The sequence below is a fragment of the Lepus europaeus genome, chromosome 4 (assembly GCF_033115175.1).
Source record: "Lepus europaeus isolate LE1 chromosome 4, mLepTim1.pri, whole genome shotgun sequence".
Classification (NCBI taxonomy): Eukaryota; Metazoa; Chordata; class Mammalia; order Lagomorpha; family Leporidae; genus Lepus; species Lepus europaeus.
In genome coordinates, this window is record NC_084830.1 from 160743895 (window position 1) to 160884575 (window position 140681).

The window sequence follows — 140681 nt, forward strand, 5'->3', positions numbered from 1 at the left end:
AGGCTGTGATTGGTTAGGGCATAGACTGCCCCTTGACCAGATTGGCTGCCTTGGCTATATAAGCTGCTCTACCAACTGAAATAAACGAGTCTGCGGGCTGCTCGCCTCTGGCCGTCTTTCACCGGGGTCTGTGTGATGACTCAGCGCCTCTTGCCCCACCACGCTCTTCCTCTCAGAATGAATCCAGAGCAACAAATGTCAAGTGGTTTCTCCTTCCCGTGAATTCACAGCGACACACTCCACACTCCCCTGTCCACCTCGAGCACCTTCCCCAAGGTCTGTGCTGACGAGCCTCACTCAGGGACTCTGGCCTAAGGGAGGTGCTCTTGGAAGATTCTGCTCTGAGTGTGCACATTTGCCCTAGGCCTTGGCTGATGTTGCTCAGGACAGGATGGGGAGAAGGAAGGAAGGGTGGTTACGGAGCAAGAGGGCAGAGAGAGTTGACTTTAAGAAGTTCATGTTTCAGCCGCAAAGTAACACCTAAGTGACCTCACTATAGAATACCAGAGCTCTGCAGCCGGCCCCTCAGTGCAGGCTGACGCCCTGTGTGCCACCTGCCTAGACCTGCTCCTGCCTGGTAACAAAAATCCATGTTCTCACGGCTGCAACAGTCCGAGTCTTTCCTACAGCTCTGGGGCTCGGAAGTCCAGGACCCAGGTTTCCATGGGGTTTGGTGTCAGCTGAGGGCTCCCTCTCCGGCCTGCAGATGGCTGCTTCGCAAGCTCTGCTCACGTGGTATTTCCTTGGGGGGAGGGGGAGGGGGAAAGGGAGGGAGGGAGAAGTGGGGAGAGTAAGAGAGGGAGAGAGAAGAGAAGACAGAGGATCTGCAGATCTTTCCCTATGAAGTCACCCAACACATACTGCTTCCTTATCCAGAAACAGCCTTCTTGGGGGTTAGGAGTTCACAGGTGAACTCTGGGGGCCGTGCACACGTGGTCCATAGCAGCACCCTCTCCCTTCCCTCCTAGACACTTCTTCTCCAGCTGTGACCTCTGTGATCAGTTTCCAGGCACAGGCAGTATCTAAACTTTTCTAAGAAAGCAAAGAAAAAGTGCTCATAGATTTCATGAAGTTATTTTTTAATTTTTTGTCATTTAAAAACTCTCCTTGGTGCCAGTGCTGCTGTGAAGAAGGTTAAGCTGCCGCCTGCGGTGGTTGCCAGCATCCCATATGGGGGCAGGTTCAAGTCCCAGCTGCTCCACTTCCGATCCAGCTCCCTGCTAATGGCCCGGGAAAGCAGTGGAAGACGGCCCAAGTGCTTGGGGTCCTGCACCCATGTGAGAGACCTGGAAGAAGCTCCTGGCTTGGGATCAGCCCAGCTCCTGCCAATTCAGCCATTTTGGGGGGTGAACCAACAGATGGAAGCTCTCTCTCTCTGCCTCTCAAATAAATAAATCTTTTTTAAAAAGCTCCCTAAGTATAGACTTCTTCCATTTGTTTTATGTCAAATGCATCTTGGAGAATTTTCATAGCAGGAAGTTGTCTATCCCGTTTAACCGCTACGTGACATTTTAAAATATGATTACCATATGTCCAATCAGCCATTGTAAGTAACTACTCGGACACTGATCAGCATTTAAGTTACTCCTATTGTTTCCCAATTACAAACAATTCCACCATGCGAGCTCTTACATCTGCCTCTGGTGTTCAAAGGAGAGTATTTCTCAAGGGTGAATTGCAGGATCACAGTACATGCATGGCGATGGTTTGAATATCTGTCTCCCTAGAGTTCAGTGCCCAAAGTCTGACACTAAAGGTTCTGAGACAGCAGAAACCGAATCCACTCATGGTGCCTTTGGCAAGTGATTTGCTTGGATTAGGTCTGAGTGCTGGTGGCTTCAGAGAGACCTGCAGAGGCACAGCTGTGTGTACTCTCCCTTCTCCCGTGCTGCCCTGGGCCACCTCACAGCCCTGACACCCGAAACCCCATCACCAAGGGCTGAACCAGTGGGGCTGCCCACTGTGAGCCCCTAAAACTGTAAGCCAAAATAAACCCATTTCCACCATAAACTCAGGCTGGCTTGGGCATTCTGTTACAGTCAGGGAGGGCTCATGGCTACCAGCACATCGTCAGCTCTAACACACAGTAGTAATCTATGAAGCTACTGCACATCCTGGTCCACAAGTGATACCAATTTTTTTATTTTTGACAGGCAGAGTGGACAGTGAGAGAGAGAGACAGAGAGAAAGGTCTTCCTTTTCTGTTGGTTCACCCCCAATGGCTGCTGCGGCAGGTGCGCTGCGCCAATCCGAAGGCAGGAGCCAGGTGCCTCTCCTGGTCTCCCATGCAGGTGCAGGGTCCAAGGACCTGGGCCATCCTACACTGTACTCCCTGGTCACAGCAGAGAGCTGGCCTGGAAGAGGGGCAACCAGGACAGAATCCGGCGCCCCAACCAGGACTAGAACCCGGTGTGCTGGTGCCGCAGGCAGAGGATTAGCCTATTGAGCCATGGCGCTGGCCTTGATACCAAATTTTAATATTCTCTGCCAGTGTGCTGAGTACAGAAATCATTCCTTGCATTTATATTTTTCTGAACGATGTTCGAACCGAGCATCTTCTGGGATATTAACCAGCCAAACGCATTCCCTCCACACTACTGCCTCCTTCTAGCTTCTGTCCATTTTCCTCTATCTAGCTGTGTATCACTGTCTTGTTCAACTCATATGACTCCATTATCAACCATACGTGCCCATGCTTTGTCTGCTAATTAGGGTGCAAATATTGGCTTCCGATTTGCCTTTCTGGCTTTACGGTATTTTTTCTTAGGAAGTTTTTATTTTGCAAAGAGGCAGAATTTCTAAGTTTCCCATCAGAGATTCTGGATTTGCTGTCTTGAGAAAGTCTTTTCTTTCCCAGGATCATAATCACGTCTTCTCACACACTCACTCCTCTCCCATGTTTTAGTTTTCTTTTCCTTTTAGCTCTTCCATCCATCTGGAATTTATTTTCAGAGGTGCTGCGAGGCAGAGTCTAACTTTGTTATTTTCCACATGGACAGCTCGCTGGAGCCCAGAGAGGCAACTCTTTGTTAGAAGCTCAGCCTCTAAGAAGAGAAAACATGCGTGTATTTCAGCATTTCTGGACCCAGCTCAAGGGGAAACTCAACCAGTGAGTGCACAGCCATGCCCAGCACTCTCTGGACGAACCGGACCACACACGTGGGCGCACAGGACCCCAGCCGTGTTCTCCTGACACAGAAGCGTGGAACTCAGGTGCACTCATTTTTCACACAACACATGGGGAGCGTTGACCGTAAGCGTAAAGTCTAACACTGAGCCTGAATCAAGACCCGACTTCAACACTGACCCCTGTCAAACCAACTCATCAACGCCATAAACTAAACTATCAACCCTGGCTATCTAATCTGGTTTTTACCATGAAAATGTACCAAGACATTTCTAGATGTTTCCCCATTACAAACAATTCTGCAAAGAGAACCTTGATAGCGGCCTCTGGTGAAGCAGGTACACGGCTCTCCAAGTTGAATCTCGAGCCATAGAACACTTAGGTTTTGGTTGAAGGAGCACACACTTCAGTGGAAACCATTTGTGGAAACTGCGCTGGGGGGAGGTCCCCCGTGACATCACGTGCATTTTGAATCAACCATACTGTGTTCAATTAGCAGCAACTCAACCCCATGTGCCTCATGGACGCCCATGGATGTTCCGAAAAGACTGAGCTAGCCCACTGCATACTGCACCTCTGCTTCCTGTGCCTGCCCGTGCAGGGACCAGGGTGTGAGGGCACCGACAGCCCAGTCTCAGCTCTGCCTCGGCCACATCACCACCAGCAAACAGTAGCCAGGTTGCCTCCTGCCCCTTGTCAGTTGATCGGACGCAGTAAAAACACCTGCACATTAGAACCAATATGAAGGCAGGTGGTCGGCCCAAGGCAGGGAGAGGAACAGGAGAACAAAGGGCGTAGTCTGCAAGGCTCCCATTCACGATGTTCATCCACAGAGCTCAGCACGTCAGGGGCCCAGCTTTGGGGAACCATTTCTGAGCCCCAACAACACCCATTCCTACCCGCACACCAAGCACTGGGCACAGCCCAGAAGCAAAGCGTCCCCCAAGACAAGGAAACTGCGTGAAGGAGAACCAGGGTGGAGGCGCAGTCCGGGGCAGGTGGCTCTTCCTGTGCCCTCTGAGCTGCCGCCCCTGGTGGCTGTGCTGCAACTGAGTGACCCTAGGCACCAAGGTGTGGGTCCTTCTCACCCACTTGGCACACGCACGGGCTGTTAGCGCTGGGGACATGGTGGGGATGGCTTACGTCCGGGTGACAGCACACACTGACCACAGGACCAGGAGCAGCCACAGCCCACCCGGAAGGCAGCAAGGGCTCCAGGGAATGACACAGGTGAGGGCCGGGGAAGCAGCGGGCTGGGCCCACCTGGCTGCCAGGACCTGTGGACGGGGGAGGGAGCTGGGGAATGAACAGGGAGCAGTGTTTGAGGAGAGGGAGGGCCAAGAGTCTCAGGGCGCAGAGCCAGGGAGTGAGAGAAGAGGAGAAGGATGGGGGAGGGAGGGGGAGGAGAGGAGGAGAGGGAGGGGAGGAGTGGGAGGGGAGGAGGGGAGGTTGGGGGCGGCCAGGCAGGTGGAGCTGAGCTTTGATTCTGAGCGGGTGGGAAAGACACCCGGGAGGGTTCTGAGCAGAGGCCTGACTTAGTGACCTGTGCAGGGGCCACCCTGACTGCGGCTGCTGAGTCCCAGGGAAGATGAGCCTGGCTCGGACCCTGCGATCCCCATTGGGATCCCCATTGAGCCCATTGGGATATGGCTCGAGGGGGGCCGGCGACACCCGATGATGACAGGATGTGACAGACGAGGAAGATGGAGACGCCAGGGACCACTGGAGTCCTTGCACCTGTGGATCGCACACATCCGTGAGCGGGAGAAGCCATGCTGGGCAGTGGAGCCCCCGGGGGCCCGGTCACCTTCATCCAACCATGCACGGAAGGCGCCCTGAGCACGCCAGGCCCATTCCCGCCCACGAGTGCCTGGGTTTGCGTCGTCCTCGTCACAGTGTATTCTGTGCGTTTTGCAAGAAACACAGCAAACCAATCCACCCAATAAGCAAATCAGCAGTGTCTGACCTGAGGATTGAAGCAAAAAGGGAAAGACGCCAAAGCAAGGGAATCCCAGGAAAGACAAAACAGTGTGTCACACACGGGGCTGCAACGGCTCCAAAACCCAGGCCCGCAACCCCGACCGGAGGCTGGAGACCAGAAGGGAGCAGTAACAGCGAGGACACGCTTCCACAGAAGAAGAGGCTGTCGGGAGGAAGGACACCACTGCATGGCTCTGAGGCATGGAAAGAAAGAGAGGGGAATGACAAGGAAGTCTTAGCTGTACCATCCACAACCACGCACCCCGAGAAAACAGGTGCGTGGGTTCTCGGTTCAAACGTTGAAATGCAGCATTCTAACTCCTGGTAACCAGTGCCCAGCCATGGTGAAACCCACTGCTTTTCTGCCAACTGAGGTACAAACCAACCCTGGGAACCGTTTGAAACCCTTGGAGTATACCAAATAATATGTTATTAATTTTAAAATGTGCCACGAGAGCCTAATTCCACCTAAATATCTTATGTGAAAGCACTGCTGAATCTAGCTCCGTGTGACCAGTGTTTGGTAGGACAATCAGAGACATGCCAGGTACAAAGGGCGGAAGACGGTAGCAAATCACCCTTCTACGGTATACTCCATGAGAATGTACACAGGGTAATTCTATACTCAACAGTGTAACACTCTACTTTAGATCCAAGCATACTTTTTAAAATGCCATTCATTGTCCACCACGCTGCAGCCTAGGTTTGGAAATTTAAAACGGCTGCCTCTTGTTAAAACCCCAACAGCAAAGTAAACAAAGCATACTGGGTCGTCTCCACTTCTCTGGTTATACAATTACTTTTTTTTTTTTTTTTTTGACAGGCAGAGAGAGAGAGACAGAGAGAAAGGTCTTCCTTTGCCATTGGTTCACCCTCCAAAGGCCGCCACGGCGGGCGCACTGCGCTGATCCGAAGGCAGGAGCCAGGTGCTTCTCCTAGTCTCCCATGGGGTGCAGAGCCCAAGCACTTGGGCCATCCTCCACTGCCTTCCCGGGCCATAGCAGAGAGCTGGCCTGGAAGAGGGGCAACCGGGACAGAATCTGGCGCCCCGACTGGGACTAGAACCCGGTGTGCCAGCACCGCAGGCGGAGGATTAACCTACTGAGGCGCTGCGCTGGCCTACAATTACTCTTAAACGTGCACCGGTCCTGAACAGCCTGGAAAAAGTCTTCGAGCCAACACCAGTATGGAGTTTGCCTCACACAATCCAACAGCCAGGACTGGAGCAAATCGCAGCATGCTTCATGCCGACGCGTGTGCCAGGACAATTTTCTCTTCCCACGGGGCTTCCCACTACCTGGACGCGCCGGCCCTGCCTGCGGCTCCTGGACACAAGTGCCTTTCCATTTGCATCGCTCTTTGGGCCAAACAGCAAATTCCAAAGTGCCGTTTAATCAGCCGGCTTATCTGGCTCTGAAAGGTAGAAATTACATTCTAGTAGCTGCATTCGTAACCAAGCTCACCTCCAAGTGGGTACTTGAGAGCCCAAGCATTAGTAGGAGGGACAACTAAAAGAAATCACGTTGGAGCGGAGCGATGAGAATAAGGCCAAAGACAGTCCCGTCTCTGTGCCCCAGCACCGAAGACCTCAGCCAAATCTGCAGAGCTGGTGTGGGGGTGGGGAGCGGGGCCGGGGTTTACTTAACGCGCATTGTTCATTCATGACCTTATTTCTAATCGACCATTCTCCTAATTTCCCAAACAACAATGCGATATCAGAAGTGAACGGTGCCAAGCTTCACGGCGGTACAGTGGCACGATTGTCACACACAGGCGCGGGGACAGGGCGGACAGCGACTCACTGTGCGAGCCCCGGCTCCCTGGGGGCGGGGCCTCGAGGTGCGCCCCTGCAGCTCCCTGGGATGCAAGTCCCAGCGTCCTCTCCTTCCACGGCTCTTTGAGACCTATCCGTACATTCCCACGGCCCCTTACGTCCAAGCACCTTGGGTTTCGTGCCTGTAGTGTGTCCTCGCTGCTTGGGTCTGCCGACCGTCCTTGCGTTGGGCACAAAGCAAAGCAGACCCTGCATGGGAGGGGCTCGGGGTTGGGGAAAGCCCCGATTTGCTTATCTGCAGGTCTTAAATCTCCACAAGGCCATCATAGCTTCCAAATGGGTTTTTTGTGTTTTTTTTTTTGTTTTTTTGTTTTTTTGGGTTTTTTTTGCCCCTTCTCTATTCTATTATGGCAGCCAACAGCCTACTCCTTACGCTACTGAATTCCTGAAAATGCACTCCCTTCTGTACCAGAAAGTGCACCAAGCATTACCTCCAGGTGTGAGCGGTGCTGTGCGCTGCGAGGGCCATGTAGACGGTGCACGCCGTGAGGCTCCGACCTGTTCCAGGTATCAGGGGTCTTTCTGGAAGGCTGAGTGGGAGCTGGCTCTTAGCAGAGGGCTGTAGGAGGTCCCGGAGTTCCAGGCACATGCACCGTGGGAGCAGCCCCAGCCACAGAGGAGGAGCAAGGAGCCTTCCACTAAGTAAAAGGATCAGTGACACTGGAGGATGCCACGGCCACAGAAACAAACCACGCCCAGCCCCCACGCCCAGCCAGGGGAAGCCACAGCTCACCAGCATTGCTCTTGGTTCCAAGACTGATTTTTGTTTGAAAGGCAGAGACAGAGAGAGACAGAGACACGGAGAGAGATGTACCTGCTGGCTCACTTGCCCAGTGGCTGAGATAGGCCAGGTTGGGCCGGGCTGAAGCCAGGAACCCGGAACTCCACCCTGGTCTCCCACGTGGGTGGCTAACACTGCTTTCCCAAGGGCATTCGCAAGGCGCTGGACAGGAAGCGGAGTGGCAGCTCCAACACGGGGTGCGGGCAATCCGAGCAGCATCTGTGCCATAACGTGGCCCCCACGTGTTCTAAGCAGGGGACTGCTGTGAGCAGGTGGGCACCTTTCAAGATCACTTTGGCTACAGTCTAGCGAATGAACCAAAGGACAAGAAATAACAGAGTGCCATTCATGCTAATTTAGGAAAGCCAACCAACCAAAACATTGCTACACTCGTTTTCCCCCAACCGCTTTGAAACCCTACTAAAAGTGTGGGTAGGTACAGGTAATGCAAGAGGGCACACAGAGCTCCTGGCATGAAGAATGGACAGATGGGCAAGGCAGTGTTGAAAATGAGGAAATAAAGCCTCATCCACCACATTTTATTTCTTAAAACAAAGACAGGAAACAAATACGACATAAAGTTCATTCTGAATCGGAAAAACTGGGATGTCTTCAGATTTGTCTCAAAAGAAAGATAAAGTTAAACAAGGGAAGAGGGGCAGGTGTGGTGGTGCAGTGGGCACCACGCCACCTGGGACGCCGGCTTCCCACACTGGAGTGCGTGGGTTCAAGTCCTGCCTCCACTTCCCATCCGGCTTCCTGCTGATGCACACGCTGAGAGCAGGTGATGGCTCAAGTACTTGGGTCCCTGCCATCCAATGGAAGTCCCGACTGAGTTCCGGGCTCCTGGCTTCTGCCTGGCCCTCCCCCAGCTGTTGTGGGCATTTGGAGAGTGAACCAGTGGGTAGAAGGTCTCTCTGCCACTCTGCCTTTCAAAGAAATAAAAATAAAACAAAACGTTTTAAAAATGCCAAGAGAGGGACCAGCACTACAGGGTAGTGGGTTGGGCTGCCGTCTGCAGTGCTGGCATCCCATGTGGGTGCCAGTTCGAGTCCCGGCTGCTCCACTTCCCATCCAGCTCCTGCTAATGTGCCTGGGAAAGCAGTGAAAGATGTGCCCAGTGCTTGGGCCCCTGCCATCCACATGGGAGACCTGGAGGAAGCCCCTGGTTGTGGCCTGGCCCAACCCTGGCTATGTGGCCATTTGGGAAGTGTACCAGCTGATGGAAATCTCTGTCTCTCCTCTCTCTCTCTCTGTAACTTAGCCTTTTAAATAAATAAATGAATCTTTTTACAAAATGCAAAAAGAAGTCTGTTGGAGAAGAGCACAGAACATCCCACCAAGGAGGGAGAGACCATGCTCACTGCTGTCAGGAATTCAAATTAAATGAAAAATCAATAGATTTCCCTCACTGACGTCACTGAACACTGAAGCCACAGCCTTGGGGGTCGAGGGCTGGGACAAATGAGGAAGAGGACCGAGGGCCAATGGTGCCTGGCGGTGACCTCGGCTTTGAACCACAGGAGAGAAGGGGTAGTCTGAAAGGAAGGCTTGTGTCTAAGGTGCGAGAGCCCAGAGTGCTCTACCTGCTGATGGCGTCGTTCGGGTGGGGGCGTGGTTTGCCTGATGGCATCATGCAGTGAGGGCGTGGTTTGCCTGGTGCAGGTGTGGGTGAGGCTTGTCTGGTGACGTCATGCAGGTGAGGGCAGAGACAACGGGGCCGAACCGTCGGGGACGTGGGGAGGGACTGCTCTCCTGTTGGAGGAGGGCCACTGCCTGTGCCCTGAAGGACACGGAGCAGAGAAGCCGAAGGGTCCCTGCAGTCTCACGTGAGCCGTGAGGCCCTGGGGTAGCAGCAAGTGGCCAGGGCAGAAAGAGACCGAGATAACGGGAGGCGGCCAACCCAGGCTGCCCGCACGCTCCTCCCAGGAGGCCTGGGACGCCCAGTGCGTGAGCAGAGAAAGCGGGTGTTCCCGCAGCTCGGAGCTGCTGTGAGCCAGGGGTGCGCAGTCTCTGTCGGCTTCTCACTGCTCCCACTCAGACCCGGGTGTTTACCGGAAAGATCCAGAGGCTGCGCTCACGGTTTCGGAGGCTCACAGGCCGAGCACCAGGACGCCGCTGGGGGCAGTGGCCTAGCTGACTCGACAAAGCAGCAGCCTTGGGGGTGGAGGGCTGGGGACAAATGAAGATCAGGATTTGGCGGGGGTGCACCTGCAGTGGCCTCCCGCCTCCCTCTAGACCCCCCTCCTAGCGCCTAGCACCGTGCTTAGGGCTCAGGGTTAGCCGGCTGCACTGGCTTCAGGAGCCGGATCTCATTCAAGTGTAGCAGGTGTTGGCCAAAGCAGAACGCGGGTGGAGGGAGAGGGGGAGGACGCAGGCGTGGAGGTCTCCAGACACCAGAGCCGCTGCAGTGGTGCCGGCCCGAGCCTGCTGGCACGCGGGTGGGCTGCACCTGCAGCGGCGTCAGCAGGAGTGGACAAGGCCCAGCACGCAGCCCTGAAGCTGGGGCAGCGGGCCCAGGGGAGGCCCGGGAGGTGGGGCAGACCCCAGGGCAGGCGGTCTGGGGCCCATTCTGGGAAGACACAGCCCCCAAAGCCCTGGGAGACCCTGAGAGAGTGCGAGATGACCCGATAGGCGAGAGGCAGAAGCACGAGGCCCAGCAGCGACAGGCTGGGGAGCGCAGCGCTGTGGGCACAGGCAGGGGTCACGCTGACTGCTCACAAGGCCGCCCAGTGGGTCAGGCGGCAGCTCGGAGCTCCTCTGGCCAATGCCGTCAAGCAGGTGGGTCAGGAAAACCACCGATTTCCGGCAAGATGAGGAGGGGCTGGGGACACAGAGCGACAGCAGTCTGGGGCACACACGGTTTCCAAGCAGGTCACCTGCGAGAGGAGAGTGCTTGTCTTAAAGGGGAGATTGTCTTCCCAGGGACCCTGGCGCGGTTTCCCTGTTTACCTGCACTGTCCCCACACTGTGTCCAGGGGCTGGGATGCGGCCGGGTGGGGAAGGGGCGCTGTCTCAGCAGCTCCCGCCTGGCCCAGTTGCTGACGCTGGGCGAACCACCTCTCTCCCGTGTGCCTCCACCTGACCCCTGTAAAAGGTGACCTGGGATTGTGGCGCTGCGAGCAGAGGTTGCTTGTTAAGCGCGCAGCCCCTGGGTCTCTGGGAAGCCGGTCCCCTCAGGCTCTACAGAGGTACCAGGACTGGGCTGAGGCCCCTGGATGGTGAGCTTGGGGAGTGGACAGGGGCAGCCCGGCTCCTGGGAGTCTGAAGCCACCCAAGGGGAGTGGCTCCAGAGGGGCTCCATCGATGGCCTGGCCACAGGTGCGCCCCGGGCTTCGGGGGTACTGGGCTCCAGTGCAGCCGCTGCAGCAGGTATCAGCGTCACATCACGTGCCCCGGCTGATGGGCATCTTCCTGGCTGGTGACCCTGGGGCCCGCAGGTGGCCAGGAAGATAGTGGGTGGTGCCTCCTTTGTATTCCATAATTTTACAATAGGTAAATTTCAGCCTCTCGCTTCTGGGCTCAGGTTTAGCACCCGACTAACACGACAAGTATTGATACTGAAAATAACCTCCCGGTGCAACCACAGGCCGGAAGTGGGGCGCCTGGGCACGCGGGTCGGAGGCAGCAGGCGAGCGCGCCAGGCGCTGCGCAGAAGCCGGGGAGGACGCGGGCCACGGTCGGGGACCCGCCCTGCGCTCCAGCCGCAGCCCGAGCGGCCAGCAGCGCCGCGCCGGCCGCCGAGCCTGGCCCCGCGCACCGCGCCGCGGCCGCCCCCCGCCCCTCCCGGAGACCGTGCGCCCGGCCGTGGGGCTGCGCGCGCACCCAGGGCCGCCCCTCGCCCCAGCCCCCCGCGACCCACGGCCCGGGAAAAGTGGGGCGAGCGGCCCCTGCTGGCCGCGCTGCAGAACAGCAGGGGCAGCGGCTCGCCCGGAACCGTTCTCCCCACCTTCCCCAGGTGTGAATTTCTGCCTCTCACGCTCACAAAAAGGGGGCGGTGGGGGAGGCAGTCACGTGCTGATTTACTCCCCGCGAACCCCGTGGGCAGATGTCTTTACAGGCAGGGACGGCACAAAGAGAATACGGACTGGCGCGCAGCCCGGCCTGGGAACAGGTACAGGGAGGATGAGGGCGCGGGCAAAGTGGGGCGGCGACCCCGCACGCTAGCTCCCCCGGCTCTCCTCCGCCGACCCCCGACTCGGGGCGCAGCCAGGCGGCCGGCGCCTTTTTTGTGTTCTGCGCCGCCCGGCAGGGGCGCGCGCGAGTCGGGGGGCGCAGCGTGGCCGGTAGCCCCCGGCCCGGGGCTGTGGCACTTGCCGGCCCACGCGAGCTCCGGCGCTCACGGAGGCCAGCCGCGCACTGGCAGTGGCCGCGAGGTCTCCTTCCATGAAGCCGTGCCGGGCTCTCCGTGGACTCGCTGGGGTCTCGCGTCTCAAGTTCTAAGAGCAGTACGCACACCGTACCCTCGCGAGCGCACAAGTTGCACGGCCGATCGCTGGGTCCGCCACGCCGCCGCGTCGTCCCCGCGCGCGCTTGCCCGCTGCGCCACGCGTCCGTGCGCCGAGAGCCGCGCGCCCCCGGTCCAGGTGCGCCTTCGCCCGCGCCGGCCGCGCGCAGCGTCCGCCGCCTCGGGGATCCACCTCGGATACAGTCATCAGAATCCAGCGGGCGCGCCGTTCACTTACCCTCGCCCTTTAAAAAACTTTTCCATTTAAGAAAATCGATGGGCAAATCCTTTCTTGTAACTGGCTCCTGCACTACGTCTATTTTTATTTATTTTTCTGATTTGGCACAACGCAGCAATGCTGTCCGGGTTTTTTTTTTTTTTTTCTCCCTTCCCCCTACGAGAGCCGCTGTGGGGGTGGGGCAGGCGAGGGCTGGGCTCCGGCCGGAGGCGCCCCCGCTGGGACCTCCGCCGGGGGCGGCGCGCACGGGACCGGGAACCGTGCAGGAAGGAGGCGCCTCGGCTCGGTCGCTCCCGGGCTCCACCTGCAGCCCCGCCGCCGAGGTCCGCCCGCTCTGCGCCCGGCTCGCTCGCACCCCCTCCCCCCCACCCCGCTCTCCTTCGGGTCGGAGGAGACGCCAGCCAAAGGAGGCGGGGTTGCGGGAGGAGAGTCCGCCCTGCGCAATCCAGTCCGGGACTTGGCTCCGCCCGGGAGCGGCGGCCTCTCCGGTGACAGAGGAGTAGCGAGCGGCACGGGGTGAAGCCGCAGCCAACTCCGCTCCGCGCGCACTCGGCTGCCCAGCGCCCGGGACGCAGCAGCGGCGCTTCTCCGCGGGGCCGACCGCCCGCGATGCCCGCGTAGGAGCGTGCGGCCGCGGCCAGCCAGCACCGCCACGCCCGCCGCCCCGCGCGGCCCGAGTCGTGCGCCCCTGCCCCAGCGCGCACCCCGCCCCCCGCCCCGAAATGACTTCTTAATCGGCGCGGACGCCACCGAGGGGACTCACCGGAGTGGAATCCGAGTGGAATTTGGATTTGCGGAAGAGTTTCTTGGACATTTACCCTGCTCCTCGTTGGGTTTTTCGCTTCGGCTTGTTGGGTTTTCCCCCCTCCTTTTGGCTTCTTTCTTCTTCCCTCTCCCCCTCTCCGCCTGTCACTGGAGATGAACACTGCGCGCCTGCATCCCAGAAAGTAGCCGCCGCGACTGGAGACGCCGGCACACATGTAGGAATGACAAAGGCTTGCGGAGGAGAGAGCGCAGCCCGCGGCCCGGAGAGATCCCCTCGATAATGGATTACTAAATGGGATGCGCGCCGTGCCAGCCTGCCCGAGCCCCGGCCGCCTGCCCGTCCATGCACCGAAAAGGTACGGCCCGGGCGCCCCTGCGCGCCCCACCTCCCGGGCTGCCGGGCTCCAGCCGGAGGGTCCTGGGGTGCAGCCGCCGCGCGCCGCCGGCTTTGTGGTGCCTGCGTTTGGTTTTGTCTCGCGTCCGCGTCTCCGAGCCCTGCCCGGCCCTGGGGGAACAGCCGAGAGCCTCGCCCGCCGCCCCTCTCAGCTCTGCGCCCCAGAGACTCGCCGGGCTCTGTGCCGCGAGCCTCCCCACCCGCGCCGCGCACACGCCCGGCGCCGCCCCGGACCGCGACGGCGCGGATGGCCGCTCGGCGCGTGTGCCGGACCCGGGGCTCGTCCTCCCTGTCGGGCCGGCGGAGAGCCGAGCGGCCTGGGAGGGTGGGGTCCTCCGAGGCGCCCGGTCCCGGTGGCGAAGGCGGCGAAAGGGGCCCTGCCCTCGAGGGCTGGCGGGGGCTGGGCGGAGGAGCGCCGTGTGCGTCCAGCGACGGGTTTGGGTTTTGGGGTGGGAGAAGGGGCGCAGCGGGGACGCAGGGGAAGCGAACGCAATCTTTTGTTGTCAGCGCGAGGTCTGGGCTGGGCTCCGTGGAGTGCGGGAAACTTGTAATGGCCCTGGCACCCGCGCGCCCTGCCTCTTGGTGAGCTCCGGGCTCCGGTGGCCGCTGGCACCAGCGGTTCCGGGCTTTGTTTGCTGGAACGAGTGCCGAGGGGGGCGGCCTCTCGGGGCGGCGCGGCGCCCCCGCCCCGGTCCCGGCCCCCGGAGCGGCGAGGACTCTGTGCCTCCCTCCCGGCCGCGGCCCTTCTGGCGGAGAGCCCTCCACGCCAGGGTGGGCACCAGCTGCGCCCTCCACCTCGGTCGGTGCGGCCCCTCCGGATAGATGTCCCCGGAGGGGGAAGGGTGGAGAGACCTGGCCAGAGGCGGCGCTGGGCCGGCCACCCAGACAGAGCTGAGCCCCCCGCTCGGACTGTGGGTGTCCCGGCTCCGCGCTGCGTCCGGGACCGGATCGGGTAGGGAGCGCCTTCTCTCCGCGATGTGCTCGGCGCTCCACTGTGGGAGACGGCGCAGAGCAGGCCCCCGAGTGCTCCTCGCACCTCGCTCGACCTCAGCAACACAGTGGGGGAGGCAGGGAGCGGCCGAGGCTTGGGGGTGGGGGAGTTGCGGGAGGAAACTGCACTCGGCCCTTTCTCTCTCCCTCTGCGCCCCTGCGCCCCGCGCCCCCGACCCCCTCCCAGCGCCGGGTCAGCGGATCCCGAGCTTCGGGAAAGTTTCTCTGGAAGCCAGCGACGGCGGGCACCGCGGGACTGGGGGCTCAGCGCGTGTAGTGTGCGGGAAACCAGAGCCGAAGGGAATCGCGCGCAGCCCGCGTCGTGCCTGGGAACCGGCCGCCGGCGCCCGCCTGTGCAGCGCTGGGGGAGCGATGGGTAAGGTGCGGGTTCAGGGCCAGGCTCGAGGTGCCGGTGGCGGCGCCTGTGCGCGCGGAGGCAGGCCGGAGCTCGCCGCGCGCTCCTCCGGCCGCCGACGTCCACGGAGCGGCGGGGCCGAGCCAGGTGTGCGTGGAGCCGGCGAGGAAGGCAGCCTGGAGGCGCTGTGCTCGCGGCCCGGACAGCCTCTCGGAGGGCGGCCTCTGGCCTGCGTCGCAGGGGGCAGCCCCAGCGGCAGGGCTGAGTCTGGCTTTGGGGAGGAAGGGGACTTGCTTCGGGAGGCACAGCCACCGCGGGATCGCTCCTCGTTTCTTCAGTGGGAATGGAGGTGAATTCCAACCCTGAAAGGTCTCCAGCGCGGCGCACGCGGACACACACACACACACACACGGACGCGCAACTTTCTTTGGCTTGTATGTGCAAAACCATTTGACACAGTTGCAGCCTTCCGCCAGTAGGTCTCAGAAAAGCTATTTAATGCCCCCCAGCGCTGGCTTTTAAGTCTTCCCTGGTAGAAAGCTGGGACGCCCTTGGCTCGCCTTGCGTGCCTCCTGTCCCCAGGTAGGCAGCTTCTGGGGCCTTCAGCCCATGGTCTGCTACAGGCTGGCCGGGAGGGTGGGCGGCTCCAGAGGCGTTCATCCTTTATTGATATTTTTTTCCCCACAGTGAAGATGCCTGTTTGGGTTCCGAGTGAAAATGGCCTGTGCTATTGTACACCTTTCCCAGTTTGCTGCCAGGGGTCGAGACTGGGAGCAGTTCGTATGTTTTTAATTTCGCGTTCAGGCTCTTACAGTAAGCTTTGATTAAACTACTCCAGGCACCGAGTTAATTATTAACCTAACCTTAAATACAGTGGCAGAACTGTGTCTCCACCTATTAACCTAAACTATCTGTTAAAAAATAATTGCACTAGCTATTTGGATTGGGTTTACCCATGCTTGTTTATAGGTGAGTTTTATTTCAGTTTGAGTAACCTCCACTCCCTGTTACTATTTCGGTTTTAGGACATTCTTGAATGAGGCACTTTGCCAGGCGATCTAGATGGGCATCAGATTTGAAACCTTGATTTTTGCACCAAGTCTTTGTTCAGTTTGATGAAAAGAACACTCCCTGTGCCTTGTTGACAGCATCTGTGGGCTGACACTCTCGCCAGGTGCTGTGCGTGTAACCCACATATCCAGGGCCCTCTGTAGAGCAGGCTTCCTGGATCAACCAGCTAAGTTTCAATGGGTTGAAAAGTCCTAACTGGACTGATGTTGAATGAATGAATGAATGAATGAATGAATGAAGTAGTCACTCACTGTTCCCATTTCTGCATTCAGAGTGGGCCTGTTTATCTTTCCTACAATCAAAAGCTATGCCTTCAAGTAAACAGTTATTACAAAATGGTACCAAGTGCAAGTTTACTTGCACACCAACACACACCTCAAGTTCTTTCCGACTCTTGTAAGTGCTTGCTCTGTCATTAACAAAGAATACATCATTTGCATTTTGAGTAGGCAGGAAACATTGCTCTCGTAAAGCTGTGTTGTTGAGTCAGGACAGCAAGAGCCGGGAAACGGATATCTTCATTGAAGAAAAATAAGACCTCCACAGGTGGTCGCTGAGCCCAGTGGGGGCCTGGGGTCCATGCCTGCTCCCACTCCCGACTGCGGACCCTGGGAAGTGGTGGCCAAGGCTCAGAGAGTTGGGTTCCAGCCACCCACGTGGGAGACCTGGCCTGAGGTCCCTGCTTCTGGCTTTGGCCCAGCCCAATCCTGGCTGGTTGTGGCCATTGGAGGAGTGACCCAGTGGATGGGCGCTCCCTCCCACTCTCTCTCTGCATTCAAGTAACTAAATAAAAGCAAGACTTGTAAATGCAGAACTTGTATTAAATTTCAAAAGAAGTGCTCATGCTCTGGCAGTAAATGGGTCGTTGCACTTCCCTGTGGAGTGGGCAGTTGACCACTCTGTCCACAGTGGTGCTGTGGCCGCTGTGGCCACTGCCCAGCAAGGGTCAGCGCTTGTGAGAGCTCTGAACCAGAGGTTTTCAGGGTGAGATTGCCCGGGGCTGCTGCGTTCTCCCGTGGTACTTGATGCTCTGCAGGGAGGGTCCGCAGGGCAGGCGCACTGATTGCCGAGGTGTATACAAGGCATCGGCACTGGCAGCAGCAGCAAACCCAGGAGAGTCTGTGCCCTCGCCGCCGCCGCCGCTTAGACACTGTGCTGCGCTCCTCCCACACTGGTGTTCCTTTACGGGCCTGCTCGGGAGCTGGTGCTGTGGCAGCCACCTCTGTGTGCCTGGGGAAGGTGACGTCTTGTCTTGGCACCCTCTGCTCAGCCCCCCCTCCCCGACTCTCTGGGGGCCCCAAGGAGCCAAGTCGTCTCTGGACACGTCTGTTGCAGCCAGGGCTTTTCTCACTGCCTTCAAGCGCGCTGCGAGAGCAACCAAGCTGTTCTCCACTGCCAACCACATGGCTCCTCCTGGGGATATGGTAAGGGAGGCCAGGGAGGCAGGCTTTTAATCCCTTTGAAACGGGCGAGTAAGATGTCACACCACACGGACCTCAGGGATGACTGCAGGATCAGACGCACCCGGGGTGTGTGGCTTTGGGAGATGGAGGCGCTCTTGCAAAACGTACTGCATTAGCATCATTCCGGTTACAGTAGCGGAGTGTATACCATGTGATCCGATAACCCCGCACCCCACAAGCAGCCACTGCCTGCCGAGTACACAGCACACGTTACAGTGTGTGCACGCTCAACACGCCTGACTTCCTTTTTCAAATCTGCCTTTCTTGTGGTCTCCTCCTCCATCGAGGGCCCATCACCCCCAACCCTCATGGCTACCCCACCGCCACGTGCATACCAGGATGGGCTGTCGGGTCCACCTTCACAACACACACACGCTGGCTCCAGGTTTCGCACCTGGGCTGCCTAGTGCTGCCCTTGCCGCCGAGTTACTGCACCAACCTCTCAAATACGCTCCTTGTGTCTACTCTTGGCCCCCTCCAGCCTGTTCTCAACACAGCAGCCAAACACGGCAGTGATTCAAACCGCACACGCAGGTGCACGTGCACACAGGCGTGTGCACACACACTGCTCTGCCCAAGCTTTCGCACCTTACTCTAGTAGAAGCCCCAGCCCTCCCCGGCCTAAGCCGCCCACCCAGCGTGTTCCGAGGCTGCCCCCCGCCTCCCTGGCCTCCACCCCTGCAGCGTGGCTGGGCTGTGCCAGGCACACTCTCCTTGCTGTTTGCGCATGCCCGATGTGGCCTGGGACAGTCCTTTCCCCAGACAGAGGTGCTCAGGTCCCTGTGCACCCCTCAGCGCAGCCTGACTCCCTCTTGGCCCCCAGGACTCCGCACCCCTATGCAGACCTCACTTCTCCCCTTCGTGGGGTTCAAGGTCTCATAAACTCGTGTTTGTCCTGGTTCATTTTCCCTTCCACTAGAACCTAAGGCCACGAGGGTGGTTTTATGTCTTATTCATTGGCAGCACCTAAAACCGTGCCTGGAGCCTCCGTAACAGGTGTTTCTTGAATGAACAGAGAGTGACTGTTTCTGCAGTCAGCTCAGCTCCGTGCTCTCTTGCCTGCCTGCCCTCATCTATACCTGTTATAATGAAATACCTCCGCGGGCAGGCCTTTGGCGTAGCTTTTAAGCTGTGCTGGAGACACGGGCATCCCATATCAGAGCGCTGGGTTTGAGTCCCAGCCCTGCTCCCAAGGCAGCTTCCTGCTCATGTGCACCCTGGGAGGCAGCAGTGCTGGCAAGCACTGGAGTTGGTTTTTTATGAAATGAGTCTCTGTGTGCAAGAATGTGTGTGTGTGCGCGCGCGTGTGTGTGAGGGAACGTCTAAAGGTTCTAGGGGAAAATGGGAATTTAAGTTTACTTGGAGACTTCAAAAAACTTTTGACCTCGGTGCCTGGCTCTTTCATGATGCCTATTTTCCGTAAGCGTTCTGAAGACCCTGCGCACTGCTGTGCGTGCACAGCACGATGGGACGATGGCTCACGCGCCGTTAGCAGTGTCAGTGGGACATTCACCGAGGGTGTTTTCCCGGTCTCAGGGATGAACTGGGACCCGCTGGTTCCCACACTCTGGCCCAGTCCCCTTCTGTGGCCAGGAGCACACATCTGGGAGACACCTGGCGCAGCTGCAGAGTGTGGGTGAGGTAGCAGCAGCTTACTGGGAAACATTTACGGGCACTGAGCCTTTGACCCTGGCCTCATTTGTTCTGCATTCTAACCACTGGTCACAGAGCCTTCTTGCCTTTTTTTTTTTTTTTTTTTTTTTTTGAGTTTGCTGACAGTAGTTTTACAGTGTAGCTTCCTGGCTGAAGGGTGGCCTGCCTGTTCCCAGTGGTTTTGCCTTTTACCCAGTGCCTCCTGACTTGCTGAAGTTCCTGCCCTTGGAGCTGGAAGACCTGGATTCCAGACTCTACCTCCTTGGGCAAGGCTCTCCTCATTTCTGGGGCTGCATTCATTTAAATGCATACTGTGACTAGGAAGCCTGCTCTTCCTCCTTGGAAGATAGCTGGAAGGTAGGGCCAAACCACAAATGGGGTTAGAGGTGCCACCGTGTGACAGGCGCTCTGAAAGTCCGGGAAGCCTGGTGCTGACTCCCCGCCCCACGGCTGGGTGTGACAGAGACCGCACGCGACGTCTTCACGTCATTACCGCTATGCTCTATCGCTGTAGTTATGTGGAAACACAGTAGGCGCTTATGCAGGATCCTCAGGTTCACTGGAAATGCACAACCCACATGGAGCACGGATGGCAGCGCTCTGCATCAGAGCGCCAAGGCAAGACTGCTTTCCACGCAGCAAGGTCACAGGAGTGGCATACACCAGTAGGACTGTGTGTGCTCAGTTCGGTGAGCAAGAGCGCACGCGGAGTAAGGAGTTTGTTTTCTTTGTGTAGCAGCAACCTTGGAAAATGGCCCCAGATCTGTAACCCAAAGAGGTGATGCAAAGGAACTAACCATGGGGCCAGACATGGACATCACGTGGGGCACTGGCCGCGGTATCTGGGCGTGAAGCTGAGGAGCTGTGTCCCCGCCCCTGGCTGGCGAGAGGAGGGAGGGTACTTCTCCTCACCTTGGAATATCACACCCGAAACACGCAAGCTGAGGACCACTGTACAAACAGAACTAAAGATGGCAGCACTGGGCTCCCACCAAACAGGAGCCCAGGGACAGCTGTTTCTAAGAACAGTTAGCAGGCATCACTGGACCCCGGAGGAGCAGAGCAAGGCTGATCCGCCTCCTCCAGGGGCTGGTGCTGGGACTCCTGGTGGCCTGCCCGTGTCCCCGCCCACTCCTGCAGAGTGAGTCTTCCAAAGCACGCTCCTGCCTTCCCAGCACAGGCAGGAAACACTCGAGGTCACGTGGCCCCAGAAGAGACAGCACTCAGTCCAGTGGCAGGTGACCGGCGCACATCCTCGAGTGGAATCCAAACCGCAGTCCCACAAGTTCTTGGCAGCGAACAAACTCCGACTCACTGTAGCACCATAGCACATGCCACTGGGAACTAAACATCTCAGGGCCGGGATGGACAAAGCCACGTCCTGTGAGCTCTCGGCGATGGGTCTCCTTCTTCCTGCTTCCTGGTCACCATTCTCACGGGGAGTGTCCAGGCTTTTCATTAATATTGCAGCGACTCCAGCGCTGCCCCTCCCCCAGGCTGCCTGCGCGAGGAAACTGTGGGAATACTGATTGAGCTGGTGAATGGAAGCAGCCCTGGCCTGAGCCCGGGCTGCCGTATGAAAAGTCGCATTCCACACGCAACGCCGGAACAAGCCCACGGCTGCGTCCCTCCTCCTTGCTACCTCACAGCACCACGTGGTGGCTTCATTCATGCACTCGGCTTTTTGGATGCGTGTGTTCCAAGGCCTCAGGTGCCCAGGTGGAAAGCTATTCTCTCCAGCCTCTCACTATTCCACCGGCGTGAGCGTCTGAGATCCCGAGAGCGCTCCCTTGTCTGCAGAGCGGGCACCGAACTGAAGGCAAACCGTGCACCACGCTCCGCACCGGAGCCCACGGGTGCAGAGGGTGCTTGCCCTTTGCAGGAATATTTGCGGATGGCTTCCGAGACAGATCTAGTGCTGATTCTGCTCGGCTTGTGAATGATGGCCCGAGCCAGACACTGTCGCTGGGATCCTCATCTATTAATCATGGAGGCTGCTTTCCTATTCGGTTGCCATAGTTTCAGGGCCTCCGATGGCGTTGGGGTATCTTGGGAAAGGCAGACAGACCTGAGCTTGCAGGCCTGGTGGTTACCTTGGCGGTGGAGGTGTACAAGAGCAGAGAACGGCTTCTCGCGTGACCTGGGGGAGGATTAGGAGAGGGAGCCCCCGTCCCCGTCTCCCTGGACCTCGCTCGGTGCACATCCAGCTCGTGTGCACTCTGGGATTTGCCTGGCGTGCACCACGCTTGCTGGTGGAACGGTGACAGGCTGCTATGGCTTTCATCTCTCCACCAGAGAGCCACGGGGCGCGAACTCTCCGCTGAGGGCCGTCGATAGACGTGGGGGTGAACCGAGGGCATTTGTGACCGCGTGAAGCCTCTGGGTCTGGGCTCTGCAGATTGTTCAATAAATACAATGACATCATGAGTCTGTGGAGCTGTGTTTTGTTTTGGCGCTGTAAATAGTTCAAGCTCTCCCCCGGGGCTCGGCCTTTTTTATCTTGTGGATTTAGAGCGCTGGGTCCTGAGGTGCTAGGGAGCAGCCGACTGCACCTCGCACCCCCAGGGTGACACATTGTGGACTCGTGTGTGCGGGAACTTTTCTGCTTCTTTAGGCATCTTGGTGTTGTTTTTTTGATTGTGTTGTGTTCCCCTGTGGGTGTGTTTTAGGTTTGTGACTTAAGGTTAGCATAGGGAAAGCGGTCCAGGGGTGTCTGATTTTTCTGAGCCGGTCACAGGGAGATTTGGGAGTAAATTTCCACAAGCAGGGGTTGCACACCCGTGGAGCGTGCTGTGGGCAGCTCGCGTGCCTGGGTGACAGGTGCAGGGCCCCTTCCACGTGCCCAGGTGGAAGGACTTCCAAGCTCTCCCGGAAGTCAAAGCCAAGCAGTCTGATTCCTTGGTCTATTAAAACATAAGATCATCTCCCTCTTGAAGACAAAGGTGCCGAGTTCAGGGCCTGCCAGGCCTCAGTCGAGGTGGATTCTGCAGACAGCTTTGAATTTCCCCAGCCCCGGCTGCCACCATTGCTGCGTGAGATCAAGGAGCATTTTCAGTGGCCGCGCCTACGATCCTGACCCCTCCCTTACCCGACCACACGGAATGATTGATTTTGGAGGCGGGGATTGTGAAGCAAATTAAAAGGATAACATGGTCTTAATTGCCACTGGGTTCAGCAGGCTTCTGGGCACCGAATTCCTCGTGGAGAGGCACTTTTAAGTGTCCCAGCAGTTTCTGCTCATGTGGTCAGGCTTACCCAGTGCTGCAATTATCTCCCAGCGGCCCTCCCCTCCACTCCCCTGCCCCCATAGCTCCTGGAAGCAGAGAAAATGTGCATTTGGAAGGTCAGACCCCTGAGTGGTTGGCAGGGTAAGAAAATATTTCCCATGCATTTTGCAGTGTTCTGCTGAATTAGTTGCTTGCGATAAAATATAAAGGCACGCGATGGCAGGAGCTGTGGGGGCTCAGGTCAAAGCTTTGGTGTTGAATTCTGGCGAGTTCCGGTCACTTTCCTTTCAAGAATAACAAGACTGCAATTGCTCTCGTGTGCCCGGTGGGTACGCGGTCGCATGGGTAGTTGGAGGAGAAGCGAGCAGGACTTTCGGGGTGCATGTCGGCCACTCACAATGTGGACTTCAGTTAACCGTCATCACTGAGCCCAGTGGGCGGTTTCCTGCCCTAGCGCCTTAGAGGCTGGCTGTAGATGGAACACTCGCCGACAGCAGCCAGGCGACCACCTTCCCACTGTCTGTCCAGGCAAACCAGGCGGGGTTCCCGGTGCAGCTGTCTGTCCAGGCAAACCAGGCGGGGTTCCCGGTGCAGCTGTCTGTCCAGGCAAACCAGGCGGGGTTCCCGGTGCAGCTGTCTGTCCAGGCAAACCAGGCGGGGTTCCCGGTGCAGCTGTCTGTCCAGGCAAACCAGGCAGCAAGGACTGGCACACAGCCGACAGCGCAAAGTGCTGGGGACTCTGAGGGTCTTGCTTTCACTCCAAAGGAGTCATCTATGGGAACTGCCAATTTTTCCCGCTTCCAGCCTGCATCCCAGGCCATTCCTCCCAATGCTGAATGGGACTTTGAATGGTGCCACCCGTCTTTTCAGACAGAGGCGACCTGTACACAGGCGGTGGTGGACCGCTGGTCCTTCCTCTGGCCGGGAAGTTAGAGACGCTGGGTCTTTGGCTCAGAGAACTTTTCCTGTGTCGTGAGTTTTCAAGCAGGTATCAAGAAGCTGAACTGTAAATGTTAATGCGCTATTTACATTCAATTTTCAACTAGAGGGTCTAATAAAAGTTAGATATAATCTATAAATGCCAACTTACGAATTAAATTTCGGTATGAACAATCATTTTGTAGCTTATACAGAGCCCTAATAGCGTATAACCCATCTCGTTGAGTATAATTTGTGCTGATGAATTATAAATGCTTGGCTTTTACAATTAGACTTAGCCATCTATAGGCATCTTAATAAGAAGTCACCAAAATTAAGCGGATGGGTGGTATCTGCGTGGCTCTAAGGTACTGGTTGTCTAAAGTGATTTTCATGGTGCTTGTGTCACTGTGTGCGGTGCAGTTTTATTTTTAACAAAGTTGCCCAGTGGCGGGAGCCCACGCTTGCCCAGTGGAGAGACGCCAGAAGTGACACAGCAGAGTGGCTTCATAAGGGGCCAAGAGAAAAGATAACACATCTATGATGGTTTTTTTTATGAGTTATCTATGTATTTGAAAGGCAGAGTTACAGAAAGGGGGAGGGGACACATAGAGAGAGAGAGAGAAATTTTCTGTGCTCTGGTTCACTCCCCAGATAGCTACAACGGCCAGGGGTGAGACAGGCTGAAGCCAGGAGCCTGGAACTCCCTCTGGGTCTCCCATGGGTGCAGAGGCCCAAGGAACTGGGCCGTCTTCCACTGTCTGCCCAGGAGCATTTGCAGGGATCTGGATTAGAAGTGCGTCAGCCAGGACTCGAACCGGCACCTATAATGGTGCTTAACGAACCTGCTACGCCACAACGCAGGCCCCTGGATACTTTTTTTTTAAGGGATGTTCCGAGTACAGGGGAAAGGTTTCCATTAAAAGGTCAGCTTTTCTCTGCAAGGTGTTTCCTCTCTTGTGTGCAGAGGGGAAGCTCAGCGTGTTGGATATGCTGATGTACTCATTCTCCAGGGACAGAGGGCGGAGCTTTGTCAGGGCCAGAACAGGAGCCCTGCTACGATGGCCAAAAACATCCGTTCCCAAGAATTAAAGGGACAACGTAATCACCTTTGCTGTTAGCAGGGCCAGGGCAACTTCTCCGGATCCCCTTAGAGGCCAAGTGTGCAGCAGGAGGCTTTGAAACGTGAATGACTTGACATCATCACACTGTTCCTGAAATGCAAACCCTGCTGGGCAGAAGGGGCTCTGGGTGTTGGTCCCAGCCAGTGAGACCTCCTGAGAGATGGCAGGCACCCGGGCTCTTCCAGGAGGGCCTGTGGCACGCAGAGGATTCACGGTGCTTCTGCAGCCTTCCTCGTGCCGCTCTGCCCCTGCTGGGAGTGCACACTCAGCACCCTCTGGGCGGCACCCTGTGCCTGGCAGAGGCCGGATAGGCTCCCAGCCATGAGACAGGAAGGAGGCGGGGCTCCTCAGAGGCCTCTTGCTGCATCCCTATCAAGGAGATCTGGAAGTCAGGCTTACAGTGATGGTCAACACTGCATAGTGCTTAGGCTGTTCAAAGTGTGTTTACAAACACTGCCTCCCTGAGTTTCCAACCCTCCTGGTGAGGCAGGGCAAGCATGTTGTGCCCAATTTAAAGATGAAACAGCTGAGGTTGGGCATAGTCAGCTCCATTGGAGGTGGCGCCCAACCGTCTGGTTTAGTGCTCGTTCCCGTCCCTGGGCTGTTCACTGGATTCTCCGTGAATTAAAACAGGGCTGCGGTCTCCCAGCCGTGGATGTCCATGCAGGAGGCCTGTGAGGCAGACTGGCCCATCAGAAGCAGCTTTCCCAGACTCCGCCCGAGGTGTCTTTGCCACTGGGACCTAAATCCTCAACTCTCGGGAAATTTCCGGAGGGGCCCCGCCCTGGGCCCAAAGGAGAGCAGCTGGCAAGAGGAGAGCGTGCTCGTTTGGGGTTCAGTCCCGTTCCATGGCAGGGACATAGACAGTAACGTGAGGCTGTGGCCTTGACCCTGGTGCAGGTGGAGATGGAGGGGCCGCGGGCTGAGCCAGCAGGAATATCGTCCTGGGCTTGCCACTGGGACCTCCACAGCCGAAACGCATTTTTAGCACGAAATGCAGTTGGCCTTGACCATGTGACCGAGGGCAAGGGGTTCTCCCCCTGAGAAAAGCCCCATGACAGCAGCAGTTTGGTCATCAGGTATTTAGCACCTGCTCTGGGCGGGGAAAAGGTCTGGACCCTACAGAGACTAGGAGGAGCAGTGCAGGACCGAATGAGGGCAGACAGGTGAAACCACTGCGTGTGAGGTCTGACCTTTTCTGTCCCAGAGACAGAGTGGGGAGGATGTCAGGGGGACAGGAAGGAGTGCTCTGGCCAGCCGAGAGGTCAGGAGGACTTCCTGAAGGAGGAGGCCTCTGAGCTGGGTCTCAAGAGCCCTGAGGTTCCAGGTGGCAGGGGAAGGGAGCTGTGGCCACCGGCACTGCAGGCAGTGGAAGCTTTTCCATAAGAAGATGAGCTCGCCAGGTGCAGGCTTTAGAAGATCATGTGCACAGGTACTGGGGTGTCCACAGGGAACCTGCTGGACGCGTGGGCTGGACGGGTCTTGGTGGCAGTGGTCGAGAGGGGAACCCAGGGTACAGGCGAGGCCTTCACTGACCAGCTGCCTAAATCGCATTCCAGGATCTGTCAGGCCAGACCCCACAGCTGGACGTGGTCCTCCTGTGCTCAGCCCCAGCCCTGGGAGGAGGGGACTGAGGATTTTGCCACTGGGGATGGTTAAGAGGTCCTGTGTGTCTGGCAGCTGGGACTGTGCACTCCAGCGTTGGGGTCTCCTGTCCTGTTGTGAGGAGGGGTGGCAGAAGGCCTGACCCGTCAGCCAGCAGAGTCAGGCACCCTCATCCAGTGTCTGAGCACCTGGGTTCTAGTCCCAGCTCCGCTTTGGATTCCAGCTGCCTGCTGGTGCACACCTTGGGAAACACCATGTGATGGCTCAAGTACTTGGGTCTTTGCCACCCACATGGGAGACCAACATTGAGTTCTGGGCTCCTGGCTGCAGCCTGGCCCAGCCCTGGGGGTTGCAGGAATATGGGGAGTGAACCAGTGGATGCGAGATCTCTGCCTCTGCTTCCCACATAAAGCACACGTATATAAAGAATCAGAACATCTATGAAGCCACCTGTTCCCTGTTTTTTTTTTTCATGCCAAGCAATGCTATTTCATGAAAGTTCTTGAGTCTTGAAATTAGATTTGCCTCTGCCTACCCCCTCCCAGCATATTTATAAGCGTTTATCTCAAAACTGCCTCGTGCAACTGCGATGACACAGGTGACGTAATTCACAAAACACAAATAACACCCCGACTGTGTTGTTAATCAGACAGCAAGGCCTGTTCCCCTCCCGCCCAACACAACACTGCACTAACCTTGAACCCTGGAAGGGAATGGTGTTGGGTGATACTGAGCAGGAAGGGAATCTTCCTTGCTGGCGTGGCTGAGGTGTCCCTGTGTGGCCTCAGCCTCTGATGAGACCTGAGGCAGTACAGGAGTCTCGTTGCCTCTGTGAGCTAAAGAACCAGTATTTGAACTCTAAAAAGAATCCTAAAAAGATGCGCATTCCGTATGTCAGCCCCTCACGTTGCGTGTCAGGGTTCTCGAAATGAAACTTGCACCATTGAAGAAGTGTCATTCTCACTTTGTATTTTGAGAAAGAAGCTACACAATGGAAGGAACACAGAACAGGGGTCGAAACAGCAAGTGTCTGCAGGGGGCTGGCCGACGCCGTGCGTCTCTAGGAGCGAGGACCTTCGTGAAAGAGTTGGCTTTAATGCCGGATTTTAAAGGCACTTCCTAATGAAAATTAAGGGCTGACAGGATCCTTTTAAGCCTTTGCCTTGGTTCTCAGAGCCCAGCACTGACAACAGAGACTCTGTGATTCCAAATGCTGCAGACTGCCCTCTAGTGTCCGTGGGTCTCAGCACAGCCTCTGTGTGACAGCCCAGGGAAAGGCACCAGACGCGGTTCCCAGGGGGTGGTCAGCTGACCCCGCCTCCAGGGCAGAGAGCCTGGTGGTGTGGGGGATGGCGCTGCTCGGTGGCCGAGCCCTGCGTGCACAGTGAGACCCCAGCTAGAAGGGGCAGGATTGCTCCCCTGATTTGTTTTCCTTTTTAGTTTTCTCTTTTGTACGGGACTAGGGCCACGCGCGACAGAAGCAGCCGCCTTGAGCAGTTCTACAAGAGGTACTTTATCACGTTTGTATGGCTGTTGAGCAAGCATTCAAGCCGCCGCCGGGTGGAAGAGGTTTGGCCGGGCAACCTCAGCGTCAGTCGGCCCAAGCTGTCAGACCTGAGTGCATTTTCCCAGGCCAGCCCCTCAAAGGTGCTCCTGAGCACTCTGAGGACGACCCTGGGGATGTAGGATGGCAGCGTCCTGCAGCCCGCACCATGGTCTCCTGTGCACCTGCCTTGCTGCCCCCTCCCCCGACTCTGGGTAGCCTTCCAGAGCCTGCAATCCGCTCCTTTAGGCAGGCGTGTGTTGGCATTCTCAGCAGGTGGTGGAGGGGACCTGACCACGTTCCAGGTATCCGCCGCTCAGGACCCCTGAGTGACCACCACGCCTCCCGAAAAAGTCCCCCCAACACACACAAAAGCCGAGAGTTGACATCATCTCTTCCTGCTCCGGCCGCTGTGATGCAGTTCAAGGTGTGAGCTCTGGGGCTTCCTTTCCATCCTGCTGGCCCCCAGATGGAGACAGCGGGCATGGAGGCTCCTGCGTGTGACACCCAGGGTTCCCACGGGAGGGGACTTTGTGAGTACAGTGTTCGGATGGCAGGCTGTGTTGTATTTGGAATCGCCATCCTTGGGAATTCTCTCTTACAAAGAAGGCCCAGAGATCCCTGTGAATTTTTTTTTTTTTTTTTTGACAGTTAGTGAGAGTGAGACAGAGAGAAAGGTCTTCCTTCCGTTGGTTCACCCCCAAAATGGCCGCCACGGCCAGCGCACTGCACCGATCTGAAGCCAGGAGCCAGGTGCTTCCTCCTGGTCTCCCATGCGGGTGCAGGGCCCACGCACTTGGGCCATCCTCCACTGCCTTCCTGGGCCACAGCAGAGAGCTGGACTGGAAGAGGGGCAACCGGGACAGAATCTGGAGCCCCAATTGGGACTAGAACCCGGGTACCGGCACCGCAGGCAGAGGATTAGCCACGTGAGCCGCGGCGTCGGCCGATCCCTGTGAATTTAACGGCTGACTCAACACCAGGGTACAGACAGACTTACTTCATACAATAAAACTACATATGGTATTAGCTTCCTGCACCAGTAAACTCAACTGCCAAACTGTGGAGTCATGGCTGTCACCACGGGTTTTCTACAAAACCTGACGGCTGGACCACCGAACGGCAAAGCGGTGAGCAGGAAAAGGGGCGTCTCTTCTGACATCTCGGGGAGTCAGGAGGAGACAGCAGAGAAGTTTGGTGACTGAAGGAGAAGAACCAGGGCCAGACAGATCATTAACTCTTGTGCAAACCCACGCCAGTCCTGCCTGTATCTGGGCCACCTACTTACTCGGGGCAGCAAAGCCTGATTCAGAGAAAGAAGCTGCCGTTCAGGGCTTGGGGAAGGTGCCTGGAAAGAGGGAGCTGGGGCCCCCTGTGCCCAGAGCAGGGCAGCAGAGTTCATTTGGTAGCCCCCAAAGCCAGGGCCATCTGATAGCTCTTTGCTATTTCCTCTGAAATGGACTTGGACCCTGGGCAGAAGCCAGTGGACGGGTGTTCACCACACAGAAACCTTCGTCCAAATGGGGCCTAACTGGCAGCCCCCCGACAGTCTAAGCAGGCAAGGCTGGAGCGGCCTGGACCTGCTGGTGCACGTCGACTCCCAGCCTGCCTCTCTTAGTGGCCAGCGGCGACACAGTGCTTATGGTGCTTGTGTGCACGTGTGTACGTGTGCTAGCGTGTGTGCACGATTGTGTGTGTTCTGGATTGCAACCATGCAAGAAGGGACTGTTTGCACTTCATCACCCACCTTGCACTGAGACAAGTCTGCAAATGAAGAGTTCCCTCCACCAACTCTGTTTCAAGTTCATAAAACTTCTTCAAAATGACCCATCAGCCTCCCCGGGTGCTGCTCTGTTTTCGTGCCCTGACTTCCCATCTATGGCTAACGCCTGCAGGATAGTTCTAGAAACGCAAGTTTCTCAGTTGCAGCGGATTTCTGCACTGCGGTGGGGGTGGGCATTTGAGGCTCATCTGACCTGCCCCAGTCATAATTAACATGGGCTCGCTCCTGCTTGCACTGGCCGCGGTGATCTGGCCCAGGCTCCAGTAGCCCAACCATCTTTCAAGTGCCTGGCGCACTCCTTGACTGGGAATTCTCCCCTCTTTTTTTGTCTCCAGTTTTGCAAGTTGGGCACACACGGCAGTGCCCTCCTGGACTTGGACTTGACAGCTGCTGATGCTTTCTAAGGCAGGGTCAAGTGTTAGAACGCAGGGTATAGAACACTTTGACTGATGCGTCTGTCCATGGCTTTTCTTTGCCGACTGGGTCCCTAAACAGACACAGAAGAGAGGGGCGGTCCCCGAGGGGCCCTGCTGCGCCCCACTGAGCCGTATCCCTGCCACCTCCTTACTGAGATAAAGCCCAAAGTAAGATCACCCTGCACCGCCTCTGTTAACCCAGCTGAGAGCCCAGACACGGACTACCAAGCCTTCCTTCCAAAAAAGTAATTACAGACTTGGTTGCGCCTCTGTCACGTTGTATGCCCGAGTGGCTGTCTTAGGGGCCCACTCATGGGGGTCCACAGTGCCTCGGGCTTTGCCCTAACATCTTACTCTGGGGATGGCTCTGCCCAGCAGTCGCCCAGCCCCTCCTCCACCCTCCGCGAGGCTCCTGCCCCCGGCATGAAAAGCGGCTGTGACCACAGGAGCGAGAAAGTGCCCGGCAACCAGGGCTGGGGACCATTCAGGCCTTTGTTTGTGCCCAGCTCTCTGGAGCCGGCTCTCATTTTATAGCACAGTGTGTTCTAGGAATTCCACTCGGGGAGCACAACAGGGCTTCTCTGATGCCTCCCTCTGTCCCCGCTCGCTGCTGTCACAGGCAGCGCCACACAGTCCTGCAGCAGGCAATTAGAATTCCCATCCTCCCGGGCTCCGCGCCCGCCCGTTGGCGACGGACCCCGAGGCATCAGCTGCCACATTAAGGAGACGCTAATGACACCAGGGGTGACGGAACCAAGACAGGGCTGCGGGGTTGGTTTCAGACTGAATTCCTTGGAGGAACTGAACTGGGAGTTGGAGGTGGCCTAGCGCTGTGGCGACGCTGAGGTCTCAGAAGTTTGGCTGATACTGTAACAGGTGCATCTTCAATAGCTTTCAGGTCAATGAAGCCACCAACAGGCGTGGCATGGAGTTAGGCTGTGTTCCTGCGGTGTGCTGGGCAGCCCCTTTGCTGTCTGTCCCTGCCTTCCAGATGGAGGCGTCTCCTGCAGTAGCTCCCGGTGAGCATCTCTAATGCTGACCAGCTCGCGCTGGGCCCGTGTCTGCACACAGGAGTCCCCTCGTGCTCATGTATCCCCACCCTAGCTCCTCTACAGTTTTGCCTTCTTCAGCTTCCCAGTGCATGTTGGCAAGGATGAATGAAAATATTCATTTTTGCCACATCTGGCACCACTTACAAACTGACTTTCTGTTGGGCTTGCAAACCTGCCCCAGTAGTAACCCCTGTTCTAGGTCAGCGTAAGCGATTCTGAGCGTCAAGTCGCCCTGCCACGGCCGGCCTCCAGCCTCCTTGTGCAAGCTTTGCAGCAGGGAGGGTGTGGCCCTGCCACCCCGGGAGCCTCAGCCTTGCCTTGCACAGTGTGTAGGGGGGAGGAGGGCGTCTTCCTACCAGATCCAACCTTGGAGGACTTCAGGTCGCCCTACACCACCTATGGGCCTGAAGGGGGACCCGGGGCACAGCTGTCCAGTGCTCCCTGCTCTGCACTGTCACAGGGCCTTTGCACAGTCTCTGGTGCACCTGTCTTCACTCTGGGTTGCAAAGAGAAGGGAAACTTTTCTCCTCTTGATTCAGAAGACAACCTGTATAAAATTATAGGTGTTTTAAAAATCCTTTTTTTTTTTTTTTTGACAGATAGAGTTAGACAGTGAGAGAGATAGAGAGAAAGGTCTTCCTTCTATTGGTTCACAATGGCTGGAGCTACGCTGATCCGAAGCCAGGAGCCAGGTGCCTCCTCCTGGTCTCCCATGCGGGTGCTGGGCCCAAACACTTGGGCCATCCTCCACTGCCCTCCTGGGCCACAGCAGAGAGCTGGACTGGAAGAAGAGCAACTGGGACTAGAACCTGGCTCCCATATGGGATGCCAGCACCACAGGCGGAGGATTAACCAAGTGAGCCACAGCGCTGGCCCCCTAAAATTCCTCTTGCCCAAATATCATGCTTTGCAGTCTTGAACTTGACAAACTAAAGCACACTGGAAACGCTGGCTGGCTACAAAGTCCTTTATTTAAAGCAGCGCTAGGAACAGCAGTGGAAGCCCTGGGCCCTGGCTGCTGATGCTGTGCAAGAGTGGGGACCAAGCCACAGCTCCCCCTGTGGCGCTGCTCGGGTCGCTGGTTCTCCCACAGGTGTCGGCGACACCTGCTGGGGCATGAGTGGAATGGCTGTCCTCACTGCCACCATGTCCTCAGGCTGATGTGCCGCTAGGATCCCGTCCTCGGCGCACCCTCGTGGCGAGCAGCAGGCAGCTCTGTGTGCCAGCCCTGCCCTGGCTGTCAGAACGCTGACAGCTCCTGATTCAGCCCCGATGCCGGAACTGCGCAGCGGGGTTAGCAATGGTGACCGTGGAGCGTGGCCAGGTTTAACTGCAGACAGGAAGCTCGTTGTGATCACAACCTCGGAGACTCCCGTCCTACCTGGACTCAACCATCGGACAAGGCTGGGGGGTGGGGGGACGCGACTGCAGCAGAGGCAGCTACACCGGAGACCATGCGGCCGTGGGCACTCGCCTGCACAGGGGCCAGCGCCCAGTGCCCGTGTCATATCCTACCCCTCACAAGCCGCGAGACCTCAGGCTAACTCCTTAACCTCCCCACGCCTTCTGCTATGTGAAATGGAACAGTCACAGCCTCTGCCTCCTATGGGAGCCGTGAGGATGAACAGTCTGCCAAGGGTTAGTCCGTGTGTGCTGCTCGAAGCACCTGTCACACAGGAAGCACCAGGCAGGTGTCCCCTCGTTCTGCCTTCTCCCCTGAAACCTTCCACACACCTAAGTCAGCTGATGCCAAGGGAAGGTATGTGTGTGCCAGGGGGTATCCCGCAGGCTGCGCCCACATGAGAACCGTCCTGTGTGCAGACTGGCCCCTCTGCTACTTGCTCTGTTTGGACACCTTCCTGGCTCTCAAAGCCCTGGCTGTCGCATCCCTCATCCTCTCCCTCCGGATTCTTCCAGCTGTGTTCTCTGGTCTTCTAAGGGATGCTTTAGGAGTTTGTGAAAATCCCCCATCTTCCAAGTCCCCGAGAACCAAGATGCTCTGCCCTTGTCCGCTCTCCGTGTGTCGCTGCTTGTTGAATGCGCTCACAGAGGCTACTGTTTGAAAATGGAGCCAGCCAACCCAAGACCGCGTTGGACGGTGTTGGGTTCCTGTCCCTACGGGGGATCATTTCAGCCACAGGGCTCCTTAGGGGACTGATCCCCCCTCCAGGTGAGGCTTAGGGGTATATGTCCGTGTCTTTTGGGTGATCCTCAGTGACCCTGCGCCTGGTCTAACTTCATTCTGAGAATAATGGTTCCTGCGTGGGACATGGTTGGAGAGACAAGCCTTTCTCCCAAGTGTTGGTGCAGCCAGATGAGGCCCTGTATTTAACGTCGCACCACGGCTCAGGTAAAGCTAAGGTACCACTCACAGCTGGTAGTCACAGAGCACTTGGGTCCTCAGACCGCAGGGCACAGAGATGTCCACTGGGCATAGGCAGACATGTCCTTCGAAAGTGGACACATCCGTCAGTATTCCTGGGGAGACAGCGTCTTTGCTTTCACTGTGGTTCCATAAAGGCACTTAGAAGCGAATGCTGCAGGTGCCGGAGCCTGCCCTGGGCTGCCCTGTCTCGCTGGATACTGTTCACACTGGCACTTTGGATGGATTGTTTCACAGAGCTGGTCTCAAGTTCGAGAACTGAGACGTGGAGTCCTGGTGTCGGGTAACCAAAGCCAGCCTTGTTCTCTGCGTAATCTCCTGCATAATCACTCCTTCCCTAAAATAATCCAGACCCCGCTGACAGCGTGAAATGTGGGATCCACTGTCACTAGATGTGTTTCGCTTTGAAAATCAAAACCAAGAAGGTTTAGAAGGAACTGCAAAAATAAGTATTGTGGAATTCACGTTCTAAAATAATCAGTGAATATTTTTAAATGGTGGTGACAGTGGTTTTAACAGCCTCTTAAAAAATGCACTCTCTTGGCCGGCGCCGCGGCTCAACAGGCTAATCCTCCACCTAGCAGCGCCGGCACACCGGGTTCTAGTCCCGGTCAGAACGCCGGATTCTGTCCCGCTTGCCCTCTTCCAGGCCAGTTCTCTGCTATGGCCCGGGAAGGCAGTGGAGGACGGCCCAAGTGCTTGGGCCCTGCACCCCATGGGAGACCAGGAGAAGCACCTGGCTCCTGGCTTTCGGATCAGCGTGGTACGCCGGCCGCAATGTGCCGGCCGCGGCAACCATTGGAGGGTGAATCAACGGCAAAGGAAGACCTTTATCACTGTCTCTCTCTCTCACTGTCCACTCTGCCTGTCAAAAAAAAAAAAAATGCACTCTCTAACCATCAGCCCATTCCTGCGCAAACTTGAAAGGGGGCAGTGTCTTATCTTCTGCAAGGGATCTTCACAAACGTGGCGGAAAATGGACCGTTAGGAAAACACTGCATGGATTTCAACAGGGCTGCGTCAAAAACCAACTTATCTTTTAACTCCCCTTTCCCACGAGCGTTCTGAAGCTGCCCTGAACCTGTGGGAGGTGAGGGTCCCTCACCAATTTCAGGGTGCTCTTAGGATGCCCACGTGCAGCAGAACCCGAGTTTCTGGGCCACGGGTGACTGAATGGAACCTGTACAATGACCAGTCACCCAGGGGCTTGCGCGTCGACTCGGCTTGTGCTGAGCGTCCTGCTCCCTATGTGCTGAAATGCTCCAAAAAGCATTGAAACGCACACACCGTATGAGTGACGCGGGGAAGCTGTCGTGGATTTCGCACAAACAGTGGCCTGCGTTCCTGTCGTTACGGGTAAAGCGGCTCATACGGCTGGTGTAGTTAACAGGAATCGGACACTGATGCCTCATTATAAGAGTGCAGTTGTCCGCTTGTTATAAATGAAATCATTTTAATTTCAGGCTGCAAATCTCCACCCACTGACATTCTGTCTCCCTGCTCAGTGGCAGCCGAGGTGAGGTCAGCCTGCCGAGCCCCAGTCAGAGGCAGCCCTGGGTCTCCGGGCCGGCTCTCCAGCCTCTTCCTCCCATTACAAATGTCCAGGGGCCTTGTGGTGGTCTGGCCTTGGCGAGGAGATAAGCATAATCAGCTTCCTTCTGCTTCTGATCTTCCCAGGTCCTGCACCTGCGCCCTGGTATCTGAGTTCTCCACGCACCGTGGGAAGGCCCATGGTGAGGGAACTGACCCCACCGTTAGGCGCCCCCCTCCCGGCTCCAAGGGTGGCTTCTGTCTCTTGATTTGGTCCCTCAAATGGTGGACGCTCAGAAAGGCAACCTGCCGGTAGGCCCGTGGCTATCTTAGGGGACTTACTGTGTGATTTCTTTTTTTCCTCTTTCTGAGTTGCGTTGTTTGCTTGGGACGCTTTTTATTGTTAGTTGAGCACCTGAGGAGTGCCTGTTTGCTCTTCTCAGCAGTTAGCACCAAGCCTGGGGTTAAGGGTGTAAGAGTACTGTGTCCGTCGCGTGCTTGTTTCTAGAAGTGGGAATTGCAGACGGAGACTGTCCGGCCTGGGCCATCATCCCTTCAGCTTCATTCGTTTAAGCCTAGAGTTGGAAATGGTTCTAGAGAATAACAAGGCCTCCTTGGTGACCCACTGTGGCTCACGGCCGCGCAGCGTGCTGCTGTTTTACGGTGACCGGAAGTCTACCAGGCAGAGGATAAAGCTGTCTGTAGTCTCTGCTGTCCCTTGCGGTCATCTGCAGGCAGCTGTTCCCAGGCCTCCACTTCCCCAATGGAAACGTGTCGGACAGCCCTCCAACGGAAGCGGCAGTATCTGTGGGAAAGTGGGTAATCGGGGCACAGATAGCTGTTTCATGCTACGACCATAGTGCGAATTGCGGGAGGCCTGCTTTGCCCTTCCCGACGACCAACCCCGAGATGTGTTAGCAGCCCCGGGCGGCCCTCAGAATCCAAGCGTCAGCTGGGCCTTCCCTCTGCACCCCCCAGAGTGAGTTTTCTGCATCACTGAATCGCACCATGATATGTGCATGTCGGGACGTGGCATTCTGCCCTGGAGGCACGGATTGAGGTCCATCCATCAGCTCTCAGATCCAGAGAAGAACGCTGTGGGGAAGGGGGATAGCCACAGCTCAAGACCCACCAACCCAAACCTGGACAGTGAAGTCCACGGCTGCTGGACATCCTTGCCTGCGGGTGTAGGTGTGGATGACCGGCCCGGCCACAGCAACCATGACAGCCACAGGCCCGCGTCACCCGGCTCGACAGGTGTGTCTGGGGACCAGCTCCAGGCTTTCGGAGGAGGCAGCGATGTATAGCCCCTAAGATGCTTTAGCTTCTCAAGAAGTAGTGGCCGTGCTGCAGGGTGTGGGCGCGGTACAGCAGAGTGGATGGTGGTGAGCATGCGCCCTCCTGGTCTGCACAGTGCCACCCGGCCCCTGCCGCGGACTCTGGGCCCCATTCGGCTGCTGTTATTAAGTGTCCGATGCGCCGCTGTGTGCAGCCCTGGGTTTTCTCCACTGGGTTAGATCCAAAGACACTATTAGCCAGTCAGTGGCACTCCTATGAGAAGAAGGCCTCTGTACCCGACAGCACAAAGGGCTCTAAGTAGTCAGTACATCACTGAAGAGTGGTGAAGTTACGGCGGGGGGCTGGGCGACAGAGACAGATGCTTTTAAAGCATCCTCGCTTTTCTCCTCGAGTGTAGGAAAGCCGCGCATTTGTGCTAACATCTCAGATCTGCTGGCGTTTCAGACGCTCGGGAGTTAACTTCAGATACTTAAATACCGAAAGGTAAACGAAGGTGGAGTGCGAATCCGTTCCCAGGGTTTCGTGCGTGCCTTGGCGAGCAGAACAGTTAGGGTGGCTCACACGGAGAGGCTGAGCGCCTGTGTTTCCGCAGCCCTGGCTGCGAGATTGTCAGCCACGTCCACACCACGCTTCTTTAGAACACTTTGTATGCGCGCCCATGGGGTCACCTACCAGTTCTTCAATCCCACTAGAATAGAAATGCTCTCTCCTTTTTTTTTTTTTTTTTTTTACTGCTAATAGGATTTTTAAAATGCTTTTAAAGTCCTTTTAGATAGCAAGAAGACCTGAGTCAGAGACGGAGAGCAAACAGGATGGCTTAGTGGAAGCCAGGCGACACGCCTAAGGGAAAGACAGGTGGGAAAGCCAGCACTGTTCCATTGTGCCCCCTTCCCCTGTGCTGGTCCGTGAGCATCTGTCTCCGTGGGAAAGCCTGCGGGGTGTGTATCAGACTGAAGCTTGCGTTTGCTCATAGCCGTGGTAACGAGCGGTCCTGGGTGGTGGAGATGGCCGGCGCTGTTGTCAGGGGAAGTGGAGGACTCCAGGGGTCTGTGGCCAACTCAGGAAGTTGCCCTTGTGCTGATCTGCTCATTGGACAAGGTGGTGGCTGAGGATCCAGGAGGAGCCTGGGGGCCCTCCAGGGAGGAGCGCCCGGTAGTCACCTGCTCAGGTGCTCTGGGGCCTGGGCTGGCAGCAGCAGCCACTGCCTGAGGGTACACGGTGCCTGCAGATGCTGGGGTGCCCTGCCACACTGTGCATCCAAGGTCTGAAGGTGTTCGGCACAGACATCAGATACAGAAGCCTTGGTGGAGAGGACCCTGGAACATGAGTTCCGAGGACACAGAGTGTGAGGTGGACACCCCAGTCTTAGCAAAAGGGGCGCAGACTCACTGCGCTGTGGGCATCCGGGGGAGCTGATCAGTAGTTTCTCTGTCAAGTTGGCAAAGCAGAATTTCTAGGAAGGAATGAGCTAGACATCGACTCATGCATGGCTCCACGTACTATGGGGCCCAGTGTTTGCCTGGGAGCCCCACAGCCGTGTGGGCGAGCACAGTGGAGGTCCGCAGGCTGGTGACCCCAGTCTCAGTGGCCTCTGGGATCCTGGCGATGGCCTGTTTTTAGAGCTTCCAGGCCAGTATCCATGGCTCTGCCCCAGGTCTCCAACCTATACTTAGTATCGAAATGATTCCTCATTTTATTAAAGCCTTCAGCCTTCAATTGCTCTATGGCCCCTGAAAAAAACAGTCCCAGCCCAGCCACGGTCACGCCCTCACGACATATCACTCAATACTGTGCTCTCTGTGATTCTGAAAGTCCAACGAGGGTTTCTTCCTCGGCCCCTGCGCAGTTAGAGTGGACGGCAGCACCGGCTCCGGCCCTGAAGGTGGAAGATAAAAAGCCACGCCCCTCTGGAGCAGGTGGTCACCACATCTGAGAGGCAGCCCCAGGCCTCCAAGTCGAGACCAGCTCAGCTCCTCGCTGGCTGCCCCTTGCCCCGGGATGTGACTAAGCTGCATTCCTGGACATCGCTCCCCATCACTGGGCAGGGTGAGGCTGCAGGTTGGTCCTCTGCCACTTTGGCTTTTATGCCAAAGTTGAAAAGCAATAAATACCACGCTGGAGAAATATTGACCAGACAGAGGGAGAGCACAGTCGTTGTAACTCTGTGGTTGGCCTTGGGACTTTTTCATACAATGACCTCAGACCTGTTGGGCAAAGAGAATCCTTGAAGCTATCAGTGTGTGCATGCCTTGGGCCAGCATCCACGTCCTGGGCTCCAGCCTTGGGGAGGAAACTCCTAGGTAATCCAGGCACTGCCCCTGACCGGGAGGGGCTGCCTAGAGTGACCATGGGGAAGCAGTGCCTCCAGCATCTAGGAACATTATCAGGTCAGAAGCATAGCGACCGAAGGACTCGAGTTTGTGCCCATTGTTCCCAGCACCCATGCTACCTGCTGGAGACATTAGGGACCAGAGACTCTTGGTCCCTGTCTCCACCAGGAGCACCAACTTCCATTACATGAGAGTAGGAGAGGGCAGCCACCGCCACATAATCCAAGACCCCAGGAATGTGTCTCAGGAGCCGCCCCAAGAGGACGGAACGTCCAGCACAGGGGACGTCCGTAAGGGCGCCCCACAGAAGGAAGTGGGCCAGCAAGGCAAGAACTGACCCGCACTGGAGCCCGACTCGGAGGCCTAGGTGCGTCACCAGGCTCGCCTGCCCGCCTTCTCGCCTTGCCCCCGGACTTCTCTGCCAGCACACCCGCAGGTCGGTGGGTGGCGGAGGCACTTGTGCTGCGTAATCTGCTGTCTCCAGCCTGGGAGGGTCGGGCGTCGGTCAGATAAAAACCTCTGCAGGAGACAGAACTGTCATCCCGGGTTCATCAGCCCTCACAGGCGCTGAAGGGCAAGATGGAACTCTCGCCTGATTTTAAAAGGGAGAGGGCAGCTGTTAGGGACAGGCGTTGTGCCTTACTAACGGGGTATTTGTGTCACCAGTGATGAGCACTGTCCAGGAAGAGAGAGGAGTTTCCAGTGGGAGCTGGAACAGACTGGCAAAAGCCGAGGCACCCCTGCAGACATGGGGGATAGCGTGGGGAAGGCGGCAGTGGAAGGGACCAGGATGGGGGCAGCACTATGCTGGGCCCGGGGGTCTCTTGAGAATTCTCCAGCAGCCTTCAGTGAGCTACAAAATACAGGGACAGCCTTGCCGTGGCTTCACGGTGAGCCCACCTACTGTCAAAACAGACCCAAGTCGTCATCAAACAGAAGAGCTAGCATTTCTAGAACTTTCCGCGTGTATGTTTAGGAGGGAATCTTTCAACTGTATAATAAAGTTTCATTTTTTTCCACCCAAATAAACTTACATAATTCCACTTTCCACGGACTTTTGGAAATCCCCTTGTGCTATTTGTGCATTCAGATAAACCTACTCACGGAACATCAGTGTTACAAATGGAAAATAATGCTGCTATCTCCAGCGTAACAGCGACAACCACAACAAATGGTCAGGGAAGAGGTTCGGGTGGTGTTGAAGCCCCGCCTCCATGAGTGGAGCGAGGCCGCGGGGATGCGCCGGGCGGTACCGGGGAGGAGCACCTGTGCCCTCACTTCTGCCACGGGCACTTCCTGTGTGTCTGCGCGGGACACAGCAGCCAGCCTTGTCCAGTTTCCAATGATGGCACCCAACAGGTTTTCCCTGATCTACTGCCCTCTACCGATGGCCCAACGCCACCTTCAAGGAGATCTAAACTCTCCCGGAATCCTACAAGAGTGACCGTTGACCCTCCCCTAGTTTCTCGGATGCAGACGTGTGGATCCATGCAGCTTCTAATTTCCCTCCAGTCTACAGTAACTGAGAGAAAAGGATTGTTCCAGAGCCTGCCCACGACAGACGAGGGCCATTAAAAATGATGGATGCGTGTCAAGAGTTGGGGAGGGGTCTCCCGGGCAGAACTACTGTGCCACGGAGCCTTGAAGTGGAAAGAAGTGAGGCTGGTTTCCTTTTCTCTTTCCAAAGGGGCACCCAGATCCCTGACTTCCGTAAATGCCAGAGTATGTCAGTTATGGGGGCAGAGGTGCACACGCGGGTCCTGGACCCTCAGCACTGTTGGCTGACAGCGACGGTAAAGCAATGAAATGATGACCTTGGACTCCCCATTCGACATCTTTTTCAAAAAATCCACTCCAACCCCCGTATCCGAAGTGGAGAGAGAGCAAGAAGAGATCCTCCGTGTCCCCCGGTTCTCCAAGCACCCCTCCAGCGCCAGGCACAGAAACCTCAGCAAACCTGACCAGGCCACCACGGGCTGAAAACTGCCAGTGCCGGTGCCCAGGGACTGCTCGGCTGGATAAACAGAGCAGCGTAAAACCTAAGGTTTTCTCCTGCCCTGGAGAGCCACTCCCGTGTCAGATGTCACCAGGTTCACCCTAACTATTAATTAGCGTTGAACTTGTAATGACAATAATGCACGGTCGCACTGACAGACTGAACTTGAGTGGGTGGCCTCGGAGCGCAGGAGCACGCACGGTCATTACCCCTTATTTCATCACGTCGCTTTGGAGTCGTTCCCTTCAAAAACAAGGCTTTCCAGTGTCCCTGAATGCTGGCCGTCGAGAAATAATGATAATAATTTTGGTGACTCTACTCGCTCCGGCCTCCCAGGACTTCTGAAAACGGACACGGCGGGTTTAGACAGACTTGAGGTGCTCATCTGAATTGGCCAGGTCTGAACCGTTCAGTGTGCCCTGGACACATGGATCGCCACCAGCTGGCCTCTCGTCCCACCAGCGTGGGAGAGGGCCACCTGTATGTTTGGCCTCCACGCCCACCACCCTTCTCTGCTGGTCCCCGTGCATGGTTTCTAGCATCTGCAGCCCGAGCAAGTCGCGATCCACAGCCGCCTCCCATCTCCCGCTCCAGTTCTATCAGACGGGGCGGAGCCTCCCGTCAGTCATTTCTGTTGTCGTCTCAACCTCACCATGACTGTGGATCTCGCCGTCTGCACACGGACCCAAAGCTCCGCACCAGTTGGGTGGTGCTGATGGGAAATGTTATCTACACAAGGCTGTTCCAGCCACGTAGAAACACGCTGTCATCTACGTGCCAGCAGACGCCGACCTGAAGGAGTTGCTGGCAGGTGTGGGTGTCAGTCACACGCGAGGGAGCCAGCAGGGAAGATGCTGCACTGACAAATGAGAGCCTGGGCCTGGTTTTTTTCCCCCTCCTCTTGCTCTTGAAATTAAGAATCTAACAGACGCAGGCACACCGCATTGGTCTGCATAGGGGGCGTTCTGTGTACGAGCAAGCGGGGAAGGAAGCGGGGGCAGAACGGTGGCCGGCTCCCCCTTACGTTGTCCCGAGATTAAAGTGATGGGTGAGGGTGACGGGTGAGAGTGACAGTGCAGAGGCTGTGTCTTTTAGGTTTTAGTGACCGGGTGCAGGCCTGCTGGGGCGGGGGCGGGGTTGTGAAACAGCAGCTTTAGCCATCAATCAGGGGGTCTCTGTGCAGCCTGAAGCCGAAGTCCCTTTGGAGGCTGTGACCCCAGTGTGGTGGAGCCGCACACAGGCCTAGGCGATCACCCCCGCACACACCGCTGCTCACACACGCTCAGCTTGGCAGCCACGCCGCGTGTTCCACAGCCACGTGTCACTCACCACCTCTCAAAGGCCTGCTTGAGATGACCAGGAGCCAGAGGGGTCATGCTGGCTGATCCCCACCCCCCCAACCAAGTTCTAAGAAAATCCCTGTATTTCTCAGTGTCCCAGTAACTTCACGCCCGGAAAGCAGCCTGTGAGCTGAAGACACACACAGCGCGGGTAAAGTAGGCCTCCTATGAAACCAACACGCGGCGGACACGGCGTGGTTCAGCACAAGAAAGGAGCGCGCCAGGAACTTGGAAGGGACAGGAAATGGATAGAAAGGACAGAAAAGGAAATTGTCATGAACGCTTGCTCAGTGTGGCAGTAACCGAAACTAGCAGCACCACGCATCCTGTGTGCAGCGTCAGTGTAAGATGCACTGGCGTGGACAGCTGCTGTGGCCCATGACCTAGGCCTAAACTAAACAAAAGTTCATAGAAAAATCAAGAGGTTAGAAACCATCAAGGCCAGAAGTGAAACACTAAGCATACGCCATCTGGAGTTCAAAGACCTGGACGCCCACCTTGGATGGACATGATGGCGAAAACCAAGCTGTGGGAAGAAATCCATGTGACTTCTTGAGTCCTCTGTGATTGGAGGACAACTAGGTACAGACGAAAGACTGCCGCCGAAACGCATCACAGGGAAGGCTGGGGTCACCGGGCTCCAGCAGTGGGAGCCGCGTCCCTGGGGAGAAACCTGGGGCCAGGCGGGCGGCGCACACGCCCAGGGTGGCGATCCATGCAAGGCCAGGACTCCGGCTGATTTGTTCTGGTAGAACCGGGCCAGTACCACGATGGCATGGCAGCGGATGTGTGTGGCTCAGTAGCCGCGAGATGGTGAGCAGCATCAGAATCAGGACTCTGGGACAGCCCAAGAGGAGCACCACAAAGAGTCAATGTACAAGAGCGACCCAAGGCCATCGTGGTGCACTTGCACGGGGCAGCCCCGCTAATACCCGGTTGTAAAAAGTTGGGTCGCGCTAAAGAAATAAACTGCTTGTAGAGGCAGCGGTGTGGGGTTTGGTTTGTGTAAGGATATGGTATGGATGTCGAAAATCACAGCTCTTCTATGACAATGAGACGTTTGCTTGGTTGCAGAACGTACCACTGAAAATATTGAAGGATTTCCAATGGAAAATAATGGCCAACTCCAAGAATACATGCCCCCCCCCCAAAAAAAAAAGGTACAGGTTAGACCAACGCAAAGAAGCAAAAAGGAAAACTCAAGAAGGGTGCCCTGACGTGCACTGGGCTGGGCGTGTTGTAGGGTGAAGGGGATGATCCCATGAGGCTTCGCTTTGCCCGTGTCTATTTTATTATTGCCACGAGAAGGTCGTACAAAGCAATTACGAGAGGCGGATTTTAACAACTCTGTAAGAGATCAGTAAGATACAGGAAAGAGAATCATGCATTACCACTGCAAGTAGAAACGCGCCTGACAACACTCGCTGGCCTCTGGTACTTGGAACCGAGCTGTCCTGGAGGGCCTCGGAGGACACGGACACCAAACGGCTCACCCTCAACTCGCAGAGGCGGCCCCTCCTGGGTGAGGGTGGCCACTGGGGACAGCAAGCAGCCTTACGGCATGCACATACCCAAGACCAGTGACCGCTCCACCGCACCACCCGTCACCAGAGAAAAGTTAAAAAAAAAAAAAAGCAGTGAAGTGTCCAGCAGTTATTTTGAGGAACCATATGCTTTCAAAGGATCAACAAACACCTGTTTACTAATATTGCACCAAACCGCCGAGCCCGCGTAGCCGGAGAGGGGGTGGGACAGACGCACGCCAAGGTGGCAGCTGCTCCTGCTGCACACCTGGCCTGTGGTTTCAAGATGAAAGTTTTCACCTTTCTGCTTGGGTGACGCACCTCAAGTTCCCAGAGCCTCCCCGAGTGCCTGTGTGGCTATTCTGTGTCTCCTCTGACACTGTGGTTCTTTTTCCTGTCAGTGCATTTCAGCTCCTAAGAAGGAGCGCACACTCCTGCTGCTTGGAGCAGCCGTAGCACACACAGCCAGCCCTGTGCCTTTAGGGCTTGCTGTTTGCACTTCCTCCTTGCAGCGACCCCAAAGGCCCACACTGCCAGGATCCCATTTGAGAGTTAAGTCAGTTGAGATGATGAAAAGTTAAGGGACGTTTGCCCTGGGCCACACAGCTGGGAGATGGCAGGGCTCGGGGTGCGAGTCCAGCTGAGCCGCTTGGGCTCCAGGGACTCGTAGATGCACAGGCAGAGCGGCAGGCAGGCAGGTTCCTGGGCGTCTGCCCTGCAAGGCGGGAAGAGCCTGCTTCTGATGAAGGGTTGGGACACTCGAGCTCTGTGCACGGCCAGGCCCCCTCTGCACACAACAGATGAGTAGGCCCTGTGCATCCTCAGCCTGTGACTGCATTTCCTATTCCTCGATGCAGCCTGCGCTGTCCAGTGTGTGCGTGTGTGTGCGTGTGTGTGCGTGTCTCAGGCAAACACGTACCTTCTCACCGCTGCCACAGCTGTGTGGGCCAGGCAGGTGGTCCGGATCCTGGGCTGCTTTTGTTGCAGACTGGATTCCAAGGAACACGGGTCTTCCGTCTTTTGCACTTTGCTAACACACAGTGCGTGTGGCCTCTCCGGATAGCACGTGAGTCTGGAACTTGGGCCCAGCAAAGTGCCACCTTTATAAAGCACAAAAGAACACCAGTCTGTTTTTTCTTTAACTCACACAAGGCCTGAATACACAGCTTGGGGGGCTCTCCGAGGCCGCTTGCCTGGCACTTTGTTGGCTGACCACCACGAGCATCCATGCGCTACCTGGAGCAGGAAACAGCAGCGTACGGGGTGGTTCAGGACGCGCTGGGGTTGGGACTGCTGCCAGCGGCCTCCGTGGAAAGATCGGGGCCTCGTTTCCTGCCCAAACCCGATAAGCACATTGCAGTCTGTTGTTGTTTTTGGTGCTCCGCCTGCCAGTGCGGGCTTCCCACTTTTCTCGCGGTGATGTTTTTCCAACGTGCTGGCACAGGGGGAGGTTTTTTCCCTGTTTGGGTCCCACCCCCGTGAAATGTCCAGCAGGCTCCAGCTGGCCTGAGGCCGGGCTCACCAGCGACACCTCTCTGTGTGCACTGAGTGCCACGGCCGGCTCCCGGGAACAGTGTCTCTTTCTTCCCGGTCGCATGGAGAAGATCTGCTCGGCCTCGGCTCTTTAAGGCCAGCCAAGCAGGGATCTCAGTGATGGGCGGGGACTCCTTTGTTGTGTGCAGCAACAATGGACTCCACTCTTCCCAACTACAATTCAATTCCAGTCACTAGTCCCAGAAGCCTCATCCGCTTGCTCTGGGCAGGGGGTTGATGTGGGGGTCCGGGGGCAGGCAGTGGTGCTCACCGCTGTGCCTGACATCACGACCTCTGTTTACAGAAAGCTGTGCTAGCAAAGAAGTCACCCTGTGCCTTCCAGGTGGACAGAGCTGGGTGGACTAACAGCGGGTGGGCATCTGTAGCTGGTGTCATTTGCTCTGAGATTGATGAAGTTGATGGAGTTATCTAGGGGTTGCCATTTAAGGTGTTTTTCGTTTATTCCTATTTATCTGAAAGGCAGAGAGGTTTTTCTATCCCACTCATTCACTTCCCAGGTGCCTACAGCTGCTGTTGGGCCACAGTGAAGCCAGGAGCCTGGAACTCCATTCAGGCTTCCCAGTGGGTGGCAGGGATCCCAAGGACGTGAGCCATTCCCAGCTATCCCCCAGCGCACACATGAGCAGGGAGCTGGCTCTGAAGCAGAGCCGGGAATCAACTAGGCACCTGATACAGGATGCCGGCATCATAACCCCTGGGCCAAACACCTGCCCCTTTGTAGTTTTTTTGTTTGTTTTGTTTTTTAACATGCCCCAAACTGAAAGTCTATGGAAAATGACTCACATATATTCTTGCTTTTGGGTGACACAGAGGAACCCTGCCTTGTGTAAGATCTGGAGAGCTGATGGGGAGGTGGACAGGTGCAGTTTGTTAAGCCAGGCGCCACTCCCGTGCACGCCGCTTTCAAGGCAGGCAGCTGTGGACAGGGGTTGGGTACTTCCACGCCCCCCAGCTCAGCCCGAGTCCCTGTTTCTGGGGTGCATCAAGCCCCCTGCAATGAGGGGCCCCTATTCCCACGACAGACATGCTCTGTGGCTCTCCTCGAGCATCCTGGTGACTGTCAATCAGCACCTCCCTAATGACAAAGTCAGCCTCCTCCCCACAGACTCCCATCCGTCCTGGGCTTGGATCCTCACCCACCCGGTGGCCCTGCAGTTCTGAGTGTACACGAAGTCACAGTCCCCGATGGCCTGGAACCCATAGACAGCCCTTCCTGCTGCTCACCCACACCTGCGGGCAACAGCCTCCCCAGGCTACCACCTTGCACTGTGCTCACCACTGCGATTTCTGATCCTGTCCACCCAGATCCTTCTGTGCTCTGCCCCCACCCATGGCACAGCCAGCTTAGTCCTGTGTGCCACCTGTGTCCCGCTCGGCCCTGCCTGCCCGCACCGGGCCAGGGTTCAGCTCTAGCCTCCCCTCACCCACAGCCAACTTCCTGCTCGAGGGTCTGGGCCGTGTGCCTCTCACTGGGCCCAGCTGTCTTCCCGGAGGCTGCCTACTTCCTTGTCTCAGACCAGTCCCTACTGCCAGCCCAGGACCGCATATTTCCTGCGACGGGGTGTGTGCTTATGTTATGCCAGCTGCTTCCTCCCCCGGACCAAGCAGCCTCACTCAGCCTGCATCTCGAATGCCAGGAAGGCTAACGCTGGCATTTCCCCATGGCTCTTTGTTATTTCTCGGTTCAGCTTTCTGTGGTCCTGCAGAGGCCCCTCTGTTCTCACTCATGCAATGGGGAGCCTGGCCAGGGGGCTCACAGCCTAGCGGGGACACATGGCAACTGCCAGCCAAGGAGGCACTCAGAGTTTGACTGGCGGTCGGCAGGGAAGGCAGGGACCGGGTGTGAGGAATGTGAGGTGGTAGAAGGTTCTAGATCCCACGCTCCAGCGGGTACTCTGCTTAGAAAGTCTCTGTGGCGGTAAACTGGAGCTGAGTTGGAGGAGGGGCTGGCTGGGGCTGTCGAGGGGCACGGGGCTGCTGGGTAAAGAGAGCAGCCGGTGAGACCAGCTCAGGGCTAGAAGGAGGCCAAACACAGGTGTGCCGATCCGTGGCTAAGGAGCAGGCACGGGCGCTCGGGGCTGTGGCCGGGCAGGAATGTCGGGGGCAGGCTGAGCAGCAGTGTGCACCTGTAACTGGGGGGCCCAGTGGGGAGAGGCAGAGGAGGGACAGCTGACACCTCCTGGTGAGGGGCAGGAGGCTTGGAAGGGACTGGTGGGGCTTGGCTCCATCCGTCCTCGCTGCGGTGCAGAGATTGGCCTCCACCCAGGGCTTTCCAAGTAGCTCTCCTCTTAGCCAGGAACTCCTTCCCCCGGTTCCTCCTTCCCCAGCTCTCTGTTAGTCCAGCTTGACTGCAACCTGTCGGCACAGAAGACGCCAAAGGCAGCTAAGGAGATCGCCTGGAAAGGCGGGACATTGCACAGCTGCACCCAGGGCGACCATGTGGGGTCTCTGGCGGGCCAGCCGCTGGGCACCTACTGCAGACAGCAGCAGCCTGGGGCTCGGGCGTGTTTGTGGAGCTGGGTGGGGCGTGGTGAGATGGTAACTAGCCACGAACCAATAGCTTTGCCGCGTTGGCTGAGCACTTTAGAGGGCTTCCCAAGGCGTCGCATCGTTCAGACTGATTGGGAAACACGAGGCATCCGCAGGTCCCAGGCCGGCTGTGGTTGTGAGCGGCTGGCAGAGGGCGGGGGAACCTGATCTGCAGATCATAAATTACCAACTGTTTACACCTGTCATCTCCGTCGGGGCTGTGCTAATGATACACTCACAGTCAGCCCGCCTGTGATACAACGCCGAGGGCCGGTGCTTGTCAAAGGCGTGGCTGCAGTGCCCACTGGAGCCGCAGGGGAAGACAGCAAAGCACCGTGGCTTTTTTTTTTTTTTTTTTTGCGTGGTTTGGGGAATGTGGCCCTTGGAAACATCCCCAGTCGAACACGAGGCCTGAGCATGCAGGTCCACCATCCAGAAAGACCCCCTCCTGGCACAGAGACATGGACGTCTGGTCCCACAGTCCCTGATGCGAGGCTTCAGTGACGAGTGGGCAGTACTGACCGCTTCCTACGGGCATTGTTGAGTCGAGGCACTGTGAACTCTGTGTTTAAACCTCGTCCACTCTGCCCCCACCCCACCCCAGCCACAGTAAGGTGCTGTGCCCCCTGAGTCACTGGCACATATTAAATATTGGGGGGAATGACTATGATCAGAGAAGCGGGACACATGGTAGTTAAGAATGTGGGCCTCCAGGTCAGCGTGCCCGCGTCCGGATCCCTGCTCGCCCTCGCTCGCCTTAGAAAGTCCCCTCGTCTGTGCAGTGGGGCAGTCATTGTGTCTCTCCAGGGGCCGTGGGGGTTAAGTGAGTCACTTCACATCAGCAGTGGCGTCTGAGGCTGAAGCATGCTACACACATCATAAGATATTATTTTGCCAAAATAAATCTCTCATGGGCAGAGAGCTCTTCTGAAAATGTACCCCCCAAAATCAAGGCAAGTATTTCTGGTTACTGATTACAGAACTCCATTCGGCTCCTGCATCTTCAGGAGCCTTTTTTAAAATTACAAATTTTAGTTAAATGTGGGTTTTCAGTCCTCAGATGTCCAAAGGGTTCAAAATAAAATTGCATACAATTTTATTTTTAAAATACCCCTCAGAAACCCAGTATGAGTCTCTTTTAAAAATAAGCTTCTAAAATATTTTTTCCTCTTTAGAAAACAAAAAAAAAACTCACCAGATTCTGTTTCCATTTGGAACCAAATCACATCTGGGATGCCAGATTCCAGCCTTCAGGCGATGTGCAGTGGCCGAGCCACGATTCTTGACCTCCCAGAACACAGACTGTGGGAAGAGACCAGGGGGGAGGACAGTCATCTTTTCTGCTACGTGCAAATTAAATCCATAATATTTTGTTGGACTAAGAAAATGTTAAAGATTAAGAGCATTTTTTTTTCTGACAGGCAGAGTTAGTGAAAGAGAGAGAGAAAGCCTTCCTTCCATTGGTTTACCCCACAAATGGCTGCTACGGCCAGCGCGCCACGCGATCCGAAGCCAGGAGCCAGGTGCTTCCTCCTGGTCTCCCATGCGGGTGCAGGGCCCAAGCACTTGGGCCATCCTCCACTGCCTTCCCGGGCCACAGCAGAGAGCTGGCCTGGAAGAGGAGCAACGGGTTCAGATTCCGGCGCCCCAACTGGGACTAGAACCCGGGGTGTGGGCGCCGCAGGCCGAGGATTAGCCTAGTGAGCTGCGGCACCAGCCAATTAAGAGCATTTGTAACAGGTAGCATCTACACAGCGCAGCCTGGGAGTGGGTTACAGCTACTGTCTCAGGTTACAGTATCACATCCCAGTTACTGATGCAATGCTAAAGGCAATGTAAACAAATGTCATTTTAAAAATGACTGATTTGTTTGTTTATTTGAAAGGCAGAGCAGTAGTGAGAGAGGGAAAGATCTTGCATTCACTGGTTCACCCTCCCAATGGCCACAATAGCTGGTGCTGAACCAGGCAGGAGTCAGGAGCCAGGAACTCCACCGGGATCTCCTATGTGAACAGCAGGGCCCCAAGCACTTGGACCCTCACCTGCTGCTTCCCAGCCACATCAGCTGGGAGCCGGATCAGAAGTGGAGCCTCCGGGATTCACACTGTCCCTAGGATGCCCACGTCACAGGCATGGGGGCTGGACCCCCTGTGCCACAACGCCAGCCCCAGTGATGGTCAGTTTTTGAAAAGATACTTAAGAAGGCCAGTGCCGCGGCTCAATAGGCTAATCCTCTGCCTGCAGCGCCAGCACACCGGGTTCTAGTGCCGGTCAGGGCGCTGGATTTTGTCCTGGTTGCCCCTCTTCCAGGCCAGCTCTCTGCTGTGGCCCAAGAAGGCAGTGGAGGATGGCCCAGATCCTTGGGCCCTGCACCCACATGGGAGACCAGGAGAAGCACCTGGTTCCTGGCTTCGGATCGGTGTAGTGTGCCAGCCGCGGCAGCCATTGGGGGGTGAACCAATGGCAAAGGAAGACCTTTCTCTCTGTCTTTCTCACTGTCCACTCTGCCTGTAAAAAAAAAAAAGAAGAAGAAGAAGATACTTAAGATTTACAACATACTGTTCCAATGGACGCGGCTGGCACTTACAGACCACAGCCACCTCGGGTTGGGAGAGCCATACACGGCCCTCGGAGAAAGGGGAGCAGTGCTGCTGACGAAGCTGCTCTCTCCCTGTCTGTCTGTCTCTCTCTGCTGGGCTCTCCATACAGCCGCTCTGCAGAGCTGGGTCTCCACATCAGCGAACAGCTGGCGGGAGGATCAGCAACTAGGTTCGTCACTATCCTGCTCCTTGCTTTGTCTCGGTGTCTGAGGTCAGTCACGCCCGAGTCTGTCCCAAGTGTCCAGCAGCACCACCAGAGCCCCGCCTACGGTGGCAGTCTCATTAGTTGAACGTAGCTGGAGGAGAGAGCAGGGCCATGCAGGGGTTTCCAGTGGCAGAAGTTGACACCTCCGCCCGGTCCCATCCCGGCGCACTTGCCGAGTGGACATTTGAGCCTACTCCGTTTCATGCATACAAAGACGCCTGCTTCCTTAGTTTACCTGAGCTTGCTCGGCTGCCCCGCACTCCTCCTGCAGTATCAACTGGGTGCCGTGAAGGCTGGCAGGTGCGGGGCTGGACAGGAGTCGCGGGCAGCCAGGGACCATGCAGGTCCCTCCAAGGGCCACTTCTGGAAACCTGGGGGAAAGCCGACCATGGCTGGTTCCTCGCTTTTGGTTTCAAAAGAAGTTGGAAAATGAGATAGAAATTGTGTTACAGAAAGGGCTACCCATTGGCACCTCTCATTTGATTAGAGTGTAACCTCTGGGGCCCCAGGGGAGCTGTCAATGGCTTTGCAGCTGGGTTGACCTCAATGCTTGAAGCTAAGGGATGTCCTACAGCAACCTCCATCCCGCACAGAGTCAGCCGTGAGAACAGCCGGCATTGTTGCCCGCCTTCCCTGGGTTTGCCAGGGAGCGTCCTAACTCAGGTTCTCCACGCCTTTGTGTTGTGCTCTTTAGACGCCTGTCCCACTAGATTCACCACACCTGTGCTGGACTTGGGCCTGACAGATTAGCCGAGTGCCTGTTTGCCTGTTAAAATTTAATCTTATCGCAGGGTTGACGTTTAACTGAAAAGGTTATTAACTGGTTTTCATGCCATGTTGTTCACTCTGACAGCCCAAGGCTAATAATGAGACTTCATTAGGACCAACTGGTTCGACAAGAGAAAAATAATACAATTGTAGAACCACAGAAAAATAAGTGTGCCGGAAAGCCTTGGCATAAATTCACAGCCTCCCGTCCCCCTCTCCTTCCCAGGTCACAGAATGGGACCCTGTTTCCACTGCCAGCTCTCCATGGCTTTTTGGGTGAGAAACGGCCCTTTCTGTGAAATGCTTCCCTCCACGATGGGGAAAGCCCATGTATTTTTATTATTATTTTTTTTTGCAAGGAAGCATTAGCAGGAGTTTGTTTAAATCAGCAATAAGTGTCTTTTGGCCAGGTTCAGTTTTCTTTATCCAACATTTTAGAGCATCCAACTCGATTTGTTCTCTGGGAGCAGCAGTGTTTGCTTGCTTTATTATTATGACTTCTTTTAGTTCTGATGAAAACATGCTTCGTGTCAGGAGTGACAGTGAAGAATTAACCTCTGAGTTGATATTTTGCTGCTAGGAGTTCGCAGTCACTGTTTCAGCCTCCTTGTCAGGAGTAGATAAAATACACATCATCATCTTTTCACACCCAGGGGATTCTGGGCCAGCCACATCGTTTTCAGTTCTGATTGCATTGTCCATATAATTGAATAAAATACCTGCTCTAATGCGATATGAAGGGCACAGATTTAATAACACAGAACTTGGGGAATGCAAAATGTACTTTTCTCAAGACAGCAGTCTCCACCTCGTGCGGAGCGTGCTGTGCACTTGGGCTGTGCTCTGGGCGGCGTAAGTAGGTCAGGGATGTCTTGGGACGAGGAGGTGTTGTGTTGCCGTGCGAACATCGTGTCTTCCGAGTCATGCATTTTTCAAGAGACAGGAAGGCAGGTGCGGTGTGAGTTGGGCGGGCGGCCCCTGGGCGTGTGTGTGTACTAGCGTGTCTGGGCCCAGCCAGCCCCGAGGCCTCCAAAGAATGCTGGTCACTGCTTCCAGGACACCTGTCCACTGTGAAGCGAGCCAAGTCGGTCAGTCCAGGTCTTTCTGGAAAAACGAAGCCTTAGAATGTACAGCATTTTCTGTTTAATGGGAAATAATTAACTCAGTGGTCTGTTATTAACATGCCTGTCTCACCCATCAATTATAGCTCCTCTGAGAACAGGGGTTGTGTGTGAGATGACCAGTCATCCATCCTTGTCTTCTGCGAGCCTTTGTCGGTCCGTGCTGGGGCTCACGGCCCGCATGTGCTGAGAGCAAGGAAGCAGCCTCAACACTGCTGCCATGGGGGGAAGACGGGGGAGACCTGTGGCAATCAGGGAGGCTTCCCAGAGGAGGTGGGGCTTGAAGGGTGGGAACTGACAAGGTAGCAAGGAGTTCGGAGGCTGGAAAGGAGCAAAGAAGAGGAAGCAGAAGACACACACGGCACGGGCCACCCTAGCAATCCCCTTAACCTCCCCCTTCCACTGAATTGGGAGACAATCTCAGAACCAGGCTGTCACGGAGAGCCTGGCCCGGATACTAGTCCTTGGCCACTGAGGTGGGGCAGCTCAGCTGACTGCCAGCTGGGAACCTTGCTCCTAGATACAACCAGCGCTCCATTTACAGTGCTGAAAACATGCAGAAGCCCAGGGCCCCTCTCTCGGAGGGCTGTGTGTGTGAGCTACGAGCCACGGCGATGACCCTCATGGCCATGCGGGGGCCGCCTGCGTTCAATGTTGGCCCTGCTGAAAAACACATCGCGAAAAAGGGCAACCCTGCTGCCCCCCGCAGAAGCAACATACGATCCAGTCAAATACTGGTGGAGCCCCAGCCTGCGGCGGCGCCTTCACCGAACCGCGAGCCACGCGTGGGCAGCTGCAGGGCAGGAGGCGGGAGGCCGTGGGGACGCAGGAAATGCAGCGCGCGGTGAGGAGCTAGGACGGTGGAGAAGGCCGTTTTTCCATTGCCCACAGGAAACCACAAAACCCAAGAGGTGAACGGTGAGGATACTAGGAGTTTCCAAAGGCCGCCTCCAGCCGGGTACAGGAGCATATTTCTGAAACCACTTCCTAGGGGCCAGGCGCTTGTCACCCTATGCCTACTGCAGGCAGGGAGCTGGCGTCACCCTGCTGATGGAGGGTGCGGGGTGGAAACCCACTGGGATATAAGCGCCATCAAAGCAGAGATCGCCCCGAGTGTACAACAGGTGCACAGTAAAGCTTTTCTTCTTTATTTTTTAATACTTTTTTATTTATTTGGAAGGCAGAGTTAAAGAAAAGAGAGGGAGAGACACACGGAAGACACACGGAGAGGTCTTCCCTCTGCTGGTTCACTCCCCAAATGGCCACAGCAACCAGGGCTGGGCCAGGCTGAAGCCAGGAGCCTGGAGCTTCTTCCAGGTCTCCTACGTGGGTGCAGGGGCCCAAGGACTTGGGCCATCTTCCACTAATTTCCTAGGCACATCAGCAGGGAGCTGGATTGGAAGTGGAGCATCTGGGTCTTGGCCCAGCGTCCGGCAGCAAAAACAAGCGCTATAAAGAAGATGCCGGGGGAAGAGTGGCCCAGCCCTCTACCCCACGTAGTTTTTCTTGTGCTGCTTAGGAAATGTTTTCCTTGTCATTGGAACAGCAGCTGAGATAAAGCACAGGACACCCGACCCCCAGGAAATAGCTTCCGACAGCCGTGCATGTGCGCGAGTGCGTGTGTGCTGGCACCCATGGAGCCGTGCCCACGTTCTGCGGGGGGTTAGGGACCCGCAAAGTAAACCATCGCATTCAGAGTGTCGTTAGCCCTCACTGTCGCGCTGGCTGGTGGCGATGCTGTAATTACCATCCTGTGTTTGGTGGTGGCTGTTCATGAGCTTTTCAAAGGTCTGACAGCTGCCCTCTTGATATTTATGTGTTTCTTGCTAGGGAGCCCAAGAATCACAACTCTGAGCTTGTAATGAGGCGAGGAAGACGGTACAAACAGCACAGACAGGAGTACGAATGGGCCGTTGCAGAGACAAATCACATGTCCTGTGCTGCTTTAATTGGAAAACAGCTCTTTGGTGGGGTCACTTTCCCTTCCGCGGAGATAATTAAGTTCTGCGCTGACACCGGTGACCAGCTACTGATGATGTATAGTCAGTTACTAACAATGCAGCAATCAGTAATCAAAATTTATATTTCCCAGGTTACCGGGGCACGGTGGGAGAGGCGGCGGTTTTGATAAGGCTGGGAGATGTGCTTCCAAGTATGGACCTCTTGTGATCTCTTCCCCTCCCATCTGGGGGGTGGTAATGAGGTCTGCCTTGTCTCAGTCCTGTCCTAGAAGAACCTGCCCGTTGTCTGTGTTTACAGTATAAATAGTGTGCAAGCCCCAGGCTGGAAAAGAAGTGTCTGCGTGGCTCCGTGTCATTTTCATGGATTGAATTATACTTTGTGAGTGGGATGGCATGAGGGTAGGTGGGTGCGAAAGAAATGCAGATATTTTTAAAGCCACGCCAGGCGGCGGGCACAGGCACCGGTTTTTGAGTCATGATTGGTTATCCCCGGCTGGGGCTGAAGGTGCTGAAATGGCAGGGATCCGAGGTGTCGTTTAATACCAATTACGCTGGTGTCCCAAGTGCCCCAGCTGGGCTGCACCCGTGAACCATCTGGGGTTTCTGCCATTTTCAAAGCCCTACAGGCCACTTCAGTCACAGTCCCTGGACAGGGGACACAGACTTTCTCAACTGTCCAGGACACCTTGAAGCTGTCCAGGTGATGGCACTGAGCAGGCAGGTTTGGAAAGCCCCGGTTTTTCAGCATTCTATCTAAGTGTGTCTGTGGTCAGGGTCAGAGCTGCCGGGACCAGTGGAGGAAGAGAATGGGTTGTTCCTGGGGGCAGCTCCTGGCTCAGGTGGAGTTGAAATCGCAATCAGGAATCCCCGTGCCCTCCAGAGAACTTGAGCACTGATGTGGCCCTGTGGGTGACAGGTGCAGCATTGAAGACTTGGCCTGGACGAGGAGGGGACCAGGGAGGGAGGAGTTAGCCATGCCCATCTCTGGACATTTAGGTCAGGGCTTGTCGAGGGAAGGAGTGAAGGGAACGCGAGGCAGGCCACCTCCTATGTAAGCTGGGGAACGCTCCTCCCTGGGCACAGCCCGGCCCCCCTGGCTGTGCTGGCACAGTCGTTCTGGGGTGGTCTAAGACGACCCTCCCAGCTTCTGAGACGGCAGGTGTCCCGGGGCTGCTTTGGGAGCAGTACGTGGCTTTCTGCTGCCCTGGGGAGTGACCCAGGAGGGCAGGGAGCCAGGGACCTGGGGCAGGCGTGGTCCAGAGAGAAACATGCAGAGACAGAGGGAGGGGGAAAGGCCCCGTGCACGCGCCTGGACTCAGCGTGGAGAAGCTTGAGCCGCAGGAAGCTGTTCACCTTGAGCTCCTCTGAGTGTCTGTGCAGCCATTCTGAGTTGGCTGAATTTTTGTATGAAAGCTCACAGGGAGGCAGCCGATCGGATGGGGCACGGGTGGCTGTGGGGTGCGGGGGAGCCGCCGGCCGCAACGCAGGCCCATCTGCATCTCACCAGTGACCCCACTGATTCTTGTGCTGCCCCCACCGGATTCCAGAACATCTCCGCTGGCTGTGCGGGCTGGGCCGGGGCCACAGGCCCCGGGGAGAAGCCGTGGGCACTGGCAGGTGCCAGCAGGCCTGCATTCCATGTCTACCTCTGCAGATTTTAAAACAACCGGTTTCGTTTTGTTCTGGAAAAGCAGCGCACGCACGCAAGGAAAACTCTTCGAGCAAACATCAGAGCGCGACACGGATAGCGAGCTTCCGACCCATGTCTGACCCCGATTCTCCTCCCCGGATGCTGGGACCCTGCATCCCAGCACCCTGAAAAATCCGTCGAGCTCGACTTGCATTGCAGTTTCCATTCACAAAAATTCGCTTCTGACTGCTCCTGTCGGACGCACTGCACCCATCTTGGAAAATGCTCAAAGCTACTTGGATCAGTTCACCAGCACCTTCGGTGCCGCCAGGGCGAGACCTTTCCAAGGAGGACTTTATACATCCATCTCCTATCGTGTCCTTTCTCGGAAACAGAGATGAGCTCTGTCTCGCGCACCATGCCCAGCCCCCGTGAACACCTGTGCCTTGCACATGTCATCTGCTTGGAGATGATCCGGGATGGGTGCGCCCTGGCCAGAGCTATGTCTCCCAGCCCCTCCCAAGTGGACCGGCTCCAGGATCTGATATTCCCCAAAGAAACAAAACAGGGCTGCAGAACTCACACATCTGAGCACATGTGGGAAGGAGGAGAGGGTCCTTGTGGCGTGGGCGTCCCCACCCGTGTTCTGCTGGCCACAGGGGACACATCTGCCCTCTCAGGGGTCCCCTGGGGGGATGCTAAGCTGGTGGCACAGATGAGCACTGCCCAGAGAGCCTCCTGAGACTCCAGCCAGGGACATGTGTCTGTCTTCTCTCCAGCTGGCCGGCCCGGCTGTTATGGGGTCAGGACAGAGTTGTGAGTCAGTGGGAAGGGATCAGGGCCGGGAGTGGGGTGAAGTCATCCCCCAGGGACTGCTCGTTGTTGGCAGCAGAGCCTTGGTAACTGGCCGGGGTTGACGGAGCTCGGCTTGAGTCCCACACTCAGGCCCCTGAGCTCTGTGGCCATGCTCGCGAGGTCACCCCTTGCTCTCCTCGCAGGCTCTGTCTGGCTGTGGGCCGGCGGCCTGTACAGACTGGTCAGGCTGGGAGCCGGACCGGGGGAGGCTCAGCCAAGGCCGGAGGACTTCGCTGGGCTGTGGCTTCCAGGCCCATTTTCTCCCCAACGCAGCACGCGCAGGCAGCTGCCAGCGAGGTTGTGTACAGGGTAGGGTCTTGCTGTGCCATCTGTGGCTTCCTGCTCTGGGCACTGCTGTCTCGGGGCAGGGGAGGAAGGGCCTGCCGGGCACCCCAGAGCACTCCGGGGCACCCTGAGGGCTGGCAGTGTGGGCCCGCATCCACAGCTGCACCCTCTGGCCCGTGTCCCTCTCCTCGGCCTCCCGTGCCCCCGGCGTAGCCGGTCCGTGTTTGTGTTCCTGTGACTCCTCGTTTGGGGCAGAAACTATGTCTCCAGAGAGTCTCCGCCCGTGGGTGTCGGTCCTGCCCCCACAGCCGTCTCCTGGTTTCTGTCGATCCTTGCCCCTGGAAGCCTCGTGTCCCTTGCTGTCACGGCGGGTTTTCACAAGTTGCCCTGATGTCCTTTTGCAGAGTAGTGTCCATTCACCGGCCACGCACAGGGTTTTGTTCTAGAACGTGGGAGACCCAGAAGATGCACAAGATTGGAGCTCGTGGCCAGCACCGCGGCTTGCTAGGCTAATCCTCCACCTGCGGCACCAGCACCCCGGGTACTAGTCCCGGTCGGGCGCCGGATTCTGTCCCGGTTGCCCCTCTTCCAGTCCAGCTCTCTGCTGTGGCCCGGGAGTGCAGTGGAAGATGGCCCAGGTGCTTGGGCCCTGCACCTGCATGGGAGACCAGGAGGAAGCACCTGGCTCCTGGCTTCAGATCGGTGCAGCGCCGGCCATAGCAGCCATTTGGGAGGTGAACCAACGGAAAGGAAGACCTTTCTCTCTCTCTCTCTCTCTCTCTCTCTCTCTCTAACTCTGCCTGTCAAAAAAATTTAAAAAAAAAAAAAAAAGAGTGGAGCTCGCATTCCATCGAGAGGAGGATCTGGCTGAAGCTAGATTACAAAGCGAAGTCGTCCACTAGAGACAAACCCTGGCCGACACTCAGAATGAAGTGACGGGGGCGGGGGACCTCTGGGTTGTTTCCTTAGCATGGGTGGGGACCGTCCGGCCCATGGGTCGTTTAAAGCCCAGAGAATCCAGGCCTGGAGATTCAGTAAATCTACAGCAGGCTAATATTTGAGTTGATCAGTCTGTATGGCCTGCCGAATGATTTCATAGCTTTCCAAATGGCCCTTGGCAGAACAAAAGGTTCCCCACCCCCTGAGTTAGGGAGCCTGAGGAAGCGACATTTTAGCTGAGTCCTAAATAATAAAAGTGAACCAGCTGTCTGAAGTTGGGTGAGAAAGCTTCTTCCCGCAAAGGGAGGCGCAGGCCAGGGAGCAGTCGGGGGCTTTGGTGTCAGGGAGAAGCCAGTGCCCCTTCCCTCTGTGTGCGTTCCGTAGCTGTGACTTTGCCATCTCCCTGCTCAGACCTGCACAGCCTGTGCACCAGTGACAGCCAGGCTGACCCAAGCCCACGGCTGCCCAGGAACCCGGGGCTGGGCCGCTCTCAGCCTCACCCGTGTGCTGGGCTGGGGGACAGGCCTGGGCCCGTGTGCTGAGCCCCACACCGGTCTTGGGCTTGCCTTCTGTTCCCTGTCGTCCCAGCGTGAGCGCTTTAATTTGGTTTCTGCCTGTCACATGCAAGCCTATTGGTTAATTTCATTTCCCCCTCCTGATTCTGGTCTCTCTGGCAGAGATTATAATTACAATGATTGCTGCACAATTAATTATGAGAATTGTGTTTTTTTTTTAAACTTTGGGGTTAATTGGTGATATCCAACAGCTATCTTCTCTCCAAATAATTTGGACGGCAGTAATTAACCTTGTGTCCAGGTTATCTGACGTGAACCATTTCCTCCATTTCGTCTCCGAGTTAACACTGATCAGCCGTGAGCCGGAAGCCAGCCGAAGAGGCGGCTCTTGGAGACGCAGGGCGGGCAGCGCCTCCCCGGCCACGGTCCAGGGAAGCGACTGCCCTCCCCAGGCCCCCTGGGAATCCAGGCCCTTGGCTAGTTCATTGGTCCTTCGAGGTGGGGGGCACTCTACGTAGAGTGCATGTCTGTGAAAGGTGAGGCAGAGGGCCCAGGCTGCCGGGGGCCATCCCGGGGGCTTGGATCAGGAGAGGAGCCTGGAAACCCTCGTGTACATGGTACAGTCACTCCGTGGTGCCCCTGGGTTGACGCTGCTGGCCGCTCTCGGGAGGCTCCCCAGTTGTTCAAAAGCCAGGATAAATGACAGGACGTGCATTTTTAACAATAAATGCAATCAACTGCATTTTTTTTTTTACTTCTATGAGAATGGACAGCACAGGGGGTCCTTAGTGACCCCTGGTCTTAGCCCTGCGGGTGGTGAGAATTCTGCTCTGTTCCTCTTCAGAAGCGGCTCTCTCTGGCTCTCTTTTTGGGGGGTGGCAGTGGGGGGGAAGGGTCTTATAAAAGATCTCTCCCAGGGGCCGGCGCCGCGGCTCACTAGGCTAATCCTCTGCGTGCAGCACCGGCACCCCAGGTTCTAGTCCCGGTTGCTCCTCTTCCAGTCCAGCTCTCTGCTGTGGCCCTGGAGGGCAGTGGAGGATGGCCCACTGTACCCACATGGGAGACCAGGAGGAGGCACCTGGCTCCTGGCTTCAGATTGGCACAGCGCGCTGGCCGTAGCAGCCATTTGTGGGGTGAACCAATGGAAGGAAAACTTTCCTCTCTCTCTCTCTCACTAACTCTGCCTGTCAAAAAAAAAAAAAATCTCTCCTGGAATGTAAAATGTTCTCAGATTTTAGAAGCATGACATGGGACACACAGCCCCTGGGTCTGTGGCCCTGTCTAGTGATCAACGTGTTGTAATAGGTCTGGAGCGAAATGTTCCAGTGTTCACCCTCAGAGGGTGCAGCCTCTTGGTGGTCCCAGACCAGCCGAAGTCCCCTTTTGTCACCAAATGAGGAGGAAAGCGCCTCTGGCTTCCAGGGTTTTTCTCCCATCTGTCTGCAGATAAGAAACGGTGCACCCGCATTTCCCACACCAACTCACTCCCTCCAGCCTGGAAGAGGGAAAAGCAAGTCTGGTTTTCCTGTCATCCAGGGGAGCGCTGAGCCGACGCCCAGGGACCCCCACACGCGGCCCCCAGCTGTGCTTGGTCCCTTCTGCCAACAGACTTTTCCGGGGATTTCTGGGCGACGACCCAGCAGTGCCCTGAGTGGAGTCAGGTCAGTAGGCGGTGCCAACAGTTGAACAGTTTTCTGGACCCGAGGTTCAGCGGCCTCATGGACGCATATCTTGGGGATGTTGCAGGTGGAGTGTGGAAGGTAGGATTCACGGTGACAGGCAGTGGTGCCCTGGGCTGACGCTGGTGGCCGCTCTCGGGAGGCTCCCCACTTGTGTCGCTCTAACCCAAGCAAGCCAGGCCAGCAAGGCACGTCTCAGAGATGGAGAATGCAAACAAAGCCAAGGAGACAACGTTCATTCCAGAAAAAACTTGGCAGATTCACCCGGCTCACTGGGATGCAAAACAAACTTTTCTCTTTTTTTTTTTTTTTTGATAAATGAATGTCCTAAGGAATGTGGGAAAGTGATGGAAGTTCAAGGATGAATGCCCCCGTCTCTTCTGGGCTCTGGCCGTATCTGCATGGTCACGGGCGGGACAGCAGGGCCACTGTGCGCGGTGTGGATTCTTCACTGGTGATAAGCACCAGTCAGCCTTTGTGGACAGATCCTTAAACGATAATATGCCTCCGTTTGTGCAGTCACAAGCTTGTAGTTGTTTAAGCTCTATTTTTGGCTCCGGGTCCTGCTAAGCATCAGAGCTCATTCACAGAGGCAGAGAATACCAGGGATCTTCAGAAAGCTCATGGAAAAATGCATTTTAAGAAAAAAAAGTTATGCATAAATTAAAAAAATTTGCACCAGAATAAATTTACTGTTTAATTCCATTTTCCAGGAACTTGTTAAAGTTCCCTCCCACATACAATGGACGATGGCATGTGTGGCCCGCACCAAGGGAACACCACAGAATCATTTGGGTTCAAGGGGATATTTTTCACTCTCTTCCTGATTCTGGGGGATCTGCAAGGATTGGTCAGTCAAGTCTTCTGGAATGGGTGGCGCTGTTATTTGGGGCTGCTACTCAGAGCCCAGGGACAGCGACCCCTGCAGGCAGCCAGCAGAATCGGCTTCTCCCAGTCCCAGGAGGGAGCAGCCCCAGGCACAGGGAAGCAGGTCAGATGGGACAGAGGGTCAGCAAGACTGGGCCTGTCCAAGGCCGTGGCTGCTCTAGTTTAAATCCACTACGGGTGTGGGAAGTCCAGTCACTAGATATTGTTGGTTTACTCCCTTGCGGTCACTCTGCAGGCAGCTAAGGGCCAGGAAAAGGTGCCTTGGGTTTCGATCGTACCGGTTCCACTGCCCTCTGCTGCCATCCCTGATACATCCCTGACGTCACAGATGTACAGAGTTAGGAAGGTAGCGCACAGACTCGGCCTCTCAGACAAATAGGTACCTGATCCTGAGCCCACATCCCAGCCCTGCCCCACCCGTCCTTAGCAGAAAAGAATAAGCCGGCACCATCATTACGCTCAGCTCCAATACGCTGGGTATTAGCCCGCACTTTGGGTGAAAAGAAAAAAAATCCATCCATTAGACACATATCGAAATTCCTCAAAGAGTAAAATAGTCCAGCGTCAGTTTCGAAAGCCTGGTGACCATGGCGATGGGCGATGTCTTTCTCAGTAGCCTGATGCTTTGACCTGGTTCCCCTGCCTGAAGCTCCCTAGCTGCCACCCAGCCCCTCCCCCACGAGTGATCACGCACCTGCCAAGAGGCACCCCCGCCCCCAGAGCTTCTCTCTGTTTTCCCCGCCGCACCCCCTGTCCCTGCGCAACACCCATTCCCACAGAACTGTCACTTCTGTGTGATGGGCCCCACTTCCGGACACTGACGGGAGCTGTCAGACATGGCTGGGGACGAGGGGCACGGGCGTCCCAGCACAGAGCCTGGCTCCCATGGACTCAGGGAGTCGGCAGGATGAGGATCAGGCCGTGGAGACAGTGAGCGCCGGGCAGCGTGCCCAAGAGAAATGAATGAATTCTGGCTTCCTTTGCAAAAGCGGCGGAATGTGGGAGCAACCACTTGTGAGCTGGGCCGCGCTGCGCTGGGTGAGGCGGACGCAGGCCACGCGTGGGCTCAGGCTGCGTGTCTGGTGGGGTACGCGGAAAGAAAACTCGGACAAAGGCACACGCCACAGCAAGCCTCGGCCTCTGCCCTCGTGAGACAGAATAAACCAACTCTTATTGTTCAAAACTAAAAGTCCTTTTCTAGGAGGACTTCTGGCTTCCCACCTGGTTTTCTGCGCCCCTGTGGAAACCTCTGGGCCCCCTCGGCCTCACTGACTGCGCGTCACCCTGCAGTCCGGTCTGTGGCACTTCCTGTTCCTCTACAGTGGGTGCCTTTGTCTCCGCTCGGGGCTGAGACAGGGAGGAGAGAGAGGGCCAGTAGCTCTGCTCTGAGGCTGCGGCTTTTCCCTTTTCCCTGAGCAGGCGGGGCCGGGAGGCGGCACCCCGTGAGGGTCCCGGCCAGCGTCAGTGGACCCGGGTTGTTTCTGGTTCTGTTTGGGAGGCGTTGTCCCTGACCCCGCGCTGCTGCCGGCTGGACACCGGGTCGTCCCGAGCAGCAAGGGGCACCTGCTTTGGATCTTCCTCTGGGGTGGGAATGATCGGTTTGACCTCAGCCTTCTGCACACTGGCTTTCCCGCACGAACGCCTTGCTTTGCCGACAGAGCCTCCTTCCTCTGACTCTGTGCGTCCCCAGCTTCTCGGCAGGCGGCCCTGTTCCTCCCTTCACCAGGGACACTGTTTGCTGAGCTGTGCTCGCTCTGAGGGCACAGCATGGTTGAGCGACGCTGCACACGGGCAGGTGGCTCCACTCAACACCGCAGCATCTCAGGACACTTGATTCCCTCCAAACGAAGCCTTGGGTTCACCTTAAGGCTGCCGTTACAGAGCCATAAAGTGGAAGGAGCCTTTGCCTGCTGCACGGCGGGAAGCAGCTGGGAAGCCCCTGCATGGGCTTTTATCACTGAAGCCATTGGGGGCATGCAGACACCACGTCCACATTGGCATGGGTGCAGTACCCTGTAGTCAGCCAGAATCGTAAGAGCGGTCACTGCGTCCACCAGCGACTCTTAGCCGTTGCCTTAGTGTGTGAGCGCCAGGCACTAAGATCGGAGTGTGGCCCCTGAGCAGGCTGCTGCCTCTCCCAGCTACCGGCCTTCAGGGACAGGAAGCTGAGCAGGTGGAGGGAGGGCCAGAGGAAAACCTGCTGAAACTCACTTCTGCTTCACCTGCAGGATAAGCAAACCTCTGGTGAGGGCGGTGCACACTCAGGCACTGCAGAAGGGGAACTGAGGCCCGGAGCCCAGCATCCTGGGCAAGGTGGCCCAGACAGCCTCAGAGCCACTGCCCCTCCTCTGTGCTGTGAGTTCATGGGGGAGCTTTACACTGATTTCAATCCTTTTATAAAACAATGGTTTATGCATTTGAAAGAGCAACAGAGAGAGGTTGGGGAAGAGACAGGGAAAGATCTTTCTGCTGGTTCACCCCTCCCCACCCATATAGCTGGAACAGCCAGCACTTCGGCCAAGCCAAAGCCAGGAGCCACGAGCCAGGAGCTCTGTCTGGGTCTCGCACATCAGTGGCGGGGGCCCAGGTACTTGGGCCATCATTTCTGCCTCCCAGGGTGCATTAGCAGGAAGCTGCATTGGAGGTGGAGCAGCCGAGACTTGAACCCGGCACTCAGATGAGACGCCAGCGTCCCGAGCAGCAGCAGGTTAACCCACTGCACCGCAGGACTCGCCCCTTCCACCACTGTCCATTCGGATGTCCAAGAAGGAGGAATGGGAAGGAAAGGATCAGCCAAATTCTGAGTGTGACGTGGTAATAAGAGCAGCGACCTGGCCATCTGGGTCAGAACGTGGGTGCTGGAGCTGGGGCCAGGCCGGGCACCCTGCCGGCGTCTCTGCTCTCTCTTTGCAGACTGCACACCACCGATGAGGGTCTGGCCCGCCCCTCATCTTCACTGCACGCTGCCCCTCACACAGACACGCTAATGGCCTCTGGTATTTCCGGGCCCGTGCTGGTCACCAGCAACCAGCCAAGAAGTCAGAAGCAAGGAGGGCCCTGTGCCCCGCCCTCTTGGGAAAGAACATAGGCCTCAGTGCCCAGCACTACACCTGCTCCACTCTGTCCTGACACAGCCTGACTGCTGCGCCACCGCCCTTTGGGGCGCAGGAGGAAGCCTTGGGGACACCGGTCCCCAGCCTGCCTCCGATGGCCACCCCGTGCCTCCTGTCTCCCTGACCGCCCACCTCTGGGGAGTGTCACCAGCTCTGCAACACGTGTCGCTGGAGTGGCCTGGCTCGGGGTCACTCCCTGATCACCCTCTCACACACACAGACTCCTCTTCAGCGGGAACCACCCAGCAGAGTGCAATCCCAGAGCCTGCAGGAGTCCCCCAGGTGTCCAGACACGGCTGAGTCGGCGGGGCCGCCACCTTGCCCGGGGTCACACGTTAGGAGCCCTTCCTTCAGCAACAGCACCCTGAACTGTTGGTAACCTTCACAGCTTCCTAGGATGCCAGTGGAAAATGCCATTTTCATTAAAAAAAATTACTGTGTCATGGTCATAAATGTCTTTTCCTTGTTGGAAAAAAAAATGTTAGTACCAGCATTTCCTCTGGATCTCCAGGCCACACTCGGAGTTTTTATCCAAGAGTTTTGCAAGTTTCCCGGCCCAAAGTCTTTTGATATCGTTACCACTATTAAGTGTCCATTGGACGCCAACATTCTGGAAGATGCTGCCCTGTGTATCCACTGGGACACAAGTTGTGCCCGTACAGCCAAGGCTGCCATGCGCCTGTACTGATGCACTGTTTGCTGCCCAGGTCCACACGGAGTGCATGGAGCAAGCAGCTGGTCACAAGCAATGTGCATTCATTTGGGTACACACACTGGGGCCCACAAGGTCCACGTGAGGGCGACCACAGCAACTAACAACAAGGATGCAGCAGTCCACTGCTCGGGTACCCAGAGCCTGCAGGAGGGAGATGGGCGGGGCTGATGGGTGAGCCCTGAAGAGGGCTCGTGCCCTGCTCGGCAGCCCTGCTCAGCTCCAGGGTACCACGTGAGACAGAGGGCAGCAAAGCTACATCAGTGTTTGTTTTTTTAAAGTCAGAAGTCTGGAGTTTATGTTAAATCTTATTTTTTTTTAAATGTTGCTAATTCCTTATTTCTTCTCTGTGCATTAGCTTTGGCCAAGTACCACTTGTTTAGGAGCCCGGGTAGAATTTTCCAGAGCAGCATTTGGGGAGGAAGTGGGCAGAGAACCAGAACTCGTGTCAGGGCTGAGCCGGAGGGCTGCTTGGGCCGGGGACGCTGGCACTGGCTGCCTAGGCCTCGCAGCCCTTCTGCAATTAGCCTGATGGATTTGAAATGCGATGTGGCCATGGGTGACCTCATTCTCAGACGTCCTCATCGGTTCCCGTTCCCTTGTGGTCCCCTGCGCTCCGTGCTTTGCTGGCCCAGTGATCTGCTGTGTGACAAGGGGTGGGAGTGGGGGTCCAGTCATTGAGGAGATTTTATTATTTTAGGAAGCAGTGACCTGCACAAGAGCTTCCACAGGATTTCCAGAGCGGCCTCCTCGTCGCCCCTTTGCTGGACCCTTCCTCTGCCACACCTGACAACTACGTTGCCGGCCAAGTAGCATTCTGCTCATTTTGCCCAAGGCAGCCAGTAGTCACAGCAACACGGCTCCGTGACTCAATTTGGTCTTAAAAGCCGTCGGGAGAAATTACAGTCAAAGGAATTTTTGTCTGGGCTCAGAGTGCGTAGAAAGTCAAACACAAATTAATTTTAGATGAAGCTAAATAGATCAAATAAATTCACTGAGCAGGTGCCTATTAAAATTGTGTGCACTGGGCAGAGTAGAACCCTAACTTTATAGCAAGTGGTGTATTTTTCAAAGGCTAAGAATGGTGGCAGGCTGGGACAATCTGAGGGAACACTCAGAGCCTTCCTGGGAAGTACAGGTCTCTGTTTAGGATCCTCATGCTGTCTGCCTTTACCTGATTTTAGGAACGGCGGCTGAGCTCTAAGTCACACCATGGCTGGAGACAGCCACAGGCAGGCTAGTCGACCAACATTGGCAGGTACCTATAAATAACTCTTTTCGAAGTCTCAAAAATGACTTAAGCAAGCTCGGAAACACCGCAGCCCAGCAAGCTCGAGCTGTGAAAGCCAGAGGAAGGTTCTGGGTTGTGCGTGTTCTGCTGCATCGCTGTGGTCTTAGGCGGCAGACTCGGTTCTTTTTCTGCGGGCTGGGACATGGCGGTGTTACTGAGCTGGGATCTCTACACACCCCAGCGTTTTCAACGAGGAACTGTGCCGCCTACACAGGTACAAGGTATGCGTTGTCGGAAGGAAGAATCCCAACTTCAGCAGCAGCAGATCACCAAGTGTTCACGTGGATTAACCAGTCCTACAGGACGCTCAGCCCTGTGATGAGCAGGCTAACTCCTGACGATACGATGATAGAAAGGCACATGAACCAGCTGTTTATCCTGGCAGAGAGCGCTACTATAAACCTGGAGATGTCTCAGTGACATCTCCGCCACGATCCTGGCCGTACGTGAGGATTCGAAGGAGCCGTTGACTCGCTGGACGGATTTCTTGCGAATGCATCGCTCTTCCCACCAACTTCTGGGGTTGAGAATTTTGCATCGGCCCCACGCGATGTTAGCATGGGAAGAATTAAAACCGGGGATGGTGGTAGAGCAGCAGGTCTCTGTCTTGTGGGCTCGTGGGACAGTCACACAGAGAAGCGTGCGGTTATTGAAGGATGGAGACTCGTTTGTCCCGGCAGGACTTGCAAAGACTCCTGAGGGCATGAGAGCTGTGCTTCTTAGGCTGGGTTCTCCTCCCGTGCCTGGCTGTCACTGTGTGCCCCGAGGAGCCCAGTGGCCTGCTCTGCAGCCCTCAGCCCTCCTCACCTGCCGTGAAGGCCGATGGGGGTGGGAGCACATGTGTTGCTCGCTCTTGACAATGAGCTTCACCCTGCAACGTTACCCGGGGCAGGTACCTGCAACGCACGTGGGCCTCCCAGAGCCTGTCCTGGGGGCTCAGACTCCAGATTGGGAGGACCTGGCACCTGGATGAAGGACGAGATGGAGGCTTTGAACCCGGCCCCGAGTACTTGCTTGTGTCTGTAGCCAGGGACTGCCTGGCAGGCAAGTCATCGTTTAAAGTGTAATTTTAATTTTCACATCAAAGATGGAGATACAGAATTGTGCAGGCTTTTCTCTCAACCTCTGTCCCTCTTTGATTTTCAAGATAAAGCAAATTAATTAAGGTGCACTTTGCAATTGAAGAAATGATTAAGACCCAGCTGTGTCTGTGAAATTATAAGTTACGATGCGGTACTGAAGACTTATTAGTGCTGTTCTTGGCATGAAGAAAAGAGACACAGGTATCTAATATTCAACGGCGCTCCAAAAAAGCCGTAAGTTAGCAGTTTGTTTGCCAAATTAACTTTCAAAGACGGCCGGGTTACCTGTTTTGACGTCTCTACACACAGATCTTCAGTGATTGATGGACTACCGTAAAATGGCTTTGCTCACAAAAGATAATCTCTGGCAGGCTGCTTCAAAGGCTACTGTCTGAGAGATGAAAAGATAGCCCCTTGACGTTCATTTTCCAGAGAGAGCCACGCCTATGTAGAGCTGCCCGCGCACTCCGGGGTGCGTGCGGGGGGAGGAGTCATTTCTCTGCCTCCTGCGGCCCCCCGTGGGACTGGCGTGTGTTTCCACCAAGGAGGAGAACTCTTCCACAGTGAGGAACATCTTCAACCGCCTGCATGTGGGCAGCTCAGGAGAGCCAGCGTCTGTATTCTCTGCTGGTTCGTTGCAGGGTAGTATTTCAGACTAAAACACAGACGGGATTTTTTTTTTTAAAACAACAACACTGTTTGGAAGGGTGTGGTTTCTTCATAGAATCTGAAACGGTCCCTCTGTTTTCTTCTGAAATGTAGACTGTGAGATTTTATTTACTGAAACCAGGGGTGCGAAACCTGAGTGAAGAAGTGAAGCCGGTGGTGGAATTGAGTGAGCACACCTGTGCATGTGTGCACACGTGTGCATGTGTGTGGAGGCGCACGCCTGTGTATGTGTGTGTGAAATCCATGTTGCTATGACAACTCTGGTTCTCATACAGAAGTTGGAAATCCAGGTCATTATCACAAACCTGGTTTGGTTTTGTTTTTTTCCGCTATTGACGGCGACTTCGCATTTCTGAACAAACTTGGGCTGCCCACACAGAACGAGTCTGGAGCGAGGGCAGGTTTTGAACTGCGTAAGCCCCCTAAGAAAGAGAATTTACCTTCAACAGAAAACAGGTGCTTTTCTGCTAGCCACACTGTTTTGGATGCAGACTTGCCCAGTCTGCTGCTCTGACAGTGCCCGCCACAGGGCAGTTTATAAGGAAGGGGCTCCGCTGGTCACAGAAAGTCTCAGGGCCTGGGTGCTGCATCAGAACGGGGCAGGGAGGGGCAGGCCCAACCCCAGCACTCCAGCACCTGCTGAGCCATCATTCCTGGGGGCGGAGCCTCCTCCCAGGCCCCACCTCCCAGTGCTGTTGCCATAGAGAATAAGTTTCCCACCCAGGAGTTTGGGAAACAGGTTCAAACCACAGCAGCACCTATGAAGGCCTAAGGATGGCGCCGGACAGAGGCTCAGAGGTGGTGTGTCCCGTGTTTGGTAGAAGGCTTCCCTAAGGGCGGAGATGCCTGGGCGGGAGGAGGGTCACAAGGAGGGCTCCCTGGGTAAAACACAGCTCCCAGTGAGCTCTCGTGGAGGAGATGGGAGTGGAGGCTCTGCTCTCGGTTTCATGTCCAAGGCCACCGTTTATGGAAGTGAACAAAGCTGACTTGCAAAACAACCAAACCCCCTCTGTGCTCTCTGGCAGGGTGAAGTAGAGGAGTCAAGTCTGCCCGCTGAACTACTATGAGGTCAGAAGCCTTGCTGCTCTGTTTCACACTGCTGCACTTGGCGGGGGCCGGCTTCCCAGAGGATTCTGAGCCAATCAGTATTTCGCATGGCAACTGTGAGTACCCCTGCCCCTCCCTCCCTCCCTTCCGCTCTCCCTCCCTCCCTCTCTACCTCTGTGGACACTCTGGCCTCGCAAAGACAAATAGAACAGGAGACTTCATTGCCCCTTCTCTGCTGTGTAGGTGACAGAGGGGGAAATGCAAGCTACGGAGCCCATCCGCTGTCGTTCTGGGGACACAGATGTGGGGATCAGAGAGCGGCCCACAGCCGACCCCACACACCCTCATCCAGCCGGCCGGTGTCCCGTGCCTTGAGATACAATTAACACCTGATGCTTTTACAAGCTAGGAACAGAAAACAGTGACTGCGCTAGCGTGCTTCAGAGAAAAATAAATTAAAAAGACATTTCTTTGAGATTCATTCTAACAGAAGACTCTGTTAGACTTGGATACAGGGTGATCCTGAATTCCAGAGCTCCTCTGCTAACTGTTGGAAGTTTCCTTTGGCCTTTGCTGGTTGTCAGGGATGGTAGATGCTGGTGTGATTAGGAATTCGGCTGTCTGTCAGGAGAGAGGGAAGTCCTGCCTGGGTGCTGGGTGGAGCATCCAACTCTGTACGTTTCTCTGTGCCACACCAAAGATTATTTTGTCACAGTAAAGGTGAGAGCATTTCCCCCAATAAGCATCCAGCAATTACTCAGAAGCAAACTCCCAGTGAACTGAGGCCGGGCTGCAAAGGACGTAATTTTACAAAAAGGTGGAGCAGCAGCACTGACAGGTGCACAGTTAGAGAACAGAGACCAAAGGGCGTGATGCAGCACTCCTGCCGTGGCCCAGACCCCCAGCCCAATGCACCCAGACCCTGCAAGCCTTTACCAATCTCCGTTTAGGGTAAGTTTTCTGTCTTACCCTAAACAAAAGGGGCCCCGACCCACGGGTGCTGCTGACAATCATGCCGCAGCCATCACTCGGATGCAGGGAGCAGAGACAGCTGAAATGTTGCAGGAGCGACCTTGGCCATGAACAGGGGAGAAGCATGGGATCAGCTTGACTCAAGTTTACTTGGGAATAAAATGCTCTCAGGGCTGTCTAGTGAGACACCCGCCAGGAGCAGGCACAGCCACGGCAGGGCTTGGAGCGCTGGGTTGAAGCCCAAGTTGCTCAGTGGTTCTCAAGTCCTTACCCACACCCACACTCTGCAAGAGAAAGCCTGCCTTCCTCCGGTGACTCATCTCCCTCCCTGCACTGGAGGACTGCCAGGGCTCTGGAGACCGAAGGGTTAAAGGCCGTGGGCATTTGTAAAGGTCAGAGGTTATTACCCAGGGCCCACTCTCAGCCCGAGAGCTGCCGGAGGACAGGAGAAGTGGGCTCACCAACTCTCCAAGCCAGGGAACATTCCAGATCACCGGACTGGCTACACTCAATTTGACCCTGTGCTGTCAAAGCCCATGTTTCCGCGAGATGGGCCAACTGCTTCCCTCCGGAGCGAGCGTCCCACAGTTCCTCGAATGCCAACCAGCCTCGCAGAGCTGCCTTCAATAGGGATTATTCCCGCGGGCCGCCTGTGGAGACGGTATTTTTCTCCTGGCTCCTGGACTCGAGCTCTCGCCTCCAGAGCTCATTGCCTTTGTGCTGATTGATGGGAAGGCTGCTTTGAAACAGCCTGGTCCCGAGACAAGATCTCTGGCAGTCGGCCCCTGAGGCTTTAGCCCTGCACAGAAGATGAAAAGAAAGCTGGGCAAGAAAAGAGCACCTTCGTGCAAAGCCTTCGCTGGCGAGTGGAGCCCCAGAAAGAGAAACAAGCCAGAAACCGTGGCGCTTGGAAACCTGGGGCCAGGCTTCTCATCATCTGGGAGTGAGCGGTGCCCTGCGCCCTTAAAGCGCTCGCCTCTGTGGGTCTGGGGAGCCCCGCCCCCTCCCTGCCCTGTCCCGTCTTTGCCTGATGCGCTGCCCTGGCTCCTCTATTCACAGATACAAAACAGTATCCGGTGTTTGTGGGCCACAAGCCAGGACGGAATAGCACACAGAGACACAGACTGGACATCCAGATGGTTATGGTCTTGAACAGAACCCTCTACATTGCCGCCAGGTAAGCCATCCTCGCCGCCGCCGGTCTCCCCCTCGGCCCAGGTGCCTAAACTGGCCTGTCTGTGTCTCATCTCCCCAATCCCGAGGTCCCCCAGAACTGTGACTTGATTTGAGGTCACCTGCACCTCGGCAAGCCATTGTTTGCAAGATTTCCTGTGCCTGTTTGGTTTTATGTGGATGCAGAATAAAAGTAATCTCTGCACGTTTTCGGGCACAGACTCAAACGAGCCACTGTTAATTCTGAACATACAGGCAGACCCTTACGAAGGTACCCGATAGAGCGATTCACTCATGGGCACCTGCTTGTTAAGCCAAATGCGGAAACACGTATTAGGTATGCGGGAAGGTGTGTGTATGGTAAACCGATGGGCACTTTCACAATAAACATAGAGGACATATCTTTGTTTTGAAAGGATGGCAGTGTCACCTAAGAAAGCATGATAATGGCATATCTTTAGAAAGGTTTTGTTTAAATTTGGTTCAAGTAAAAAAAAAATAATTACTTGTCCATTGCAACAATATCATTTAGACAGGCCAGTGTCTTGAGGTGGGTAGGTTGCAAACACAGCTGTCAGTCTTAGCAATGCCAACTCATTCAATCCTGAAAGTGACCCTCTGAGAAGGAGCTCCTAAATATGCCCAGGTCTCAGTGGAGGAACCGGAGCGAGAGAGAAGGGAACTGACCGGCCCAGCGGCAGAGGCAGGATTTGAGCCAGGGTGGCCTTGCCCTGGAAGCCACACGGCCACCCCTGTTCTGCTGCCAGGGAGGAAAGGTGGCGTCACCATCGTCCTGGCAGTGCCCTCAAAGCAGGCACCGAGGGGAGGCCTCCGCGGTGCCACCGTAGCCATCACTGTTCGTCTCCAGCTAAGTGGTGATCAGAGGACACGATGCGCCATGAGATCTGTGGAAGACAGGTCGGCTCGAGAACCCCCGTGAACGTGACATGCAGCCTCGTCTCTGGGGGAATGCTGTGTGCTACCCAGAGCGCGTGGACTGCAGCACGGGGGAACTCTGGTGCTGGGAGCCAGGTGCCATGCAGGCTGACCCGTGACCGTTACTCAGCTCATTAGGGACCAAGACGACTTTGTCCTAGCTCCCCACCACAGAGAAAGGAAAGAGCAGCAGAAGGAAGACATTCATTGAAAAACACTCTCATCTGTCATTGACGGTCAAGTTTACAACACCTGGGCATCAACGAACTCGGTCTCCACACTTGCCTCCCCTGCACACCCTTCAACAATCGTGGACCCTGTTTAGAGGGTCTCTCCTCTTAATGTCACATCACCCACCCCTGCACCGAGAGATCCAGGCTGGGAAGCAGCAAGGGACACCATGCCTGCGGGCCGGAGCCGTGGCGGCACAGCTCCGCGGAAGAGGAAGTCCTAGGATGAAGCCGGTTTATGTTCCATGAACTGAATTCAGGAAGGGCAGCGCTGGATCCTGGGGTGAACTCGTGGGCACTTGGGAATGACCCCAACCCTGGCCTGGGGTTTACCAGAAAGCCCTGCTTCTGTTTGCCGGGGCCATGTGAACTCCTGGGGGCTGGAAAAGATTGCCATTGTCCAAGAGGAGATTTCATTCATAGGATTCTATTTCTAAAAGGCTTCCCAGTTCTTCCAGACAACTGGTGTCAGCGATCGCCAGCCAAGTCCGTCCAGAAGCCCGGGACTGAGTGAGGTGCGGGGCAGGAATCCCTTTCAATTCTGCTTTATTATTATCCACTTGGTGAATTCTCCTTTTTTTCTAATCTCTAAACTGCTCATTAACATAAACAAGCCATGCCAAAAGGGGGCAATCTGAGAGCTTTCTGAGGAGCTGCCAGTGCATATTAATCAGCTGTTAATTTACAATTCCTATCTTCAGCTCCTACTTCAGTCTTCCAGGCGCTCGAGCCAGGGCCAGGGGGAACCCAGAGTCGTCGACACCCTGATCCCAAAGCCATTGGCAATTCCGTTCCTGCCCACAGCAGCCCCATAAAGTCCAACACGTAATAAACGAATGCAATAAAACCGCCTGGAAATTAAAGGGCAGCCCAGTCCTGGCACCCAACTGAAGTTTGCAGAAACTTCTCGAGTCAGCAGCTTACCAACACAGCCTCCCCATTCTCCCGCTCGCCACCAGCCACACACACGCACGCACACACATCCTCACAGCCCAGTGGTGGGCAGGGGGTCCTGGAAGCCCTGCCCGCTGCTTGCATTTCCACGGGAGAGAGCCTGTTTGTATCTGCAGGCTCTGTGTGTGCTCCCAAAAGGCAGTAGCCCCCAGACTCCCCCAGAAGTGAGGCGACGCAGGCGAACAAGCCCTTCCTTTCTTCCCGGCTCTCTCCAGCCCTCCCCTTTCTCTCCTACGTGAGGAGGGGGACTCCAGAGTCTGCATGGGGCCTGCAGCTCCTGCTTTAAAGCTGGGGATAATTTTCCAGCCCCAGGACTTCCTGCATTTTGGAAAAAGTCAATGTTATTTCAAGGGAAAATGAGCTGTTTTGCTTTCCGTCGCCAGCCCCCATCTCCTGCATTGAGTGCAGTTCTTTTCTTTCCTTTTTCTGAATCCCAGACAAAAACGCCCTTGTTCTCAGCTCCCACAGAAGGGGAGGTTTAAATATAGCCCCACACCTGAGCTGCCGATTGCGTCTCCCCCTTCCAAGGGGAGCGCAGCAGCCAGCTGCAGAGAGACCAAGTTCTCAGCAAAGCAGTGAGATGCGTGGGAGCAGGAGACTGCGGCTCTCACCGGCCATCCTCTTGTCCAGAGAAGAAGGGCTTCTGGGAAGAATTCTACTTTGCTGCTCTTCCGTCCTGTTGGCCAGATCATCAGAGCCATGGCTGCACGTGCATTTCCCAGGGCAGGGTGCAGAAGGAGGCAGGCTTGGGGCCATGGAACAGCCAGCACCCGGGGCATGGGGGCATGTGAACCGTGTGTGTGCTGGGGTCCTGAGGCCACCAGCACTCTGAGAGCCTCCCCCCGGAGCTGCTGGAGTTCTCAGTGAGAACAGGAGCATCACGGCAGATGCCTCGAGAGCAGGATGGGCGGTGGCCAGCCAGAGCTGTGACCCGGAGGCAGCTCTCACAGGAGACTCCTCTCTCGTTCTTGCATGTCGAGGTCGCATTTCTAAAAACACGGCTATGGAGTAATTGGCCCTGGATGACACAGAAGTCATTCTGCAGGAAACGAACTGCCTTGCCTCTTGCGTTTGACCCTGTGTTAATTTTCCTTTGTTCACAGGGACCATATTTATACTGTTGATATAGACACATCACACACAGAAGAAATTTACTGTAGCAAAGTAAGTCATTTGGAAACTGTCTTTCTGGGGCATGCATTGTGGGGCAGGGAGGTAAGCCGCTGCTTGGGACACCGTATCAAATGCCTGGTTCAAGTCTTAGCCACTCTTTGTTTCCAGTTCAGCTTCCTGCTGATAAACCTGGGAGGGAACGGGTGATGGCCCAAGTCCTTGGGCCCCTGCCACCCACGGGGAAGACCCAGATGGAGTTCCTGGCTCCTGGCTTCACCCTGGCTATTGCAGGCATCTAGGGCATTATCCAGCAGATAGACAATCTCTCTCTCTCCCCCCTAACCTCTGTTTCACTCTGCCTTTCAAATAAATCTTTCTAAAACCAAGGCTTTTAGGATATTCTTGGCAAGAATATGTATTTTAAAGGCATCTATTGAGATCAAGCTGCTAATAGTAATTTGGAAATGCCAGCACATATTTCGTGAAATCCTAATTTGAGAGTAGGTTTGAGTTGAATACATGTTCAGAAATAGCTATATATAGATTTTGGAGTTTTTCGGTCATTTCTAATTTGCTTTAATAAAATACTGTCCTGCTCGTCCAGGGAAATATCAGTTTTCATAAGTAAAAATTCTGTGCCACAAATATTTCAGTGTTATATTCCCGTGTCTTCCAAAATTAAGTTTGATGTGACTGCTGTGGTTCAGGAGTTTCGTCATTATCCATTTGAGACAGCCATAACGTGTCCCCTCCATCCCCACGTGGCGATATTTTAGTTCATCAGATCTGTGCCACAGAAGTAGGAGATGCAGCCCACGAATTTCTGTGAACGCGTTTTAACCTGAATCGGATCTTTGTTCTCCGAAATTGAATGTGCCCTTTATGCGGAGGAAAATGACTTCCATATTTTAAGGCGAAGGCCTGTCTTAGCGAAAATTGATTTATCAGCTGAAAGGAAAGGGCGGGGATACGTGTTTGATCGCGAGTCCATCTGGGCCTTTGATGTGAGAGTCCCGCACCGCTGTCTTCCTTCCCCGCCTCCCTGATCTCAGTGTCTGAGAAGAGACCCTTCTGAAGCTTAACGAACAGATAGGGGTTCAGAATTAGATCAGCGTTTGCAGCCCTCCTCTGCCGCTGTTACGGTGAATTAGCCACGGAGAGGGGTGCAGAGAGCTTTCAGTAAATACGTGTTCGGCCTGCGGTCTCCCCGAGGGAACCATTATCCTAAAACCCCATGCACCAACCTCCGAGCTCTAATTGATTTCTTTCTCGATCCCCGCAGAAACTGACATGGAAATCTAGACAGGCTGATGTAGACACGTGCAGAATGAAGGGGAAACACAAGGTAGGCCCTCGGCGCTCCGGGTGGAGATCCACCGTGCTGCCGGTGGGTCGTGCCCCACCTCTTCCCCCGGCCATTGCTTGTCCCGTCCACATCTGGAGGGCTTTAATCTCCGTGTGCTGGAGCTGCCGGGCCACTCACAGCCCATGCCCGCCAGGGGTGCTCCTGAAAGGAGCTGTGCACACACAGGGCTTTGTGCCTGGGATCCTCCGGCAATGTGAAAACCCCTTCCACCCAGACGCCTCCTCTTCCTGGTGTGGAGTCTCCCGCCTTCCAGTCCCGGCTGCTTCTCTGTCCCCTGTTCATGTTGACCTGATCCTGTGGTTCCTGTCCCCTTTCCTGCGACCCTGCCAGTGGGCAGGAACCGACTGTGCAAGGCCTTGGAATTCTCTTTCAGGACGAGTGCCACAACTTTATCAAAGTCCTGCTCCGGAAGAACAATGACACGCTGTTTGTGTGCGGAACGAATGCCTTCAACCCCTCCTGCAGAAACTACAAGGTAGGCGCCGGCTGTCTGGGGGAGCCAGGCGGCCCGCCGCGCTCATGCCGGGAGCCCCACGCTAGCTTCCTGTTTGCTCAGGGCTGATTGACAACTCCCTGAAGAGCCACCAGCAGAGTCGGTTTCTCTGCGGCCCTGTTCTCTATTGTTGCAGGGTCTGAGTCACTGCCCACGTGGGATACCATGTGGAGTCCCTCGCTCGACCCCTCCCCGCTCTGAGCACAGACAGAGCCACACTTACACGGCGAGTGATTCCTAATCTACAAGGTAGCACCAGGGCATCGGACACACAAGACTCTCCCCTGGGTAGCACCGTCCCGAACTCTGAAAGTTCATTCCATGTGCACCCAGCCGACTTGACAGTGGCCTACTTACACTGGCCTTGAAAAAGCAACAGGATAAAACCAAAACCCAGTGAGCTCTCAGAGTTAGCAAATGCAGTTAGTCCTGCCGCAGCCGGCAGTGGTGTGGTGAGGACCAGGCACCCACAGCCGGGCAGCAGAGCTGCCGATGAACCTGGCTCCTCACCTGATGCTCTGTCTCAGGAAACCTGCGCTAAGTGTGCAGGAAGATGCAAACAAGAACCGCAGGGGCTGTCGCGGTGGCGGCAGAACGTAGTGGTGCTGAGCAGCCTGGCCGGGTGGAGCTGGGGGAGGCTCAGGAGAAGGTGGATGGCACCCCCACCCCGCCCCGCCCCTGCTGTCCTCATCCCCAGGCCGACACCACAAGGACGGGGCAGCAGGATTCAGGAGTGATCAGCCGCGAGAGGAGAGCCAGACCACCTCTTGAGAGCCTGGCCAGGCAGCCACTCCTGCAGGCAGGGAGTGGAGGTGGAGCAGGGAGGCTGGGCGGGGCTCTGCTCTGTGCTGTGAGTGGTCCCAGCAGGTGCAGGGAGCCCAGCAGGCCATGGCTGAGGGAGAGGTGTGGACAGATAGATGTACGCCGGGGAGTCACTGTCACTCATTGTCCAGCGACCAAGAGGCCGGTGGGGGGCTCCCCATCTCACACTTGGAATGGAGCAGTACCACGGGGGGGCCAGCAGGTGGGCGAGGCATGGAGCAGTACCACGGGGGGCCAGCAGGTGGGCGAGGCATGGAGCAGTACCATGGGGGGGCCAGCAGGTGGGCGAGGCACGAGTGCACTCAGCTCAGGCACAGAACACAAGGGGCACCCCACATCCCCCAGTGGAGGTAAACCTGGTTTTTAAGACAACGTTTTTGAAGCCACTTTTGGAACAGAGAAGTCCGTCACAGACACAAGACCAGGTCTTTGTACATGAAGACGGACTCCATGGCTTATGGTGGCAGCCGTCAGCTGTCCGGCACCGCCTGCTGGATCCCACAGTCGGCGCCACCCCTCTGCGTCCCGTCACTGTGGCACGCAGGCCCCGGGTGGTCTAGCTCAGTCTTCCCCACACCTTTCCCTTCCCAGGATGCCCCGCCTGGGGCAAACGCTGCTGCTGCTCCCGGCTCCACCACTCCTGCAGAAGCCTCTGGGAAGGCACAGAAATGCCCCGCCCCATTCCCATGCCGTGCAGGAGCTGAGTCCACTGCTCTGAGAGTGGTACAGGCACAGGGTGACAGGTGGCTTTGCCGGTGATGTGGGAATGGCGGCCTCTCCATCTCTCTCTAGTGCTTATCAACCGACCCGGGCCAAAGACGCAAAGCAAAAACCACCCGTTCTCCACTCAGAAGCCCAGTCCCCACCACGGCCTGCCAGCTCCATGCCAACGGGAGTCAGAAGCGGGAGCGCGAGACGTTTTCCGTCTCTGCTCTGCGCTGGGCCTTGACTTAAACTGTGTCCTAGCGGCAGCAGGCTGAGCGTGTTAGAACCAGGATAACCCCGGGTGCAGCCGCCAACTGTGGATCTAAACCTGCGCTCCCTCCTGGGCCTTTGTGTGGGAGTCGAGCTGCCCCTTCCCACGTCAGGCGCACGTTTCGTCCCTGGACCTTCCCCAAGTCACAGACCAGTCCCCCGCTCCTGCCTGCTCCTGGCGTTCACTCACTGCAGCTCTGGCCGTCTGATGAAAGGGGGCACCTTTTAAAAAAAGAAAACGCACAGCTCCCTGTGTATCCCATGCCGGGTCAGCGCATGCTCTGTTGGCCAGCGGGCATTTCGTTGCAGGGCTGTGTGCTGAGCAGCACCCCGATCCCGCCAGACCCACACAGTTCACCAGGAGGCTCCTGTCGGGATGCAGCCCCCCAAGACGACTTCCACAAAATGTGCTGTGTGGCCCTAAAGCATAGCAGATGTGATGCCCTTCCCCTAAAAAGACTTACTTCAGGCACAACTGTTTCATGCTGAAACAAGCAGGACAACTTCACCGGGCCGTCTCCCCGTGGGGCAGGTAGACCAGGCCCCAGCCCTCCCGGAGGCTGGGGCTGGGGGCAAAGGGCACGGCCTACGCTGAGGGCTGCCCTGGGAGGAGCCCCTCTGCCCCTGGACGATGGAGGGCACCTGCTCAGCTTCCCCGGCTCCTTTCTCAGCTCCAGCACTGTCTGGGGTGTTCTTCTCTGTTTTCATATCTACGACCAAACCATGCAGCTCTCGCACAAGAAACTCAATGTTGGGGCGGGCACTGTGGCGCAGTGGGTTAAGTCAGGTTTGGTTCCCGGCTGCTCCGCTTCCAATGCAGCTCCCTGCTATGTGCCCGTATGGCCCACGTGCTTAGGTCCCAGCCGCCGCTAGATGCAGTTCCAGCCTCCTGGCTTCAGTCTGGCCCAGCCCTGGCTGTTGCAGCCATGTGGGGAGTGAACCAGTAGATGGAAGCTCTCTCCCCCTGCCCCCTCTAACTCTGCCTTTCAAACAAACTAAATATTCTACACAGGGAGGACCGATCCTGAAATGAGCATGGAGACCGTGATGGGAGTGAGGAGGGGCCATGCGCAAGGGAACGAGACAGTGGCTGGCAGGTGGCAGCTGCCGCCCTGCTGGCCCAGGCAGGCCCGCCTGTGACGGGGTGATGGGGTTGTCTCTTGCTCGGAGCTGGCTCGCGGGGCTCTGTGCAGTGGGGGATCTGCCTCACTGCTTACTGGGAAGGCCAGGATCTGCCCTCTTGCTTCTCGTCCAGTGCCTGGGGTTCTAGAAACTCTGCATCTTGAGGGGGGGATGTGGGAAGAGAGGCAGCGTGGAGGCCCCAGGAGGTGTCCTTACACTGTTGTTCCAGTGGCCGGGGCTCAGTCATGTGGTCACGCAGGACTGCGTTTAGGAAGGAGGCCGGGGCTGGGTGGGGGCAAAGAGCAGGTGGAGCACCCCGTGCTCTTGACCTGCGTGAGCCCCGATTCCCAGGCGTGCGATTGGAAGCTGGTCCACCTTCAGAACCACCGTGCCTGAGTCTGCAATGACTTTGGTACCTAAAGCAGGTGCACAGGGCCACTTCAGCTCTGCTTGGCCCCGTGCCTGTGCACCCTGGCTGAAGCCATACGTTCTGCCAGCTGCCCCAAGAACTTGCCGTGTGTCCTGCTGGGGCTCAGTCCCAAGAGGGGCCATGGCTCGGGCACAGACAGAGCAGAAGCTGAGGTCATTCTGTGAAGGATCCAAGACAACAGATCGCTGGGGCAGGTCTGGGGAGTGGGGAGGTTTTTCCTGTGAATGCCTTCGAAATTCCTAGGTTTAGAGTGCTTATTTCTAGACCATTCCCAGGACGTGAGACTCTCTTGTAGTGGTTAAGAGTCCAGCAGGCATGACCACGTTTCAGACTCTTCCCCGCTGTAGGACCTTGGTCATGTGCCTTGGCCTCTCTCAGCCCATTTCCTGCTGTGAAACCAGCAGACATTTCTGAGGACTGTTTGCAAGCACGTGTGTGGGCAGCCTAGCACAGCACAGGCCCTACAGGCATCAGGGGCTGTGACTACTCTTGTTGGTAATGAAGTCTGCTTACCTCCCTCAGATAGATACCTTGGAACCTTTTGGGGATGAATTTAGTGGAATGGCCCGGTGCCCGTACGACGCAAAACATGCCAACGTCGCCCTGTTTGCAGGTAACTGCCCGATTTCTCCTCATTGCGTGTGCGTGTGCAGCCCATGGCCAGGAGCTCTGGAGGATCCACAGAGCCACAGTTGTACTGTGACTCCCTGGGGGATATGGTGATTAGAATGCCTGTGCCATATGAAACACAGATGCACCCGGTACTTGTGTCTCGCACAGGAAGTCCTTGCCTCTTGTCCGGGTGCCTCGGGCAAAGGCTCCTAGCACAGCACAGGGCTTGTCACACATCAGTGAGGTCATGTCTGGGCTCAAAGGGCAGAAATTCCACATAGGTATTCCTATGCTCCAGCATGCCGTTTGGTTGTTTGCACAGGGACTATCGATCCAAAAGAGAACCAGGAGTTTCAGAAGCTGATGTTCAGCATTCTTCATTCTCTTTTGCTTTGGGTGTACCCTCAAGCATATCTCCCCAAAAGAATGAATTCTTACCAAGGGCCAGTTTGAAGTCAGAACCCCCGTGCCTCACACCTCTTGGTCTTGGCAGCTCCCATATCAGAATGTTATCAGTTTGTGACTTTAGAAATACAGAGGCAAATTCCTGTGGTTTAAGCTAGACTGGCGGAGCGCAGCCAAGCCTCAGGACTGGCGTAGGAAAGATCAGCGACTCTCGGGGATGGAACGAGAGTTCACCTGCCCTTGTTGGAGGAGGAGCCTTCTCTTCGGCGGCTTAGGCTGAGGACCTGTTACTTCCGAGAAGGCTAACATTTCTGGTGCTGCAATCAGCTCTGACTTCCTGGGCCCCCCCAGTCCAGGGCACAGGTGCAGTGGCAGTGGCCGCGTCCTGGGCCCCCCAGTCCAGGGCACAGGTGCAGTGGCAGTAGCCGCGTCCTGGGCCCCCCACGTCCAGGGCACAGGTGCAGTGGCAGTAGCCGCGTCCTGGGCCCCCCAGTCCAGGGCACAGGTGCAGTGGCAGTGGCCGCGTCCTGGGCCCCCCACGTCCAGGGCACAGGTGCAGTGGCAGTAGCCACGTCCTGGGCCCCCCAGTCCAGGGCACAGGTGCAGTGGCAGTAGCCGCGTCCTGGGCCCCCCAAGTCCAGGGCACAGGTGCAGTGGCAGTAGCCACGTCCTGGGCCCCCCAGTCCAGGGCACAGGTGCAGTGGCAGTAGCCGCGTCCTGGACCCCCCACGTCCAGGGCACAGGTGCAGTGGCAGTAGCCGCGTCCTGGGCCCCCCAGTCCAGGGCACAGGTGCAGTGGCAGTAGCCGCGTCCTGGGCCCCCCAGTCCAGGGCACAGGTGCAGTGGCAATGGCCACGTCCTGGGCACCCCCAGTCCAGGGCACAGGTGCAGTGGCAGTGGCCGCGTCCTTGGCCCCCCCAGTCCAGGGCACAGGTGCAGTGGCAATAGCTGCGTCCTGGGCCCTTAGCCTTGAGCTTGCAGTCAAGGTCCATCCAATCAAGTGAAGCAAACAACCCCTTCCATTTACCTGTTCCCTGTGCTGCTGCCGCCAACTGCTGCTTAGGGAAACTGCCATGCAATTTAAAAATGAAAAACATTTGCTCTCTCTTGATCCCAGTGTGCAACACCCGGGCATGGGGGCCAAGGATTTTCCCAGCGACTCCTGGAGGGTTCCCCACTGGGCGGTCTCTGCTGCCCGCTGCAGGAGAGCGGGCTGAGGATGTCGGCACTGCCCGCCCTCCCCTACCCTGTTTGCCCCCACTCTGTCTCCTCCCAGATGGGAAGCTCTACTCGGCCACAGTGACCGACTTCCTGGCCATCGACGCGGTCATCTACCGGAGTCTGGGAGACAGCCCCACCCTGCGGACCGTGAAGCACGACTCCAAGTGGCTGAAAGGTGAACAGACGATGCATGGCACAAAGGCAAGAGGGAGGGGGACCACTTGTGGTCCACGCAGACCACACTGTGGCTTCATTTCAGTAATGGCTCCCGATAGACAGAAAGGTGGGAATCACATCTCTGGCCTCCACTGATGGAATCCCCTCTTGTTGTCCCCTCCCATGAGTCTCTGGGGTATCAGCAGCACCACCAGCACCACCAGCACCCCTGCAGTAGCAGCCACTGCCCTCAGCTCCCCTGCCGTGCAGTCTCAGCTTAGGATCCAAGGGTTGGAGGCAGTGGGAACAGGAAATAAGCCATTCCCAGCCCTTCCGGGTCAGGGCTCCCAGGCCACGTGCACCAGCTGCTCCCTGTGTTGTGGGCACTGCACTGTGGGAAGAGACAGGGAACTCATACCCGTGTCCTCTCCACTGTGGACCACAGCGCTTCTGAAGTCACCCGTAGGCCAGAGGCCTGCTGCGTGGCCAGCTCTGGGTGTGTGAAGCCAGTGTCTGATGCCCGTGCAATGGGCGGCGCGTGTGTCCCTTTGACTGTGTGTCACTGTCACCCATCGAGTGCCCCCCCATTCACCCGCAGAACCGTATTTCGTGCAAGCGGTGGACCACGGAGACTACATCTACTTCTTCTTCAGAGAGATGGCCGTGGAGTACAACAGCATGGGAAAGGTGAGGCACGGCCAGAGCCTGAGTGTGCGCTTGTGTTGCCCTGAAGGGCCTTGCATGGATACCACAACCGCGCCGGGAAGCCCTCGTTTCCAGGGGGTGCAGCACCACCCCCGTGTTCTCGGCGGCCCCCGAGTGGGTGCCGGCACTGAGCAGTGTGAAGTCACGGGCAGCCCCCCGCAGAGCCCTGCTGCACACTTCCCGGGCACAGCATTGGTTGGCTCCTTTCCTGATTGCACGTACAGAGTTTTCCTTTCTGTTTGAGTTCAGCAGTTTTGTTGTTTTTGTCAATTGGGTTGCTCCTTAGAGAGTACGTGCCCAGTATCACTGCGCAAACTCAGTCTTATTTTTGTCTCCATTAGAAGAAGAAAAAAAAAAAAAACATGTCCAGTGCAGGGGTATTATTTTTTGTAGCAGAAAGTAGATTAAGGTCACTATACTGGCAGGCACAAATAAAATGGCAGCGCGGCCTGCGAGAGGAAAGCAAACAGACTCTGGGAAGAGGGCGGAGGCGTGCGTACAGAGCGTGCTTCCGTGCAGGGAAGCAGGGCACCAAGCGGGGTGCGTGGCTGCGAGCTGACTTGAGGGGTGCATGGCGTGGCGTGAAGTGCCATGGCCTCATCTTCCACAAAGGATGTCCCGACGCGCACGCGCTCTCTCCCCTGTCTCTGCTCTCGATCGCGGCATGCCTGCTGGGGAGGAGAAGCAGGTGGAAAAGACGGGCTGGTGCCCGCGTGCTTGCCCCTGCAGGTGGTGTTCCCCCGCGTGGCGCAGGTGTGCAAGAATGACATGGGTGGCTCACAGCGGGTGCTAGAGAAGCAGTGGACGTCCTTCCTCAAGGCCCGCCTCAACTGCTCCGTGCCCGGCGACTCGCACTTCTACTTCAACATCCTGCAGGCCGTGACCGATGTGATCCGCATCCACGGCCGTGACGTCGTCCTGGCAACCTTCTCCACACCTTACAACAGGTAAGTCCGCCCCGCCCAGGGCTGACCTCTGCGGTTCCTGCCAGCTCCTGGTTCCCAGGGCAGGTGTTCCCCTAACCGCGGTGTGCACACCTGCTGCTCACCGTCTGTAGCTGAGGCACACTTGACCTTGACATTGGGTTTTGTCCATAAACTAACAGTAACCTGTAAGTAAGCCCTACTGGATTGGGGTTTGACGGGACGTGATCCTGCTGTGACAATATCTTCCATTTACATGCTCTGGTTCTGCAGGGAGCTGGGCTTTGGCACTTGAGGGCGTGGGGTGCTTGGTGATTAGAACGTAGCAGTATGTTGCTGCATCTTACAGATGCCACACTGAGTGTCTTACTAAACAGGCACTCGGTGCTCCCCAGATGCACACAGAATCCCAGACACCATCATTGTGCAGCCACATCAGAAAATGGCGACGGACTGGCCAGAGTGGAAGCACACCCCACCTCCCCCTTCCCTGGTGTCACTCCCTCGGCTTCATGCTGCCGCACCCCGTCCTCCACACCTGCTACCTTGCCGGTGGCAGACTCTTCGAGTCCTTTAGGGGCTGCTCTTTGCCCAGAGGAATAAAGCCCAAGCCCCAGGCATGGCGCACCAGCCCCTCGTGGTCCGGCCCTGCCCTCCCCTCAGCTCACCCGCCCCCACGCTCTGAGATCCGGTTCTGGAACGAGCTGAGCCCTCTCACGCACTGCTGTCTGCCAGGCCGTGTGCCTGAACATTCGTTTCCTGCTCACCACAACCCTGCACCTGCCCAGCTCTCGGCTGGAGTTACCTCCCTGGGACCTGGGGATGTCCCTCCGTCTGCCCTCAGCAGATGGCCCTGAACCTGATGTTGTCACACTGGCCTCTGTGCCGGACTCTGAGCTGGCTGAGGGCAGGGCGCTTGTGCAGGGGGCACGTAATGCTTTAGGTTAAGGACTCCGTAAATGCACACTGAAAGAATGGGAAAGAAGGAAGGAAGGGAAGAAGAAAGGGTGTCCCAAGAGGCCGAAACCTTGAGAAGGGTGCATAGCCTTAGGGGATCTTCCTTACTGCACTGTATCCTAAGATACTCCAGGCAGTGTCTATCCTGTGTTTCTAACATATAAGGTACGCGTGTACACCTGCTGCTCTTAGCAAAGGAGATGCGTGAAGAGGGGCTTACAAAATTAAGTTACCAGGGACAGGCATTTGGCCTGGCAGTGTCGGAGTGCCTGGGTGCCGACCTGGCCGTGGCTCCAATGCCGGCATTCCTACCAATGCAGACCCCAGGAGGTAGCCTGCCACAGCTCGGGTCATTAGGTCCCTGCCACCCACATAAGAGACCTGGATTGAGCTCCCATCTTCAGCCTGGCCTACCCCAGCCATTGAACTAGCAGACGAAAGATACCTACCCCTCCGCCCCCCGTCTTCCTCTCTCTGCCTTTCAAATAAATAAAAACTGTTACATAAAATTATTTTTTAAATTAAATAAATAATGCTAGGGTCAGAGGATTCCCAGATAAGGATCACTATCCTATACCCAATTCAATGAACAGTATGCACACAGAAGCTACAGACCGTGAAGCCCATACTGCCACCTCGTTTGAAACAGGCTCTTGTCCTCTGCCTGAATCCTGCTTCATCAGTAAGACTTTAGTAACCACGTTATGAAATTACAGACGGCATAGAACTCTCGCGGTCATTGTGAAGGGACGTCCACATCCGTGCACCATTTACCATCCCAAGCCTGGCTTGCTCTGCCTGGCCCCGTGCGGCTCCCCTATGCCCGAGGCCACGTCAAAGCCAGCTGGGGCCTGTAGTTGATCTGATCAGCATCAGGAGCAACCAAAGTCAAAGCCAAATGTGGGCCCACATGTAAACAGTGCGCCCGGCCAAGTGCGTCCCCCACGGCTCCCACCCAAGATGGGAGAAACACCAGGCAAGGCTGTGATTACACTTGGGGACCACGGCCGCTGTTATCACTTTACACGGCGATTTATTTGCAAGTGCTGGTGTTGTTAATATGACGAGTTATTTGCTGGTGTTCTAGGGACTGAAATTGTTGAGTCTTAGCAAATAAACAGAAAAACGTGAAGGTACAATGACTAATACGGGGTGTGTGGGGTTTGTCCGCCACACACGCTCTCACCGCGAGCTGGGTTTGAACAGGGAGCTGTGCACACTGGGGCACCGCGATGCCGATTTGCACAGCGCAGGTCTTTCTGGGTTCCCGGTGGCGGCAAACACTGGGGAATTCATGAGCTCTGTCCCCAGCAGCTCCGCTGCGTTTCTTATATGAGCTGAAGCAGGTCACAGGGCCACGGTGCCTGCAGTTTGCCACTGCCCGTTCCTTAGAGTCCTGGTGCACACCGGGTTGGCAGAAACGTTCTGTCCGTGCACTAGGAGCCCTCAGGGTGGGGTGCTGCATGCAGAGCCGTGTGTGGTAACCACGTGTGTTACATGCCGTGTCCCAGCATCCCCGGCTCCGCGGTCTGTGCCTATGACATGGTGGACATCGCCAACGTTTTCACTGGGAGATTCAAGGAGCAGAAGTCCCCTGACTCCACCTGGACACCGGTTCCTGATGAGCGAGTTCCCAAGCCCAGGTACCCGTGCGCTTATCTGTTGGGTGGTAGCTTCCAGACACGGTGATGCTTGCTCCTCTGACGGTGACGGTCCTGTGGCCTGCCCACCAGTGTCTTCTGTGCCATCCACATAGACACAAACGCCAGGATGGGCAGGCCGTGGGAAGTCACCTGCCTTCGTCCCACTAACCGTAGCCCAGGGTGGCCTTTGGTATGTTCAGAGCCACCACTCTGTAGGCTTTTGCTTCTCCCCTGTGTGAGCGGTTTGCCCTGTGTCACCTTAGAGGGTTGGGGCAGCTCGTGCAGCCAGCCCCACTGGCCCACTGGCCTGCAGTGGGAATACAGGGCTCAGAGAGGTCAGGAGTACTGTGGGAGTCCACAGGTTGCACCTCCCAGACAGTGTCTGCCACCAGTGGTACAGAACCACACCTGCGCACCTGCCTCCCCCACTGAACACCCGTGCGTCCACAAGGAAGCCCCATGCCTTAGCGTCTGTTCTCCTCCTCTCCCCTATAGTTCCCCCAACACAGCACTCTGCCGCATGCCTTTTTGACTGCACTGGATGACACGACCCACTCTCCTGGGGACAGGTTCCCCTGGCACCTGAGTTACCTGCCTGTTCACTCGCTGGCACAGCAGGTGTCCACACCTCAGAGAGACCCTCTAAGCCACACCTGGGGTCACTGACCTCCTCCTATGGAGGCAGGAAGCAGGGTGTGGGGAGCACACGGGGACGCCCTGCCCTTGGTGTGGAGAGTCAGGGTCCCCCGTCACCAGGCCCATGCCTGGGGTGCATGTCTGTCCGTGACAGGTGCACCCCACGTGCTTCCCCGTGCCCGCCCCGTCCTCCTGCAGACCACGATGCTTTCTGAGCCTGGCTCTTTGGTGCCTGGAAACAGCATCGGGCCAGCCCCGTCTCCCCGCCTGTCTGCACAGGTCGGCCTTACCTGGCTCAGCTGCGACGTCCCTTCACTCCTACTTCCATAGCGTTTCCTGTGGAAGCTGTCACAGTCGCCGTTCAGTCTTGGGAAAGCAGGCTCTGGGTTCCTGGCCTCTCAAACCTGCCACAAACAAGCAGAGGCAAATGAGTGATTCACACGCAAACCCACCTGTGCTCTGTGCCCGCTGAACGGCGATGGCGGAGGCTGATCCTAAGAAAGCAGTGGCCCGGGGACATCTCATTGCCGGCCTCTTGGCAGCCTCTGGCTCGTTCCCTTCCATGCCAGCAGCTCAGAGAAGCCCGGGGAGACTTTGCCAGAGGGCGTGCAGTCAGCTCCCCCCCACCCCGCTTTGTTTCAGGCCGGGCTGCTGTGCAGGCTCCTCCTCCCTGGAGAAGTACGCCACGTCCAGTGAGTTCCCTGACGACACCCTGAACTTCATCAAGACCCACCCGCTCATGGACGAGGCAGTGCCCTCCATCATCCACAGACCGTGGTTCCTGAGAACAATGGTCAGGTGGGTGCGGGGCGCTCACAGAACCTGCCAGTGACTCACACTGTGAGTGCCGCTAACGCCCCCTGCAGGCCGGGCACGGGTTCACCTGGGAGACGCTGGCCGGCTCACAGAACCTGCCAGTGACTCACCCTGTGAGTGCCGCTAACGCCCCCTGCAGGCCGGGCACGGGTTCACCTGGGAGACGCTGGCCGGCTCACAGAACCTGCCAGTGACTCACACTGTGAGTGCCGCTAACGCCCCCTGCAGGCCGGGCACGGGTTCACCTGGGAGATGCTGGCCGGCTGGGCGGGTGCCGCCACACCCCCGCAGCCACAGTGCCAGTGAGAAGACAGGTGCACACATGCCACGTGAGCACGTTGTTCCGCTTGGCTCCGAGGCCACTCTGGGTGCGTTGCGGGCGGACAGGAGGGACGTGGCTCCCTGCTGGGTCAGGCATTCCGTGCCCTGCATTTATTGAGAGCTTATTTCACACAACTCAGGCATCCCAGGTACCATCCAGTCGTGGCAGGCAGCAGTGCTCATGAACCTGACCACTGCTGTTGTGCCGTGATCCCTGAAAGATCCTGGAGTATCGGGAAGGCACTCAGCCTCGCCGTGGCACCCACAGTGACCCACAGGAGGGCCCACAAGGGTGTGGTCCCTGCAAGCAGAGGAATTGGCAACTGGCCAAGGGCGTGCAGAGAGCCCACGGGACCAGCTCGGCCTTGAGTTTGTGAGCCGTGCTGCGGGTCCCCCCTCCCTGTCCTTTACCCCCAGAAAACTCTGCAGTCTGTCGCTCTGCTGAGCAAGCCCTGTGTCTCAGCAGCAAAACACGGGGACCAGAGCCAGTGCTTCTCTCGCTGATGTGAATCCAGTGTTAACAGGGCTCAGTTGTTATTTCTTACCCCCTCAGGGGTGGGGGACACCGGGCTTTCCTGGATGCCCGTGGGAGGGGTCCTTGAAGAATGGTTTAGGATGGTTCTGGACAGCCATTTATTCTGGAACTTTCCTCTGCTCGCACACATACTCCCTTCCTCCCCTCGGAGCTGCGCTGACGGCGAAACAGATGGAAGAAAGGACTTGAGCGCGTTACACAGATGCGTGCATTTTCCCTGAGGCCCTCACTTGAAAGCTGTATCAAGACCATCTGAAGTGGCCAGGTGCTCTCTAATGGTGGATTAAAACCTGGAATGCTGTCTCTCCAGATACCGCCTGACCAAAATCGCAGTGGACACGGCCGCGGGCCCCTACCAGAACCACACTGTGGTTTTCCTGGGATCTGAGAAGGGAGTCATCTTGAAGTTCTTGGCCAGGATAGGAACCGGTGGCTTCCTAAACGACAGCCTCTTCCTGGAGGAGATGAGCGTCTACAACCCTGAGAAGTGAGTGCGGGTTGCTTTGTGGAGCCATCGGGGCCCCTTTCATTCAGAGAACTCCGTGGTAGACTTGGCTTTTATGCATCTTTAGGTCCCATTTCGTGTTGCTTTGTAAAGAGTCACAGAGAGCGAGATGGCAAGAGAGAGAGATTTTCATCCACTGGTTCACGCCCCAGATGGCTGCAATGGCTGGGGCTGGGCCAGGCCAGAGCCAGGAGCTTCTTGCAGCTTCTCTCATGTGGGTGCAGGGCCCGAGCACTTGGGCCGTCTTCCACTGCTTGTCTTAGGCCATTAGCAGGGGGCTAGATCAGAAGTGGAGCAGCCAGGACATGAACCAGCACCGTTATGGGATGCTGGGATCACAGGTGGCGGCTTAACCTGCTACACCAACACTGGCCCCTGTAAAAGTCTTGAAACACATAACAAGCACTGTTTGCTCCTTGCCAACAGTTGCGTGCGTTCCTGTAGACACACATGGGCGCATGTGCACCTGTGCGTAAGGGTCTGTGTCCTGTTGGGCTGGGAGGTAAGTGTGAAGGCGGTGGCAGGATAAAGAGAACAGACTCGAGAGAGCCCATTCACAGCCTTCCTGCCTCGCCACTCCAGGTGCAGCTATGACGGCGTGGAGGACCGGAGGATCATGGGCATGCAGCTGGACCAGGCAAGCAGCTCTCTGTACGTTGCCTTCTCCACCTGCGTGATAAAGGTGCCCCTCGGCCGGTGCGAGCGACACGGCAAGTGCAAAAAGTAGGTACCGTTGGCTCGCGGACGGTGAGGATGTCCACGTGGCTGAGAGGGGTCCCCGGCAGCTCACAGGCCTCCTCTTCCTACAGAACCTGCATCGCCTCCAGAGACCCCTATTGCGGGTGGGTGAAGGAAGGAGGCTCCTGTGCACATCTGTCACCCAGCAGCAGGTACGGGGCCCACGCGGGGAGGGGAGCGTGGCCGTTCCGGTGCAGGGCTGGCTGAGCTCGCTCACACACACAGACACACACATACACACACGCCCCGCCTCCACGCAGCCCTCAGCAAGGCGACACCCCCCCCCCCCACATCACATGGGCAGATTTAATCACCCTCGGGCTGACTCAGCAACACGGAGAAAGGAAACACAGGGGGCTTCAAAGCATGTCCTGGAGAGAGGGATGAGAAGGAACCTGCCTTCATCCTCACGGTCTGAGAACCACCGTGGAGAGGAGCAGCCGGGTACCAATTAGGTTAGTGAGGGGGCAGCCCAGCCGCAGCAGAGCCGGCTCTCGTAATTGAGCGCATGGCGCTGAGAGAAGTCAGCAGCGTGTGTGTGCTCCGAGTAGGGCGTCACGTCCAGTTCGCCACGCACATGGGCTGAACAGCAGGGACCCCGCTCCTCGATAGGTGGCTGGTCTGGCCATGGCTATTCTCTAGCCGCTGCCTGGGCCAGCTGGTCGGCCACGCCTCATGCCTCTCTGGCACAGCTGGAGGACCTGCATGCCCACAGCAGAGCCAATGTGGGCTGTAACGTGTGACCTGGAAATCTGGCTGCTGTGTGTCATCAGGGCAGCTCTGCCCGTAGCCGGGTGGACGCCCTGCCCTGTGAGCACCTGCGTCTGTGCGTGGTGGGTAGAAGAGGAAGGACCATGAGATGTGGCGCGCTCAGCCCACAGCTGACCCAGCACCTTTTGGTGATTACCCTATGGCCAAAGGCACTGGTTGGTTGAATTCAAACGTGAATCACACGAGAAGTCACCCCCCCCCCCCAACACAGCATGTGCTGGATGATGTGGGCTTGCGTGGGCAGTGCACTTTGGGCTCCAAGGGACACTGGTATTTGTTGCCACCGGAAGTCTTTCTCCTCTGGGCACAATGACGTGAGTCTAACAAAGACCAAACAGAAACCAAACACGGTGGATCCTTCCATCAAGGTGTGACCCAAGAGTTGGCTGAAGCAGCTGCAGGTGGAAGTTTCTGTTGCCATGGGAACACACACACACTCCCCCAGAAGACAGCCTTGCTGTGGACCAGTGTCTGTGCCTCTTTGAAAACCCAGCATGAGCATCCTTACCATTAGTTCTGTGAAGCTGTAACCTATCGAGGGAGCAAGCACAGGGAGGGAGCGTGGGGGCTGAGGGTTACCTGGGTGGTGGCAGCAAAGCGCTGGCCCCTCACTAGCCCACATGTGCAGTGGCCATCTGCACCCTGGAACCCTGAGATACACAAGTCCCTTGCTAAGCAAAGAAATAACAAAGTTCAGGAGGGCGAGAGTAGAAAGGGAAGGAAAAGGTCAAGAGGAAAATACTGGAATCCGCAAGCGTCTGTGTTGTTTATGAGTGCATGTTCACAACTAAACCTTGCAAGTGTCCACAGATGCTCAGGGGACAGAGGAAAAGGATGCTCACAACCACAAGCTCCTAACCTCCTGAGTAACTCCTGGATTCACGGCCTGCACCAGGCTCTCTCTTCAGAGACTCCCATCAGACTCATTTCTATAAACGTCCAGGATGAAGTTCCAAACTCTTGTCTAGTTCTCGCTTGCACCTGCCACTCGATCTATCACACTGTGTCGCTTTAATGACACTGCAGCTCCTTCCCGGTCACGACTCACTTATGGTATCCGTTTCTGTCTGTCCCTCTCCCCCCTCGCAGACTGACTTTCGAGCAGGACATAGAGCGTGGCAACACCGACGGCCTGGGAGACTGTCACAGTAAGTGCCGCTTTCTGCCAGCTGTGTCTTGGGGCTCAGATGCTTTTGCCGAGTGGCCCAGACACAATAGCCCACGTGTGGCTCTGAGAGCAGCTGACACTGGGACATGCATTCACAATAGAAATCATCTTCTACATACAAAGGAAGCCAGCTGTGTGTGTGTGTGAGAGAGAGAGAGAGAGGGAGAGAGAGAGGGAGAGGGAAACAGAGCGAGCCAGTGCTGTCAGTGTTGCTGTGAGTGCTGGCACCTACCTCATTGTTGAAGGCTGTGGAGCGGATTCGCTCTACAGAATATTAATTAGAGCAAACAGTAAGTTATATCAGCATTTCCATTACAAAAATGACAGTATTGTTGTTTTAACACGTTCTCACACACTGTAATTTCCAGCCAAATAATAAAAAGATTGATCACTACAGTCCAGCTTTTTTAATTCAGTGAGACTGCTGTATTCTTCCTGAACTTATCAACAAGAAGAGTAATTATTTTTCTTTAAATTAGATTTATGTACATTACCACTTGTGATAGAAAAAAAACCTCAGCACTATCACACTGTTACAAAATGATTCAAAGTAACCTTTTCAGAGGAATTAACCTGCTGTGTGAATCTCAGGGTTCATTTGAAATGTTATTTACTGTTAACCTTTTAGTTAGAACTTGATATAAAAGATCATAGTCAAAAATCCGCCCAGTTGTCCTGTGTCCTGATTAACACCCACACCTCCTTGAAAATACTGTGTTTGTGCTAATTTAAAGAAAAATGCCACACTCCTGCAAGATATGTGTGGTTTGTGATTCTGAGTGTCTCACACACTGGACTTCAAGAAGCTTGCTTCAGAATGGGACCATACTCTTAGCTGATACTCATTCCCTGGATGTAACTCTAAGTCTTTGAGGCACGAGGACCAAAATTTCCTTCCAAGGGGTCATCGACCGTCTAACTTTCCAACTCATGCCTTTGTAAAGATCAGCTGTCATCACGTGAGGGGGCAGAGTACCTTCCAGTGCTTTGCCATATGAAGGTTTTGTTTGCAAATGTGTTTTGGCAAAAAAAAATGCTCGTTATGTCTTCACGTGCAAAATGTACGAGTTAGCCATCAGCACAGGAGACAGTGCCATCACAGATGTGCTGTGTGTGGGGTGCACTCGGCTGCTCTGTGAGAGAGCTGGAGGTCTCATCTCTGGCCTGGGTCACCTTGGTGCATTTGAGACAGGTTTCGGGGTGTGGGGGTGGGTGGAGAGATGAGAGGCCTTACAGAACCAGTCTTATCTAATTGTCCTGAGCTGGTGGTATGGCATCCATTAAAAGACAAGGCTGTAAATCTGGGTGGAATCAGGAAAAGTGACGAAGGTGAAGGTGGCCGTTCCTGCCCCCTCTATGGCTTCCACTATACCAGGAGGCTGCTCCTGCGTGTCTGGCCCAGGGGACACCCTCAGCAGGCCCTGCTGTGTGTAGGGTAGCCTGGAAGGTCCAGCCCCAGACCTGCCTGGGTGCTTTCTAGTGGGTCCACAACCCTGAACCCCACTGCTGCAGAGGCCCTGCCAAGGCTGGCTCAGGATGGGAGGCCAGGCCGCTGCTGCACATACCTGTTCACACACAGGTGTGCAGAGAGGGCAGGGGTCACTGGGGAAATGAGGGGTTCACAGAAGGCAGCGCTGGACACGGAGGGAAGATGGCACCCCACGTGTGTCCGTGGGAGGTGGGGAGGGCTGTGTGTTGTTGGTTTAATATCCAAACTAAAACGCTGCTGAGACCAGAGCATGGTGACCCCAAAAGTCCCTCCCTGCTCGGTTTTGAGGGTAAAAGGAGAGGAGAAAAGAGCTCTCTCTGACACCCATCCCTCCCTGCCGCCCTCTGTATCAACTCGGGCTGAAGTCCCCAGAATCTCTGATAATCCCAGTTTGCATTCCCTCTGCTCACTTCTGCTGCTCTGCCCCTTGGCAGTGGATCGGAGGACACTCACTGGGTGGAAGAGACGGGCAGGCGTGAAATGAGACCGAGCGGGGCGGGTGTGGGCTCACAGGCACCCACAGGATCGCGCGCTGAGTCACCTTCTCCGCTCTTGTCTTTCAGATTCCTTCGTGGCCCTGAACGGTAAGGAGGACGCTGATCTCCTGATTTTCCATGGGGGAAAGCCTGTCTCACTAATCCTCTTGAGTATTTGCAAACCTTTAGTTTCTTTCAGTTAATTTTTGATGCGCATCCTTTTTTTTATAGACATTTCAACTCCTCCACCAGATCATGAAATGTCTTACAACACAGTGCATGGTCAGTTTATGGGGTATTTTCTCTCAGTTCTTAAAGTCACTCACCCTGTGGTAGTTTGTAGTTCTAATACCTAAACTTCATGGGCCAGGTTCTTTGTTACACGAGGCCCCAATTCACTAAAATTATTTATAGATTTCACAATGCCTCAGAAATCGCTCTGCTCGCCTGAGACAGCTGATGTGGGCGACTCAGCTCTAAATTTTTAATGCACGCAACATGAAATATGCCAACCGCGGAGAATATATGTGATGAGTTCTCGAAGGAAAAGAAATGGATTTTAGCCATGGGCGCCTCCAAGATAAAAGAATGGTGCTTAGGCCCAAGGCACAAGCACTCCTGGCCCACAGCACAGCACCCTCCGCGGGGCGGAGACGTGTTCGGATGAAGCAGAATTGCCCTGTCTCATCTAAAATGGGCCACTGAAATTTAAGCTCACAAAGCCCATGGATCCGCAGCTTCTCAGTGCGATTTCTTCAGGACGTATAGAAGAAAGAGTGACATGGTGGAAGTGATGTGCAAACAGGATCCAGCCCCATTGTTCTTGGTTTGAAACACACAAGTGCTGTGCTGAACAGGGCTCCAGACGCCATACACAGCATATTCTGAACCCTTTGTGCCAACAGCTGAAATGTGGGGCACCCATTCCACTGCCATCTCGGAGTCCTGCCAGATATGTACTAGGGCCGGCTCTCCGTGTGTTTCTTTAAAGAGAGTGCACAGACATCTGTCTGATGGCAAACCCCAGCTTCTACATGGTAACAGGAACAACTCGTCTCGTTGCTACACAGCCACTGTCCTCTCTGTTTGTCTGAGATACACAAGCGGCAACAGTTCTGGGACAGCCTTTAAATATGAGGGCCTGCAGAAAGTCTAGGGAAATGTGGAACCTAAAGGCGAGTTTATCTTGATGCCAAAAATTCTGCAACCCATGCATAGGTTTTTCAAAACACGCATTTTCCACAAATGTTTTTGAAGACCCCTCATCTAGAAGGATATAATATAGGAGGGCTATAAAATGAAGAAAAGGAGGGAGAAGAAAACTTTTCCTTTTTCAGATTCAAGGTCATAAGAAACAGTTCGACAAGGCTCCGAATGTGTTTAATAGCTCTGTGTCTATGCTGGCGCCCTGCAAGAATTAGCATAAACGAAATTAACAGCCCTTTCAAAAGTCTTCACGATTGTCTTACACACTGGAGCTGCACAGCTAGGGAGGCGGTGCCCAGCTTCCCCTGACTGGGCCCTCAGGTGGGGAAGGGCAGCCCACAGCACTGGTGCCCATCAGCGCTGCTCTTCCGTGATTCAGACCAGAATACTGAACAACAAGGACGGGAAAAAGACTGCTCAGGAGGCACACAGCAGAGAACTTGGCCTGCCCTTTGGCTAGTGACGGCACGTAGATCTGCTTTTTCCAGTGTCACACTTTGCCATCATCTCCCATAACTGCATCACCTTGGTCAGAGACTGAGAAACCCAGGTGCTGAATCTCACTGAACCAGCAGCCTCCCCAGCAGCTGTCCACTGTCCTAAGACCAACGCTCGCTCTCCAGCTCATTTCTCAACACACAGAATACTTAAACCACAGGGTCCGCTTTATGAAGCGAGATCGGTCTCTGAGCTGTGAGTCCCAGTCCTTTACAAAAGGAAAAGTCCTTATTAATTCTCCCCTACGGACGCCTGCAAGGTCAGTGCCCATTTGTCCTCGGCGCTCAGGCAGTGGTTTCTGTGAGGAGCTAAAAGACTTGCCTTCCAGAGCCTGGTGCTGTCCACTGCAGGCTCAATCTATTCCGTATTGAGCGGTCAAATGATTAATTAACCATCAAGATGAGGGCTGGCCCAGACACTACTTAGAAAAATGTAGGAGGCTTTTTTTCAAAAACTGTTGCAAGAGGTGCTTATTTCAGAGTTAACAGACCCAGAATAGATAAAAAGTAGTCATTCAGCAAAACCTCCCTGGGGGCCTCTTCCGCGCAGGCGCTGGCCTAGGCACCGAATGTGTGAGAACAGAGGCAGGACCAGCGTGCAGACAAGGAAGCCAATCCCAAAGTCCACGGCACCCACACTCTCCCTTTCTGCGTCCTGTGCATGTCCCACACGCAGGCCCACGGGGCGACCCTCACAACCAGAACCGCCCACTCCAGAGCGTGCAGGCGTGCTGCCTGGCACAGGCGCTGGTGCAGCCCCGTTACATGTGCAAGATCTCCGTTTAGTGAATTGGGCCCTGATGAGTCCCCTGCTCTCTTCCTCTCTCGTATTCATGAGTGTCTTTGTGTGTGTCTAATTGGCTACAGTCATTGCTAATAGGATAGAGTAGTTTGGCAGCTCTCTAACCTCTGGAATCACACTAACTTGTAGATATAGAGAAACGGTATGATGCACTGATGTTACCTTTTTCAATATAGTGATTTATATTTCATAAGAATATTACAACGTAAGTTCCACTGGTCGGAATGGAGCATCAAGATAAAAATGTGGTTCCCAATCTACTGCCGTACAGTACATTCACAACTGAGGGCCTACTCTTGCAGCATTATTTTGGTGACAAATATATGAAAATAACGGCCCCTCTAAAATCAGATTCTAAGAGGGAATATAAGTGGTCTCTTTGTAGCGTTTTTCCCTCTGACTGCAGGCTGAGGCCCGCTACTCCGTTCTGTTCTCCATGGTTGCACAGTGTCAGAGACCCACGCGCTGCTTTCTCTTTGTAGCTCACCATGGGCTCCACTGGCACACGCACTCTGTCCTCAAGCACAGGTTTAAAAGTTCCCAAGCCTTGTGCAGCTCCATTTTTTCCCCCTTTCGAATAATTCGGATGCATGGTTTCTCTAGATTTACAAACAACCAAGGGGGGTGTGGTGGGTCTGTGACTAACTGTAGCGATAGGGAGAGAGCGGCTGCTTCTCACGCTTGCTCAGACATTTCCTACCTAACGTTAGACCATCTGGCCCACGTTAGATTTCCTCTCGTAGCCATAGCTTTCCATTACCAATGAGTTTTCCATGCATTCACAGCATATGGGCCAGGAAATCTTTCTACAGAGAATGTGTGCCTGGGGCGCGCGTTCCCCCTAGATTACCGTATTAAGAAATGCTCTCCCCAAACCGTACTTGCGGCATTACCATAAAATCGGCCCCTGGAACACAGTTAAATGGAAAGTGCTCAAATTGCTTATCAATTCAGGTCAAAGAAATTCGTGCTACTTAGAAGGGAGGAGTTTTTTGGTCTCCCTCTCTCTTCCCGGCTCCATACAAAGCTATTTCTCGTCATCTGCTTTTGCTTGGGGCTGAGTTTCCTCTTAGCAGACCGTCTATTTTACTAAAACAATCTTGAATTCAAAAGTGGGAAGCACAGGTTAAGTGTCAACATAAGCAGAAAGGAAGTAGAGGAAATTCTGCATTTCCATTTCTCCGGCTGATTTTCCTGACCCTGTGAGCTTATCAGCTTGATGAGATCCGAAACCCGGAAATGTAAAAGCAAGCAGCATTCCTGGAATTTTAAGTGAGCATGTTCGTAGTGGTGGGATGTGAAGCTGCCGTGTGGAGCCAAATGAGCTTCCTGCAGAAGAAGACCTCTTGATTGGTCCCAGAGCTCTGTGCTGGCGCTAAGGACGCTGGTTCCACAGACGCCATCGCAGCCCAGATGAACCACTTGGCTTGCTTTTCTCTGCTAAGCAAAATCTTAAAAAGATAAAAAGCAACATTTTTTCTTTTTTGCACATGCCGTCTGTAATTTGCGGTATTCAAGCCTCCTGGGAGTCCAACTCCAGGAATTATTGTTTAACAAGAAGCTGCAGCATGTCGGTCCTCATCACCCATCTCTGGGGCAGTGTTCCCTGTGTCACGGACGAGGGGGCTGCAGCCTGAGGCTGGAGCTGGTGCAGTTAGTGGCTGAGTGTCCTGCTCTCTGCCAAGGGCAAGGATGACACATGCAAATGTCCTGGTGTCTTTTTCACAAACTGTCCAAGAGGTTGCGATAGGAGAGGATGTTTTACTTCTACCAGAGCAGGTGACAGGGTTTCTTTAAGTCATCATGACAGCACCCGGTACATGGCCAGTGGCAGGGAGGGCTCACAGGAGAGGCCCCAGCTCCTGCAGTGGCCGATCCTGTGCTGTTAGCCTGCGGCAGACAACTCTATCTCAGAGCTCCATCCTCTTCCAACTTGAGTCGTGTCGGTTAGTGAGGCCTCAGAACCAACCCAGCATAAATCAGTCACAAAACTGTGAAACTCCGTTTATTGCAGTCACACACAGAAGGGCGGGCCGTGGGAATGCAGCAGCGGAGGCCCCCCCCCCCCCCGGCCGGGGAAGGGACATGGCAGTAGTGCCTCTTCCAGGCAAGAGAAAGCTTGCACACTTGTGTTGGAACCCATCCCCTGACCCCGTGGGGAACCCGTGGGAGGGCTCTCCACAGCCGAGCTGTCAGTCAGGGAGCGGCCCCTCCAGTGCCACCACCCTGCCCACCACTGACAAGCCGTGGCTAGGAGTGCACACAGACCACCTCAGTGCTACCAAGGGATGTCCAAAGAGGGACACCACCGTGTCGGGCCCTCTGCCCTCCCAGCACTGAAAGGGACGGGTCACTGTCCCCACAGGCTCACCCCACCCCCTAAGCCTGACTGTCCCCGGGGCCAGTGTGAGCGTCGCCTGCCGGCCCAGAGCAGAGGGCACAGAGAGGGAACAGAGCGCCTGGTGTGTGCGAGGACACAGCCCCTAACTGTGTTTGTGCTGGAACAGGGCGCTCCGGCTCCCCCCTGCCCAGCAGCACCACATCCGACGCGGCGGCTCGGGAGGGCCACGAGTCCAGGGCAGGGCTGCCCGACTGGACCGAGCTGCATCACCCACCCGGCAGCACGGACCCTTTGGGGCCAGTGTCTTCCCATAACCACCAAGACAAGAAGGGTAAGGCCTTGGAATCCCTCTTCCTCTGCGGGGAGAGGGAGGGGGAAGCTGGGAGGACAATGTGACTGCTTCCAGCCGAAGCCCGGCACCGTTCAGGGCTGCACGGTGACCCAAACTGCTCAAAACAGGCTGCATCCCCAGCCTGTCCGTGAGGCCTCCGCCTAACTTACTCCCTGCCCACGGAGGAACCACACAAAACAAAAAGCGCATCTGCTGAGCTTTCCCACCCAAAGGAGGCGGGGCTCCCCAGCCTCTCCACCCAGGGGAGGCGTGGCCCCTGGGAGTCCCGCCCGCTGGTCCATTCTGTGCTTTGGGCCCCTCTGCGCCCCACATCCTGGCTCTGAGGTGGGGAGCTGCCCTCCCTCGCGTGGTGCTGAATTTGAACAGCGCGGCACCCTCAGGCCTACTGGAACCACCCCGAGGGGACCGCAGCTCAAACAAAAATACTCACTTCATCGAGCAGAGCTGCCATGCGTGGGAAACGGACAGAGAGCCACGCTGGGGGGAAGGGGCTCCGCTGGGACCTGCCCGAAATTCTCCCTGCCTGCTGTTCGGCACCACAGACAGGAAATGTCCTCTCTCTTCCTTGCCACGCGCTGCCTCCGCTAACACATCCCACTCCGGCCGCAGCTGCCACGGAGGAGGCCTCTCCCTGTCCAAACGCAGGCCTGGGAATCAGGCTGACCAGGCCAGTTAGGATGCTTCGCCCCACTCGGGATCGTTCGCTCCTAGATGTTCTCAAGAGTGCGTCCAAGCAGGAGTTTGGGTTCGGGACGGCAAGACGGTCCCGCTCTCCCAGAGCGTCCTGTGGCCACGTTCCCGTCCGCACTCCCGCACACTGTTTCTGGGCCAGCCTCGCCTGCTAAATTTGCCTCCCTTTTCGGCTCCTCGGCTCCCGAGACTGCCGAACGTCCTGCTGCCCTGCTCGCCGGGCCCAAGTGTGAGGCCGGAGCCGGCTCCAGCTCGTCTGGAGCTCATTTTTCTCTTTCCCCACATGGGAACACACCCTGCTGCAAATCTGGGTTCGGTTCGGTTTGGCTGACGCGGCTTTGGTCTCCTCGGCCTCGTGGGGAGGAATCCCTGCTCCTAACTGTCCCGAGGGAGAGCACCAGGTAGAGGAGAAGCCCCGGGCCCAGCAGATGTCCTGTTCGTTCTGTGTGGCTCCAGGCCTCAGCCACGGCCATCTTGACTGGCCGTGGCGACCCCAGCCCAGCCCCGCGCTGTGGCTCCCAGGGGCTCTGTCCTCCCGGAGCCGGGCGGCCTGCAGCGTCTCCACTGTCGCTCCCGTGGGGACGAAGCTTCTGGAACAGTCCAGACGACGCAGTGCCGTGGCGGGCCGGAAGCAGTCACGTGTCAGGCAATGGTGGCAGAGGTGGCTGCACGGGCGCTCCCCATGACCACTGTCGTGCCCGCCTCCTTGCCTTGCCCGGTCCAGCTGCGCTGCTGCCCACGCGCGACGCAGCGGCTGACGGGGCAACGCCAACGAGCACTGTGCGGAAACCTTCGCGAAGGATGAGCTGCCTGTTGTTTCGACCATGACTTCTTATGATTTTGATTTCCATCTGCTGACTTGTTTTTCTGTTGAACTTCATGGTTTTTCCCACGCGTTCTGTTTCGTTCGCCTGCCCTGCCCCCCACCACCCCGGCACTGTGTGACGTGACTCGGAAAGCCCCGCCCCTTTCCTGACTCGTGACGTCGCCCCCCTGACTTGAACCAATCCCTGCCGCCCTCGCTTCCCGCCACTCCCTGACCCTGGCGCCGTGATGATGTCACATCCGCCCGCGCCGCAGGTCCCGGATGTGCGGGTTGCCCGAGGGCCTGCGGCGGGTGGCGCCCTTGTCCCGTGGGCCTGTGACATTCGTGTGCTCCAAATATACTCTGGAGTGGAAGTTCCCACGACGCCGAGCCGGCCCCCCCAGAGTATGTTTGCCCGCCGCCTGCTGTCTGTCCCTGGCTGTGTCTGTGGTCTCCGCCCTGTGCGTCCCTCCCGTGTGTCACCGTCACCGCGCCATGCCTCACCTGCAGCCCCACCGCGTCTGCTACCATTGTCCTCGGCGTCCCCTCGGCCCCGCGGGACCTTCCAAGGCTCTTTCCTTCGGCGCGGGCGAGGGGCGCGTGGGTAGCGCCGCCATCTTAGCACAGGCAGGGCCCGCCCCTCGTGACCGTGGGCCTCGTCCCGGCCTCGCGTCCTCGAAGCCTCGCCCGGGATCCTTGCAGCCCTAGCAGGTGTGCACCGGCCCATGCGCACCCGCCAGAGCGGACACGCGCACCAGCACGCGGTAACCGGGCTGCGCCCCGACCTCTAAGGCCTGGCTCACGAAGAAAGAACACCTGGTGTCTTGTAGACCTGGCGGGTTCCCGGGGCCCTGGCCCCACTCCGCAGCCCGAGACCTGAGCGCTTCCTGTGCGGGGCCGCCCCGCGCCCGGAGCCCACGCCCACGTGTGCTTGTGTCTCCCCAGGCAGAGCCGGGCGCGGCCAGGGACAGGGGCCGTCAGGTGTGGCTGCTGCCCACCCCCAGAGGTCCACGCGCCCAGAGCAAACGGCGTTCTCGAGAGTTCTAGAAACAGTAGGAAATGCGAGAATTGTAGCGCGCCTCTATGGCTCAGGGCGTCGGGGAAAGTGAGCTGTTCCCACGTTTCCCAAAGATCTGCTCATTACAGACACCAAAAGACGCAGTTTGGATCCACGTTAGAGATGAACCGAATTCAGCACGGTGCTGGCAGTGTGCAGGGCAGGCTTCCGGGGGCGTCAGGGACAGGAGCTGTTATCCACACGTTGTCACAGTCAGGGGTGCAGTTGTAGGAGTCACAGTTGATCAGCGGCCCTCCCGATGGCCGTTTATTTATTCCTTCAACGCCTTGTAGCCCGCGACAGCCCCACCTCCTGGGGGACGGAGTGACCCCAGACACGGGGTGGAGGACAGTCCAGGGACGCCACAGCCCGCGAGACCCGCGGGAGTATTGAGGCTGTGGCGGGGACTTCTGCATGTCCGCTCTCTGGGTTTTCCCGATCACATCTAGGGCTAAGTCCCGTGTGGTGCTGTCACTCGGTGCTCCCTAAACTTGCAGCGTGCTAGTCGGTCCTGGGAGAGAGACTGGGCATTAGGCCGGGGCTCCGCCTTGCAGCCAGTCTGCCTGGATGTAACCCAGACTTGCTTTGGTTAATTGTATTTCAGTAACTACCTTGTATCTGTGACAGATGATCATGTTCCCATTTACAATAAGGATAAGCCGTTCCCACTGGAAGTACATTTCAGAGGACCAAGTACACATCAGTTAGGAATATAAAATCCTCAGTGTGAAAATGCTAAGTCAATGCCTTGGAATATGGGCAGTGATCCTGCTCACTGCACCTGCAGTAGCAGTGCCATGGTGAGTGACCACAGCCTGGGTAACTGGTCCGCAGCCATGACAGGAGCCCCAAGCTCGCCCAGGAACTTTGCTCTCGACATGTGCAAGAGTGGGGCGCAGTAACTGCCCAGCCCTGGCTCTGGCCATGAGCCCACACGTGGGATAGTGAGTTGAGGTCACTCGGCCCGGCGCTTCCTGTCCCGTGCCAGCTGCCCAGCTTTGTGACGAGGCTGGGAAGTCTGGGCGGGCAGGGACTGGAAGCAGAATGGATTTAGTCTAGAAAGAATCAGCCCCGCTAGTCTTCTGGGACCCATCGGGACCTGCCACCACGGAGCGTGCCCCTGGCCTGGCCCTCCTGCACGGCCTCGTCCCCTGCCAGCCAGCCAGGTCCTGCCCCCGGGAGCTAGCCTTCCTTGAGCGGCAGGTGGAGCAGTCACAGAGCGCCCCTGAGGTGGCCCGGCCTGATGACTGGCGTGCTCACGCCGTCCATGCTCAGCGTCTCACAGACTGCGTTCGCCCAGCGAGACAGGTCATTTCTGGGCTCCTGTCGCGTCACACGTAGCGATTCTATGCAGAGAGAAAGCTGTGCCTGAGGACAGTAACGGAGGAGGAAGAACGGGCCTCTGGCTCCTGAACTCGGGCGGTTTCCTCTGCTGTCTCTCTGCCCTGTGCGTGTGACAGCAATGTTTCCCGAGGCCCACCAGGCAAGGAGCGCCCCCAGCTCTGCAGCACAGGCTGCGGCCACCACGGTGGAGGCTGTGCCAGAGGCCGACACAGCGCCTGTCCAGGAGGCAGCACGTGGCCACATGTGGAGCCACAGAGACCTGGCACACTCCGGGTAACCCGTGCAGCCACCACTGTAGGCCCTGTGAGCTGGGTGGAGCTCCACACAGCGGACTTTGGACAAAGGCACGGGCCGCCCAGGCTGACAGCGGCAGGGACCGCGCACTAGAGGCGGGCGTCCAGCCCTGGTCCGTCCGTTCCTGCTGCCTGTGTCACCTGTCGGGGAGGGAGGGCTGCTTGGTGCAGATTCACAGAATTTTTGCAGGCATCCTGGCACCATCAGGCACTTTTTCTTTTTTTAAATCACCTGAGCTTTATTTTTTAAAAGACAAAACTCATACTAATTAGTAGCTCTTCGTACAACATGTAGTGTCAGCCGTTGTTAAGTGTGGAGATGGAAGCGAGACGGTCCTCAGGGAGGCTTACGAGGAGGGGCTTCTGTCTGATGGGGCGCGGACAGCAGAAGGGGCTGGGGCTCCAAAGCCAGGCAGAGCCGGACGTGGCTGGACACAAGGAGCACCGCGTGGGTAGGGAACTGACTGTTACTGTTGCAAGAGCGGTTCTGAGTTCAAGTTGTCTGATGGTCAGAGAAGTGAGGTTCTCCAAAGTTCGTAAGAAATCTGCAGCTGGTGCCAAATACGTGACAGTTCTTAAAATGTAATCCTTTGCTATCTTTTTTTTTAAGAATTATTTTATTTGAAAGGCAGACTGATCAGAGACAGAACTTCCATCTTTACTCCTCAAATGGCAGGGGCTGGATTGGGCCAGGCCAAAGCCAGGACCTCGCTCTAGTCTCCCGCGTGGTTGCAGGGGCCCAAGTACTAGGACCGGGCAGATGGAAAGCAGAGCAGTCGGGGCTAGAACCAGTCCTGTGATACGGGATGCCAGCGTTGAGTGTCAGCTTAAGCCGTTATGCCGCAACGCCAACCCTCTCCTTAGTATTTTTTATTTGCCAATGGAGCTATACCTGCCCCCGAAGTGTTTTTAGAATATTTTAATTCCTAAAGTTGAGGGTGTGATGCATGTCTGAGGGTCCCTGGAAGCACAGTGTGGGAGAAGGGCTGCTAAGTCAGACCTGGGGTACTCAGTTAAACCTGAACTCAGATAAAGCTGAGTGAGTTTAAAACACAGGAGAAAACTGAATCTCGGATACTGCACAAGACACTTCCAGCTGAGATGTTGTTTATCTGAGGCTCCGGTTTAGCCGGGAGTTCTGTGTATTGTGTTGCTACCTGGAAATCCTACTGAAGCCATTGCTAAAAACTTCCTCCATGAATGCGGAAGATTCAGTCTCTTGATGGCCTTTGCAATCTAGCTCAAGGAAGTCTGGAGTGACCTGTGTCAGAGGAGAAGTAAAAATTTGACCCCTGAGAAATACTCTTGTATTTCCCTTCCAAGAATCATTACTGAAAGTCATCTATGTGTTTGGAATAAGATAAAAAGTAATTTTAAAGGTGATCACCCAACACAGACTTCCAAATGCTATTTTTAAGTTAGGAAGGCTCAGAAGTCAAAATTGCTCAGAAAATAAGAGCATGGTAAAGCTATTAGTTCTTAATTTTATGTAATCTCACGTTTTTATGAACTGTTAGTCAACCATATGCACTCCTTCCTTCTTCACCTATATAGCTCTTCCCCCTCAGTGTCGTGCCTTGGGAAGCAAAGAAATGGAATCCAGGGAACAAAAGGAAAAAATAGGGGAGGCGGTGAGGGTCTTCAAAAAGTTCACGGACAAAGTGAATTATGAAAACACTATGCACCAAAATTAGCTCATGTTTTTCCGTGAAATCCCCTCGTGGTGTGGCGATGGTGACAAGGCAGGCCGAGGACCACCTGGCCTTGGAAGCTTCTGTCCTGTGTTCAGCACACGGGCGCTGTGCCGAGGGCAGGGTCCCGATTCGGCTCTGACTGTAGCTTACGCTCCAGTGGTCTGCCATTTAGTAGGGACTCTACACACGTGACCTCCAGTAGGAAGGAAGGGCCCAAGAACGCGGGTGACAGATACAAAATTACTTAACCATCCTAGGACACTAGTTACACCCAGATTGCCAAGTGCACTTTTGCACCAGTTTTGGATCTAAAATGTGTGTGTTCCCTGTCCCATGGGTATTTTGCTGGTTGGTAGCCAAGAGCTGTGGGCTGGATGAAACCCTAGGCCAGCTGGATCCCGATGTGGCTTCTCTGTCATGTCCGTGTCATGTGGTAGCCAGCAGTCTGTCCTCAGCCTGAGAGAGCAGGGACAATACAAGCCAGGGTGGCCCTGTTTTCAGTGGATTATTTATACCTACTATTTCCTTGACAGCTACCAGAGAAGGAATTGATCTGTAGGCTCTGACTCGTCCTGAGGGGACAGGGAACGGGGGACAGGAGGAGGTGGCCCCCAGAGAGAGGACAGGGCAGCTCCCACGCGCCAGGCTTGCGAGGCAGTGGCCCCAGGCTGCAGGCTCATGGAAGGCTGCTCGTCCAGCAGTGCATCAGTGCAGATGTGGCCAGCTCGTTCTGATGAGATTACCGTGGAACAGGTGGGAGGAGGGTTAAGTGCCGTGGAGGAAGCTGCGGTTCCTTCTTATCCAAGATGCTCACCGCGCCTTTTTTCACTTTTCTTCTGACTTCCATTGTCTCAAAAATTGAAGGACTTAAGTTACGGTTATAGGGACTTGAACTTTTGCTTTTAAAACAATAACTTAAACCTTAGGGTATTTTTAAAAAAAAAAAAAAAAGTTCATCTGCTGTAGGTGATTGGCTCCTTTACAATGCAGCCTCTTGTTCACACCTCGTCATCTGCGACATGACACCTGACCCCAGGCCTTTCCCCACAGCCCCCTTTTGTCTGCTCTCCCCCACCTTCTGTGCACACACACACAGTGACAGAGTTCTCAGAGAAGTTAATGGGACGGCCAGGGACTTCAGGGACTAGGTTGGGCCTGATCTGATTAGCGGAGCATCTGGAGTCGTTTAAAATTTGCTCTTTAATTGGCTCAAATGCGGAGTGTTTGTCTAGATTTTGTTTGGTCCTAATAATATAAATGGGGAAGAGTCAATTTATACTTTGGATCATGTGCAAAAATGGAAAAAATAACATTAGCTTTGTCTCAAAACTTTTTTTTTCGCACAGCCTAGTTTCATGATTATTTTTAAAGGCTTGTTAAAAGCTTGCTTTTGCAAACCTCACCGTTCCATAGACAAACCAGTCTACAGAGGGCAAAGGCGTGGAGACGGGGAAGGCGTCTCTGTTCTTGATGTGCACGTGAGAACAGCCTCATGTGCTGTAGGGCTTGCCCGGAACACGTAACACACACCACTGCCGCTCGGGAAAGGGGACAAAGAGGCTACTTCCAGAGAGACAGCGGCTGTGCAAGCACAATGTGTGAGCTGCTTGAGGGACAAAAAGGAGTCGAGGCCACGAAGTCCACAAAACATGCCTGGATGTGCCACGTATCCTGGGTGCACGGGAGATGGGATCTTAATCGGTGTCAGAGAGTCAATTACAGGCAACGTGCAGGGTTAGCATCCTTAATGAATATTTCTGGCGCTCTTAGATCCACAGCCTGAGAGCTCTCTCTGTAAAGAGGTTCATCTGTAATGGGGTGACAGGAACTCTCTCACCCCAATTATTCTTAAATTTCATACTTTCCAAACATACATCTGCAATTACATTTCCTCACTGAAGTCAGACGTGGCCTTAGGAACGGTGTAGAAATTGTGGCAGATCGGTGCTGTCGACCGGTGACGATGGTTTATTAGGAGGGAAAATGGTGTCGGTAAATTTATTGGGCTGCGCTACGCCTAACCTTTTGGACGTATTAAGCCTGTCTTTCCTAGCCTCCAGCCTTTGTTGCTCGTAAATAATAGATAATGCCGGGCACGATCATCTGACATTTGTTAAGGTAATAAATATACCCCCAGTGCTGACGGGCTTGCACTCACGGCTTACCAGCACACAATAGAAATGTGATGTAACTCAGAACATCTTAGGCCGTCCTGCGGATACACAGATTCGGGTCAGCCCGGTAGGCCCATGGGCCTGCAACACCGCTGAGCGCACCGCTGTTATTATGAGGGAGGACTTTGAGGAGTGAAAGCTGGGCTCAGGTCCCTCCTTCCAGTGCAGGAATCCGCAAGAAACGAGCCTGGCCTGCAGAGCTAGGGGCAGGTGTTGGCACCCCGTGAGCCCTGCTCTCGCAAATGCTGCTTGGCGGCTGTGAGTGGAGCTTGAGGAGTTGATCTGGAAGAGACGTGAGGTGCAGCCTTTGAGCAGGCAAAGGCCGCCGTGGTGGCCTCCACGGCACAGCCTGCTTCTCCTGTCCGGGACACCCAGCTGCCAAGGGGCTGATCCGACATACACGAATCTCTGTAGCTCCCCCACGACTTCCATGGTCAACAGAGGCAGTGTCCGAAATCCCCATCAGCATCCTGTGCCGGGGCAAACGCAAAGACCAGAGGCCTCTGCACGGCCGTGGAGCCAGAAGGGCGACAGGAGGTGCTGTGGCGCGTTTGGGACACCTGGGTCAGGGACCAGGGGGAATGTTGGAGTCCTGACTTTCCATTACAGTGCCCCAGTGCCAGAGGATGGTAGCCACAGGTCAGCAGCCACACAGGAGGACAAGACTCAGGCTGCAGTACCAAGGAAGACTGGGTGCACTTACTTATCATTCACTTTAGAAGTCATTCTGAAGTCTTGCTCGTCCACTGCCTCGGTGGCTCCGAGACTGGACTTGAAGCTGAGCGCCTGGGTGTGCCCTCTGGAATGTTGCTCCTGTCATTTGGGGCAGTGCTTCTGGCACTGTAGTGAGCCTGAGTACGCCCTGGAGGCCTTGTCTCTGGCCTGACTCAGAGATTCGGAGGCAGAAGGTCTGGGTGAGCCTCTAGGATGTGTTTCCAACAAGGCCCGGGTGGTGCTATGCAGACAGAGCCACACTGCACCAGGCACACTCCAGGCTGCTGCTGAGTTGTCTTATGTAAGGTCAGTAGCCAGGATGGTGCCAACTCCCTAAATCCTTTTTCTCCACTCTTAACTAACAAAATTGAACCCTACCAAAGTGTGGCCTTCAACTCACCTTTCTAGGACCTGTGTGTGGCAGACAAGTTGCCAGAAATATTAGAAACCCTGCCATTGCATCACAAATTGGGCATCAACAAGTGTCTTGCACAGTGCCACCCGCTCACCAAGTGTTCACTTATTAAACCTGTTTAATCCTTCCAACAACACGTGCCTTGTGGCTGACCCTGCTGGGCCTTAGAGAAGGAGACATGACGAGGTCACACAGCACGTTGTTTGCAGCGCCAAGACTCAAACTCAGGTCACTCTGACCTCAGGGTTGTAAACCAACCCTCAACCAGTCACACAAAGCCTTGTCTATCAGCCAGACCCCCAGTGCTGCACGTGGGGTGAGCCTAAGTGGGCAGTTATGTCCACAGACCTGTGTCCCTTGTATTTACTTTGCTTTTGCTTTGTAGGGAGAAATCAAAGCATTTCCAATAAACCAGACAATCGCCGAAATTTCCCAAGTTTAGAGGGAGAACCCCTCCCATCTGCCAGCTCTGATGGCTCAGACAGGAGAGGAAGCAGCGGGGGCCAGGAAGGTGGGATGGGAAAGCTTTGTCTGCTTTCAGAAACCACGGAGGTGCTGGGCTTCCCGTCTCATTTAGAGAGCAGACCTCAAAAGGCAGGAAAACACACTTTGCAAATTGGGCTAAAACTCTGCCAATCTAAAATGTTACCTTTACAAGGACGGCGATAGTTGTAACACACAGAACCACAGACCAGCATTCCAGAGCATTCTTTCCTTTTCTTTTACAATTGACTTACTAGAGAGGCGGGGCGGGGGTTGGGGAGCAGAGAGAAGAAATCTGTGTGCTCATTCAGCAAGTGCCCACAACAGCCAGGGAGCTGGGAGCTCCATCCATGTCTCCTATGTAGATGCCAAGAAGCCAAGTACTGAGCCGTCCTCTGCCGCCTCCCAGGGCGCACACTAACAGGGAGCCAGGACTCGAACCCAGGCACTCCAGTGTGGGGTGTGGGCATCTAACGGCTGTGCCAAAGACCCGCCCCCGCCAAGTGTGACCCTTAGAACGGATGTCATCATGACTCCCGCGACCTCACTGCGGGCTGACCGTGCAGCTGAGTCCACCTCACTGGAGGGAAGGCAGGAGCCGTGCGCTGACGTCCACACGGGATGCGTCCTGCCCCTTCCTCCCATGGCACCCCAACAAAAACAGCAGCGATTCCTGAGGTGGCAGAACCGGAAGGGGGCTCACCCACAGTCAACCTCAGGGAGCACGATTTCAACTCGGGCCTTTAAAAATAGCTCTGGCCCAAGGAGGTGGCCCCGCCGGGCCTGGAACTGCCTCTGTACTGGTGCAGTCGGCCGTCGACTTCACACATCTCAAAGACCGCAGCCCCTGCCCACCTCGTCCTCCGCCTGCCAGGAAATTATTCTTTTTTTTTTTTTTTTTTAATGAAAGGGAAAGGAAAGTTTGAGTTATGAACTCCAAGCCGATTTCCGTGGCTGCTGGCCTTCCAGTTTATTCCTGGGCCATCTGGTTCACATTATGCAGTAAGACAAGAAGGCGGCTGCCTGCCCGGGCAACCACAGGGAGCTCCCGTTTCGCTTTCCGTGTGGTCACCTCCCTCTGCCGGGTGTGGCTCTGTGGACACGCTGTCTCCAGTTAGGCTTGTTCCCCCTTCTTCTTCTCTTCTCTTCCCAACAGGGCCTGCACAGGCCTGGCCGCTGTAGGTCCAGCCCTGATGCTTGGCTCGGGATGAGTTCATTCATCCCCGGTGCCTTGCAGGGCCTGCCGTTTTGCTGCAGTCCGATTTTTCAGGCTAGAAAAATGGGCTTGTTGGATTGCATTCGCCCAAGTTGTTCGGAGGATTTCAAGGAAATTGCAGGCTTGTCTTACTGTACAGCAGAATCCAGAGTCTATTTTTAGGGGCCCCTACGCTGGGGCTTTTCTTGGTGTCTTGCCATCTTTCTTTAGCTCTCAGACCGAGCGCACCCCCGTCCGGCTCGGCCATGGACGGAAGGAAGGGCCACCCTCCTCCCGCCTTGCATATTTCGTTGAGGGACACAGAGGGGCTTTGTGTCTTGGTGGTCGCTCTGCCTAGATGCCTGTTCATCACTTCACTATGGAGACAGACACATCCATCATATCCCAGAGCCCAGAAAACACGTCCAGTGAGCAGGGGCGAGAGGGGAAGAGGACAGCACTTCCCCGTGGCCAGCTCCTGCTGCCCCCGGCCTGCACACTTAGCAAGGGTGGGGGCTGGAAACAGCTGGCTTCATGTGTTTCTGTTTGTTTCATATAGTTAAAGATCTTTTTATTTATTTGAAAGACAGACGGTGAGGGAGAAAGACAGATCTTCTACCCATTGGTTCACTCCCCAGATGGCTACAGCGGCAGGAGCTGGGCCGGGCCAAAGTCAAGATCCCGGAATCTGTCCTGGCCTCCCATGTGCATAGAACCTAAGCATCTTCAGCTGCTTTTCCCAGGCGCATTTGCAGGGAGCTGGATCAGAAGCAGAGTCACAGGGACTGGAACGTATGCTCTGATGCCAGCAATGCAAGGGGTCTCTCAGTCTGCTGCTCCACATGCCGGCCCGTTTTGGTTCATATTTGAAACAGATTTTGAAAACAAAAACCAAAACCGCTTTCTGTGTTAGGTGCAGAGGATAGGTGTATCTGAAGACAGTTAATTTTGCAAGCCGGGGCAGTAAATGCAGGTGGACTGGCTGTGCTTCGGATGCCAATGCGCTGGCCCTCAGAAGCCAGGAGTTTTTCAGGAGTGGATTCAGGCAGCGCAGAGCAGGCTGCAAGTCCGCCACCCCCAGCAGGGACGCGTCAGGCAGAGCAGGCTCGAGTGTTCCTTCCGCCGCCGACAGGTGTTCTAATGTCGCCGTCAGGCACTGCGGGCCGCCACAGCCTCGTCCACAGGCACTTCCAGCCTCCCTGACTTCTCTTGCCTTTCCGAGTCTCCATGCATGCACATGCTTCCCGCTTGTACAGCAGGTACAACTGCGCACCTGTGTGCCTGGAGACTCTGTGTAGGTCCCTCCCCCTACAGCAGTCCAGGTGAACATCAAACACACAGCGGGCGTCCTGGAGGCCTGGGGTCAGGCAGGACTTCCAGGAAGCTTCCCAGGTGGGGCAGGGGGAGGGGCTGCTCCAGGCAGAGGGGCAGAAGCTGGCCAGAGTGCAGCAGGTGGGACCTGCCCACAGCCTGGGCGTGGCTGCGGGGCGAGCGGGGCTGTGGAATCCTCACTTCCCTTCCCTCCCTGGGTGCCCTGCTTCTCAAGGCTTTCTCCACTCCAGCCGGAGCCCTGGGCAGCCCAAGGCTTAGCTCCATACCTGCTCCCACACGCGGCCTGCGCACTACTAGAGTGGACTCAACGCCGCCGTGCTCTGCCTTCCCCACTCAGGGTTCCCAGTTCAGTCTTGTTTGCTCTTCGCGTGCTCAGTGTTAGCTACAGGATGCTGCAGAGGGCTGGGTGGCTGCAGGAGAGCCACAGCCACCCGGAGCCGGAGACAGCTTCATCTCTCAGCCACTCCAGAGCACAGACTGGGGCAGCTCAGAGAGCACGGCAGTGCGCCTCCCAGAATCCATTTCCAAAGGCGGAATCTGGTGCTTGGTGTCTGAGATCACAGACAGGGTCGCCGTAGGGAAAGGCAGACCTGTCCTGGGGCTCCTGTGACGTCAGTCTGCACCGTGCATGGCAGGGTGCTTCCACAGCTTTGGCCTCTGAGAGCCGGGACTGTTCGCTTGCTCGGGGGCCTCCCGCAGGCTCTGAGAATCTGCACCTCAAGGGATCAAAAAGGAGCCTGGGCTGTCCCCACCCTGCACTGTCCCCCACCCTGCGCTGTCAGGCGAGCTCTGCAAGGACTCTGGGCCATCGCGTGCCTGCTTTCTGCACCAGCCGGGTGGACAGAACAACCTTGCTCGGGTGCGCTGGGGCGTGCTGGGCGCCAGCCCCCTGCCCCTTGCCGAGCCGCACGTGCCGGGAGTGATTCCGTACCCTCGGATCCGTCCAGTGTTGCACACGATCCTCTCACCCTCATCAGCACTTCTGGAGCGACCCCAGATCCGATCTCTTGTCATTTTATTTAAACATTGGTTCTGCTTATTGTTTTGAACAAATATTGAGCACTTCCGTCGGTTTCTTTGAGGGATGGGAAAAGCAAGGCCACAGTCACCCCAAAGATGGCACCAAGCTGAGGAATCCATTCACAAGGCCCTCGCTCTCACTCACTCGGCAGTCATTTACTGAGTTACCTACGAGCCCTGGGGCAGCGAGAGGCCTACAACCAAACCCGGAACCCCCCGTCACGGAGCCCGGCACCGTGAGACTTCTCCACTGGGGCACTAACTGGAGCTGCTAGGTCCTGCTCAGCGCTCTTTCGTTGTGTTCACTGTTTTGGGATTCAGGACCTCTAGGCAGCTTGTGCCCCTGGGCAGCAGCAGACTTCATCCCTGACCACGTGGACAGCACAGGGTTTGGAGCAGAACAGGGAGCAGCTGGGACGGCCCCTCTGAGGCCCTGGGTGGCCACTAACTGGCTCTCGTCCGAAGCTGCTTCCTTGGACCGCGAGGCTGGGGTAGCACACAGCAGCGTGGAAGCCCTTTGCTGTTTGTTCCACTCGGTTCTTCTATGCAGCCTGGACACACAGTGAGGTTAAGTGCATTCAGCCCATGTTCCGATGCGAACGCCGACGTCCACAGGGCAGCCCGGACACACAGTGAGGTTAAGTGCATTAAGCCCATGTTGATGCGAACGCCGACGTCCACAGGGCAGCCTGGACAGACAGTGAGCAGAGGTTCTGCTTCGAGCCCAGCACTGCCTCTGAGGCGGCTGGCGTGTGGGATCTTCAGAGCGGCCGTGGCGCCAAGTTCACACGGTCACGTCGGTGAATGCCCCTGGCCGTGACACCAGCAGAAAGCTGCCCGAGTGGGAGGCACTGCGGGAAGAACCTCTCTGATCTTCATCTGTACTTGGCCTTGTCTGATCTGCAAACTTTTCTTTTTTTTAAGATTTATTTATTTTATTTGAAAAGTAAGTAGAGCGAGAGAGAGAAATCTTCATCTGCTGGTTCACTCCCCAGATGGCCGCAATGGCCGAGGCTGGGCCAGGCCAAAGCTGGGGGCCGAGAGCTTCATCCAGGTCTCCCATGTGGGTTTAGGGGCCCAAGCACCTGGGCCATCCTCTGCTGCTTTCCCAGATGCATTAGCTGGGAGCTGGATTGGAAGTGGAGTAGCCCGGACTTGAACCCGTGCGCATGTGGGATGCGGCACTGCAGGCGGTGTCACGCCACCTGCACACTTCCTGCTGGGGTCTCTGAATCCGCAGATGAGGAAGCCTACAGCCTGCAGGTCTACAGAGATCAGAGAAGTTCTCCGAGCACCACTGACTGCAGAGGCGGGGGCTACGTGGAACGCTCCTGCCCAGAGCTCAGAGCCCGCCTGGCTTGGTAGCAGCCCAACACCTGAACGCTCATGTCCTCTACTACAACAGGAAGGCAAGTGATGTGTTGACTTCAGTCCAAGCGAGCCAAAGCCTTCTGACTCAAAATGGGACCGGGATCTGGGAGCCACGAGCCAGGCAGGGAGCACTGGTGAGGCTTTTCAGTGGTGCCGACTCCCAGCGCCACACACGAGCCTACACTTCCCGAGATCCTCTCTGAGGGGACAAGGCCAGGGCGACGGGGACAGCCTTCTACCTGCCTGCGCATTTATCGGGAGGACACAGCACCCGCCCTACACGCACTGCAACACCAAAAGTCCCCTGGAGACCCAACCGACGCACCACATCCCTGAAGAGAGCAAACCATTGCATTCCCAGTGCACGTGCTTGTGCTGTTGGGGGCCGATCATTAAAAGGATGCCCAGCACTTCCCCTTACGCAATCCAAACAGAAGGAAAAACCCGTCGCTGCTCTCACATCACAAGGACTTGCACACCCAAGGGGGAGGTTTTTCACCGGCACATCTCCTCGGTGTCAGGGGCGAACGCAGGGCCCCCTGGGTGGCGGAGCGCCACAGGGATGAGGTGTGCCTCCTGGGCACACGCTCTGCTGATGTGGCCTTTCTGACCAGTTTCTGTCCCCTGAAAACCCAGGAAGGGAAATGGGGAAACGTGTGAGTGGGCGTGCGGCGCCTGGACCAGAGTCGCTCTCCCAGCATCTCCCAGTCTCTTTCCTCCCAGGGCGCCTGTGTAATCACAGTCTGTGTTTCCCAGGAGGTATGGGCCACTCTACCTCTTCCCACCTGAAGTCACACCCTGTGCCACAGGACAGCCATTGCCGCAGCAACCAACTGTGACGTCACCACGGAGCAGGAGGGAGGGAGGGAAGCCGAGAAGCCATGGCTCCAGCCTAGGAGACATACCGGAAGACCCCAGGAGCGGGCTGCCTCCCTGCAGGGTCTCGCCTCGGCCTCATCAGCGTGGGGCTGGCGCGGGGTGGGAGGGGCCCGGGGTTTTATTCCAGTTCATTCTAAATCTGAGCCGCGGGTTTCTGCCAGGAAAATGCAGTCAGTGCGTTCCAGAAAGAGCTGATTTAGGAGGTGGAAAGCTGTGTCCCCCGAGACCAGAGAAGGCACGTTTTCAGCCTTGTGCCCATGTCCGTGTTAGAAACTGTGTTTGCGTTTCCCCAGCGCCCTCAGAGCCACTGAAGCCTCGGGCTCTAAGCGCTCCCAAGGCAGGAACCAAGGCGTTCCACACTTATGGTTTTTTTTTTGTTTGTTTTTTTTTTTGTTTGTTTGTTTGTTTTTTTAGTTACTGCAGGCTAAACCTGGCCAAGGTGACTTATGGTAAACAAAAGCCCCGCGGGCACGCTGATGGGCGTGCCTGGGGCTGACAGCAGGAGCCGGGCAGGCCGCGTCTGGTTAACGCTGCACAAGGTGTTGGACAGGTGTAGCCACGTAATCCTGATTAAGCGGCAGAGCGCACTCTCCCCGTGCAGGCCGGCTCCGAGCGTGGTAATAGGGGGCTGGCATGCTCGGGCCATCTTCTCTGCGCACTCTCACCGTTTGGTGAGGAGTCGGCCTCCCTGGAGCCTTAGCATACAAATGCACCTGAACTTCACGGCGCGCTTTTTCTGTTTGGGAGGTGACAGGGCCTCGGCATAAACCTCTGTTGTCTGTGAACCTGCGTTGTTTGCTTTTGCTGTAAATAACTGTTTCCTGGAACTTCTTGACACAGAAACATGTTTTCTAGATGGCGGCCCTGGTGCCCAACGAGGTGGAGCTGCAGTATTTGTGATTTGTGCATTTAACGTGCTCTCTCTCCCCAGTGCGTCTGTTACCCCGGGCCTAGGAGGAAAAGCCAGGAGAGAAACCCATTCCCATAGCCAAAGCCTGGCTTACCCGACGGAGCCACACCCGCCGGAGGGCAGGAGGGCGGGAGGATTCGGCGCCGGCCCCCACCCCCCTTTGCTGTTACCCGGTTACCGGGTGACCCACCACCCGGCAGCACTGCGCGCCCGTGTCCGCTCGCGTCCTAACCCACTGCGCTGTGCATTGCAGGAGTGATCCGCGAGAGTTACCTCAAAGGCCACGACCAGCTGGTTCCCGTGACCCTCCTGGCCATCGCCGTCATCCTGGCGTTCGTCATGGGAGCCGTGTTCTCGGGCATCGTCGTCTACTGCGTGTGCGACCAGCGGCGCAAGGACGCGGCCTCGGGGCAGCGCAGGGACAAGGAGCTGGCGCACTCCCGCCGCGCCTCCATGAGCAGCGTCACCAAGCTCGGCGGCCTCTTCGGGGACTCCCAGGCCAAGGACCCGAAGCCCGAGGCCGTGCTCACGCCGCTCATGCACAACGGCAAGCTGGCCACGCCCGGCAGCACGGCCAAGGTGCTCATCAAGGCGGACCAGCACCACCTGGACCTCACGGCCCTGCCCACGCCGGAGTCCACGCCCACGCTGCAGCAGAAGAGGAAGCCGAGCCGCGGCAGCCGGGAGTGGGAGCGCAGCCAGAACCTCATCAACGCCTGCACCAAGGACATGGCGCCGCTGGGCTCGCCCGTGATCCCCACGGACCTGCCGCTGCGGGCGTCGCCCAGCCACATCCCCAGCGTGGTGGTGCTGCCCATCACCGCGCAGCCGGCCTACCAGCACGAGTACGTGGAGCAGCCCAAGATGAGCGAGGCGGTCCACGTGGCGCTGGAGGAGCAGGGCGCCACGCTGGAGTACAAGACCATCAAGGAGCACCTGGGCGGCAAGAGCCCCGGCCCCCCGGGGAGCCTCGTGGACAGCCTGCCCCCGAAGGTCCCCCAGCGCGAGGCCTCGCTCGGCCCCCCGGGGGCGTCCCTGGCCCAGAACGGGCTCAGCAAGCGGCTGGAGATGCACCACTCCTCCTCCTATGGCCTCGACTACAAGCGGAGCTACCCCACGAACTCGCTCACGCGCAGCCACCAGGCCGCCACCCTCAAAAGGAACAATACTAACTCCTCCAACTCCTCCCACCTGTCCCGGAACCCGAGCTTCGGCCGGGGGGACAACCCGCCCCCCGCCCCGCAGAGGGTGGACTCCATCCAGGGCCAGCCCGGGGGCACCGTGGCCAGGCAGCCCAGCCTCGGCGCCTACAGCTCGCTGAGCAGGCCGGGGCTGAAGCGCACGCCCTCGCTGAAGCCTGACGTGCCCCCCAAGCCCTCCCTCGCCCCCCTCGCCGCACCCATGAAGCCCAGTGACGCGTGTACATAATCCCGGGGGGAGGGGTCAGGAGTCCAACCACCAGGCCCGGAGGCGCCCCCAGCCGCCGCCGGGAGGTCGCGGCGATCGGAGGCCGCAGGGCCCGCCTCCCGGGGACACGGGTACTCGGAGAGCGGGGCCCGTGGCTTGGTGGTGAAGGTCTGCCACGGCGGGACTCGCCTCCACCCTCCTCCTCGGCTCTCCCCCACGCCCTGCAGCAGGTGCGACCCACAAAGGACGCTGTCATCACAAACATGAGCCAAAAGCACACGCCCACCCATGCCCCGTGCACACCACACACACACACACACCACACACACGAACAGCAACTGCAGACTTGTCTGTGACTGCACGGGCAAAACACAGATACATGTTTTTTTTAATCATGAAAATCAAAAAAAGACAAAAAAAAATAGAACTCCTTGATGATTCTAACTCAGACTTTAACCCTGGCAGAAGCTCCCTCCGCGCAGATACTGTGAAAGCCCGCCAGTGTTACAGCGCTCTGTAGCTGAGCGCCGTGCTGGGCGCTGATGTCCTAGTTCTCTGCTCTCTCTAATGAAATAACGTGACCGTTAACGCAAGTAACTATTTATTGTTCGCCCGTTTTCTTTTTTCCTTAAGGAAAGGACTCTTCACATATCACCTATGAACAGCTCTTCTGAAGCCCAGTGAAAGTTAAACTATTTAACGTGAAATCCATTAACTGGAATAATTGAGTCTCTTTATTTTTACAATAAATCACTGAGTAAATACGTTGGAGCTGGAATTCTGAGCCTTGTGTTTGGACTGTCTGGTCTGTAGCTACAGGGAAACGTTAAGAGGGGAGTAGCTGTTTAAACCTACCACTTAATTTGCTGGTCAGGTCTCCTCCAGTCTATAACATGCAAAAAAAAAAAATACAAATTAACAGTTGACAAGCCCTTCCGAGTCTGACTTCAAAAGCAAGCAGGAGAGAAACTGTGGAGCGGCACCGGTGCCACTGCTGCCAGCCTGGCTCTGCCACGGGCCCCTGTCTCCGTGGAGGCGCCAGCGACGGTGTGAACTGATCCGCAGGCCGGCTGCTCCCTCGCGTAAGCGAACGGTCCGATCCCACGGGGCTCTCGTGGGCTGACATCTGTGAATAGCCCGTTTTCCACATGTAAATTTGTGCCTTACACCCTGAGTTGTGTTCACTTGTGGACTGTCATGATCAGCGTTTCCCCCCACCACCAATCACCCTTTTGAAATAAACACAGATATTTATTTGACCCTTCCCCACCCCTCCAGCCCTCTGGAAGATTGGAGCCAGGCAGACTAAAGGAGAACAAAGGTGTGATGGTTGTGACGCGGCAGCCTGGGCGTGCCTGGTGGCACCGCGCCTTCTGATCCCCACAGCCTTTCCTCGTGCCAACCCACCCACCCTGGGGCTGCCAAGCATGGGCCCCCGGGCTGTGGGTGACAGATCCCACTCCCTCCTCCAGAGCCCCCTGCACCCCTGACATCCTCAGATCATTTCAATAAGGCCGTCTCCAAGCTGGGTGCTGTGCACACAAAGCAGAGGTGTGGAAATAGACATGGGCGGGCACCCCCCCCCCGCCCCCGCCATGCTCAACGAGCAGCCCCAGCACACGGCCAAGCACCACGGATGCTGCTGGGGAGAGATTTTTAGTGTGCGTGCACGTGTGTTTTCTTTATCCTTTGTTGCTGTTGTGTACGGAGGGGCGGGAGGGAGTGTGCTTCCTTGCCACTTGGTTTTCATTTGCTCAGCAGCGGGGCAGGGGCTTTCGTGGACTTTGTCAGGAACAAAGGGCGCAGCCCCGGGCTCCGCTGTGGCTGTTAGTGTGCAGCTCACTGTCTTTTTATCTCCATTTTCATCACCTGGGCTGAGTTTCACTTTTGTTTTTTGTGTTTTTTTACAAAAACAGCCTTTCAAAAGTAAAAAGACAAGGACAGTTTTGAGTTGGTTAGGGGGATGTGCCACCCCTCCCCCGCAGGAGCCAGTGGGTGTGCCACCCTGTGGTCCCACAGTCCTCTGTGGCTTAGCTGCTGGGTGCGGGGTTTGTGTCCTAGTGGAATCAGTGTTCACTAGGACTTGACACCAAAAGCCTGTTAGGCAGAGACCGGGGGGGGGGGGGAACCCTGCCACCTGCTCCCCCACGAGTATTCACCGTGCAGAGCCCGGCCGTGTGCAGGAGCCCGCCCCACGTCCGTCCCGTGCCCAGGAACCGCCGCCCGTTGTGCTCACCCTGCAGTGTCCACACGTGTTGAGCCGTCTTCTGCATTTCAGTGTTGCTCCCCTTCCCTTGTGGCCCCCGCCCGCCCGAGTGTGCCTTTGCCCCCCCACCCTCGCCCCACACTGGTAGATGCCACCAACTCACACTTGCATTTGTTGTAAAGTTGTACAAATCCCGTGACGTCACCGGTTTCCCTCCCCCCTCCACATCCACTGACATCTGATTCACGACTTAATGTAACAAAGAGAAACGGGAGGGGGAGCAAGCAAAAGGCTCTCTCTCACTCAAAAGTAATAAAACCGCAGTGTTCTGCATCCTCTGTGTCCGAATCCTCTCATTTCTTCTCTTCTCTGGCTTCCGGGGCGCTCAGCCGCTGTGTCCTGCACACACCCCGCCCCGCCCGACTCCCCACATCAGGGGGACATGTCTTCCGAGCTGCGCCCAGCCTGGAGCAGGGCTGTGGCAGTAGCCAGGGGTAATTAAAAGGCAGCGCACGCCTCCTCTCCCTCTCTTCTTTTTATGGGCTTGTTCCTCATCAAACATTTATGGCAGGCTTGATGGTTGAAGAGATCAAGGCTAGGATCCTAGCAGGCAGGGGCCACTAAAAATAGCTCCCTGCCCAGATGAGAGTCCGGCCTCTTTACATGTGAATGAGGGGGAGGGGCCAGGTGCGCCCCTGATAACCCCGGGGTTGGGATGTACGGGGTAGCCTGGTGCTCTGGCTGCCTGCCATCTGTGGTCTTCTGAAAGCCAGGTTTAAATATAAAGGCAGCCGGACTGTTGAACTCGTGGCTGTCCAAGGGTTTCAGTTTTATTTTTGTTGTTGGTGTTGGTTTTTTCTTGTCTGTGATGTTTTCGGTCAGTTTGAGTGCAGGAAGCTGCAGGTGGGGCATTTCCGCCTGTGTTCCTTGAGTTACAGCCGGGTGGGCACACGGCGGGGTGGGGGGGGCTGGCTCGACCTCGTGATGACCCCTGGAGGGCAGGGTCAGGAAGCAGCGGGAGAGCTGCCGCTTTGAGCTCAAGGTCTGGGGCCGGCTGAGCCCAGGCGCTGAGCGAGAGCTGTGCGGAGCCGGGCAGGCTGCAGGAGCCGCCGCCTCCCGCGTGCTGGGCTTCCAGCCGGCAGGCAGGGTAGTGATCCGGCAGAGGCTGCAGGCAGCCGGCACTGTGCCCACGGCGCGCCATGTCCAGCTCCTCATCCCGGCCGAAGCCAGGCCGTGAGCAGGAGCTCTGAACTCTGCAGAGCAAGCTGCACTGGCCGTCCGGTGGCCTCTGGTACTGGCCTGGTGCAGAGGTGACAGGGCCCCGACAGGGGAGCCCCAGGGAGCTGTCGCTCAGACGCCACAGCTGACTTCTAGCTGCCGTGCCTGCCGGCGATCGGGGTTGGAGTTTCTGCAGAGGTCTTTGGGCTGTTGCCCTGTAGGGGCGTCCCGGGGGCCCTGAGCTGACAGCTGGGACCCAGTGCTTCCTGCTAGTGTCAGGACAGGTCACACGGTCTGGTCTCCATCGCTCAGCCCTGCGGTGCCCCAGAATCCCCGGCTGGCCCAGGTGTCACTGCAGGAGCAAGGAGCTTCCAAAATAAACAGCCGTTCAGTGGGTGTGAGTCCAAAAGACGCCCCTCGCGCTGGGGAGAGGCGCGGGGAATTCCAAAGACTGAACCAAGGGTGACGAACAGCGGGGCCCCCTCGTCTCAGGACCAGGCGGTGACAACCCTGACCCCAAAGTGGCAGGGGTGGGCTCCCATTGACTGATTGGGGCCACCAGACAGACGGGGATCTTCGGCACTGCACTGAGAGGATCACGTGTCCCTCTGACTCCCCTGGGGGGTGGGGGTGGGGGCGGGGTGGTGACCTCTCAGAGGGCGTGTGCATAAACATGGCTGGCCGGGAAGAGGTGCAGATGCGCCTCCAGTAATGGAAATGAAATCCGAGCAGATCAAGAGAGGCAGCTGCACACACACACACACACACGTGCACCCGTGGACGCCACCCAGTGCCAACCGCGCTGCGGAGGTCAGCTTTCCCCCCCCCCCCCCCCGCTACACGCCAGCTCCACGGAAGCCCCTTCCGGTCCAAAGCGAGCTGCTATCAACTCCTTCCAGAAATGGGAACCAGGGTGCTTTTAGGAGCCTGGACACAGGTCCCGGGCAGCTGCCTCCCTGGCTGATCACCCTCCCAAGAACCATCAGCATCCCCGTGAGCAGTCGCTGCTCGCTAGCAGTCATGCCGCTCAGCTGCAGCAGAGGGGGTCAGGTAACCATGAGGTCAGGAGCCTTCTTCAAGGCTGGTTTCCAGCAAAAACAGATAACGGTGACCCTGGACCCAAACGCCAGGACACCAGCATACAAGGCACGCAGACAGCATTCGATTCCCAGGGGTTTCCTAGGACGAGAAAGGTGACCAAAATCCAGGGTGGCATCCAGTCACTCTCTTTCCGATGCACGGATCACAGGGTGGCAAGAACACGGGCTGATCCCAGCCCAGCTTGGGGTCACTGCGCTGGGGCGGGGACTGGGCGCTGGGCACATGCAGTCCCAAGTCACTGCAAAAGTGTGGATTTCACCAAGAGCGTGGAGAGGGGAACAGGCCCATCCACAGAGGGGCGGGGCTGTAGTTGCCACGAGCAACCACAGTCTGCATCGGCAGCACCTTACAGTTTGCATCTGAATCTGGTCCCTGGTGGCAACTCCAGTGGGGTGGGCAGCACAGGCACGACTGTCCCGCGTTTCAACTTCACCAGAGGCCAAGCGTCTCCAGCCAGGCGATCAGCACAAATAAACCCAAGATTCTGAGCCACCAGGGTGAGAGGGTGACAGGATGGACATGTGCGAAGCAGCCACTGGCTTTTCACGCAAGCCCCATCGGCCACGCTGCCCAGGGAGCACCGTGGCATCGTTGCCGACGGCCGTGCTGAAGGATCTGGTTGAGCCTGGAGAAGCCGCTGGTGGGATACAGAGGCAGAGGTAGCTCCTCCCAGCTACTCCTCCTCCAGCCCCATAATCCCTGTTACCACCCCACTCTCACCACTGCAGTCCGCCAGCTGTGAATACCCAAGGCACAGACAGGCTGGCTGTCTCCTCGCCCCGGGAGGAGGGAGGTGCTCGGGCAGCCCCCACCCAGCCCTCCACACACAACCTCAGAGGTGACAGAAGCCTCTCCCGGTCCACAGGCGCACCTGCCGGTCAGGAGGGGGACACGGGGCTGTCAGCCGAGGCAGCCATGGGAAGGAGCACGTGTGCACTCCCACAGCCAGGAGCCCGTCCGCTGAAAAACGAAGCTACATATTCCAAAGTGTGGATTGCATGTCTGCCCTGCCTTTGCTGGGGACACGACAGGTGCAGGTGTGTGTGTGTGCACATGTGGGGGGGGGGGCAGGGGAGCAACACGGTTGAAAGTTGACATAAGTGTTGGCTGCTCTGAATTCTTACTGATGTTTGTTGAAGAACGGCAGCTTTATCCCACCCAGCTTCCAGGGCGAAGGGAAGGGCTGTGGGGATGTTTCCTGCTTGGGAAGAGATGATGTGTGAGACTGGTGTGTACGACCAGCAGCTACGTCAAGCCGTTTCGTCTGACTGTGTAATTTAAACAGTGTTAAGTCAGCAGGGCAAGGCTGGCGCAGGAGCCAAAGTGAGCGAGGTGAAAATTGCTGGGTGTCGGAGCATCTGCATCTCATTTTAATTGGGTGACTACAAAGCAAGAACAAAACCTTTCCTTGCCACCCCATCTGCTGGGCTTTCCAAACAAGAAACCAAAGGGATGCTCCTGTTCTCGGGAAACACGACCCAGAGCAGTCCTAGTGCCTCAGCTGGGGCTCACAGAGCCCGGTTCCGGGGCCCAGCACGGCTCGGGGTGGGGTGGGGGCCTATGGGGATGGTCACCTCTAACACGCAGCCTGGTGTGGCTTCCAGCATGTCCTGTTGTGAGTCTGTGGGCCTGGGTTCTGGTCGGAGCTGGCCTGGCCACTTGGGCCAGCAAACCCAACCTTTGGCACCATGTCGTCCACATCTTCGAAAAAGCCTTGGAGAGGAGAGAGGAAGCATGGGGGGAGGGGGGCGGGGGTATTCTACCAGTGCTACCAGTGCCTTTAACCTGTGGTGCATGGATGAGGCCCCAGGCCTTTCGGACATCACCTTAAAGCATGTGAGTCCCCATCATGCTGACCACAAAATGTCTTTCTGTGTCCCCTAATCTCCTTATCTGTCAACAAAACACCCAGGCAGGCCTAGGCACGCAGAAGCCCTGCTCAACCTGATAAGAGAATTCTAGTCTTTTCTACGGGGGTGGCCATCTCTACCCTGACGCCCACCCCAGGCCTGGGGTTTCTGTCGCTCAATCCCCTTTGTTCCCAGATGTACAGGGTCTGGGGAGAGCTGGCCACACCCTCCCTGATCGCAGCGTCCCCTGCCTCCTGGGGCTCTTCTGCCTGCCTGGCCCCGTCTGTGGCCTCTGGGGTCTTGGGAAGGTGGCAGAATGCAGAGCAGAGAGCACAGCTGGAGGTGCACCTGCTGCCCTGTTCCCTGGTGCCTGTGCTCAGTGCCCCAGCGAAGGGCACCTGCCCGCCTCAGCTTGTCCGTCTGCTATGGCAATTCGCTATTTCCATTTTTAGTTTACTTATTCACTTTCTTGTTGATTTGAAAGGCAGGGAGGGAGGGAGAGAGAGAAAGAGAGAGAAGGAGTGAGGGAGAGAGAGAGAAGAGAGAGGATGAGAGAGAGAGGGAGGGAGGGAGAGAAAGAGAGAGGGAGGGAGGGAGGGGGAAAGAGGGAGGGAGGGAGGGAAAGGAGAGAGAGAGGAAAGAGAGAGGGGGGAAGAGAGAAAGAGAGAGAGAGGGAGAGAGAGAGAGGCAGGGATGGAGAAAGAGAGAGAGAGAGAGAGAATATCCCCTATTTGCTGCTTTGTTCCCCCAAATGCCCACAACAGCAGAGGGGGCTGGAGCAGGTCAAAGACAGAGCCAGGAACTCAGTGGGGGTCTCCATGTGGGTGACAGGGACCCAAGTGCTTGAGCCATCACCTGCTGCTGCCCCTCAGGGTGTGCATTAGCAGGAAGCCTGGAGCTCCCTGTGGGTCTCCCACATGGGTGGCAGGTGCACAAGGACTTGAGCCATCACCTGCTGCCTCCCAGGGTGTCTAATGGCGGGAAGCTGGATCAGAAGCAGAGAGAGGACTAGATCCCAGGCATTATGGGATGCAAGTGTCACGCACCAGCTTCACCGGTGGTACCACAACGCCGGAGCTCATTCCCTCACAACCGTCTCCCCAGACGCATCTGTGTGCTCCCCGGTCTGGGCCTGCAGTTTCCATCTTCAGCTGCAGGTGGCCCTGGGGGGGAGGGCGGGCGAAGTGCTGCTCCCTCCATCCCGAGCCTGTCCTGTCTCCTGCCCCGCGAGTTCCTGCCACTCCTTTCAAGGGGAAAACTTTGTTCCCACCCCGAAGCATCACCGGGAAGAGGAGTCATCAGTGCACATCTCATGGTGCCCAGAGACCTGGTCCATCAGCTGTCTTTAGAGACAAATCACAACTTGAGAGTTGCTTGCCACACATCGGTGGCAAAAAGGAGGTGTCCCCGTTCCTAACCCACAGCACCGCCAAGACCGTCCTCTGTTAGCTTCCCAGAAGAGTACCCCAGAACACGGAGTTGGGGACAGAAATGCAGAGCTGGCACTGGGCACTGTGAATAAGCTGCCACCTTGGATGGCCACCGCCCGCGTCACAGTGCCTGGCTGGAGTCCCCCGAGTTTCCTGCTATAGTGTGCCCTCGGAAGCAAAGGGAAGGGCTCAGTCCCTGCCACTCACGTGGGGACACAGGTTCAATGCCAGGCTCCTGGCTGTGGCCTGGTGCAGCCCTGGCTGCTGTGTGTGGCACTTGGGGAATGAACCAGGGGATGGAAGATCTCTCTGTGCCTGTGTCACTGTCCTTCTGCCTTTTGGATAAAATGGGGGAAGAGAGAGAGAGAGGGAGGGAGGGAGAGGGAGGGGGAGGGAGGGAGACAGGGAGGGAGGGAGGGAGGGAGGAAGGAAGGAAGGAAGGAAGGAAGAGAGAGAGAAGGAAAAGGTAGAATCTGATTGGCCTCTCAGGTACCAGCCCCAAAGCACGTGGTGCAGGGCTGGCGATGGCCCCGCAGGCTCGGTGTGCATCCAGCTTCAGACTCTAGAGGATTCCAGAAGCTTCCGACTGTGCCAGTGTCTCCGTGAACGGGAAGGGCGAGGCAGTGGGTGCAGCAGGCCCAGGACTTTTCCCTGACGCGGGCTCACACAGAAGGAGCCCTTTAATTCACATCGCAAGCACAGGATCCCAGAGCCACCCCAAGCAGAAGGGGAGCAGGGAACTGTAGACTCTCGGCCGTGCCCTGATCAAACTCAGCAGAGGGTACTGGTTTTAAAACGAATGGAGGTTAAAGACTTACACGTAAGGTCTGAAGCTATAAAACTTCTACAGGAGAACAGAAGGGGGGAATTCCTTGGCACCGGCCTTGATAACTTTCTACTTAGACACTAGAAGGACAGGCAACAAGAGCAAGAACAAGCACGTGGGGCGTTCAGCTGAAAAGCTTCTGCACAGCAAAGCAAACAGTGAAAAGAATGGAAAGCCCACGGTGGGAGGGCCGAATCTATTTGCAAACCGCATTTCCGATTAATATCCAAAATGTATAAGGAATTCGTAAGACTCAACAGCAAAAACTACAAACTCGGGTTTAAAAGGGGGTAAAGGCTCTCTTTCCAAAGGAGATATAAAAGTGGCCAACAGATCTATGAAAAAGCTGAAGTCAAAACGGCAGTGAGATGTCACCCGCACCTGTCAGACCACCAGAGCTGGGATGGACGTGGAGGAAGGCGATGCTGGAGGTCACGGTGTACATCAGCGCAACCATCATGGAAAACAGGACTGAGGGTACCCAAAAATGGACAAGCAGATCTGCCAGCCGACCGACCCAGCAGGCCCGCTTCTGTGTCTGCGTTCGTTAGCTTCTCACAACAACCCCCGACGGGGGCATTTTCAGAGGTCGATTTCAGCTTACAGCTCAGAGGCCACCGTCCGAGGTGCTGTACCTGGAGGAGGCTGGAGACGGCAGAGGCGGGCCAGGCCAGGGAGCCGGGGCTGGAGCAGGCTCCTCCTTCAGAGCCACGCAGAGCGCATCGCGGGGCTCCAGCCTAGCATCCTAACCACTCTGATCACTTTCTAAGGCCCCCCTTCAGAGACCAGAACGGGGTGAGACATGGTCCATCCGTGATGCAGTCACATACGACTCGGGATCGAGGGTCCAGCACACGGGTCTCTGGGGGACACCCAAGTTACTCCCCAAACCACAACGGGTGGGTGGCCTAAGGAAGTGAGATCAGGGTGTGGGAGACTTATCTGTATCCCGTGTCCATGAGCACCAGCCACAACAGCCACGATACAGAACAACCAAAGGGTCCATCGATGGATGAATGGACAGAGAAATCGTGGCGTGTGTACGCAATGGGATATTACTCCACCATAAAAAGCAATGAAGAGGCGGGGTAGAGGTAGAGGACATTATGCTAAGTGAATTAAGCCAGACTTACATGTGGAATCTAGCAAGTAGCGGCACAGAAGCGGGGACGGGACTGGTGGTAGCCAGGGGCGTGAGTGGGGGAGCCAGGGGGATGGACAGAGGGCACACATGGTCAGTGATAACAGGAACACATTCTGGAAGTGCCGACTTGGTTGTGGTGACCACCATGCCAGGTGTGGGTGCACCAGATGGTCGTGTTGTGCACCTTGAGTGTAGTCAGCCTGTGTTGGGAAACCAGCAGTGTACCTCCCCTGTGTGGGAACACACAAGCCGTGCGGTCCTCCTGCACAGCACACGGCCTGGGTGCCCGCCCCCTGTGCACAGGGCTCTCTGACACAGCCACCACACGCTGCAGAGCTCTGCTTCTCCTTTAGATTGTAAGCGTGTCGGGGGCATGGACGGTACCTTTTCCACCTCTGTAATCCCATGGCGCCCACTGAGCCTGCCAGGTCACAAGTGCCCAGAGCACCATCTGCTGCCTGGAGCTCTCGTCATCAGAAAGCGAGCCACTGCCCACGGAGCGTCAGCTCCACACTCAGCAGGGCCAGGCTCTGCAGGTTTCCTGGGCAGCAGCTCACTCTGTCCCCCTGAGAACCACGTCAGGTAGGTCCCTTGTCAGGTCCTTTCGACCGATGAGGCAGCTGCCGTGCAGACGCGAGGTCACCCCACAGCCAGGGCTTCCCGGCTCTGTCTCACCGGCTGGGGGGCAGCACGGGCATTGTCAGAAGCGGGCGACACAGCATGGTGGGGCCTCAGTGGGTCTCCCACCAGGGGCGGGAGTCAGACGAGCGCTCAGGGCCACGTGCCCAGGGACAGCCACGGGCACGGGAAGCCAGGCTCTCGTCCTGCTCTCCGGAAGCTGCAATGCCTGTGTCTGAACCCAGGGAAAGCCTGCCCGTGCCCTTGACCCTCACAGATCCCAGCCCAGTACCCGTCCGACACCTCAGCCCTTTGCAAAACCACAAGACAAGCTGGCCAGGTGGAGACCGGGGACACCCATCCGAGGTGACCGAGACGCGGGGGATTCTGACCCGGGGTAGCTCTGAGGACCCCCAGGCCCCTCGGCTGTGTGCAGACCAAGCACTTGTACAAGCCTAGGGCAGGGGGTGGGGGGAGGCAGGGAATGAGAAGAGAATGGAAGAGAAAGGGGGGGAGGGGAGGGGAGAGGACGGCGTGTTTCCCTTCATCAAGGATCTGTTGTGTAAATGCTGATAAGAATCTCCTAAGACGCAGGATTTGGAGGGAAAAAGACAACAAGATTTGATTTCACAGACCCTTCAGAAACGGTGGCGTCACCTTATCCGTTTTCAGCAAACACAATCTGCGGCATTGAGCCGGCGAGAGAGGTGCACCGCCCCCGTGCAGCAAACTGCAGATTAAGCTTTTTTTTAATGCTGTTCAAATCGCCTGTGAAGCAACCTTTTATGAGATATGATGGTTCAAACAATTTTGCAAAGAGCAGAAGACAAAGAATACATTTTTACACTGAGCTGGTTTCCTAGGAAACACTGAAAAATGTAATCCGATATCTCTTAGAGGAAGTTCAAGGACAAGGGCTCCTCTTTGCTTATTTAATTTTTTCCAGCAGTGTTAATACCGGCCTCTCGCTCCCCTGCAGCGGGAGGTGGACCGCGGTGCCGGTGCCCTGTGACCCGGGCTGAGGGTCCTCGCGTGAATCCCTTGCCTGCTCCGCACAAAGGAAGAGCAGCTGAGGCCAAGGGAGCCCCCAGGATCGTCTAGGGAGAAATCTCAGAACTAGGATCCGAACCTCTGGCTCTCCCACGGCGAAACACTCCCACACCACAGCCCAGAACCAGGAAGAAAACCTGCCGATGGAACCTTCTCAAACCGCAGCCAAATTCATCCGCTTCCAGGTCCCCAAGCGCCGCCGCCGTCTATTTCGGCTTCCTTTGCAAGCCGGTTTTCCCCCGCCTCTCTGATTTGCCTGCACACGTGGGCTGACTCAACAGCACCCAGATTAGCAGGGGACCCAGGAGCGCGGGGAGCCCAGGGCAGGGCGGTGGGGAGCCTGCATGCCAGGAGCGGTCTGGGGGTGCGTGGTTGCCTGCACCGACACCCAGGCTGGCTCTAAAGACCCGCACTCCCTATCTGTGTCCAGAGGAAATTAAAACCGGCAGGAGGAAGGAACAGCTGGCCGTGTGGGAAGGACTTAGACCTGATTTTAAAATATATAAGGCATCAAAGCTTCAAGTTCTACTTATGCAGAAATCTGGGATGAAAAGCCAAGTGTTGGAGGGGAGAAGTCTGGGACCCATGTGTGGGTGGACAAGGCTTCAGCGGGGTGGGGCAGCCTCATAGGGAGTTCCCGGCTTTGCAGGGGCCTTAGCCCAGGTCTCGGGGCAGCGCTGGCGATGGGTTTGCTCCTGGCCTCAGCCTACCCCCAACTCCATGGCCCAGTGGTGGTGAGAGTCAAAGTCTTCACCACACACCTCCACAGGCAGGACACTGCAGCAGGTGCTCAGGAGAGGGGGAACCAGCAGCGGCAGGGTGGGCTGCACTGTGGCCCTGCTGGAGGGACCCCACAGCCCCTGCCCCCAGCACAATTTCCACCCAGTTTGAATGGGGCTGAAGTGAACCCACAAGGATGAGTGGACACAGCCTGGGGGAACTGCGGGGGGGGTCAAGACAAGGCATCCTCCCCCATTACCCCTCCCCCAGCCCTGGAGCCACGCTCAGCCCAGGAACCTCAGGCGTGGAGGAAGTGTGGATGCTGAGTTCCTGGCAGCCTCCCGCCACTTTGCAGGGCGCGTCCAGGGAGCCCCAGCATTCAACTCTTCCTGTTCCTCTAGACTCTTGGAGAAGGACTTGGGTCAGCTGGTCGGTCACCTCTCGGCTAAAGGCAGGCAAGCAACTGTCACGTGGTGCCATCAAGGTCATACAAAAGAGGGCTGTAGCTTTCTGAAGAGGATGCTCACGGTGGAGCCCAGGGCTCGGCTGTGGGGCGCGGGGCTGTGGGAGGAGGCCTGGGTAGGCACAGGCACCGCCTGCCTCTGCGGAAGCTCCCCAGAGAGGGGCAGAGTCTGACCTGCAGCTCAGCTCCCACGGCCTGGAAGGGGGGCCGCTTGCAGCAACAACCTGGCCCTCTGTGCCTCAGTTTCCCCACTGGGAGAACAAGGAGAGGGCCAGCATTTGGCCCCCGGCCTGGCAGTAAGCACATGACCCCGAGCTGTCTGTCGCCTCAGACTGTGTGTTCCGACATCAAACCGAAGGCAGTGCTGTGAGCAGTGGCCAGGACCAGTGTGTCCAGAGAGACCGGACATGACGCACGATCAGGGCAGCACAGCAGGGGCTCGGCGCATTGTCATTCCCTGATGGTGACGTTAAAATTATGTTCTTCCCAGGTTAGCAGAGCCTCAGCTGTCAGGTGACGTGGGCGTCTTGGGCCCGGACGCTGCTCGAAGGAGGCTCTGTAAGCCTCCCTCTGGTCTCTCTGGGTGCAAAGCTGACGGGAATCCCTACACAATTCCAAAAAGCAGGCCCCTCTCCCCAAAACACCTGCCAGGAACCTAAAACAGAGCCTTGGGGTTTGCACCCCGTCTTCACGCATCGGGCTGCGGGGCTGCTCCAGGGAGGAGTGGGACGTGGGGGCCGTGAGACCCACAGGAGCCGGAGGAGGATCCCCCAGACTGGAGCCTGTGGGGGCTTTGAGGAGGCTTTGGGTGGGAGAGAGCCGCCCAGCCATGTGTTAGAGGTGGGGCTGAGGGCTGGGGCAGTGGGGGGCACAGAAGGGCTCTCCCTGAGGGAGACAGAGACCAGCAGTGCAGCCCCAGGGGAGGTGGTGCCCGAACCCGGTCAGCAGCCAGGCATCCGTGTCACTGAGGAGCACGGCCCTCCACAGGGAGGACTGACTCAGTGCTGCTCCCAGGGCAGCCCACCTGTGCCTCTTCACACGGGCGTGTACACACACACACACGGACACAGCCCTGTAACTCATGCACACACACATGTATGAACACAGCCCCATAATGCATGCACACACACACACACGGACACAGCCCTGTAACTCATGCACACACACATGTATGAACACAGCCCCATAATGCATGCACACACACACACATGGACACAGCCCTGTAACTCATGCACACACACACGCATGGACACAGCCCCGTAACTCATGGACACACACATGTATGAACACAGCCCCATAACTCATGCACACACACACGCATGGACACAGCCCCATAACGCATGGACACACACACACATGGACACAGCCCCATAACTCATTCACACACACACACACGGACACAGCCCTGTAACTCATGCACACACACACGCATGGACACAGCCCCATAACGCATGTACACACACATGCATGGACACAGCCCCGTAACTCATGCACACACACACACACGGACACAGCCCTGTAACTCATGCACACACACATGTATGAACACAGCCCCATAACTCATGCACACACACACGCATGGACACAGCCCCATAACACATGGACACACACATACATGGACACAGCCCCATAATTCATGCACACACACACACACGGACACAGCCCTGTAACTCATGCACACACACATGTATGAACACAGCCCTGTAACGCATGCACACACACATGTATGAACACAGCCCCGTAATGCATGCACACACACACACGGACACAGCCCCGTAACTCATGCACACACACACGCATGGACACAGCCCCGTAACTCATGCACACACACACACGCATGGACACAGCCCCGTAACTCATGCACACACACACACACGGACACAGCCCTGTAACTCATGCACACACACACACGGACACAGCCCCGTAATGCATGCACACACACATGCATGGACACAGCCCCATAACTCATGCATACACACATGTATGAACACAGCCCTGTAACTCATGCACACACACACACAGCCCCCCCCACATGCACATACAAATACACAGAGGTGCACATACACATATGTATGTACACAGCCCCATAATGCACACACACACAAACCCACACACGGCAGCCTCTCTGCACACACACACACACACAAGCATGGCCCCTACACACTGCCGCCCACCCCGCGGCACCCCCGCCTCTCCGAGTTTGGCCAGGCTCATGGGTGCTGCAGCTCCTCCTGTTTCAGCTTCCGCGTTCTGAACATCAGCAAGTGAGGCTCCTCCTCCTTGGCTCAGGAAGACAACAGAAGAACCCTGTCTCCTCTGTCACGGGCCCTCCTCTGCCCTAGTTTCTGTGTGCATCAGGCGAGGCTTTAATCTTGTCTTCCAAACAGACACACGCTGCTCCGACGCCGTTCATTGAGTAAGGCAATGCTCCCCCGGCCCCCCTGCCTGGTGACACCAGGGCCCTGATGCGGCTCTGCCAAAGCTGCCAGGCTGCAGCTCCATCTCCTTTGCCAAATTCCTGCCCCAGTAAGGTTCCAGGCCAGCGATGGCTACGGGACAGATCTGGAAGCTGGGTGACAACGCAGCCTCTGCCTGGAAGGGCCTGCAGGTGCCGCTGGCAGCCCTTGCCTGTGGGCCGGGGGCAGCACCTGAGCTGCACTCTGCTCCCAGCAGACCTCGTCCTGCAGCCTCTGTGACAGGCTCCATGGCATCACCGGTGCAGGTGGAGAAAGACCGCCGAGGTCCAGGCGTCCTCGTGGTTCGCAGTCTGTGTTTTGCGCCCCGGCTCCATGTGCTCTTCCCATGGCTGCCGGCCAGGCTGACCTGCAGTGGCTCAGAACACGGCTGCGGGCAGCAGGCAGCTGGGCACAGCCTTCCCCATGGCCCCCGGGGTTGCATCCTGTGCAGCAGGGCCCTGGCCCACCCCATGGCGGCCAGTCACACCTGCCTGCTACCTGTGGCTCTAAGAAGGAAGTCTCCACAGTTGGCTGGCGCCATGGCTCACTAAGCTAATCCTCCACCTGCAGCACCGGCACCACAGGTTCTAGTCCCGGTTGCTCCTCTTCCACTCCAGCTCTCTGCTATGGCCCGGGAAGGCAGTGGAGGATGGCCCAAGTGCTTGGGCCCTGCACCTGCATGGGAGACCAGGAGGAAGTGCCTGGCTCCTGGCTTCGGATCAGCGCAGTGCTCCAGCTGCAACCCACTGGCCGGAGCAGCCACTTGGGGGGTGAACCAATGGAAAAAGGAAGACCTTTCTCTCTGTCTCTCTCTCACTGTCCACTCTGCCTGTCAAAAAAAAAAAAAAATTAATTAAAAAAAAAAAACAAAAAAATAAAAGTCTCCACACCTTCCCAACCATGCCCCATGGGATGAAACCCCGCCCAGGGAGAACTCCCACTCTGCGTTCCTGGGGGGGTTTCTGAGTGATGCCGTCGCCCAAGGCTTTGCACATCAGCACCTATGCTGTGCCTTTCAGCAAAGCCGCACCACAGGTTTCCCGGCATGGATCGTGTAGTCACACGTGATGTCCTGTCACAGCCATCCTGTAAACGGGGGGCTTGTCCACTGGACCCCCAGTCCACATGGGAGTGGGGGGAAGGCAGGCGTGGGCAGCAGGGTGTGCAGGGTGAGCATCCCCCATCACCTTGCATGTTCAGACTCCTTCCTAAGGGTCTCTCAGCACCCAGCAGCCAAGTCAGAGGGGTCTGTCCACAGGAAAGATGCAGAGAACACGTGGGCAAAGCCCCCCGGAGCGGGCTCAGGCAGCGGCTCCTCTGCCCATGTCCAGCCGCGGCCGTCGGCAGCACAACAGGGAATGCGCCGACATCCAGATACGGTGGGGACTCCAGAGCGTGCGAGGGGCCCAGGTGGGGACTTCTCACCTCAGGGGGCAGCGAAGCAGCCCAGGAGCCCCACCCCACACCCCTCTCTCACACCCCGCTGCTTCCACAAGGACAGGACACGGCCTCCAAGACAAGCAGGGGCCTGAATGCACCCTGCACGCTCTGAGACACAGGTCGCAGGGCAGGAGCCCAGACAGGAAAGAGGCGACCGGTCAGGAGGCTGTGGAAGGATCCCTCCAGACGGCTTTGGCTTAGCTCTGAACTTCCTCTCCTCCAGGAGAAAAAAAAAAACTAAACAAAACAAAAAGCAAAGACAATGGCACACAGTTGTCCTTAGGGAGCCACAGGAAGCCGGACATCAGGAGACTCTGCTGTAACAACGCCCAGGAACTCAGCCGCCCTTGGCCACCAGGGAGCCGGGCATGGAGAGGAGAAGGGGAGGGAGGCGCCCCCCCCGACATCCGGCCTCTACAGAGTCGTGTGCCCACGCAGAGACTGCTGAAGACCTGGGTGCCCTTGCACAGCTGTCCCTGAGCTCATCAGATGGGGCAGGAGGTGTGGCCCGGCGGTTAAGACCTAGTTAGGGGCCTGCACCCCACACAGGTGCCTGCGCTCGGCAGCCGCTCCAGCTCCTCATGCCAGCCTCCTGCTATGGGGTCCCCGGGAGGTGGCGGGTAATAAATCCAGTAATTGGGTTCTGGGAGACCTGAATTTGTTTCCAAGCTCCTGGCTTTGGCATTTGGGAAGGAACCAGCGGATGGGAGCCATGTGTGTGACTGCCTGTCAAAGACACTATAAGTATTTACCAGACATTGGTGCTGGGGGTTCAAGAGTGAGGAGACCCCAGCGCCTTCTGTCAGGGAGCTCCTATTCGAGGGGAAGAAGGCAGATGTGAGTGACCCCCTGAGATGGAGCTGACCTGGCCCCAGCAGAGCGTGGCCATGGGACACAGCAGTGCAGAAAGAAGGGAGCCAGGCTCAGCAGGCCAGGGGGAAGACAGGCACGCGCGAAAAGCAAGCACAGAATGGGGTGCTCAGTGTGGGGGGCAGAGCCGAGCGGTGTGGTGCTGGGGCAGGCCCAGACCTGCCTGCCTGCCTGCCTGCAGGCTCTGGCAGGGGCCCCATCAAAGGCCTCTGCAGGGGGAGGGGCGGCGGGCTCAGAGGCGGGGTTTTGTGCATTGGCTTCAGAGCTGGGAATCCATGCCCAGAGGCCGGCGGAGAGGCTGGAAGGTCAACAAGGCGTCACCTGCAGCCGCCGGGTGCTCAAACAGGGGCATCCCAGCCTGCCCAGCACCTTTCCCATCACAAACAGGTAACAGGGCCCTGGCTCAGCCACGAGACTCTGACGCAGCCAAGACAAGTCAAGTCAGCAGCAGGGGGCTGCTTCCAAGAATAAACATCCAGCAGTCCAAGGAGGAAAAGCAAAGAAAAGGCGCATTTGCGAGTCATCTAAAAATACCTGGCCGTGAAGGACACGCGGGCACTGTCGCTTCCCTGTGCAGCGGGGAGGCCAGGGTCACCCGCTCCCACCAGTGCCAACGACAAACACAGGTTCTAATGGAACCAAGGGCCAGCGCGGCCCCGCTGAGGGAGGGGTCAGGGACAGGAGCTGCAGACAGAGCCCAGAGGTTTGTGGGAGAGGTGCCCAAGAAGCGCCCATTCAGAATGGGGAGCGGGGAGCCCAGGGAGGCAGTGGACAAGCAAGACGCTGCACCTGTGTCCTTGGCCAACGGCCCCTGCTCAGCCCCTGACCACTGGAGCGGACCTGTGTCCGCCCTGGGCTTGCTACCTCCAGCATTCTCTTTTTTTTTTTTTTTTGACAGGCAGAATGGACAATGAGCGAGAGAGACAGAGAAAAAGGTCTTCCTTTGCCATTGGTTCACCCACAATGGCTGCTGCGGCTGGCGCACTGCGCTGATCCGAAGCCAGGAGCCAGGTGCTTCTCCTGGTCTCCCATGGGGTGCAGGGCCCAAGCACTTGGGCCATCCTCCACTGCACTCCTGGGCCACAGCAGAGAGCTGGCCTGGAAGAGGAGCGACCGGGACAGAACCAGTTCCCCGACCAGGACTAGAACCCGGGGTGCCAGTGCTGCAGGTGGAGGATTAAGGGCCTGGTGGGAAGGTGCTCCCCCCACGGAGTGAGGCCAGCGGGATCTGTAACATCAGGAACCTGCCAGGAGGAACGACCTGCCGTCCAGTTACACCTTGCTGCCCTGGCCTTGGTGGGCACAGCCTGTGGCCTGTCGTCCCCCTACTCCCCAGAGGGCTGCGAGGAGTGGCAGGTCCTTGTGCTGTCCTTCCTAGGAGCCGGACGCAATCCCGCTTCCCTCTGCTGCTTTCTGAGAACCACCCGCCGGCCGCGACTTCCCTGCAGGTGTCTCTGGGGTGCTTCCCCCGCGGGCTCTCAACCCTGCAGACCCCCCAGGAGGAGGTCATTTTCTACAAAACAGCCTTTGGGAGGGGCCTGATTGTGCCCCTGATGGAGACACAGAGTATTCCAGTAGATGCGTCTGGTACATTGCAGGGTGCCCCAGCAGCTCTGCACAGAGGGGCATCCCAAGGGTGGGGGACAGCACTGGCACACACGGGGGCCACAGCAGGAGTCCCCAGGCACTCTGCAGCCAGAGCGACGCCTCCACTCAGCGGTCCAGCCATGGCCTCCCCTGGCAGAGGGCACACTGGAGGAGAAGCAGGCAGGCTCTGGCTCCTGGCTGTTACCGCCCTTGGCAAGAGGTTTGGGCCACAGACAGGCAGGGACAGAAGCCAACAAAGCTCAGGCTTTGCACACAGGCTCCACCCCTTCCACGTGTGGCCGTTCCACGTATTTTCCACGGAGCAGGTCCTCCAAACCCATGAAGCTTGGATCTTTCCCCAGACATAACCACAGAGGGAAGAGAAATGAAACCAGGAGGCACAGAGCCCACATTCTCTGAACCCTGGAAACAAACTGGTTTTTACTTGGGAAGAGAATAACCCTGGGTGGCCCAAGGCCTCCTTTCTGCCCCACAGGGGATGTCTCGCCCCCACCTAACGGAGCCCAGAGAAGCACGGAGCACGCCTGCAGCCCCCTGGTCCCTCAGCGTGGGGACTGGACACTGCTCTGTCCCGCGTTCCGTCCAGCAGCCTGGGGGGAAGCGCGGGCGCCCGGCCAGGTGACCAGGAAACAGGTGCTTCCTCTGTGGAAGGACCCGCCCTGTCCTCCCCAGAAGGGCCCACTCTGAACTCAGTAGGATGCTCTTCTCAAGGGCCAAGGAGGCACGGGGAGGCAGTGGAGCAGGAAGGGAGGGTGTCACCGGCCAGCACTGCGCCCAGCCCCGCTCCCGCTGCGGGGTGTCCCCCGGGGTCCGGGCTGGGTTCCTGCCCAGGCGCTGACAGTCCCTGCTGTGCCTCTAGGGGATCAGAAAAAGGAAGAGCTGCTCCCTGCCCTGGCTGAGCCTGCGCCAGCAAGGGCCACGGGCTGGGCTCCAGCTCTCACACCCTCGGCACTGAGGCCCGGGCATGAACTGCCCAGCCCTGAGGCCGCCTCCATCTCCACCCCTCCTCCCCGAACCCATCTCTGTGCTCTGCTCCTCCAGCCCCCGGCCTGCAGGGCACTCAGAGTGCAGTCTCCCGAGGGGTCAAGTACAGCCCCTCCCCCGTCCTCTGCTCCTCTCAGCCAGCTGCACCATGCAAGGTGGGCTGTGTCCCACGTGTGGCAGGGACCCCTCTACTTTCTCCACCACCAATGGCTCCAGCCACCCTCTGACAACCTAAGTGCAAATGACTTCATCCCATTAAGAAATCGCACCATCCACCAATAGTGTCATTCGGACGTGAAACCATTATGCCCGAACACAGAGGGAGAAGTTTCAGCACGAGACCTCACAAACTACAGAACTTGGCAGAAGGCTGAGCCCTAGGCCCGTCCACGCACCTGTTCTACCTCTGCCTTTCCTGCTATTTGATTTCCACAACATGGATTCTGGAGGAGCAAGCTCTGAAGTGCCTACCAGCGAGCTCCTATCTCAGCACTGCGGCCTGAACACAGGGGCTACACGCGCGAGCCTCAATTCTGCCCCTGCTGCACCTGCTGCTCAGCTGGGCTTCAGCCGGTGGAGGCCGGGCTCAGCTGGACTTGAGTCCATGCTGCAGGCTGGCTCCAGGACTCCTGTGCGTGCTGGTGGTTCTCCCCAGGAGGGGAGCTCCTAGGTGTGTTCTTATGATTAGAAAAAAAGAGGGGGCCAGCCCGTGGTGCAGGTTCATCCTCCGCCTGCAGTTCTGGCATCCCATATGGGCACCGGTTCTAGTCCCAGCGGCTCCACTTCCCATCCAGCTCTCTGCTGTGGCCTGGGAAAGCAGTGGAGGATGGCCCAAGTACTTGGGCTCCTGCACCTGCATGGGAGACCAGGAAGAACCTGGCTCCTGGCTTCGGATTGGTGCAGCGCCAGCCATGGTGGCCATTTGGGGAGTGAACCAACAGAGGGAAGACTTTCTCTCTGTCTCTCTCTCACTGTCTGTAACTCTCTCTCTCTCAAATAAATAAATAAATCTTTAAAAAAAAGAAAAAAAAAAAGAGGAAGTTTAGGAGCCTAAGCTGCACCAGAAATGCACACTGTTCACCTCCACTTGCGTTATGTCGGGTGAGACCCCAAAGGCAAAGCAGAGACACAGCCACCACCCTCCCTCCGCCCCCAGACAAATCCAGCCCCTACCAGTGGAGCTGCACACTCCCCCTCTCCTGGAAGGCACATAAGGTTCCAGGGCAAACGCTGCACGGAGAGCGGGGTGCGGAAGTAAGGAGAAAGATGTCCTCACCGCAACGACCAAGGAAGGAAGGGCGGCACAGACAAGCCACGGCGAGCACCCGCTTTGTGCAGGTCCCCAACTGCACACTTCAGGCTCAAAATCGCATTAGCTCCCCACCAGAGTATAAACGGGAAACGGACACCCAGCCAAGAGGTACGCCCGGTCTGTGCCCCACATCTGTAGCCTGAGGGAGCCACCAGGGCCAGGCTGGGGACAGCGTCATGGGAGGGGAGATCCAAGTGTGTCCTGGGCAGAGCGGGCTGGGAAGCGAGCCTCGGCTGCCTGTCTCAGCCGGGCTCTCCCCGCCCACCTCGGCAGCCCCTGTCCCCGGCCAGATGGCCTCAAGGAGGCAGGGTCCCCTGAGAGTCCTGTGAAACGTTCCTGGGTCTGTGGCCCCCGGAGGACGGTGGTAAGGAGCGCGATCAGCCCCCACCATCTTCCAGTGTCAGCCCCAGCCCGGCCCCTCCAGGGGTCCACAGGGACTCCGACAGACAGGGGTGGCCACCTACTTGCAAAACTTGGCAGCTGGAGCCAAACACACAAGAAGCCCATCACCCAGCGACGCACAGCTGAGAGGCGGGAAGTCACGGTCGGATCCAGGTCTCCAACTTTGAAACGCAGGCCTGGGCGTGACTTGGGTGCGAGCTCGGGGTTCCAGGTCCCAAGGCTGATGTCCCCTAAAAAGGCTTCTGGGGCCCTCCGGCCTCCTCTGGGGGGCTGTGAGATGGATGTAGGCAAAGAGCCCGACACACAGGGTCCCCCTAGGGCTGCCGTGCAGGGGCTGTGGAAAGCTACCCATGCCAGGGCTGAGAAAGCCCCTCGCCTTGCCCAATGGGGACACTGAGCACAGAGAGAGTCATCCCGTCCCCCCACGGTGCCCAGGACGCAGCGCCCTGCAGCAGGAGGTAACCAAGCGTGCAGCAGCTGGGCAAACACAGTTGCGAGCCGGTTCAATGTTTCCGGTTTAAGAGTCATCCTTTTACTTATCAAAGGCAGAGGAGAGAGAGACAGACAGACAGACAGAGAGATCGAGATCTTTCATGTGCCGGTTCACTCCCCAGATGTCCCGCAGAGGCACTGGTTAGGTGGGCTGCAGGGCCTGGGCCGCAGTGGCTTCCGGCAGGGCTGGCTGTGGGGCTACCACAATGTCCCCAGGACTCGCTTTCTCCCCATCTCTCAGCAGGTTTGGTTTCTGCCCCGGCTTGCCTGGTACCCCGTGGAGGCGGCAGCACAGTGCCTGCCCTGTCTTCGGTCTCCAAGGTCTGTTCTCCCCCAGTCCGCCTCCCTTCGGCTACTTGGCAGGTCCCAGAGAGCAGGAAGATCAGAGGCCAAGCTGTTCACCAAGCTCAGGGCCAGCTCTTCACGGCAAAGGGGGAGGTGCTGGAGGGCGGCCCCCGGGCTTCGCACCTGGTTCCTGGCAGAGCCGCCTGGCAGAGCGCACCAGGTAGTTCTGGGGTTGCACCAGCAGGACGGGGGCTATTAGATTTGTACTCAGTGTATAAATATTCATTACAAAGACGGGAAGTTTTTTTTGTCTGTTTTTAAAGGACAACAAAACAGCAGCTCTTTGTAACAACTGAGGATTTTAGAAACAACATCTCCCCAGAAGTGCCACAGCCTTGGAGGTTCTGGCCCATGCGGTCGCCTGGTGGGTTTGCCTGTACCACCCCGGCCCCTGCCCTGCACTGCAGGCTCAATCCCCTCGCTCCTCCTCTCGGGCCAAGCCCCCTAAGTCGTGTCCTCCTTGGACTTCCCAGGCGGACCCCAACAACATCCCCCAAAGGTGGAGGGCAGACAGACTTGGTCTGCAATTTCCCAACAGAGGAGGCAGAAGGGCTCGGGCTCACCATGAGGCCAGGACACCTGTTCCTCAGAGAACCTCTGACACCAACCAGAGCCCCCAGGTCTGCAAACTTGCGAAGCGAAAGCAGCTGCTTGCTGGTCGCTGTGAAGCCAGGGGCGTCCCGGGATCCTGGCCGCCTGCTCAGGAGGGAATGAGAGAGAACAGCAGGTGCAGAGCCGGGAGCCAGCCAGCAGACGCCGGCTGCAGAGCCACCAGGGCCAGGCAAGGGAGCATGGGGGCCTGCGGGGGGCCTGCCTGCCTGCCTGTGCTGACACCGGCCAGGCCACTGAACCCCCAAGAACAGGGGCCGCAGAGTGAGTGGGTCCTTGGGGTGGCCCTGCACCCACACAGAGGTTTTCTCCTACAGCTCTGGCGGCCAGAAGTCCGAGATGACGGAGGGGACAGACCTGGGCTATTTGGAGGCCTCGCTCTCTGGCTTGTAGATGACAACTTCCCCTCCGTGGTCATGGGGCGTCCCCGCTGTGGCAGGGTCTTGAGCTCGCTTCATGGGATGACCCCACTCACTTCAGGTTAGGGTCCATTCTAACAACCTCGTTTGTACTGAATTGCCTTCTTGAAGAACCCACCTCCAGGGTGGGCATTTGGTGCCGCAGCCTAAGTTGCAGCTGGGATGCTCCAACCCCACATCGGAGTGCCTAAGTCCGGGTTCTTCCTCTCCCACCCAGCTTCCTGCTTCTGCACACCCTGGGAGGCAGCAGGTGACGGTTCGAGCCGCCCATGCGGGAGATCCAGACTGAGTTTCCTGGCTTCCACCTTTGGCCTGGCCCAGCCCTGGCTACAGTAGGCACTTGGGGAATGACCAAGCAAATGGAAGATCTCTCTCTCTCTCTCACTCTCTCTCACTCTTTATCTCTCTGTCTCTAAGCCTTTCAAGTAGGACCCACAAAGCACAGGCAACTAAAACAAAACTAGACAAAGGGGATTTTATCAAACTCAGAAGGTTTTACACAGCAAAGGGAACAATCAATAGAGTGAAGAGACAGTCAACAGAATGGGAAAAAGTATTTGCAAGCTACTTATCGGACAAAGGACTGGTACCCAGAATATGTCGAAACTCAGCTCAACAACAACAAAAAACAATCAATCCAGTTAAGAAGTGGCCAAAGGACCTCAATAGACAGTTCTCAAAAGAACTACAAACGGCCAACAAATATATGAATCAATGCTCAACTTCACTAGCTACTAGGAAATGCAAATCAAAACCACATTGAGATATTAGCTCACCCCTGCCAGAACGGCTGACACCCAAAACACAGAGGCTGACAAATGCTGCCGGGGCTGTGGACAAGGGAGAACACTTACACATTGTCGC

The 140681-nt window shown here is 56.7% G+C and overlaps 1 protein-coding gene across 2 annotated transcripts; it reads left to right on the forward strand.

Annotated features, from left to right (window-relative positions):
- The first annotated feature begins 13175 nt into the window (after positions 1-13175).
- SEMA6A (semaphorin 6A) lies at positions 13176-117053 on the forward strand. 2 transcript variants are annotated; one of them, XM_062189818.1, is made up of 19 exons: positions 13176-13528; positions 68589-68726; positions 70642-70759; positions 73979-74039; positions 75271-75333; positions 75728-75829; positions 79719-79809; positions 81490-81609; positions 82189-82277; positions 83025-83242; positions 85687-85818; positions 87097-87252; positions 88437-88613; positions 89214-89354; positions 89441-89521; positions 91230-91288; positions 93361-93381; positions 98286-98450; positions 115101-117053. In XM_062189818.1, exons 2-19 carry the CDS (start codon positions 68627-68629, stop codon positions 116273-116275), a joined length of 3069 nt encoding a protein of 1022 aa, XP_062045802.1. In that variant the 5' UTR covers positions 13176-13528; positions 68589-68626; the 3' UTR covers positions 116276-117053. The 2 variants fall into 2 exon arrangements, with proteins under 2 accessions (XP_062045802.1, XP_062045803.1); XM_062189819.1 differs by lacking the exon at positions 98286-98450.
- The last annotated feature ends 23628 nt before the right edge of the window (positions 117054-140681 follow it).

What these genes read in the sequence shown, in the direction of transcription:
- SEMA6A (XM_062189818.1), top strand. Translation starts at nt 68,627, where the DNA reads ATGAGGTCAGAAGCCTTGCTGCTCTGTTTCACACTGCTGCACTTGGCG. An exon ending in CAGTATTTCGCATGGCAACT is followed by an intron (nt 68,727 to 70,641) that starts GTGAGTACCCCT and finishes CTCTATTCACAG; the next exon opens with ATACAAAACAGTATCCGGTG. An exon ending in GAATGAAGGGGAAACACAAG is followed by an intron (nt 75,334 to 75,727) that starts GTAGGCCCTCGG and finishes ATTCTCTTTCAG; the next exon opens with GACGAGTGCCACAACTTTAT.